At 38.8% G+C, this 144,179-nt stretch overlaps 11 protein-coding genes across 13 annotated transcripts; 5 read left to right on the top strand and 6 right to left on the bottom strand.

Annotated features, from left to right (window-relative positions):
• Positions 1-22,842: 22,842 nt before the first annotated feature.
• LOC106085082 (uncharacterized) lies at positions 22,843-25,586 on the top strand. Its single transcript, XM_013249114.2, has 2 exons — positions 22,843-23,325; positions 25,405-25,586. The coding sequence occupies exons 1-2, from the start codon at positions 22,878-22,880 to the stop codon at positions 25,569-25,571; spliced, it is 615 nt and encodes a 204-aa protein (XP_013104568.2). The 5' UTR covers positions 22,843-22,877; the 3' UTR covers positions 25,572-25,586.
• Positions 25,587-40,847: 15,261 nt separating this feature from the next.
• LOC106085085 (uncharacterized) lies at positions 40,848-41,859 on the bottom strand. The gene has a single exon (XM_013249117.1). The coding sequence runs from the start codon at positions 41,732-41,734 to the stop codon at positions 41,045-41,047; it is 690 nt and encodes a 229-aa protein (XP_013104571.1). The 5' UTR covers positions 41,735-41,859; the 3' UTR covers positions 40,848-41,044.
• An 8,969-nt stretch (positions 41,860-50,828) lies between these two features.
• Positions 50,829-126,466, top strand: LOC106085091 (uncharacterized). Its single transcript, XM_059365747.1, has 15 exons — positions 50,829-51,120; positions 53,347-55,189; positions 61,835-62,045; positions 64,958-65,497; positions 71,093-71,386; positions 72,182-72,609; positions 72,802-72,884; positions 104,911-105,185; positions 105,261-105,830; positions 109,236-109,433; positions 109,490-109,762; positions 119,245-119,263; positions 119,318-119,598; positions 125,437-125,970; positions 126,029-126,466. Exons 1-15 carry the CDS (start codon positions 50,923-50,925, stop codon positions 126,339-126,341), a joined length of 6,060 nt encoding a protein of 2,019 aa, XP_059221730.1. The 5' UTR covers positions 50,829-50,922; the 3' UTR covers positions 126,342-126,466.
• LOC106085076 (epidermal growth factor-like protein) lies at positions 61,565-65,763 on the top strand. The gene is made up of 3 exons (XM_013249107.2): positions 61,565-62,045; positions 64,958-65,497; positions 65,562-65,763. The coding sequence occupies exons 1-3, from the start codon at positions 61,765-61,767 to the stop codon at positions 65,659-65,661; spliced, it is 921 nt and encodes a 306-aa protein (XP_013104561.2). The 5' UTR covers positions 61,565-61,764; the 3' UTR covers positions 65,662-65,763.
• Positions 71,016-73,050, top strand: LOC106085095 (epidermal growth factor-like protein). Its single transcript, XM_013249133.2, has 3 exons — positions 71,016-71,386; positions 72,182-72,736; positions 72,802-73,050. The coding sequence occupies exons 1-3, from the start codon at positions 71,049-71,051 to the stop codon at positions 72,896-72,898; spliced, it is 990 nt and encodes a 329-aa protein (XP_013104587.2). The 5' UTR covers positions 71,016-71,048; the 3' UTR covers positions 72,899-73,050.
• Positions 80,082-81,343, bottom strand: LOC106085092 (epidermal growth factor-like protein). Of its 2 annotated transcripts, none has more exons than XM_013249130.2 (3): positions 80,993-81,343; positions 80,349-80,903; positions 80,082-80,290 (listed from the first exon to the last, which is right to left on the bottom strand). In XM_013249130.2, the coding sequence occupies exons 1-3, from the start codon at positions 81,289-81,291 to the stop codon at positions 80,161-80,163; spliced, it is 984 nt and encodes a 327-aa protein (XP_013104584.2). In that variant the 5' UTR covers positions 81,292-81,343; the 3' UTR covers positions 80,082-80,160. The 2 variants fall into 2 exon arrangements, with proteins under 2 accessions (XP_013104584.2, XP_013104583.2); XM_013249129.2 differs by having other exon boundaries at positions 80,984-81,342.
• On the bottom strand, positions 88,208-92,289 carry LOC106085093 (epidermal growth factor-like protein). The gene is made up of 3 exons (XM_013249131.2): positions 91,955-92,289; positions 88,498-89,052; positions 88,208-88,429 (listed from the first exon to the last, which is right to left on the bottom strand). The coding sequence occupies exons 1-3, from the start codon at positions 92,245-92,247 to the stop codon at positions 88,297-88,299; spliced, it is 981 nt and encodes a 326-aa protein (XP_013104585.2). The 5' UTR covers positions 92,248-92,289; the 3' UTR covers positions 88,208-88,296.
• On the bottom strand, positions 92,700-97,945 carry LOC106085094 (uncharacterized). The gene is made up of 2 exons (XM_013249132.2): positions 97,501-97,945; positions 92,700-93,184 (listed from the first exon to the last, which is right to left on the bottom strand). Exons 1-2 carry the CDS (start codon positions 97,905-97,907, stop codon positions 92,713-92,715), a joined length of 879 nt encoding a protein of 292 aa, XP_013104586.2. The 5' UTR covers positions 97,908-97,945; the 3' UTR covers positions 92,700-92,712.
• Positions 98,145-109,860, top strand: LOC106085090 (epidermal growth factor-like protein). 2 transcript variants are annotated; one of them, XM_013249127.2, is made up of 5 exons: positions 98,145-98,461; positions 104,911-105,185; positions 105,261-105,830; positions 109,236-109,433; positions 109,490-109,860. In XM_013249127.2, exons 2-5 carry the CDS (start codon positions 104,959-104,961, stop codon positions 109,764-109,766), a joined length of 1,272 nt encoding a protein of 423 aa, XP_013104581.2. In that variant the 5' UTR covers positions 98,145-98,461; positions 104,911-104,958; the 3' UTR covers positions 109,767-109,860. The 2 variants fall into 2 exon arrangements, with proteins under 2 accessions (XP_013104581.2, XP_059220926.1); XM_059364943.1 differs by having other exon boundaries at positions 104,859-105,185.
• On the bottom strand, positions 113,408-114,286 carry LOC106085097 (platelet endothelial aggregation receptor 1). Its single transcript, XM_013249134.2, has 2 exons — positions 113,754-114,286; positions 113,408-113,684 (listed from the first exon to the last, which is right to left on the bottom strand). The coding sequence occupies exons 1-2, from the start codon at positions 113,912-113,914 to the stop codon at positions 113,477-113,479; spliced, it is 369 nt and encodes a 122-aa protein (XP_013104588.1). The 5' UTR covers positions 113,915-114,286; the 3' UTR covers positions 113,408-113,476.
• An 8,447-nt stretch (positions 126,467-134,913) lies between the features above and the next one.
• On the bottom strand, positions 134,914-136,419 carry LOC106085080 (epidermal growth factor-like protein). Its single transcript, XM_013249112.2, has 4 exons — positions 136,181-136,419; positions 135,543-136,118; positions 135,234-135,431; positions 134,914-135,172 (listed from the first exon to the last, which is right to left on the bottom strand). Exons 1-4 carry the CDS (start codon positions 136,366-136,368, stop codon positions 134,914-134,916), a joined length of 1,221 nt encoding a protein of 406 aa, XP_013104566.2. The 5' UTR covers positions 136,369-136,419.
• Between the last annotated feature and the right edge of the window lie 7,760 nt (positions 136,420-144,179).

Below are 144,179 nucleotides of genomic sequence, written 5' to 3'. Positions count from 1 at the left end.
ATACCACACCCTTTCAATCCCACCAAACAGACAGCATAACCTTCTTTTGGTGGATATCAGCCTTTGAAGTGGTTTGAGCTGGTTCACCATGCTTGGACCATGATCGTTTTCGACTTACGTTGTTGTAAACAATCCATTTTTCATCTCCAGTTATGATTCATTTTAAAAACGGATCGAATTCATTGCGTTTAAGGTGCATATCACAAGCGTTGATTCGGTTTGTTAAATGAATTTCTTTCAATACATGTGGTACCCAAAATATCAAGCTTTTTCACCAGTCCAAGACTTTTTATGTGATAATCAACCGTTCGATTTTGGTATATTTAACTTCTCTCCTATCTCAAATTAATGAATTTTATTATCAAAATACGTGCTCTGTTAAGAAAGTTCATCGGGCGCTTCTTCCACGAAGCTCACTTTTGGCTCAATGGTTCGGCCATGCCGAATCTTGGGAACCCACCACCATGGATTCTGCTAAAATATGGAAGCTATATCTAGTTATAGGTCGAATTTGACCGCACTTGGCGCAGTTGTTAAGAATCATAACAGATCACTATATGCAAAATTTTAGCCAAATCGGATAAAAATCGAGGCTGGTAAGGGCTCAATAAGTCAAATCGGGAGACCATTTTATATGAACCGTACTTAGCACAGTTGTTGGGAGTCATAACAGAACACCATGTACAAAATTTCAGCTACATTGGATGAAAATTGAGGCTTTCAAGTGCTCAAGAATTCAAATCGGGTGATTGGTTTATATGGAAGCTGTATCAGGTTATAGACCGATTTGAACCATACTTGGCACAGTTGTTGGAAGTTATAACGGAGCACTACATGCAATATTTCAGCCAAAAATTGTGGCTTCCATGGGCTCAAGAAGTGAAATTAGGAGATCGGTTTATATGGAAGCAATATTAGCTTATAGACCCATTTGGACCGTACTTATCACAGTTGTTGGAAGTCATTACGGAACACTATGTGCAAAATTTCAGCCAAAGCGGAAACAAATTGTGGCTCCCATGGGCTCAAGAAGTCAAATCGGGAGATCGGTTTATATGGGAGCTATATTCAAATTTGAACCGATGTGACCCATTTGCTATCCCCTACGATCTACATCAATATTAAGTATCTGTGCAAAATTTGAAGCGGCTAGTTTTATGCGTTCGATCGCTATTGTGATTTCGACAGACGGACGGACGGAAGGACATGGCTAGTTCGAATCAGAATGTCGAGACGATCAAGAATATATATACTTTATGGGGTCCTAGGCGAATATTTCGAGGTGTTACAAACGGATTGACTAGATTCGTATACCCCCATCCTATGGTGGTAGGTATAAAAAGTCACAGTTTGGTGCGGTTTATGGGCTGGTGGCGTCATTGGACCGTACTTCTTCAAAGATGATGCGAATCGTAAAGTAATTGTTCAGATTTAGAGATAGCTCCCATATATATCTTTCATCCGATATATCCCTTTAAGGCTGTAGTAGTCACTAATAAGGTCCACTCGTAAAAAATCTTACAAGGTTTTATTCGATATTTGAATAGGCTCCGCTTGACTTAGGTCTTTTCTTACTGGTTTTGTAATGTATATCGTTGAGGATTACAAATAGGCAATATAGATTCTGATTGCATATAGCTCCCATATAAACCGATCTCCCCATTTGACTTCTTGAGCCCTTACAAGCCCCAATTTTTAGCCGATTTGGCTGACTTTTTGCACATGTTTTTCTGTTTTGGCTTCCTACAGCTGTGCCAAGTATGATTTAAATCGGTGTACAACTTTATATAGCTCTTATAAACCCATCTCCTGATTAGTCTTCTACGATCCCAAGAAGCTCGTTCACTTTTAAAATCGTATATATATTATATTTTTTTTTTTTTATTATTTTCAAGATTTCGTTTTTAAATCAAGTTACAGATGTTTCGAATAGTTCGATGTCGAGTCGGATCGCGAACACGTTATATGTCTTATTGCTGGCGCTATAAAAGATAAACTGAGCAATTCGATATTGTACTCAGTGTGAATAAAATTGCTGGAAATATAAGACAACAAATCAATTCACGATGATTTTCTGAACTTGATTTGATTCATTACTATCATTATTCCAAGATTCATTGTGATGTTGTAACATCATATAAAGAATACGGAGAATTGCTATATATGAATAAGGTGTTGGGCATTAGGGTGGTGTGATTGATCATCATTGAATCATCATCATCAAATAAGCCACAACACATCTAAGGAAGATGGGCTGACCTTTGATTAAATAACTTAAGCATACTTTTACTTAAAGTAAGTAAGAGATCAAGTTTAACAAGTAAAAGCGTACTAAGTTCGGCCAGGTCGAATCTTGGGAACCTACCACCCTGTATTCTGCTAAAAATTTATACAAAATAAATTTAGTTAAAGGGCATAATTTTTTTCTACATACCAAACTTCAGTCAAACCAGCAAAAATTAAAGCTTCTAGGAACCGAACAAGGATGATCGAGAGACCGATTAACATTGGAGCTATATCAGGTTATAGATTTATTCGAACTGTATTCGGCACAGTTGTTGGAAGCCGTAACAAAACACCGCATGCAAAATTTCAGCCAAATCGGTCGAAAATTGCGGCTTGTAAGGACTCAAGAAGTCAAATCGAGAGATCGGTTTATATGGGAGCTATATCAGGTTATAGACCGATTTGGACAGTACTTGGCACCGCTGTTGGAAGTTATAACAAAACACTATGTGCAAAATTGTAGCTTAATAAATTGCGGCTATCAGGGGCTCAAAAAGTCAAATCGGGACAGTTGTTGAAAGTAGTAACAAAGCACGGTACGCAAAATTTCAGCCAAATCGGACAACAATTGCGGCTTGTAAGGGCTTGAGAAGTCAAATCGGGTGGTCGGTTTATATGGGGCTATATAAAGTTATAGACCGATATGAACCATACTTAGCACACTTCTTGGAAGTCGTAATAGAACACTATGGGCAAAATCGAACGAAAATTGCGGTTTCCAATGATAATACCAGGCGGTATTAGAAAAGTACCGTAATTTTTCTATCAGTGCATTTGCCCCTGTTCCTTAGTGGAATTGTCATGGGCAAAATTTGCATTTTTGCATTCGTAGAGAATTTTAACATGGCTAATACTACCACATTAATGTAAATAGCACTAGTGACAGCATAATCACTTTTCAAAAAAAATTTGCAGATCTACTGGGCAATATTCGAACCCAATAGTTCAGCGTCATTGATAGACACTGCAATTGCATGTGACTGGGCCTCGGCATTCATATTGGTATAACATTTAGTCCTCACCTTCAGGTAGCATTCAGTCCCAAACTATTTGAGGTCTTGAGAAATAGGCCGGATCAGAGTACTTCAAAGTCTTAACACTCAACAAGTATGTATACCCACCACCTCGGGTCTATATGTAAACCACCTTTCCTCAAAATCCGGTGAAAAATGCATGCCTTATGCCCTATAGCAGCTATATCGAAATATGTTGCGATTTGGACTAAATATTAATAAGAACAAGTCATTGGTCAATTGTGTATAACAAAATATTGGTCTTTTTAGTAGCTATATCTACAAATAAAACGATCTGAACCATATACGACAAGGATGTCGAAAAGCCTAGCAGAAGTCACTGTCCCAAATTTAAGTGAAATCGGATTATAAATGCGCCTTTTATGGGGCCAAGACTTTAATCGAGATATCGGTCTATATGGCAGCTATATCCAAATGTGGACCGATCTAAACCAAATTGAAGAAAAATGTCGAAAGGCCCAACACAACTCACTGTACGAAATTTCGCCGAAATCGGACAATAAATGCGCCTATATGACAGTTATATCCGAATTTGGCACGATCTGAGCCAAATTGACGAAAAATATCGTAGGGCCTAACACAACTCACTGTCCCAAATTTCAGAAAAATTTGATAGTATATGTGACTTTTAAGAAGACTCTAAATCGGCGAATGGGTCTATATGGCAGCTATATACAAATCTAGACCGATCTGAGCCATATTGAAGAAGAATATCGAAGGGCCTAACACAATTCACTATCCCAAATTTCACCAAAATCGGATAATAATAGTGGCTTTTATGGGCCTAAGACCATAAATCGGCGAATCGGTCTATATGGCAGCTATATCCAAATCTGGACCGATCTAAACCAAATTGAAGAAGAATATCGAAGGGCCTGACACAACTCACTGTCCCAAATTTCACCAAAATCGGATAATAATAGTGGCTTTTATGGGCCTAAGACCCTAAATCGGCGGATCGGTCTATATAGCAGATATATCCAAATCTAGACCGATCTGGGCCATATTGAAGAAGAATGTCGAAGGGCCTGACACAACTCACAGTCCCAAATTTCAGCAAAATTGGATAATAAATGTGGCCTTTATAGGCCTAAGACCCTAAATCGGCGAATCGGTCTATATGGCAGCTATATCCAAATCTGGACCGATCTGGGCCAAAATAAAGAAGAATGTCGAAAAGCCTAACTCAACTCGCTGTCCCAAATTTCAACAAAATTGGATAATATATGTGACTTTTATAGGCCTAAGACCCTAAATCGGCGGATGGGTCTATATAGCAGCTATACCCAAATCTGTACCGGTCTGGGTCATATTGAAGAAGAATGTCGAAGGGTCTAACACAACTCAATGTCCCGAATTTCAGCAAAATTGGATGATATATGCGACTTTTATGGGCCTAAGACCCTAATTCGGCGGGTCGGGCTATATGGCAGCTATATCCAAATCTGGACCGATCTGGGCCAAAATTAAGAAGAAGGTCGAAGGGCCAAACATAACTCCCTGTCCCAAATTCAGCAAAGTCTGATAATAAATGTGGTTTTTATGGGCCTTAGACCCCAAGTCGACGGATCGGTCTATAAGGGGGCTGTATGAAGATATAGTCCGATATAGCCCATATTCGAACTTAACCTGCCTATGGACAAAAAAAAGAATCTGTGCAGAGTTTCAGCTCAATATCTCTGTTTTTAAAGACTGTAGCGTGATTTCAACAGACAGACGGACGGGCGTGGCTAGATCGACTTAGATTATTACGCCGATCAAGAATATATATACTATATAGGGTCGGAAATGGATATTACGATGTGTTGCAAACGGAATGACAAAATGAATATACCCCCATCCTTCGGTGATGGGTATAAAAGAATCATTTTTCTTTCTTTCAACCTTTGATAGGCCTAATTCAAACCTTTGCTCCCTAATTAAAAGCAGTCATTCTTACACCAACTAAAACTTCATGCTCCATACATAAGTCATCCTCATAATTTTCCTACAATGTTGTAAGCTAAACTGAGCCAGATAACAATGTCGTTTGCAAAGAAAACAATAACAACGGAAGTGTATTTTTAGTATCAAATGCGTAGAGGGTATGAATGTGTGCATAATATTGTAGTAGTCTTCTAAGTATTATTTGCACAAAAGTGCAATGACTCAGGAAATTGGAAATATGTAGATCCCCTCCTTCCTAAAAGTCTATTTTTTGCAAGATGCTTCAGCTTCTTGTTTGGCTAAAAAGTTTTTGATTTGAATTTTGTAATTATGAGCTTTGGATTATTTGAATAATAAAGCTTGAATCTCTATGATGTTCAAACTGTAAACCTAGATTGTGTGCCATGAGTTTTGTCTAGGATTGACTTTCGTACATATTGTAGTCTTGTGAAAGCTTTGTAATAGGGTGTACCGTGAAAAAATTTTTAAATGAAAGCTTACATAAAAAACACCAAAATATGGTAAGAACAATGAAAAATGGTAAGGAATGGGATAGAGAAAGGAAGAATATAAAATTTTATTTTAAAATATATTTTAATTACTTGGTATGTACAAAACAGAGGTCTGCACAAGACCACTCAATTCTGCTTTAAAGACACATTAACATCCATAAGAATTTCAAGAACTGAACTCTTCGTTTAAAAATACCACATTGTATGAGGCAATTGAGAACTGAGTAAAACAGATAGTAACACATCAAGACAAAGAGATGAGTGAATGCAAGAGACCTTCAGCAAAAAGAAAGATTGATTCCGATTTCAGTGAGTGCATGTTGTACAATCCATATATTCGTGTAAATTTTGCTTCAGATAAAGTATTTTTTTTATCGTCTGCTTTCGTAGTAGAAAATTCAATTCGTACGAAGGCAACGTGGTTGATCGGACAAAAGCATGGGTAAACAGAAAGCAGAAGTCTTGAAATGCAACGTCATGTGGGTTCAGTGTTTACAAGTTCAGCAAAAGCAATCACCAATGAATAATTTTGATTAGGCCTTTGATGCAAAAGTCAAAGAAGTCCCGTAGAGTTCCCCAAGGTGGGGTGATAACTGCGGCACTGTTTAAACTCTACCTCTCCTTTATTTCACATTGCATTTGCCCAAATATAGATTGAACAATTTTAATATTGCATAAAAATTCGAACTCTAGTCGTCAGAAGGGAGCATATATTGCATAGGCCTCTCAAATTCATATGCACCCATTTGGCTTACCCATTATTAACACTCCTGATAAACTATACTAAATTCGCAAATTTATTAAAACATTTGAGCGACTAAGCGATAGAGTAAATGAACGAAAATCACATCATTTACGTTGTAAATATTAGGTGTAGCCATTAATGAAATGCCTTAAGAAATATTGGAGAATTTTGGGAGGCTTTAAACTGCGCACTATTCCAAATTTCAGGGAAATTGGATAAAATATAAAGCTTTTATGGCCTTCAGACTCTTTATCGGCAGATCGGTCTATATGGCAGCTATATCTAAATATGGTGCGTTCTGAACCATATTTGGATCAGATGTCGGGAGGCTTAAAATAATCCACTATTTTAAATTTTAGCGAATTAGGGTCATAAATGAAGCTTTTATATGCTTCAGACCCTCTATCGGGAGATCGGTCTATATGGCAGCTATATCTAAATATAGTCCGATCTGAACCATATTTAAGTCAGTAGTAGGGAAGCCTTAATCTACTCACTGTTTCAAATTTCAGCTAAATCGGATGAAAAATAAAGTTTTTATGGGCATTAGACCCTTTATCGGAAAACCGGTCTATATAGCAGCTATATCCAAATATGATCCGATTCGGCCCTTTCAAGAACTTAACCAGTGTGCATCGAAAGGATATATCTGTGCCAAATTTCAGCTCAATATCTCAATTTTTGAAGGCTGTAGTGAGATTACAACAGACGGACGGACAGATACACGGACTTCGTTAAATCGTCTAAGAATTTTATTTGACGATCCGAAATATATATACTTTGTAGGGTCGGAAATTGATATTTCGATGTGTTGCAAACGGAATGACTAAAAGAATATACCCCCCTATCCTACGGCGGTGGGTATAAAAAAGCTCATCGTCGAACTTAGCCTGCTTATTATGTCTTGATATAGCTGCCATATAGGCCGATCCTGGTTCTTGACTTTTTGTGCCTCTAGATGGCGCAATTCTGATAATAATTTTTCTGAAGTTTGGTATGTGGTGTTTTGTTCCGACTTCAAACAACTACGCAAAGTATGGTCGACATCGGTTTATAACTAGAAGTCTCAACTGATTTGGTCGATTTGAGTTATGACTTCCAATATGCATGCCCATCGGTCCGATATCAAACGATGATCCGATGATCCCTTCTAAGGGCTGAAGAAGTCAAATTCGGGGATCGGTTTATATGAGGTCTAATCAAATATAGATCTCATATAAACCGATCCCCGAATTTGATTTCTTCAGCCCTTAGAAGCCTACATTTTCATCTGATTCGCCTGAAATTTGGCCCAGAAACCTATCTTATGACTTGCAATATCAGTTCCAAGTTTTATAGGAATTTGTCCATATGGTGATATAGGCCCCCCTAAATACCAATATCCCAAAATGACTTCTTAAGACCAAAATAATTCAAATACAAACTCAGTTAATAAAGGTAAATTTTTAGCGGAATCCATGGTGGTGGTTACCCAAGATTCGGCCCGGCCGAACTTAGCACGCTTTTACCTGCTTTCTTTAACGATTTCAAAGTTCTTTCGCCAGTTCAGGCCAAATACTTTTACATCCCCCTAATACATTTTTTATCAGTTAATTCAATTCTTAAAAAAAGACTTTATAATTATTTTCAGAATTTGAAAAGTAAGGCAATTTGCGAAATAGTTGATATCAAACTTTATCCGAGAGAACATAAACGACTAGGGCACCATGCCTGCTAACGGGATCCATGGACATTCGATGATCCTAATTGCGGCGTTTGTCATTACATTTTCATTGTGCGTGATAGTGGAAGCACAAATGTGCTTTCAAGAGAGAACCAAATTGATGACCGTCAAAAGAAATGGACGGTTGGAGAAGGTGCCCATAAAGACCATGGTGAAAGAATGCTGTGAAGGTTACATTGCTGATAAGACCAATCGCTCAATGTGTGTATCGCTTTGCCATGATGGCTTTGTCCTCTCCGGAGGCAGTTGCATACCCAGTTGCGATAACTGTGACAATGGCGAATGTTTGGCTCCAGATGAGTGTAAGTGCAATGAAGGCTACATAGAAACCAGCGAGGGATGTGCCCCCATATGTGAGGATTGCATCAATGCCGAGTGCATAAGGCCGGGAGTTTGTGGTTGCAGAGAGGGCTATGTATCCACACCTGACGGTTGTGTGGCCCAGTGTGAAGGTTGTGATCATGGCTTCTGCCTTAAGCCTGGGGAATGCCAATGTTCACCTGGCTACAGAATGTCTATAAGAGATTTCAAATGCAAACCACGTTGTAAGAGACGCTGCCAAAATGGTTATTGCTCTGCTCCGAATAAGTGTAGCTGTCATGAGGGCTATCGCAAATTGGCCTCCAACGAATTTGTTTGTGTGCCCAAAAGTTGGGAAGAGGATGGCTATGATGATGCAGAGGACGAAGATGATGTGCTGGATGTCAGCAACACTGTCAGCAATTCCTATCTCATAAATGAGCAAATTTTAAAAAAGTTTCTTAGAATTGCCCCTGAAAAACAACCGCTGCTGGTTATACTGAAGGTGCTATAAGGAAGGATACTCAGTGCTTTATATGTAAGAATTGTTTTAATTTGTTTTTATTAGTTTTTAAAATAAGGAATAAAAACCAATGGAAGTTTATAAAAATTAATAAAAAAGAATTTGTGTAGTATAATAACAATAAACAGGAAAGTTAGTAGAAATTATGCAAATGTAAATTTTGCCCATGAACATTCCACTAAGGAACATGGGCAAACTTCTCACATATGAAGGAGTGCAGTTCGATTTAAGTTTTAAGCTCAATGATAAGGGGCCTCCTTTTTATAGCCGAGTCCATTAGACAGATCTCTCGATTTAAGGTCTTGAACCCATAAAAGGCGCATTTATTTTAAGATGGGTTATATCGGACTATATCTTGATGTAGCCCCCATATATACTTATCCGCCGATTTAAGGTCTTAGGCCCGTAAAAGCCACAATTATTGTCCGAAATTTGAAACAGTAAGTTGTGTAAGGCCCCTCGACATCTGTTTGCAATTTGGCCCAGATCGGTCCAGTTTTGGATATAGCTGTCATATAGACCGATCTCTCAAATTAAGGTTTTGGGCCCATAATAAGCGCATTCTTTGTCCGATTTTGCCAAATTTTGGAACAGTGAATTGTGTTAGGCCCCTCGAAATCTTTCTGCAATTTGGCCCAGATCGGTCCAGATTTGAATATAGCTGCCACATAGACCGATCTCTCGATTTAAGGTCCTGGGCCCATAAAAGGCGTATTCATTGTCCAATATTGCCAAATTTTGGAACAGTAAGTTATGTTAGGCCCCTCGACATCTTTCTGCAATTTGGCCCTGATCAGTCAAGGTTTGGATATAGCTGCCATATAGACCGATCTCTCGATTTAATGCTTTGGGGTCTTAAAAGGCGTATTTATTGTTCGATTTCACTGAAATTTGACACTTTGACTTATGCTAGGCTTTTCGACATCCGTGTCAATTTGGTTCAGATCGGTTATATTTGGATATGGCTACCAAAAAGACTAATATTTTGTTCTACAAAATTGAACAATGACTTGTACTTATTAGTGGTTGGTCCAAATCGGAACATATTTCGATATAGCTGCTATGGGGCATAAGGTATAAATTTTTCACCAGATTTTGACGAAAGGTGGTTTACGTTTATACTCGGTTCAGATTTGGATGTAGCTGCCATATAGACCGATCTCTCGATTTAAAGTCTTAACCCCATAAAAGTAACATTTGTAATCCGATTCCGCTGAAATTTGACAGTGACTTATGTTGGGCTTTTCGACGTCCGTATCGTATGTATTTGGATATGGCTGCCAAAAAAACCAATATTTGTTCTACAAAATTTAACAATGATTTGTACTTATTAGACCACTCAAGTTCCGTGCCGTATTTGATCCAAATAGGACCATATTTCGATATAGGTGCTATGGGGCATAAATGATGCATTTTTCACCGGATTATGACAAAATGTGGTTTACATCTAGACCCGAACATTTTTATTTGTTTGAGCTTAAAACCCTTAACCGGGAGATCGATATACATGACAGCTATATCTAAATATAGTATGATTTTGCTCATTCAAGAACTTAACCTGCGTATAGATATAATACTAATCTGTGCCAAACTTTAGGTCAATACCTTAATTTTTTAATGCCCTAGCGAGATTAAAATGGACGGATGGATAGACACACGGACATTGTTATATTGTCCTAGAAATATACGATGATCCTGAATGTGTATTTAAAAGATTTTTATTTTGTCAGAGCGGAGCAGATTTTGAGATTGGAAACCTCTACGCTCCTGCTCCGCTCTGTGCTCAAAAAATGGAGCTCCGGCAAAATTAGGCGTGCTCCGATTCGCACCACGCTCGACTCCGCTCCACTCCACGCTCTACTCCGCTCCGCTCTACTCCGCTCCGCTCCACGCTCTACTCCGCTACGCTCCACGCTCTACTCCGCTCCGCTCTACGCTCTACTCCGCTCCGCTCCATGCTCTACTCCGCTCCGCTCCACGCTCTACTCCGCTCCGCTCCACGCTCTTCTCAGCTCAGCTCCGAATCCCTGATATAATGAACGAATTTAGTATTTACCATTTGTATACCCAACAGTAAAGGACATATCAAAATAGCCATCGACAATTCTAATACGATGTAGCTGTTGGCCTTCTTTTCTTCTGTCCCTCTGTTTGTGTATTGATATTACACTACAGTCTTAAAAAATGAAGATATTGAGCTACAACTTTGATGGGGGTATCCGTCCGTCTGTCCGGCCGTCCGTATGTCTGTAGAAAGCACGCTATCTTTCGAAGGAGTAAAACTAGGCGCTTGAAATTTTGCACAAATACTTCTTCTTATTGTAGGTCGGTTGGGATTGTAAATGGGCTATATCGGTCCATGTTTTAATATAGCTGCCATATAAACCGATCTTGGGTCTTGACTTCTTGAGCCTCTAGAGGACACAATTCCTATCCGATTTGGCTGAAATTTTGCATAAGGTGTTTTATTATGAATTCCTATAACTGTGCTGAGTATGATTGAAATCGGTCTATAACCAGATACTTGTTTTTTAAACCCACCACCATAGGATGGGTGTATACTTAACTAGTCATTCCGTCGAAATAGATATTCTTGGTCGTCTCGACGTTCTGAGTCGATCTAGCCATGTCCGTCCCTCCGTCTGTCGAAATCACGATAGAGATCGAAGGCGTAAAGCCAGCCGTTTAAAATTTTGCACAGGAACATAATACCGATGAAGGTCGTTGAGGATTGGAAATGGGTCATATCGGTTCAGATTTAGATTTAAACGGATCTCCCGATTTGACTTCTTGAGCCTCTGGGAGCCGTTATTATTGTCCGATTTGGCTGAAATTTCGCATGTAGTGTTCTGTTATGACTTCCAACTTATTGTGATTAGTACGGTCAAAATCAGTCTATAACCTGATATAGCTCCCATATAAACCGACCTTCCGATTTGAATTCTTGAGCCCCTGAAAGCCGCATGTTATGTCTGAAATTTTGCATGTAATGTTCTGTTATGACTTTCAACAAATGTGCCGAATACGACCCAAGTCAATCTATAACCTGACCGGTCTTTCGATCATCCTTGTTCTTTCCTAGAAGCTTTTAATTTTTGCTGGTTCGACAGACGTGTGGTATGTTGAATAAAATTATGTCCTTCAACTAAATTTATTTTGTATAAATTTTTAGCAAAATCCATGGTTGTGGGTTCCCAAAATTCGACCTGGCCGAACTTAGCACGCGTTTTCTTGTTTTCTGTACCATAATAAGGTTGAATTCGAAGATGGGCTATAGCTTGATATAGCCATCATGTAGAACGATGGTCTGTGACCCATAAAGGCGCATCATTACCTGATAAGCAAACTTTGACACAATGAGTTGTGTTAGGTCCCTCGACATTCGTAACGGGTATGGTTCAGGTCAGTTCACATTTGGGTAACGGTGCCATATAGACTAATCTCCCGATTATCATAAAAAACCGAATTTTCTGAAATTTACAACAATGAGTGGTATTAAGTGGTAAGTATTCTAAGTTCATACTGGTCAAAATTTTTTAATTTTTTGTTAATTGTTATTTTTTTTTTCTTTTTCCCTGCAAAATAATAATACTCACATACAACTTCTTATCGCAATTTTTGCAAAATTAGGACAGTTGTATATAAAAAGAAAACCTTTAGCTCCATTAAGCTCAACACCAGATGGAGAATTTAATGTAGTAAAACATGTTTGTTGTGGTTGAAAAATATTGCAAGCATGCTCTTACGAATTACCGCAAGCTTTTTGCCATTGAGATAAAATTTTAATATTTTCAAGAAATATTTGTTCTTTGCTTTTTTTTTTTATCGATGGCATTTTTAGAACATTGATATCCTATATTTCTCAAACTCTGAAGCGTCATATTTTTCTTGCATTTGTGGTTTACAATTATTGCATAAGTTTGTTCGGTTTTAAATTTGAAATTTTAGGATGACGTCAAAAAAGTTTTGATAACATTTTTAATTTGTAAAAACTGGACAGATTTTTATTGTACAGTATTCGTCGAGTGTATGCTGGTTCCGGTTACTTACTATAGGATGTACGTCAGCAGTACATATGAACAAAATATTTACTTAATAGCATAAGCGGATGACGCAGAATCTATAATTATGACACAAAATCGTGTAGGGAACATATTTCCTAGGGTTCCAGTCTCGGGTTATCATATGTCTTTCTCAACTTTACCTTTGCATGAATGTTTAGGTTGTTATTTATGCCCACCATTTATGAGTGTAGATTCCAATGTTTTCTACTCACAAAATAGATATCACAACACTCATAGAAAAGTTTGCTAAAAATAGCAAACACTGACTGCTGAATATTAGTAGTTAAAGTTTTGCTGCAATTGTAGCAGTAGTTCTGCTATTACAGCAGTCGTACTGCAATTTCAGAGTAGCAGGCTTACTGCTGAAAAATTTGTTGTTTGCTGAAAATGACTGCTGCTTAATTATGAAGGAGATGTTAGAAGAAACAAGTAAAAGCGTGCTAAGTTCGGTCGGGCGGAATCTTAGGAACCCCCGACCAAGGATTCTGTTATAAATTTAAAAAAAATAAATATATTGTAGAGCATAATTGTATTATACATACCAAACTTCTGTCAAAACAGCAAATAATAAAGCTTTTAGGAATCAAACAATGATAATCGAAAGACCGGTTTACATGGGAGCTATATCAGGTTATGGACTGATTTGGACAATATTTGGCAATGTTATTGGAAGTCGTAACAGAACACTACATGCAAAATTTCAGCCAAATCAGACAAATCAGGGGCTCATAAGGGCTTAAGAAGTCAAATCGGGAGATCGGTTTATATGGGAGCCAGGGACGTAGCCACACTCCCCCTAAAATGATCTTTTCTAAAAAAAACAAGTAAAAGCGTGCTAAGTTCGGCCGGGCCGAATCTTATATACCCTCCACCATGGATCGTATTTGTCGGGTTCTTTTCCCGGCATCTCTTCTTGGGCAAAAAAATAAGATATAAGAAAAGATTTGCATTTCTATTAGAGCGATATCAAGATATGGTCCGGTTTGGACCACAATTAAATTATATGTTGGAGACCTGTGTAAAATGTCAGCCAATTCGAATAAGAATTGCGCCCTTTGGGGGCTCATGAAGTAAAATAGAGAGATCGATTTATATGGGAGCTGTATCGGGCTATAGACCGATTCAGACCATAATAAACATGTATGTTGATGGTCATGAGAGAATCCGTCGTACAAAATTTCAGACAAATCGGATAATAATTGCGACCTCTAGAGGCTCAAGAAGTCAAGATCCCAGATCGGTTTATATGGCAGCTATATCAGGTTATGAACTGATTTCAACCATACTTGGCACAGTTGTTGGATATCATAACAAAACACGTCGTGCAAAATTTCATTCCAATCGGATAAGAATTGCGCACTCTAGAGGCTCAAGAAATCAAGACCCCAGATCGGTTTATATGGCAGCTATATCAGGTTATAAACCGATTTGATCCATACTTGGTACAGTTGTTGGATATCATAATAAAACACTTCGTGCAAAATTTCATCCCAATCGGATAAGAATTGCGCACTCTAGAGGCTCAAGAACTCAAGACCCAAGATCGGTTTATATGGCAGCTATATCAGGTTTTAAACCGATTTGAACCATACTCGGCACAGTTGTTGGATATTGTAAGAAAACACGTCGTGCAAAATTTCATTCAAATCGGATAAGAATTGCGCACTCTAGAGGCTCAAGAAGTCAAGACCCCAGATCGGTTTATATGGCAGCTATATCAGGTTATGGACCGATTTGATCCATACTTGATACAGTTGTTGGATATCATAACAAAACACTTCGTGCAAAATTTCATTCCAATCGGATAAGAATTGCGCACTCTAGAGGCTCAAGAAGTCAAGACCCCAGATCGGTTTATATGGCAGCTATATCAGGTTGTGAACTGATATCAACCATACTTGGCACAGTTGTTGGATATCATAACAAAACACGTCGTGCAAAATTTCATTCCAATCGGATAAGAATTGCGCACTCTAGAGGCTCAAGAAATCAAGACCCCAGATCGGTTTATATGGCAGCTATATCAGGTTATAAACTGATTTGATCCATACTTGGTACAGTTGTTGGATATCATAACAAAACACTTCGTGCAAAAATTTCATCCCAATCGGATAAGAATTGCGCACTCTAGAGGCTCAAGAACTCAAGACCCAAGATCGGTTTATATGGCAGCTATATCAGGTTTTAAACCGATTTGAACCATACTCGGCACAGTTGTTGGATATTATAAGAAAACACGTCGTGCAAAATTTCATTCAAATCGGATAAGAATTGCGCACTCTAGAGGCTCAAGAAGTCAAGACCCAAGATCGGTTTATATGGCAGCTATATCAAAACATGGACTAATAAGAAGTATTTGTGCAAAATTTCAAGCGCCTAGCTTTACTCCTTCGGAAGTTAGTGTGCTTTCGACAGACAGACGGACGGACGGACAGACGGACGGACATGGCTAGATCGACATAAAATTTCACGACGATCAAGAATATATATACTTTATGGGGTCTCAGTTGAATATTTCGACTAGTTACAAACAGAATGACGAAATTAGTATACCCCCCATCCTATGGTGGAGGGTATAAAAATTAACTTAAATTTTTTCTGGGTCCTCCAGGAGCTCAAGAATTCAAATCAGGATGCCAATTTGAACCATACTTCACACAATCGTTGAAAGTCATAACAAAACAATACAAGCTAAATTTAAGCCACATCAGAAAATAATTGTGGCTTCCAGGGGCTCAAGAAGTCAAATCGGGAGATCGGTTTACATGGGAGCTATATCAGGTTATAGACCGACTTAGACCATACTTTACACAGTTGTTGGAAGACATAACATAACACTATGTGCAAAATTTCAGCCAAATCGGACAAAAATTGCGGCTTTCAGAGACTCAAGAAATCAAATCGGGAGATCGGTTTATATGGGAGCTATATCAAGTTATGGAATGATTTTGACCGTACTTCACACAGTAGTTGGAAATCCTGACGAAACACTGTATGCAAAATTTCAGTCAAATCGGACAAAAAATTTTGGATTTCAGAGGCTCAAGAATTCAAATCGGGAGATCGGTTTATATAGGAGCTATATCAGGTTATAGACCGATGTGGACAGTACTTGACACAGTTATTGGAATTCGCAGTACATCACCACTTGCAAAATTTCAGTCAAATCGGACAAAAATTGCGGCTTCCAGGGGCTCAAGAAGTCTAATTGGGAGATCGATTTATATGGGAGCTATATTTAAATCTGAACCGGGACAGCGACGGACCATTCGCTTTCCCCAACGACCTTCATCAATATTAAGTATCTGTGCAAAAATTCAAGTGGCTAGCCTTACGCGTTTGACCACAATCATATTTTCGACAGGCGGACGGACATGGCTATATCTTCTTAAAACGTCAAGGCCCTCGGTCCCGGTTTATATGGGAGATTGGTTTATATCATAAGACTGGTTTATATGGGAGTTATATAAGGTTAAAGACTGATTAAGACCGTACTTGGCACAGATATTGAAAGCCATACCAGAACACTATGTGCAAAATTTCAGCAAAATCTGCAAAATTGCGGCTTTTAAGGGCTCAAAAAGTCAAATCGGAGATAGGATTTTATGGGCGCTAAATCGAAATCTGAACCTACCTACCTTCATCAATATTAAGTATCTGTGCAAAATTTGAAACGGCTAGCTTTACGCGTTCCACCGCTATCGTGATTTAGACAGAAGGACGAACGGACATGGCTAGATCGACGCAGAATGTCAATACGATCAAGAATCTAAATACTTTATGAGGTCTTAGCCCTATAAACTGATCTTGGATCTTGACTTCTTGAGCCTCTAGAGGGAGCAATTCTTATCCTATTTGGCTAAAATTGTGAATGAAGTGTTTTGTTGTGACTTCCATTAACTGTGATAAGTATGGTTCAAATCGGTTCATAACCTGATATAGCTGCCATATAAACCGATCTAGGATCTTGACTTCTTCAGCCACTAGAGGGCGCTATTCTTATCTGAATTGGCTGAAATTGTACATGATATGTTTTGTTATGACTTCCAACAACTGTGCTAAGTACGGTCTAAGTTGGCTAATAACCTGATTTAGCTACAACATGAACCGACCTGGGATCTTGAATTCTTGAGCCTCTAGAGGGCTCAATTCTTATCCAATTTTGCTGAAATTTTGTACAACGGCTTCTCCCATGGCCTTCAACATACGTGTGTAACATGATTTTAATCGATCAATAGCTTGATACAGCTCCCATATAAACCTATCTCCCGATTATGCTTCTTGAGCCCCTACAAAGCGTAATTCTTATCCGAATGGACAGAAATATTACCCAATGACTTCTACTATGGTCTTCAACATTCAATTCTCGTATGGTCCGAATCGGACTATAACTTGATATATCTCCATTATGCTTTGTTTGTCTAGAGAGAGAGATATCGCGCAAATAACTCGACAAATGCGATCCATGATGGAAGGTATATAAGAATCGGTCGGGCGAACTTAGCGCGCTCTTACTTGTTAAATACTCTCTACACGTTTTTTTTTAATAATTTTGATAAAACCTCAAATTTTGAGCTAATTTTTTTAGTTAATAAAGTTTATTTGAGCTGCACAACATTTGCGATAACATTAAGAAATCCGCAGTAGCATATGTGCTGGCGACATAAATATTAGGGCGGCCAAAAAAGTTTTGGCCATTAAATTATTTAAAGGCCTAATATGTCATTCAATATTAACTTTAGCTTTAGCTTTAAAATTTTCAAATAATAGGGAAAAGAGTAAAAACTCTAGATAATAACAAGTAAAATCGTGGCCGAGACGAATTTTAAATAACCTCCACCATGAATAGCATTTGTCGAGTTCTTTGAGCGGTATCACTTTTTAACAAACAAAAAACAATGAATAAGAACTCTTATGCCTTTAGAGCTATATCAAGTAATAGTCCTATTCGGATCATAAATGAATTCAATGCTGAACATTGTAGAAGTCATTGTGTAATATTTCAGTCCATTCGGATAAGAATTGAACCTTGTAGGGGCTCAATAAGCAAAATCGGGAGATCGGTTTATATGGGAGTTGTATCAAGCTATTGATCGATAAAGACCATATCACACACGTTTGTTGAAGGTCATGGAAGAGGCCGTTGTACAAAATTTCTGACAAATCGAATGAAAATTGCGCCCTCTAGAGGCTCAAGAAGTCAAGATCCGAGATCCGTTTATATGGCGGCTATATCAGGTTATGTATTGATTTGCGCCATACTAAGCACAGTTGTTGAAAGTCATAACAAAACACCTCATGCTAAATTTCAACCAAATCGGGTGAGAATTGCGCCCTCTATAGGCTCAAGAAGTCAAGATCCAAGATCGGTTTATATGGCAGCTATATCAGGTTATGAACCGATTTGAACCATACTAAGCACAGTTGTTGGAAGTGATATCAAAAAACCACGTGCAAAATTACATCCAAATCGGATAACAATAGCACCCTCTAAAAGCTGAAGAAGTCAAGATCCCAGATCGGTTTATATGGCAGCTACATCAGGTTATGTACCGATTTGCGCCTTACTAAATACAGTTGTTGGAAGTCGAAATAAAACTCCTCATGCAAAATTTCGGCCAAATCGGGAGAGAATTGCGCCCTCTAGAGGCTCAAGAATTCAAAACCCAAGATCGGTTTTCATGGCAGCTATATCAAAACATGGACCGATTTGGCCCATTTACATTCCCAACCGAGCTACACTAATAAAAAGTATTTGTGCATAATTTCAAGCGCCTAGCTTTACTCCTTCGAAATTTAGAGTGATTTCGACAAACTGAAGGACAGACGAACGGACGGACAGACAGACGGATAGAGAGACGGACAGACAGACGGACAGACAGACAGACGGACAGACAGACAGACGGACAGACAGACGAACAGATAGACGGATGGACAGACGGGTGGACAGACGAATGGACAGACGAGCATGGCTAGATCGACTTAAAATGTCATGACGATCAAGAATATATAATCTTTATGGGGTCTTAGACGCATTTTTCGAGGTGTTTCAAACAGAATGACGAAATTAGTATACCCCCATCCTATGGGGGAGGGTATAAAAGGAAATTTATTAACATAACATAGTCCATGTGTGCTGAAGAGAATAGCAGAGAACTTAAACTACAACATAACTGCAAATGCAAATTCTGCCATAAACATTCCACTAAGGAACAGGAGCAAACTTCTCACATAACAATGAGTTCAGTCCGATTCAAGTTTAAGCTACTCCTTTTTATAGTCGAATCCAAACACCGGTGCGACACCTCTTTGGAGAGAAGTTTTACATGACAAAGTACCACACAAATGTTGCCAGCGTTAGGAGGGGGAAACCACCGCTGAAATTTTTTTTCTGATGGTCTTGCTAGGATTCGAGCCTATGCTTTCATTTCATTAAGAAACAGGGGCAAACTCCCCACATTTCAATGAATGCAGTCTGATTCAAGTTTTAAGCCTAATGATAAGGGACCTCCTTTTTATAGCTGAGCCCGAAAGGCAAGCCACAGTGCGACACCTCTTTGAAGAGAAGTTTTTACATGGCATAGTACCTCACATATGGCGGCAGAATTGGGAGGCGTTAACCACCGCTAAAATTTTTTTCTGATGATCTCGCCAGGATTCGAACCCAGGCGTTTAGCAAGCCTCCGCGCTACGGTGACCAGTTTATTTTAATGCAATCGTTTTGAAATGAGCCCTTGGGGGCTTGAGTAGTAACTGTGGCCATTTACTTTTGATGACCCCTAATACAATAATAAAAAAACTTAACCAAGCCAATCATGTACTAAAACCACACTTTCAACAAATTCCAAGGCAGTTCGCTTAAAACTCTAAGCAAGAGTTCTCAAACATTCACCATGCCTACGCTGCGTCTTATTTTCATTTTAATGGAAATCGCATTTTTAATGCAAATTTTTACTTTGGTTCAAACTCAAATCTGTCCCGCAAATATAACTAAAATAATTAAGGTTTTGAAAAATGAGCAATGGGCTGAGGAAAGTATAATTCAAACAAGAAATTTTTGTTGCGAAGGATACGTAGCCGTTGATAATAGAAACTGTGTGCCTTTGTGCCGAAAATGTGAAAATGATGACTGCGTTGTCCCGGACCTCTGTAAGTGCACCGGAGAGGATGCTGTCTGTGTAAATGGTTTTTGCAACAACCTTGGAAAGTGTGCTTGCATTGTGGGATACAAGAAATCTCCACAAAATGCCAACGAGTGTATACCAAGTAATGAGGAGACTTTCGATGGCAATGGTCCTGATATTCCACCAGAAATATCCCATGATATACCGAATAATGATAAAGAGGATGTCCATATGGAGGGAGTGTTAAATGTCCACGGTAAACGATTTCATTTTAAGGGAAACTTGGAAGTGAATCTGAATGAAATTTAGAAAAAAAGTTTTTTATTTGTTTCTTCATACAATTTAATGTTAAAATTTTGAAAATATATGATACATACAAAATTAAATAAAATTTATAACAAGCTTTGGCATGTATCCATGTTTTTCAGTGTTGGGAAACGGGTTAAAGGTTCCATGGTGCGTAGACTAGTAAGTTCCCATATGGCGCTGATCCTCCGGGAGCCGACAATTAAGTCTTCAACAGCAATATATAAATATATATGTATATGAGAGCTTTATCTAAATATGAACCGACTTTCAAACAGATCGTTTGAAAATTATTGTTACTACTGCCATATAAGTGCAAATCCAGCTATACATATGTATGGGTGCTACATCCAAATTCGAACCGATTTTGATACAATTTTGCAGATATGTAAGGATCAGTGACAAAACAATCCGTGCCAAATTTTGTTCACATCTGTTAAAAATTGTAGCTACTACGGTCATTTAAGTGCACATCGGGCGATACATATATATGGGAGCTATATCTAAATCTGAATCGATTTTGATGAAATTTAGCAGATATGTTAAGATCAGTAACTGAACAATTCATGCAAAATTTTATGCAGATTGGTTGAAAATTGTAGCTGCTACGGCCATTTAAGTGCAAATCGGGCGATACATGTATATGGGAGCTATATCTAAATCTGAACCGATTTTGATGAAATTTAGCAGATATATTAAGATCAGTAACAGAACAATCCACGCCAAATTTGGTTGAAAATTGTAGCTGCTACGGCCATTTAAGTGCAAATCGGGCGATACATGTATATGGGAGCTATATCTAAATCTAAACCGATTTTGATGAAATTTTGCAGATATATTAAAATCAGTAACAGAACAATCCACGCCAAATTTTGTGCAGATTGGTTGAAAATTGTAGTTACTACGGCCATTTAAGTGCAAATCGGGCGATACATATATATGGGAGCTATATCTAAATCTAAACCGATTTTGATGAAATTTTGCAGATATATTAAAATCCGTAACAGAACAATCCACGCCAAATTTTGTGCAGATTGGTTGAAAATTGTAGTTACTACGGCGATTTAAGTGAAAATGGGGCGATGCATATATATAGGAGCTATATCTAAATCTGAACCGATGTTTACCAAAATCAATTGTGTTCGTCTTGGGCAAAAAAAAGATATGTGCAAAACTTCGTTATGATTGGACATCAAATACGACCTGCATTTTGATTACAACAATACATGGACTTACAGGCGGACATGACTAAGTCGAATCAGAAAGTGATTCTGAGTCGATCGGTATACTTTTCAATGGGTCTAACACTTCTCCTCCTTCTCCCTCCACCATAGGATGGGGGTGTTTGTAACACCTCGAAATATGCATCTGAGACTGGTTTTCATGGGAGCTGTATCCGTCTTAGATGACCATCTTAGACATGTATGTTGAAAGTCATAAGAGAAGCCGTTGTACAAAATTTCTGCCAAATCGGATGAGAATTGCGCCCTCTAGAGGCTCAAGAAGTCAAGACCCCAGATCGGTTTATATGGCAACTTTATCTGGTTATGGGCCGAATTAAATTATACTGTGCACAGTTGTTGGAAGTTGTAACGAAACACGTCATGCGAAATTTCAGCCAATGTCAAAATATGGACCGATTTACTTGACCGACCATTTACAATACCAACCGACCTACACTAATAAAAAGTATTTTTACAAATTTCAAGCGGCTAGCTTTACTCCTTTGAAAGTTAGCGTTCTTTCGACAGACGGACGGACAGACGGTAGGACGGACATGGCTAGATCGGCTGAAAATGACATGACGATAAGGGGTCTCAGACTCATATTTCGAGGTTTTACAAACAGAATGACGAAATAAGTATACCCCCATCCTATGGTGGAGGGTATACAAATATCTTCCTGTAAAACTGCGATAATATTATTGACCTGAGAAGATTTTATTACCACAGCAACTGCCTTAGACAACTGTAAAAAAATATCTCAGCAACACCTCCTTCCATATATGAGTCATCCAGGCATTCTGTATATCAATAAATTGTTGATATGAGCTTATTTTAGAATTTAAACTTTTGTGTACTTTACCCCGAAAAACATCATATCCAACTCTAATTCCAAATATTTGAAATTCTTCACAAGTTCTTATCAAAATTGGGAATTTGTGGTTTTTAATTTTCAATGTCGCTCAAAAGAAATCCCAACAATTATCATACAAACTTTCAGCAGTTTCTTTGAGAAAGTCAAACGACCAACACAAGTTCACGGTTTCTGTTAAGGGGAATAAAAAACACTAAGTCAAGATTACAAAAAGCAGAGAGAAACAAAGAAAAAAAAATGCCAAAATTATTTTTAAGTGTTATTATATTATTCTTAATTGTCACCAAGGTCGAATGTAAATGTGGACCAAATGAGCTGCTAAATCATAATGGAATCTGTTTAAGTCCGGTGGGTCTACCCGACTGCAATCCCTCCGAATGCGGTGAATTTATGAAGTGTAACCAATTGAATGAATGCGTTTGTTTAGAGGGTTTTGAGGAGTACATGGACTATAAAGACTATAGAATAAAATGTTGGAAATCCATTCCTAAAGTGTCCCCAAGTTCTACAGAGAAAATTTACACTTTAGAATCAGTATGGCAGCAGGTATTACCAAAAAATCAAGCACATAAAGGCGAGGATGTAAATACTTCAACGGCGAAAAATTCTGAGAAGCAAACAACTGTAGCATTAACTAAAAGCCAAGATGAGTCGCTTAATGCCAGTACTTCTAGCTCGCCGGAAGGTAAGTCCATACGAACCATAGCTCAAGATTTCAAATTAACATATTTTCCCCACATTTTTTAAAAATTACAAAAATTTTACTTTTGAAATTGACAAAAACAAGTAAAAAGGCGTTATGTTCGGCCGGGCCAAACTTTGGATACCCACCACCTCGGGTATATACGTAAACCACCTTTCGCCAAAATCCGGTAAAAAATGCATACCTTATGCTCCATACGAGCTTTATCGAAATATGTTCGATTTGTACCAAATACTTATAAGTACGACTCATTGTTCAATTGTGTATAACAAAATTTTCATCTTTGTAGTAGCTATATCTAAAAATAAACCGACGTGAACTATATATGACACGGATGTCGAAAAGCCTAATATAAGTCTCTATTCCAAATTTTAGCGAAATCGGATTATAAATGCGCCTTTTATGGGGCCCAGACTTTAAATCCAGATATCGGTCTATATGACAGCTATATCCAAATCTGGACAGATTTGGGCGAAGTTGCCGCTAAATGTCGTAGAATGCGCCTTTTATGGCTCCAAAATCTTAGATCGAGAGATAGGTCTATATGGCAGCTATATCCAAATCTAGACCGATATGTGCCACATTGCAAAAGTATGTCGAGGAGCTTAATTTATCTCACTGTCCCAAATTTCGGCGACATCCGACAATAATTACGCTTTTTATGTGCCCAAAGCCTTAAATCGAGAGATCGGTATATATGATAGCTATATTCAAATCTTGACCGATTTGATCCAAGTTGCAGAAAGATGTCGAATGGCCTAACACAACTGACTATCCCAAATTTCGACGAAATCGGACAATAAATGCGCCTTTTATGGGCTCAAAACTTTAAATCGAGAGATAGGTCTATATGGTAGCTATATCCAAATCTTGACCGTTCTGATTCAAATTGCACAAAGATGTCGAAGAGGCTAACATAACTCACTGTTCCAAATTTCAACGAAATCGGACAATAAATGCGTTTTTATGGGCCCAAAACGTTAAATCGAGAGATCGTTCAATATGGCATCTATATCCAAATCTGGACCGATCTGAGCCAAATTGAAGAAGGATGTCGACTGGCCTTACACATCTCACTGTTCCAAATTTAAGCAAAATCGGATAATAAATGTGGCTTTTATGGGCCCACACAACAACCAACAACTCTGCCAAGATTCCTCGATTTGACTTCTTGAGCCCTCGGAAGCCTCAATTTTCATTCGATTTGGCTGAAATTTTGCACATAGTATTCTGTTATGACTCCTCATAACGGAGCTAAGTACGAACCAAATCGGTCTATAACCTGATATAGTCCCATATGAACCGATCTCCCGATTGGATTTCTTGAGCTCTTACAAGCCGCGATTTTTATACGATTTGGCTGAAAATTTGCCCTCAGTGTTCCATTATGACTTCAGAATTCAGAGTGGTGGGTTCCCAAGATTCGGCCGGGCCGAATCTTGTACAATTGTTTTCCTAAGCAAGCAAATAAAAAACCAACCAAAACAAAAATCAGCTGTTGTTCTGCAAATTTTCAGTGGAAGTTGTTCGCGTGCTGTTGCTTGCAAATTTTTTAAAGAGAGTAAAAGGGCTTTTACTCTCCTGAAAAAGTTTTTACTGGAAAATTACTCGAACAGACCTATTGTGTTAGACTTTTCGACATTCGTATTCAATATGGTTCAGATCGGTCTCTATCTGCATACAGCTGTCAAATACATATACCGATTTATGCTATTGGGCCCGTGCATTTTTTAACCGATTAATTTGTTACAATGAGATGTGTTAGATCCTTACATGGCCTTTCAGAATGTGGTGGAGATCGGACTAAATTTAGATATAACTGCTATGGATTGCATTTTTTACCGTATTACAACGAAATGTGGTTAATATGTATATTCGTACTGGTAGATATACCAAGTTCGGCCCGGCCTTTTAATTGTTCTCAAACATTTAGAAGGCAGAAAAACAATATCGGTTCAGGTCACCCACTTGAACCATGATGCTCTCCAGCTTCTAAACAATTTAGCTATTTCAAATATGTTCCAAGAATTTTGATAATAATTGATAAACTATTTTTTCCAGGACATTCAACCACAGAAGTATCTCTAACTAATGCAACAACAGAAAACAAAGAAGCATCAACTCTAGGTACTGATTCTACAAAACCATTTCAAACGAATACAACAGCAGAAGACACGGAACCATCTGCTTTTGGTAGCGAAAACTCGAGTAAGGAAATTTTTGTCTAAGATGAACCATGATTCCGGTTTTTTATTGGGTATCGTTGAAAGATCTTTAATATATAATATTATGAAAATGTCTTCATTTCAGTTCCAAAAAAATCATCGAACGTTACAACTCCTGTATCCAATGACGTCGAAACTTCCACGAATACATCTGTAGCAGCCCAAAATGCAACTCATTCACCACTAAGCAACAACATGTCGGAAAATATTTTGTATTCGAATTATAGTACCAAACAATCTCAAAATACACTTCAAACAACTTTAACTGATACTTCATCAACGATAAATGTAGAATATAATAATCAAACTCCCACTTCAACTGAAGATTCTCTTACTGAACCACTTTCCAGTAACATTAATACAGAAATGAATAAAATCAAAGAATTGTCTGAGCAAGTTATCAATGAATCAGAACCAACTGTAAAATCACTTTTAAGACAAAACCAAACTGAATTTGGGGTATCTGCAAATCAAATCAGCAAACATGCTCTTGAAGAAATTCAACAGACTATTACAACTGAACACAAAAAAAGCCTAGTTCAAGGTGTGGAATTACCGATTGCAGAAGTCGATAAATCTTCAGAAGAATCAAAAATAAAATTCACTACTTCCGAAAATCTGCTTGAATCATCGACTGTGCTAATACCAACGAATATACTTCCGGAAAGCAACAATTCACACACAACATTAAAAAATGGGCAATCGAGTTCAACGAATTCATATATTACATCAAAAGGGCTAGAAACCATTACTATTCAATCTCCAGCTAATTTGAGTACCCCAATCAATGGATCCTTAACTGATTATTCAGAACAATTGATCAATACTTGGGATCATATGTCAAATCAACTTATGGCTTCAACAATAACTATGGAATTAGAATCGCACACAACACTAAACAATCAGCAATCGAGTTTTACAAATTCATACACTACATCAAAAGGGCTAGAAACCATTACAAGTCAATCTCCAGCTAATTTGAATACCCCAATCAACGGATCTCTAACTGATTATTCAGAACAATTGAACAATACTTTGGATCATATGTCAAATCAACTCATGGCTTCAACGATAACTTCGGATTTAGAATCGCACACAACACTAAACAATAAGCAATTGAGTTCAACAAATTCATACACTATTTCAAAAGGGTTAGAAACCATTACAAGTCAATCTCCAACTAATTTGAGTACGCCAATCAATGGATCCTTAACTGATTATTCAGAACAATTGAACAATACTTCGGATCATACGTCAAATCAACTCATGGCCTCAACGGATACTTTGGAATCCTCAGCTACCATTTCTATTTCTTCTACAGTTGCGCCATTTGAAATTTCCTCAATATCGACAGTTTCTTCTTCGGATCCCACACAAAGTCTCAACGCTACAGATATGAATGAAACTCTATTGGATAAAGAAAATCAATCAAAACAGCAGCAAATATCTGATAATCTATCTCCAATTATTACGACTTCAGAAGTGTATGAATCTACAACTCTGAGCAGTAACCATTTCGACAACATGGAATCATCTTCAATATACAGTTTAATTAAAGCCAATACATCTTCAACTGACAGCATCATGGAGGTTGAAAAATTTTCAACTGACAGCGTCATGAGAGACAAAAAACCTTCAACTGACAGCACCACGGAAGTCAATTCAGCTTTGGGTTATAAAACTAAACAATCGACTGAGGAAATAAATGAATTGGATTTGGAAATTATTACTAACAAACCCTTCCCCATCAACAAAATTACAGAACTCAATGGATCATCAAATGCTTACATCGATTATGCCAATAACAATATCCTTCACGAGTTAGAAATGAAGGAAATTTTGAAAAATCCCTCAGAAATGACGACAGATCATTTAGAATCTACTTCCGTTACTACAGAAGATGGTGAACCTTTTACTCTTACACCCAAAACCGAATCGGCTAAGTTACCATTGAATAATCCAACTAATCATTCCGGTTTTAGAGAATCATTTAATGATACATCTACAAAGAACTTCAATAGAGATGTTATTGGTTCAGACTTAACGCCAATCGTAGTAACTCTTAATCCTGACGAAGAACAATTGTCTCAGGAAAATGATTCAATATCGACGCCCAACTTATATACTACTAACATCTTTGCAGATATTAAAGAAACCTCTACTCTAGGTACCAAACAACCATCCATGCCTAACGTACAATCAACCATTTCTACAGAACATTTAAACATTTCTACCGACGAACAATTAACCTTTTCTACAAAATCTGTATCCAACATCATGCCAAACATTAATGAGTTTTCTACTCAAAGTACTGACCAATCAAAAAGTACTACAACTTCAGAAAATCCAGATGAATCTACAGAGTCTTCCACAGAATCCCATGCATTTGTCAGTGTTATGACTGGCAATACCTATCATATAGGATCTTCCACTTCTGAACAAGAATTAACAGATTCCACTATTGATTTGAATACCAAAGTGATTACATCTGAATCACCAAGTGATATCTCTACAAAATCCAATGATTCTGCTGATATAGATATAAACAATATTTATAAATCAGGGACTTATACTAATACATTCGAATCGACAGAACCTACTGATAATCAATTTCCAAGAAATCAAACTTCAGATGGGTTATCTAGCATTTCTACTATAATAGAAATCTTTGAGTCTTCAGTTAATAACGAACAATCGACTTCTTCAATCACTTCAGAATTAAATGGGACAACAACTTTAAATGATTCTTCAGAGCAAATGGAATCATCAAGTGAAGAAATGAATATTACAAACACAACATTGATCAGTAGACACTTGTTGAAGTTAAATAATACCAAATTGAAAACATTCGAGGAACCAAAACAATTGTCAGAATCAACGGAACTGTCTGCTACTACAGAAAACGAGAAATATGCTGATCAATCGACGGAAAATTATTTGAACTACAACAACACTAACCCATCGTCGACATTTACCACTTCAGATTATTCATGGCAATCAAGGACGACAACCACTGTACCATATGTAATCTATAAGTCTATGCTTAGTAGCGGTAAATCGCCTTCTTCAATCCCTTCAGAGTTCAATGGTACAATAACTTTAAATGATTCTTCAGAGCAAACAGAATCATCAACTGAAGAAATTAAAACATCTTCAACATTGATTAGTCAAAAATTTACTTCAGATAACTCATGGCAATTAACAGAGTTATACACTGCTCCATATGTAATAGGCAGTAATACACGATTCAATGTTTCTACTAATACAACAACTTCAACATCTTCAACAAACAATCCATCTTCAAATGATGCCGATACTGCATCAACGGCAGAATATACTGATGAACCTTCTACAAACCATGGTACTGTATACAATGGATCTTCAAGTTATGATATTGAACATTCAACTGAAAGAAATTTCTTGAGTTCAACAAATTCGTTAGCCAACATCTTCCCTACTCACAACAATACTTCGATATACACAGAGTCATCCATTGACTTTTCCCTTCTTAACAATAATAAGCAGTTAAGGGAATCTTTAAATGATATGAAATCATCAACAACAATTCATTTAATGAATACATCAGAATCATCTACAAATACTTCCCCTATTGAAAGCAATACATCATATGCTAATGGATCCCGCAATCATAATACTGAAGAAACCTCAAAGATGAAGTATAACACAGCAACTTCAACAACAGTTTCATATAATCTTTCATCGACTATTGATTTAAGTTTGCCCAACGTAACTACCACTATGTTGCCCAAGAACATCTATCCCAACAAAGTGGATACATCCTTGGAAAGAAACAATTCCGTAGATCAATGCTTGAAAGGTGAAAATATCTGTTCTACACTATGCTGTAGGGGAAAATCTATTTGTGATCAAGTCAAAGGTTGTCGCTGCCTGCAAGGTTTCAAAGCGGCTCTGCTAGGAAATACCACAGCCGTTTATTGTGTACCTAATGAGGATGTAAAAAAGTTACCTTATCGATATCCTCCTTTTTATATTATCACCGGTTTCGTTTGCATAGGATTTGCCCTTGGATATTTGTACACCATGTTGTTATGTTATACTCAAAAATTCTAAAAAGTTTCCTATTTTTGCTCATTTTAACTATTTAACCAGCTATGCAACATGATCTTAAGAAGCTCTCATTAGTTTTTGTAAGAAGTTAAATTAACATGAAAATTGACAACAACAAAAAGATTTTTTGCAGTAATTTTAATAAAATTAAATTATTAAAAAATTTAAATATTTTTGAAAACAAAATGATTTTTTTTTTTTTGAGATTCATTGAAATTTATATTTAATAAATTACCTGGACAGGGCCCGCTTCGCTGCGCCCTCTCTCACTCTCTTATTTTATCTGAGCTCTATACTGGCACGGTCAGGAAAGTCCTTCATGGCGCTACTGGTACAGCCTTTTCAGATATTTCGCCCCAATGTGAATATCATATTGGTGTTCTACTCCTATTGTCATAATCCACAAGTATGTGTATGGCGCGGCCACTAACGCACTTAGACCTGAAAAAATATCAGCATCATGCTCTACTCTCACATTTCTTTTACTCGAGCCACAATAGCCATTGGTTTAGCGGGAGTTTATGGGCTGAGACGACCCTCAAACACTAGGCCCCAAAATTGGATATCAAATTTGTATTCTACTATCAAATACCTATTACAATATTTATCGTCATAGTACGCAAACATGGCCGTTTTGCGTACCACAGCCTTCAAAAATTGAGATATTGAGCTGAAACTTGGCACAGATACATATTTTTGATGCACGCTGGTTAAGTTCTTGAACAGACCAAATCGGATCATATTTGTACATAGCTGCTATATAGACCGATCTGATGATAAAGGGTCTAATGCTCATAAATGCCTTATTTTTTATCCGATTTCGATGAAATTTGAAACAGTGAGTACGCTTCCCAACGTAGGACCAAATTTGGTTCAGATCGGACTATATTTAGGTATAGCTGCCATATAGACCGATCTCCCGATTAAGGGTCTGAAAACCATAAAAGCTTAATTTGTTAACCGATTTCGCTGAAATTTTAAACATTGAGTAGTTATAGGCCTCCCAATATTGGACTCAAAAATGGCTAAGATCGGACTTTATTTAGATACTAGAAGATTTTACCAAATGAACCGTCCCCCCAACACATGACCCCAAAATAGGTTATCAAATTTGTTTTCTAATCTCAAATACTTTTCGTTTGAGACACATATTGCCATGGTCGGTAAATTTGTACTCACTCTTTGGGGACGTTTTGGAGAAGAACGTGACGTTTAGAGTCCAATATTTCGATAGTCAGTAAATAATTGCTGATTGTGGGGTGTTTTGGGGAAGAGGTAAGACCCCCAGCAAATTGGTCCCGAAAATGGGTATCAATTTCGTGCTCTACTTCCCAAAACCATTCATTTGACATGGTTTGGTAAATAGGGGCAGCCTCCCAGTGACTTGGCCCTGAAAATATATATCAGATTCGTGTTCCCCATATTGCACGGGTCAGCTAATACGTCCTTTTTGGGTGGTGTTATGGCGGTGAGAGGTGACGTCATAGACACTTTTCCCGAATATTGTTATCAGATTCGTGCTTTACTCCCAAAGACCTTTCATTTGAGCCCCATATTGCTATGGTCGTTAATTTGTCCTCTTTGGGTGGTGATTTTAGAGACGGGCGGCCCCCCCAACACTTGGTCCCACATTTGGATATCCCATTCGTATTCTACACCCAAATACCTTTTATGTGAGCCTCATATTGCCATGGTCAGTAAATAATTCCTGTTTTGGGGAAGGGGTGGACCCCCAGAAACTTGGTCCCACATTTCGATGTCAAATTCGTAATCTACTCGCAAATACCATTTATTTGAGTCCCATATTCCCATTGTCGGTACATATGTCCGACTTAGGGATAACAGATTCGTATTTTACTCTTAAATACCTTTCATTTGAGTACCATATTGTCGTGATTGGTCTAAATCTATATTTGGTAGGTTTTGGGGGAGGGGCGTCCCCCCATTTTTGATTTAAGGTTACTAAAAGAGAGTACACAAAATGTCGCTTAATTCGCACCACCCATCTTCGAGATCTGGCGTTTCTGAAAATTTGGGTAAGTAGGAGGGTCCGTCCCCCTTCAGATATCAAATATGTAGTACCTTATTTTCACCTCGGGATCATTATGCACCATCTGTGAAAATTTTAAGAAAATCCTTTCAACAACATTTGTGAGATACTATGCCATGTAAAACTTCTCTCCAAGGAGGGTCTCATAGTAGCACGCCGTTCGGATTTGGCTATGAAAATGAGGCCCCTTATCATTGAGCTTAAATAACTTGAATCGAACTGCACTCATTGATATGTGAGAAGTTTGCCCCTGTACGTGGAGTGGTCAGGGGTAAGATTTGCAAAAAAATTTGCATATCTGCAATATAGCCCGATTTGCCGATTAAGGGCCTTAAACCCATAAAAGTTACATTTATAACCCAATTTCGCTGGAATTTGGAAGCCACCCGTCATTTGACCAGAATATGGTCCAGATCAGATTAAATTTAGATAAAGCTGACATATAGACCGATTTTTCAATTTAGAATCTTAGGCCCATAAAAAGCGGATTTCTGGCCCGACTTAGCTGAAACTGATCTATACCAGCTCCCATTTGCATGTTAGTGGAGTTTCATATAAAACACGATTTTTAATTTATCCATGGTGGCGGGTATCCAAAGTTCGGCACGGCAAAACTTAATGCGTTTTTACTCGTTCAATTTGCATAAGGCGATAAAGATTTTATGAAAAAAAAAACCGCAACAGTTTTTCAATTAAAATTCCAACTTATGTTTAACCACACCAAGTCGATGGTATATGAAAATGTTCTAAAATTATATCAAATTAGTTTAGTTGAAGTTCTCAGTCCAACAAGAAGAACCCACAGAGGCGGCTAAACCATGTTCTACAGACTTCTGTTACTTTTTATAATTTTTAAACTTGTTAAAATGGAATGTGGAGAACACGAATTTAAAAGTGCCAATGGCTCCTGTCTGACACCTGAAGTATCGGAGGACAGTTGTCGACCCAATGATTGCGGTGAATATATGGAGTGCAACGATTTAAACAAATGTCAATGTCGGCAAGGATTTTTCGAATACTTGGATGAAGAGAAAAATCAAAGCAAATGTGTCTTTCCCATACCATTGAAATGCGATAAAGATGTGGATTGTGGACCCAAGGCCAAGTGTGCGAATAAAAATTTTTGTGTATGTGCGAAGGGCTATGAAAGTAAAATGATTGCAGATGATATATGGTTTTGTGAGAAAGTACTGCCAAAATGCCCGTTGGGTTATACGGAGTGTTTGGAAAAGTGTTGTGCCCCTGCAGGCCAATGTGTGGGGGACAAATGTCTGTGTGATGCAGGATTTTTGCCAAAAATTTATGAAGATAAAAATATTGTGGAGTGTGAACTGATGGAGGAGGTAGATTTGGGTGAGAGTGCAGGCTGCCAACAAGAATGTGGTCCCAATAGTAAATGCCTGGAGGGGGTATGTAAATGTGATGAAGGCTTTTATGCCAGTCTAAATTCCTCAGCATGTCTGCCTAAAAGAGAAGTTATAGCTGAGCTAGCTTGTGATCAAAACAGAGATATTTGTTCAGGCATATGTTGTCCGGCCCAAAGTCATTGTCTTAAGGGAAATCAGTGTGTATGCAATCCAGGCTTCCAAGAAGAATTTGAAGTCAAGAGTAATACCACACTGTGTGTAGCTGTAAATAGTTCTGTAAGTGAATTACCCCATCTCCACATTGAGTGTCCTTTCGGTAGCACTCCTTGCTATAGCAAATGTTGCAACCCCACAGAGAAATGTGTTGAGGAAAAATGTCAGTGTCCATTGGGATTCAAGCCTAAATTCAATGAGAAGCTCAATTCATCCACATGTGAGAAATGTCCTGAAAACTATGCACCATGTGCAGATTACTGCTGTGGTCCCAACTCCCGATGCCAACAAGGCCAATGTTTATGCACAACGGGTTTTATAAAAGTGTCCCAATTAGACCATAGCCTGATAAGCTGTGAAACTAAAAATAATGTCGCTAATGTAGACTATTCCATTCTGGAGATGTTCGAATTTGACAATGACAACAAAAGTATTTGCCTTCAACCTAGTGAGCATTGCACCCAAGAATGTTGCGGTCAAAATGCCTATTGCAATGAAAATTTTCAATGTGTTTGCACTTCGAATGATTACTCCGAAATGCGATCACCCATAACAAAGGCCATAAACTGCATACCCCAAGTTAACATGGATATTATGTCAATTTATGATTTGAAAGACATCTGCCTTGATGCCAAACATAGTTGTTCCAAATTGTGTTGTGGTCCCCAAGCCCATTGCAATGCAGATCATGAGTGTATATGTTCCCATCCCGATCATCGAGTGCACCATTCGGCAGTGACCAAAGCCAAATCATGTGAACCTCTTCCAATGCGGACAAATTCAATATACATAATGTTAGGAATAGTTTGTGTCATACTAGCACTAGCCTTATTATGTATTAAATTTATTTATACTATAAAAGTAGATAGGAATAATATATAAGATAAGCATAAAGCTAAGTTAAAAAAAAATAAATTAAAACTTATAAAAATATTCCAGTGAAATGCTTGAAATTCCTTTAATAAACATTGAATTGAAAGAAAAGGCTACAGTTTTTGAAAAATTTTTTTTTTATAAAAATACTAGCTGGACCGGCACTGCTCCGCAGCGCCTTCTTTTACTTTATATGGAACAAAACTTACCTTGGAATATTTATTTTCTACAATTAAAGAGCTACAATGATACGGAAATAGTATATCGTTTGACAAAGAGTTTAACAATTGAAGTCTCTTTATCTGAATCCCATATGATCTTTATTGGTCTACGAATAAAAGTTTGGATGCAAAGTGTACTCCATTCTTAAAAGACATAACTTCAGCCCGATATCCTCATAATGTTTGATTTAGGGGTGTTTTTGGGGTGAGGTGGTCCCCCAGACACTGGGCCCTGAAAAATATCAGCATCGTGCTCGTCTCTCAAATACCACTTTTTTAATCCCTATAATTCCATTGCTTTTGAGGGGAGTTTACAGGATGAGGCGTCCCCCCAACACATGGCCCCAAAATTTGTTATACAAATACTTTTTCTAATCTCAATCGCCTTTCATTTGAACCACATATTGGCCTGGTCGCAAAATGTTCACCCTTTGGGAGGTGTTTTGGGAAAGGGGTAATGCCCTAAATACATGTTCCTACATTTGGATATCAAATTCGTATTCTACTCCCAAATACCTTTTTTTGAGCACCATATTGCGATGGTCAGTAAAAAATAGCTGTTTGTGGGGTATGTTGGGAAAGGGATAGACCCCCAGAAAATTGCTCCCGAAAGTGGGTATCAATTTTTGCTCTACCCCCCAAATTACTTTCATTTAAGTCCCACATTGACATGGTGGGGCGTATCCAATCCGAAATTGGGATACGAAAATTTAATTTGTAGGTTACTATTAGAGAGCACACAAAATTTCGCTTAAATCCCACTATCCAACTCCGAGATCTGGCGTTTCTGACAATTAGGGCAAGGGGGAGGGTCCGCTCCCCCTTCAAATATCAAAAAATGTGGTAACCTATTTTCACCATGGGATTATAATGCACCATCTGAGAAAATTTTAAGAAAATCAGTTCAGCCGTATCTGAGTCTAAGGAACACACAAACAAACACAAATTGATTTTTATACCCTCCACCATAGGATGGGGGTATACTAATTTTGTCTTTCTGTTTGTAACACCTCGAGATATGGGTCTAAGACCCCATAAAGTATATATATTCTTGATCGTTGTGACATTTTAAGTCGAACTAACCATGTCCGCCCGGCCGTCTGTCTGTCGAAAGCACGTTAACTTTTAAAGGAGTAAAGCTAGCCGCTAGAAATTTTGCAAAAATACTTCTTATTAGTGTAGGTCGGTGGGGATTGTAAATGGGCCAAATCGGTCCTTGTTTTGATATAGCTGTCATATAAACCGATCTTGGATCTTCACTTCTTGAGCCAATAGAGCGCGCAAATCTCATCCGATTTGGCTAAAATTTTGCAAGAGATCTTTGACATGACTTCCAAAAACTGTTATAAGTATGGCGCAAATCGGTCCATGTTTTGATATAGCTGCCATATAAATTGATCTGGGATCTTGACTTCTTGAGCCTCTAGAAAGCGCAATTCTCATCCGATTTGGCACAAAATTTGTACAACGGCTCCTCCCAAGGCATTCAACATACTTGTGCAATATGGATACAGCTCCCATATAAACCGATCTCCCGATTTTGCTTCTTGAGCTCCGAATCGGACTATTACTTGATATAGCTTCTCCTCCTCCTTTTCCTTTGCCCGTATTCATTATTTTTTGTTTGCCTAAAAAGAGATACTGCGAAAAGAACTCGACAGATGCGATCCATGGTGGAGGGTATATAAGATTCGGTCCGGCCGAACTTAGCACGCTCTTACTTATTATACATAAGATAGGATATTTCGATGTGTTGCAAACGGACTGACAAAATGGCTATACCCCCATCCTCCGGTGGTGGGTAGGTCAAAATCAATTTAAAACTCACATTATGGCGAGGCATACCGGGCCAACACTTTAGCCTGTCTGTGTGCCATATATTTATATGATCAAAGTTATCCCATTGGATCACCTTTGGTATTGACATACATGGACATCTATTTTACATGGCCGGATACATCAGAAATATGGCCAGCTTTAGTGAATAGAAAACCACCAGCCCTTAAGCACCATATTCGGTCATGCTGTACTATGCGCCACAGTGGCCTTCATAGAACTTTTATTTACGACACATTTTATTGACACGTATATGGTATATGAAAATGTTCTAAAATTATATCAAATTAGTTTAGTTGAAGTTCTCAGTCCAACAAGAAGAACCCACAGAGGCGGCTAAACCATGTTCTACAGACTTCTGTTACTTTTTATAATTTTTAAACTTGTTAAAATGGAATGTGGAGAACACGAATTTAAAAGTGCCAATGGCTCCTGTCTGACACCTGAAGTATCGGAGGACAGTTGTCGACCCAATGATTGCGGTGAATATATGGAGTGCAACGATTTAAACAAATGTCAATGTCGGCAAGGATTTTTCGAATACTTGGATGAAGAGAAAAATCAAAGCAAATGTGTCTTTCCCATACCATTGAAATGCGATAAAGATGTGGATTGTGGACCCAAGGCCAAGTGTGCGAATAAAAATTTTTGTGTATGTGCGAAGGGCTATGAAAGTAAAATGATTGCAGATGATATATGGTTTTGTGAGAAAGTACTGCCAAAATGCCCGTTGGGTTATACGGAGTGTTTGGAAAAGTGTTGTGCCCCTGCAGGCCAATGTGTGGGGGACAAATGTCTGTGTGATGCAGGATTTTTGCCAAAAATTTATGAAGATAAAAATATTGTGGAGTGTGAACTGATGGAGGAGGTAGATTTGGGTGAGAGTGCAGGCTGCCAACAAGAATGTGGTCCCAATAGTAAATGCCTGGAGGGGGTATGTAAATGTGATGAAGGCTTTTATGCCAGTCTAAATTCCTCAGCATGTCTGCCTAAAAGAGAAGTTATAGCTGAGCTAGCTTGTGATCAAAACAGAGATATTTGTTCAGGCATATGTTGTCCGGCCCAAAGTCATTGTCTTAAGGGAAATCAGTGTGTATGCAATCCAGGCTTCCAAGAAGAATTTGAAGTCAAGAGTAATACCACACTGTGTGTAGCTGTAAATAGTTCTGTAAGTGAATTACCCCATCTCCACATTGAGTGTCCTTTCGGTAGCACTCCTTGCTATAGCAAATGTTGCAACCCCACAGAGAAATGTGTTGAGGAAAAATGTCAGTGTCCATTGGGATTCAAGCCTAAATTCAATGAGAAGCTCAATTCATCCACATGTGAGAAATGTCCTGAAAACTATGCACCATGTGCAGATTACTGCTGTGGTCCCAACTCCCGATGCCAACAAGGCCAATGTTTATGCACAACGGGTTTTATAAAAGTGTCCCAATTAGACCATAGCCTGATAAGCTGTGAAACTAAAAATAATGTCGCTAATGTAGACTATTCCATTCTGGAGATGTTCGAATTTGACAATGACAACAAAAGTATTTGCCTTCAACCTAGTGAGCATTGCACCCAAGAATGTTGCGGTCAAAATGCCTATTGCAATGAAAATTTTCAATGTGTTTGCACTTCGAATGATTACTCCGAAATGCGATCACCCATAACAAAGGCCATAAACTGCATACCCCAAGTTAACATGGATATTATGTCAATTTATGATTTGAAAGACATCTGCCTTGATGCCAAACATAGTTGTTCCAAATTGTGTTGTGGTCCCCAAGCCCATTGCAATGCAGATCATGAGTGTATATGTTCCCATCCCGATCATCGAGTGCACCATTCGGCAGTGACCAAAGCCAAATCATGTGAACCTCTTCCAATGCGGACAAATTCAATATACATAATGTTAGGAATAGTTTGTGTCATACTAGCACTAGCCTTATTATGTATTAAATTTATTTATACTATAAAAGTAGATAGGAATAATATATAAGATAAGCATAAAGCTAAGTTAAAAAAAAATAAATTAAAACTTATAAAAATATTCCAGTGAAATGCTTGAAATTCCTTTAATAAACATTGAATTGAAAGAAAAGGCTACAGTTTTTGAAAAATTTTTTTTTTATAAAAATACTAGCTGGACCGGCACTGCTCCGCAGCGCCTTCTTTTACTTTATATGGAACAAAACTTACCTTGGAATATTTATTTTCTACAATTAAAGAGCTACAATGATACGGAAATAGTATATCGTTTGACAAAGAGTTTAACAATTGAAGTCTCTTTATCTGAATCCCATATGATCTTTATTGGTCTACGAATAAAAGTTTGGATGCAAAGTGTACTCCATTCTTAAAAGACATAACTTCAGCCCGATATCCTCATAATGTTTGATTTAGGGGTGTTTTTGGGGTGAGGTGGTCCCCCAGACACTGGGCCCTGAAAAATATCAGCATCGTGCTCGTCTCTCAAATACCACTTTTTTAATCCCTATAATTCCATTGCTTTTGAGGGGAGTTTACAGGATGAGGCGTCCCCCCAACACATGGCCCCAAAATTTGTTATACAAATACTTTTTCTAATCTCAATCGCCTTTCATTTGAACCACATATTGGCCTGGTCGCAAAATGTTCACCCTTTGGGAGGTGTTTTGGGAAAGGGGTAATGCCCTAAATACATGTTCCTACATTTGGATATCAAATTCGTATTCTACTCCCAAATACCTTTTTTTGAGCACCATATTGCGATGGTCAGTAAAAAATAGCTGTTTGTGGGGTATGTTGGGAAAGGGATAGACCCCCAGAAAATTGCTCCCGAAAGTGGGTATCAATTTTTGCTCTACCCCCCAAATTACTTTCATTTAAGTCCCACATTGACATGGTGGGGCGTATCCAATCCGAAATTGGGATACGAAAATTTAATTTGTAGGTTACTATTAGAGAGCACACAAAATTTCGCTTAAATCCCACTATCCAACTCCGAGATCTGGCGTTTCTGACAATTAGGGCAAGGGGGAGGGTCCGCTCCCCCTTCAAATATCAAAAAATGTGGTAACCTATTTTCACCATGGGATTATAATGCACCATCTGAGAAAATTTTAAGAAAATCAGTTCAGCCGTATCTGAGTCTAAGGAACACACAAACAAACACAAATTGATTTTTATACCCTCCACCATAGGATGGGGGTATACTAATTTTGTCTTTCTGTTTGTAACACCTCGAGATATGGGTCTAAGACCCCATAAAGTATATATATTCTTGATCGTTGTGACATTTTAAGTCGAACTAACCATGTCCGCCCGGCCGTCTGTCTGTCGAAAGCACGTTAACTTTTAAAGGAGTAAAGCTAGCCGCTAGAAATTTTGCAAAAATACTTCTTATTAGTGTAGGTCGGTGGGGATTGTAAATGGGCCAAATCGGTCCTTGTTTTGATATAGCTGTCATATAAACCGATCTTGGATCTTCACTTCTTGAGCCAATAGAGCGCGCAAATCTCATCCGATTTGGCTAAAATTTTGCAAGAGATCTTTGACATGACTTCCAAAAACTGTTATAAGTATGGCGCAAATCGGTCCATGTTTTGATATAGCTGCCATATAAATTGATCTGGGATCTTGACTTCTTGAGCCTCTAGAAAGCGCAATTCTCATCCGATTTGGCACAAAATTTGTACAACGGCTCCTCCCAAGGCATTCAACATACTTGTGCAATATGGATACAGCTCCCATATAAACCGATCTCCCGATTTTGCTTCTTGAGCTCCGAATCGGACTATTACTTGATATAGCTTCTCCTCCTCCTTTTCCTTTGCCCGTATTCATTATTTTTTGTTTGCCTAAAAAGAGATACTGCGAAAAGAACTCGACAGATGCGATCCATGGTGGAGGGTATATAAGATTCGGTCCGGCCGAACTTAGCACGCTCTTACTTATTATACATAAGATAGGATATTTCGATGTGTTGCAAACGGACTGACAAAATGGCTATACCCCCATCCTCCGGTGGTGGGTAGGTCAAAATCAATTTAAAACTCACATTATGGCGAGGCATACCGGGCCAACACTTTAGCCTGTCTGTGTGCCATATATTTATATGATCAAAGTTATCCCATTGGATCACCTTTGGTATTGACATACATGGACATCTATTTTACATGGCCGGATACATCAGAAATATGGCCAGCTTTAGTGAATAGAAAACCACCAGCCCTTAAGCACCATATTCGGTCATGCTGTACTATGCGCCACAGTGGCCTTCATAGAACTTTTATTTACGACACATTTTATTGACACGTATATGGCCTGTTTTTTAATTTTCTTGATGTCGGTTTAGATTTTGGTATAGTTTCCGTACATATACAATATTAACGCCTGATGTGCAATCATGAAAACGGTGTAAGTCCATTTGATGCCTGATATTTTAGCACATGAAAAACTGGTATGCAGATTGTATTGGTGTATGCAATAAGTCCCATTATAGCAAGGCGCAAAATATTCTAAAAATCGTCTCATCTACAACTTTTAAAACTGTTTCACTAACTTTTGAACTACTTGACACTTATATACCACATGGACTTTAGTCTATTTCACTATTTTTTTCTTTCATAATTTTTTTTTTCTCACAAAAACCAATAAAATGTTTATTTTGCACTTTTTTCGTTTTGTTGTGATGTATTTATTTAATTCAATAAACTGAGACCACATTACAATACATTTAGGAAACTACACTACACGCTAGGCTTATAAATAAAATCAGGACTCACGCACTTATTGCTAAAAGAAAATACACAAGGATATGCCTACTTAGTCTTTTGAAAGTTTCCATTTAACTTTTTCTCATTTGAAGCTGTTGCCTAAATCTTCATCCTCATCATCATCATATTGCACATCGTTAAGTCCTTTTGCCAACTTACGCCCCACTCTCTGCATCAGTTGCTCCAAATTCAATTCAACTCGTATGCACTTCCGCTGATGTACATCGTACACTTGATCACCGGGACACTGAATACGCTCACAGCGCATGGGGGCATACCAAGGGCTAGCATCCTTATAGCCGGGGCGACAGGCACACTCGTTGTGACCCACACAATGAGTGTGGGGCGCCGTACAACCTCCCGCACAAATGGGCCTACACTCCAGATTGTAGGATTTGCTGGGAGCGATGGAGCGCACATGATGATTATGGGATTGTTCATAGCCACGCATACATTGGCATTTGTCTGGCTCATAGCAATGGCTGTGGGGGGGACATTTGATTTGGCAGATGGGTTCACAGAGACCAAAAATGATGGTCCTATAGCCGGGACAACACATGCGTACCGTATCCACTCGCACGCGATCCTCCATTTCGACGTAGTATTCCAAATTGCGGGTCTCCAAGTTGAGGCGGCTCTTTGACACTGGCACTTGATGTTTCACGGTGACGTTCTTGAAGCAGTGACTGGTGGTTATGGTCAAAGCCATGCCATAATGTATTAGCTGGTGAATGTGCACTATTAAATAAATTATGACCCAGGCCGACCACATAGTTTTTGAAGCTGAACAGATGTTAGACGCGCTTCAATGCTTAAGCGAATGATTTTGGGAATGCCGTTTTTCTTTGTCTTGACAACGTTTTGTATGTGACAACTATGAATGAAAGAGGCAGCGAGCTCTTCTCATAGCTGTAGAATTTTTCCATTGACTCATGGTATGCAAAAGGCACTGGTAACTCATGTAGCTTTGTTGATAAGAAGTCAATAACGAATTGGGAAATATGCTACAGGGTACAAAAAAGAAAAAAAATATACTGAAATAAAATAAACTAAAATAAAATAAAATAAAATGAAATAAATTAAAATAAAATAAAATAAAATAAAATAAAATAAAATAAAATAAAATAAAATAAAATAAAATAAAAAAATAAAATAAAATAAAATAAAATAAAATAAAAAAATAAAATAAAATAAAATAAAATAAAATAAAAAAATAAAATAAAATAAAATGAAATAAAATACAAAAAATATAATACAAAATAAAATAAACACAAAATAAAATAAAATAAAATAAAATAAAATAAAACAAATCAAAATAAAATAAAATAAAATAAAATAAAATAAAATAAAATAAAATAAAATAAAATACAATAAAATAAAATAAAATAAAATAAAATAAAATAAAATAAAATAAAATAAAATAAAATAAAATAAAATAAAACAAAATAAAATAAAAAAAGTAAAATAAAATAAAATAAAAATAAACCGTTTCGGAACATATTGGGTTGCCCAAAAAAGTAATTGTGGATTTTTCATATAGTCAGCGTTGACAAATTTTTTCACAGCTTGTGACTCTGTAATTGCATTCTTTCTTCCGTCAGTTATCAGCTGTTACTTTTAGCTTGCTTTAGAAAAAAGGTGTATAAAAGTATATATGATTAAAGTTTATTCTAAGTTTTATTAAAAATGCATTTGCTTTCTTTTAAAAAAACCGCAATTACTTTTTGGGCAACCCAATAATTGAATTGAATATAAGAATCATTGTCAAAAAATTTCAGCCAATTCGAATAAGAATAACGCCTTTTAGGGGCTCCATAAGTAAAAAAGTGAAGTCGGTTTATATGGGAGCTTTATCAGGCTAAAGACCGATTTAGACCATATTGGACACGTATGTTGGAGGTCATGGGAGAAGCCGTTGTACAAAGTTCCAGCCAAATCGAATAATAATTGCGCCCTCTAGAGGCTTAATAGGTCAAGATCCCAGATCGGTTTATATGGCAGCTATATCAGATTATGAACCGATTTAAACTAAACTTAGCAGAGTAGTTGGAAATAATTTTAAACCACGTCATGAAAAATTTCAGCCAAATCGGATAAGAAGTTCGCCCTCTAGGGGCTGAAGAAATCAAGACACCAGTTCGGTTCATATGAGAGCTGTATCAGGCTAATCTAGACTTCAAGAGGTCTACTGCTTTGCTGTAATTGGCTAGAACAGTCATTGTGTCCGCCATGACAGGTCACTGTCTAATCGCAAAACATGCTGACAGACTGAAGGTTGCCAGCAAGGACTTTTGCAGAAGCTGTAGGGACATCGAGGAAGAAGACACTATAGATCACCTTCTGTGTGTGTGTCCCGCACTAGCAGTTAGAAGGAGTTACAGTTGGGGTTCTCATTTCTTTGAGAACCTAAAGTGTAACTTTATCGATCGGTATATATGGAACACTATCTGTAAAACTTCTACTAAATCGGACAAAAATTGCGGCTTTCAGTGGCTCAAGAAGTCAAATCGGGAGATTGGTTTATATGGGAGCTATATCAGGTTATAGACCGATTTGAACCGTATTTGGTACAGTTATTGGAAGGCATAACAGAACACCACATGCGAAATTTCAGCCAAATGGTAAAAAGGGAGCTATATCTTAATCTGAACCGATATGGCCCATTTGCAATACCCAATAACCTACAGCAATATAAAGTATCTGTGCAAAATTTCAAGTGGTTAGCTCTACGCGTTCGACCGCTGTTATGATTGCGACAGACGGACGGCTGGACATGGCTTCATCGACTTAGAATGTCGAGACGATCAAAAATATACCTTTTTATAGGGTCTTAGACGAATATTTCGAGGTGTTATAAGCGGAATGACTAGATTAGTATACCCCGTCCTATGGTGGTGGGTGTAAAAACGACGATTATTAATGATCGTGTTTACTTTAATGCTGCTTACATGTTGTTTTAAGCACCATCATCACCACTTGTAGGGTGTAAAATCCCTCCAATCAACAGCTCGGCTAGACTAGTTGCTGATAACAAAATACAAAATTCAAGTAAAAGCGTGCTAAGTTTGGCCTAGTCGAATCTAATACACCCTCCACCATGGATCGCATTTGTGAGTTTATTTACCCTGTTTATCTTCAGAGGCAAACAAAGGATAATGGTTAAGAATTGCTATGCTATTAGAGCCATATCAGGTTATGGACTTATTCAGACCATACTTGACATGTATGTTTAACGTCATAGAGGAAACCATTGCTTGAAACTGGATAAGAATTGTGCCCTTTAGGGGCCAAAGAAGTATAATTGACAGATCGGTTTGAATGGGAGCTATATCAGGTTTTGGACTGATTTAGGCCATTCATAGCACATATGTTGCAGGTCATGGCAGAATTCATTGTTCAAAACCCATTTGGATCAGAATTGCACCCCTTGGGATTCAAGTAAACTAGATTCATGTAAAATCTAGTTTACATGGAAGCTATACCCGGTTATGTACCAATTCACACCATACTTGGTATGTATGTTGAAGGGTATAGTAGGGGCTCTAGAGGCTCAAGAAGTAAATTCGGGAGATTGGTTTATATGGAAGCTCTATCAAGTTTTCGACCGATTCAGACCATATTCAGCATATTTGTTGAAAGTCATAGCAGTCCAGTTAAGCATATCGGTTAAGTCGAACAAGAATTGAGCTGCCTAAAGTAAAATGCAAATTTGCCCATGAACTTTCCATTGAGGAACTGGGGCAAACTTCTCACAAATCAATGAGCACTGTCCGATTAAATTTTTAAGCTCAATGATAAGGGACTTCCTCTTCAAAGCCGAGTTCGAACGGCGTGCAGCAGAGCGACACCTCTTTGGGGTGAAGTTTTTACATGGCAAAGTACCTCACAAATGTCGCCAGCATTGTGAGGCATTAAAACATGGATAGATCGACATTATGGAGTCTTATTTCAATATATCGCTATGTTACAAATAGCATGACAAAATTAGTACTCCCATCATGTGGCGGAGGGTATACAAACTGAAATAATAAACAATTGCTTCTTCTTATTCTTCGAACGAAGACGGAACATCATCATCATCTGTTTACAAAGGCGCATATTTCGGAGCACTTCAATCTCAGAGCCTCTGGACTGATAACACGAACACAAAATGCACCATTAAAATCTCACACTAAAATGAGACATACGAAAATAGGACTCACACATATTTACATACATATGAATTTATTATACAATAAATGATGTTTAATATATGTATGCTGGTTTAAATTAAGTTAATTGTGTTTTGTTTTTGGTTTTTGTTTTTTTTTTTATTTTTCATTTGTGTGTGACCCTCTTTCCGAGTCGCGGGAGAAGTTCGAAAAACTTTATCACAGATAACGATGCCAACAAAACTGGCGTGATGTCGCAAAATACATTTAAAAATAACCCAGTGAACAAAGTAGCAAGAGATAATGCAATTATAACGTGAACCAAACAAACAAACCTAAAGTGCACTTTGCTGCTGACCAGCAAGGTAGGAGATTTCAATCAGTTTGAATTCACAAACGGTAGTTTCTTATCTCAAATGCTATGGCAATCTGTTATTGCGAATTATAAGCATTGATTTATTGTTATAATGTAAAAATTATTTAGATTTAACAGGTTATTGACGGATTTGGACCGTACTTGGTTCTAGACTGATTTGGACCGTACTTGGTTCTAGACTGATTTGGACCGTACTTGGCATAGTTGTTGGAAGCCACAACAGAACACTATGTGCAAATTTTCAGCCAAATCGGATGGAAATTGTGGCTTCCAGGCGCTCAGGAAGTCAAATCGGGTGATCGGTTTATAGGGGAGCTATCCCAGGTTATAGACCGATGTGAACTGTACTTGGCACATTTGTTGGAAGTAATAAGTGAACATTACGTGCAAAACATTAGCCAAATCGGAAGAAATTTGTGGCTTCTAGGGGCTCAAGAATTCAAATCGGGAGATCGGTTTATATAGGAACTATATCCGAGTCGGAACTAATATGGCCCGTTTGCAATCCCCAACGACCTTCATCGATAGTTAGTATCTGTACAAAATTTCAAGCGGCTAGCTTTACGCGTTCGACCACTCAGAATGTCGAGACAATCCAGCATGTATTTAATTTATGGGGTCGCAGATCAATATTTCGAGGTATTACAAACGGATTGACTAGATTAGTATACCCCCATCTTAGGATGGTGGGTATAAAAAGTCTCTTCCTCCAGAATATGAAGAAGTAAATGGAAATACATGAGTGTGAGGGAATCAAGATGGTCAGGAGTCGGAACCATGAATTAAACATTTAACCGATATCTTTTGTAAAAGAACTTTTTTTCTCAGCTGCTGCTATCGGATGGTGGTGGCAATGATTATAGCGTAGAACCAATCCTAAGAACCACCTAGTCAAAACGAGTTCAACGTAGCAGTAAGCCGGTGAAAAACAATAAAACAACAGGAGCCCATGGGTTGCCGGCTGAACTATCTAAGACCGAAGGCGACACGCTGATAAGGCGTATGCAAAACTGATACGACTTTGCTGGATTAATGCTGACACACGCTCGTCAATTAAAACAGGAATCAACCACTCCGAACCGTTGAATAACGTTGAATGAGGTTTCAGACAAGGAGACAACCTTTCGTGTAATCTTTTTAATATCCTGTTGCAGAAGATTAATCGAGATGCAGGTGTGAATAGGCAAGGCAAATTACGCTACTCAAAATAGTTTGGCAAAAATATGCTACTCGCCTATGTCGACGACGTAGGTCGGTCACCGGAAAAAACAGTTTCAATGGGTTTGGCAGTAAATGAAGATAAGACAAAGTGGATGATATCAACTCCCCAAATGCCCTGTACAACGGATCAGATAAGGAAAATCGGGAAAAAACCACAAATTTGGGATAGTCAGCAGATAGTCAGCCACTTTGGGATAGTCGGCACCGCCGTAATGGAAACGAATGACACCAGTTTTGAAATAAAACGAAGAATAATACTGTCAAACAGGTGCTACTTTGGGTGACGTAAGAAACAAGGCCACCTCTCGACAGACGAAGGTTATACTATACAAAACACTTATACTACCCGTGTTGTTATATGGTTCTGAGGCATGGGTACTTGTGAAAGCATGGGTACTTGAGAAGTAGTGCTTGGAGTGTTTGAGAGAAAAATCCTTTGTAAAATATATGGACCCGTCTGCGGTAATGGAGAATATAGGCGTTGAACCACGAACAGTGTGAGCTGTATGACGACGACAGCATAGCTAAACGACATACAAAGGTGTTCCCAAGGGCTCTGTTCTTTCATCTTCTCTTTTTCTAATTTTCATCAACAATCTGTTGGGTCAGACATCGAATCCGATATACTCATTTGCGGATGACAGTAATCTCTGTCGACCATAGGCCAAGTCTTCTGCCAGGATTTGCTGGCCATTTCTGAGTGGGCTCGAATGAATCGAGTAGATTTTAATGCACGGAAGACTCAGTGCTGCTTGTTGTCACACAAACGATTCGGTGACCCATTACGATCATCTTTGTCTATCAACGGTGTAGATGTTGAGCAATAAGAAGCTCTTGATGTTCTGGGCTTGAAAATTCAAAGTGATTTCCATTGGGCTAAACATGTATTTGAGGTGTCAAAAGAAGCATTTAAGTGTTTAGGCTTCCTTAAACGGTGTAAGATTTACTTCACTCCGTCTGATATTCTTAACATCTACACAACTTTCATAAGGCCGAAAATGGAGTACAACACACATGTATGGGCTGGAGCTTCAAAATCATCCCTGGAGCTACTGAACCGTGTAGAGAAGAGAGCGATGGCGTTGATTGGGGACAGTGGGGTATCCAACTCTATTGCCTCGCTTCATCAGCGTCGCAATGTGGGTTGTTTGGCGCTGTTCTATCGGAACTTTCATGGTGTATGTTCGTCTGATATTCGTCTTCTTATTCCTGATGTAAGGATGTATGTCAGGGAAACTAGACATTCGAGGAACTCACACCCGTTTGTAATTGATGGTCCAGCGGACCGCACAATGCATTATAGAGAGAATTCTTATTTCGCCCGAACCGTTCGTTTGTGGAATCGACTTCCGGCTAATGTTTTTCCCACCCACTTTGACATTCAAAGATTTAGGACAAATGTCAAAAAGCCTCGTCCTCTCACGATCCGGATCACCCCATAGGATTTTCGCCATCCTGACGACAGTTTCGCTGTTCCACAGTGTCACATGCGCATTCGTCGCCCACGCCCTTAACTCGGACTGCGTCGACCCGAAAGGCTTCGGGTTAATCAAGTTTATTGACGGCAGTTCTTTGGCCTTCAACGCCAAATCGTCTGCTTTCTCATTCCCAGTTACTCCGTCATGGCCCGGCACTCAAACGATGCGGATCGTGCCATCCTCAGGGACGGCGATAAACTCCTTCTTACATTGCAAGATTTTTCGTGATCTTATCGTCCTGGTTGTTATTGCCCTCATCGCCATTTTACTGTCCTTAGAGATGATCACACTCGACGTTCTCGCTTTAGCACCACACCACATTACGCATTTCGTGATCTCGGATCTCCGTCTGCAGGACCGTATTATGGACAGGCAGTCTAAAGCAGATCTCAGTTCTCTAGCTTTGATCTATCCGCGTAACATGACCTTGCAGATGGCAATACTAGGGTTCGGTCAGTCCAAGACGGTACGCTGCCATCAGTGCCTCATACTCAACCTCAAGTGTCGTCTCAAGTATCCGATCAGAAGCGTCTTCCCTTCCTTCCATATATCCTATCGTCGCCTCAATTATACCCCAATGGAAGAGCTGCTTCCATCCTCAATCCATTCTCCCATCTCCTTTAGTTTCATTGCCGCAGTGGCTGTCTCACACTTAATCAGTATGTCAATGGGTTGGATATCTAGAATAGTCTTCTGCGCCTTAGTGGGCGGTGTCCTCATTGATCCGCCTTTGCCAAGACAACATGTTCTCTGAACCTGTTGTATGGTCCTTATGTTGCACTTTTTCTCTATCGCAGTCCACCAAACTACTGAGGCGTAAGTAAGTATTGGTCTAATAAAGCTCCTTTAGAGCCAGTGGACAATCCTGGGATTCAGGTCTCATTTCGAGACTACGGCCCATCTGCGTAGTGCCCAATATCTGTGAGCCTTCTTAGTGCTCTCCTGACTGTGGGACTTCCAATTAAGTTTCCCATCCAAGATCACTCCTAGGTATTTGACCTTGTCAGAAACTGTAATCATTTTGTTAAGAAAACGTGGTGCGTCAAATTAGCCCATCTTCGCCTTCCTCGTGAACAGGCATATTTCTGTCCTCTCTGGTTTAACATTGAGACCCCTGGGTCAAGTGCTGCATAACTGGTTCAAATCCTTACCCCCTAGAAGTATAATAACATCGTCTGCATAAGCAGACGGGTTCAAATCCTCCTCAGTCAGCATCCGTAACTTTTCATTAGCATATGGTTTATCCAACCTCTAAAGAGGCGGTCCACCCGGTACTGGTCTAAGGTTTGGATCAATGTGTCGGTCCGCCTATTTTTAAACTTAATTGGATCAATTAAATTCGTGGTTGAAGACAATTTTTATTTTTTTCTGTGTAATCGGATGAAAATTTCAACCTGAACATGGACAACAGAAAGACAGACTCATTTCATTCGAATCAGAAAGTGATTCTGAGTCGATGCATATACTCTGTTCTCTAGCTTTAATCCATCCGTGTATCATGATCTTCCAGATGGCAATACTAGGGTTCCGTCAATCTAACACTGTACCGATGGCAGCAGTGCGTCGCACTCGACTTCAAGGTTCATCTCAGGTATCCGATCGGAAACCTCTCCGCGATGGTATGAGCTGCTCCCATCATAGCCGTAGTGGCTGCTTCACACTCGGTTTAGGGTATAAAAACAAACATTTCATAAACATGCTTAAAAAACAAAATTTTAATAAAATTGACAAAAATTGTTCATAAAACCACCACACAAGTATTTCAGGAAACTTATCCAAAAACAAAATTTCAATGAGTTTTTCCCAAAATTAACAAAATATCAATGAATTTTTCAAAAATTCTTTGGCAGCGAAGAAAGTGACGGTAAATTTCATTTTTTGTAGACCAAATTAATCTCTGTGGATTTTCATAACTAAGGCAAAATAACCATTTTTAGCATCACTAAGCTTAGCTTTCTTTTGAGGTCTCAAAACCTCTTTGCATATGCTGATTCACTATTTCATATCCAATTTTCTTGGTATTTTGTTTTTTAAACAAAAGAATTTCATTATTGTCGCTTAAGCGATTAAATTGTTTTTCCACTTCGTCAATGAACGAGCACAGCTTGATACGGATATTACTTAGAAATTTTGTTTCAAGTCTATCTTAAATAAAAAATATTGATTAGTGACTAAAACAGAGGCAAGAATTCATTAAAGTGGGTCACCATTGGCATGTACAAAACCCAAAACCATAGATGGAAGATAGATAGAGGTACGAAGGTGGAAACCAGCGAGAAACTACTTCGAAATGTTCTCCTTAACAAGTTTTCAATCAACTTGATATGCATATGCCTAAGCACTGTGTAGGCATGAACTTTACGAGTTGAGTTGGCAACCCATCAGCTCCTACTGCCTTTTTGTTATACGTCTTGCAAAGGATATATTATGGTATGATGTGGCCCTTTAGAGATTCAATTGTGCCTTATAAGGCTTAAATTCAAATAAGTTCACTTTCATGACGACTTTTTAGTTTTTTTTTTCATTTCACCCCCTCTAATATTCATGAGGGAATTTCTGTGATAAATTTTTGTTACAACATACACAAAGCTATGGTGAGCAAAGCTTTGTGTTTGGCGTAACAGTTTTATTGCATTTAGTTCATTGCTAATAGAAACTACGAACGGTTTTAGACAAACTTTTGAATTTATTGTAAAAGAATTAAACAAAAACGTGAAGAAAGCTTACCAATAAAATGATAATACTTAGACAAGCTATAGTCTTGCATTTACTTGTGTTGTCCATTAAATACTCAGCGGCACAGTGGTGTACAAAGTATCAGCCCGTGGTGAAAACTCGTATACATTGGTACAATGGTCAACGTATGATCACCAAGAAGACAATCTTTGGCACCAAATATAGCTATGAGCCCTATGTATATTCATCGACTGATGTAAGTTATGCAGATTGCTTTAGTATATTGAAGAAGAAAACATTTCAGTGGAGATTAAGTTAAAAACAAGTAAAAACGCATCAAGTTCGGGTATATATGTAAACCCCCTTTCGTCACAATCCGGTGAAAATTGGATAACTTAAGACACCCAAAGTCGGCACGCACATTGAGTGGTCTAATAAATACAAGTCAATGTTGAATTTTGTTCAGATCGGTCAATATAGCAGCTATATCCTATATCGGTCGGGCCGAATCTTATATACCCTCCCTCTACCATGGTTCGGATTTGTCGAGTTCTATGCGCTGTATCTCTTTTTAGGCAAACAAAGAATATTGAATAAGAACTGTTATGCTATTGGAGCTATATCAAGTTATAGTACGATTCGGATCATACATGAATGCTGAACATTATAGAAGTCATTGTGTAATATTTCAGTTCATTCGGAAAAGAATTGCGCCTTGTAGGGGCTCAATAAGCAAAATTGGGAGATATGTTAGGATAGAAGCTATTGATCGATTCAGACCATATTCGACAAGTATGTTGAAGGTCATGAGAAAAGCCGTTGTACAAAATGTCTGCCAAATCGGATGTGAATTGCGCCCTCTAGAGGCTCAAAAAATCAAAGTCCCATATCGGTTTATATGGCAGCTATATCAGGTTATGTACCGATTTGCGTCATACTCCGCAACGTTATTGGAAGTCATAGGGAAACACCTCATGCAAAATTTCAGCCAAATCGGATGAGAATTGCGCGCTCTATTGGCTACAGAAGCCAAGATCCAGGATCGATTTATATGACAGCTATACCAGATTATGAACCGATTTGAATCATACTTAACACAGTTCTTGGAAGTGATACCAAAACACCACGTGCAAAATTTCAGTCAAATTGGATTAGAATTGCGCCGTCTAGAGGTTCAAGAGGTCAAGACCCAAGATCGGATTATATGCTAGCAGTGTATGTCGGTTGGGATTTTAAATGGGACATAACGGTTCATGTTTTAATATAGCTGCCATATAAACCGATCTTGTATTTTGACTTCTTGAGCCACTAGAGGGCGCAACTCTCTTCCAATTTCAATGAGGTGTTATGTTATGATTTCTAATAACTGTGCTAGGTATGGTTTAAATAGGTTCATAACCTAATATAGCTGTCATATAAACCAATCCCCCGATTAGACTTCTTGAGCCCTTACAAGCCGCAATTTTTGTCCGATTTGGCTGAAGAGAACACAACATGCTAAATTTCAGACAAATCGGACAAAACTTGCGGGTTGTAAGGTCACATGAGATTAAATCGGGAGATCGGTTTATGTGGGAGCCCATTGGGGCCATACTTGTTTTGGCTATCGAAGACCAATGTGGAATTGAATTCATTGCGCAAAATTTCAGCCAAATCAGATAATAGCTACGCCCTCTAGCGGCTAAAAAAATCATGATCCGATATCGATTTATATGGGAGCTATATCTGATTAAGAACCGATTTTAGTCATATTTAGCATATTCGTTGATGGTCAAACTAAAACACTTCCGACAAAATTTCAGGCAAATGAGATAATAATTGCGCCCTCTATCGACTAAAGAAGTCAAGATCCGAAATCGGTTTATATGCGAGCTATATCAGGGTAAGAACCGATTTTAGCCATACTTGGCACAGTTGTTGATGGTCAAACTAAAACACTTGCGGCAAGATTTCAGGCAAATGAGATAATTGCGCCCTCTATCGACTCAAGAATTCAAGATCCGAAATCGTTTTATATGGGAGCTATATCAGGTTTAAACTCGATTTGAGCCGTACTTGCCACAGTTATTGATGGCTAAACCGAATCATTTAATGCAAAATTTCAGCCAAATCGAACTGGAATTATGCCCTCTAGCTGCTCACGAAATCAAAATCCGGCTAAGATGTCCAACTCCCCCCCCCCCCCCCCAAAAACATAGATCAATTTGGCCCTTTTATAGCCCCAACCAACCTGCTCTACTAAGAAGTATTTATGCAAAATTTCAAGCACCTAGCTTTACTCCTTCGTAAGTTCGAGTGCTTTCGACAGACGGACGGCGGACAGACGAACGGACGGACATGGCGATCAATATTTCGATGTATTAAAAACTGAATGTCGAATTTAGTACACCCCCATCCAGTGGGGGTGGGTATAAAATCAAGTTGCTTTTTGATAATGATGCGACCCATCGTTTTTGCTGAAATTTTGTCTTTTCCTTTCCAGTATTACAATGATCATGAACGCATTCTGGTTTGTTGCGATGGCTATGCCAAAAAGGACAATGATGTTTGTGAGCCTATTTGCGAAAACCCTTTGTGTCCCGCCAACTCACAATGCATTCAACCAAATATCTGTAAATGTTTAGATGGCTATATGGGTTTGGGCAGAAGACCAGACTGTCGTCCAATATGTTTTCCTAAATGCCCTGAGAATTCGAAATGCACTGCACCGGGAGTTTGCACCTGCAATGATGGTTATAGGAAATCCACAGAAGACTCGTGTGAACCCTTGTGTCCTGCAGACTGTCCAGATAACGCCGAATGCCTGAAACCCAACCAGTGTTCGTGTAAGAAGGGCTATGTGACAAAAGGTTTACTGGATGGTTCGCCTATGCAATGTGAAGCAGAGTGTAAGCCGCAATGTCCCTTAAATGGCAAGTGTGTGGAACCAAATAAATGCTCCTGCCTGGAGGGCTATAAAATGGAGGACAACCAATGCAAACCTGCATGTAACACACCATGTGTGGATAATGCCTTCTGCAAGGCGCCCAACCAATGTGATTGCCATGAGGGTTATGAATGGGGAAAAACCGCTGAAGACTCTTGGGAGTGCCTACCCAAATGTGAGGATGAATGTCCCGAAAATGGTTTTTGTTCGCGTCCCAACAATTGTGAGTGTAAAGAGGGCTACGAAATGTCCTCAAATCACTCCTGCCAGCCAGTGTGTCAATCGTCCTGCCCTGAGAATTCATTATGTGGAGGCCCTAACAAATGCCTATGCCTAGAGGGTTACCAAAGCACAGTTGAAGGCGGTCAGTGCCAGCCTTTTTGTGAGCATACCTGTCCCCAGTTCTCTCAATGTTCTAAGCCCAATCATTGCGAATGTCTGCCAGGCTATCACATGAAAATGTCCTCCAACCACTCTAATTTCTGTGAGCCCCAATGCCAAAGGAATTGCTCCACCTTTGGCAAATGTGTTGAGCCCAATAAGTGTGAGTGCTTGCCAGGCTATGAAATGGATGAGATGGAAACTTGCATTGCCATTTGCAGTCATGGTTGCCTAAATGGCCTCTGCTATAGACCGGAGGTGTGTATTTGCAATACTGGTTTTCTCATGGGTCCTAACAATCAATGCAGACCGCAATGCTCCCAGCCTTGCCACAATGGTTTATGTGTTGAGCCCGATATATGCCAATGCTTGGAGGGTTACAAGTTCCAAGAGGGTTCTGTCCACAACTGTGAACCCATATGCGAGCCACCCTGTGTCAATGGCATATGCATGGGACCCAATATCTGTTTCTGCAATGACAACTATGAGCCCCAATGGGAGAAAAGCGAACTTAATCATAACCATTGCCAACTAAGCAAAATCACCACTGCTAAAGAGGACTACATGCAAGCTGAGATTTCGCCATCGACAGCTATTGACAATTTGTCTACCGCACCCCCACTTCAGAGTTGTTTGGATTTGTGTCAATGTTGGGAAGAATACGACGAGTTTGGTTCCTTGGTCTCTGCGCAACCTCAATGTGTTCACCCATGTGCAGATCCATATGACAAGCCCTGTTTGAATTTCAGCCTTTGCCAATGCGAGGCCTCAAAACCGCAACTTCTTTGCCAGCCTGAGAACGACCCAGAGGAGGAAGCTTTGATTTACACTTGTAAAATTTCCCGAATTATGCAAGCCTCTACCACTACCAAGTCCCCAGGTACGGTGGAAATGAAAAGTACAGCTATTGAATCGAATCACTCAAGTCATATGTGGCCTATTGTGGCTGCGACCATAGGAACCTGCAGTCTATTGATGATAGGCTTTGTGATATACAGAAAGTTTTTGAATCAAAGTGGTGAGTCTTAAATGAATGATAGGTACATTTTGCAAGAGAATAAAATTGTTTTACGCTTCATTTCAGACCGTATTCCGGAATATGAGCTATAGAGGGCATGAGTCAAGAGGCCGTATTTAATTGAAATTTTATTTATAAATGTGCTGTTATAGAACTTGAATAAGAATACTTTTATAAAATTAAAAAAACTAAGAAAGTTAAGATGTATGTAGAAGGGGACTTTCAATACCCTGTCTCATAGAATGAAGGCATACTAACTTTGTCGTTCAGTTTGTAAAACCTCGTAATACTAGTGAAAGAGTATATATTAGGTTGCCCAAAAAGTAATTGCGGATTTTTTAAAAGAAAGTAAATGCATTTTTAATAAAACTTAGAATGAACTTTAATCAAATATACTTTTTTTACACTTTTTTTCTAAAGCAAGCAAAAAGTAACAGCTGATAACTGACAGAAGAAAGAATGCAATTACAGAGTCACAAGCTGTGAGAAAATTTGTCAACGCCGACTATATGAAAAATCCGCAATTACTTTTTGGGCAACCCAATATATGCACAATCCATTGTATATGCATTGTATTATGCAAATGGGGGCTGATCTGGATCATATTTGATTTAGGTTTCGAGAACTCGTATACAAGTCATAGTTTCAGTGAAATTTGGCAACAAATCCGCTAAGTTGAAAGATCAGTCTATATGGCTGCTATATCTAAATAAAGTCTGATCTAGACCAAATGCTGGTCGGGAGGCTTAATATAAGTCACTGTGTCAAATTTCAACGAAATCGGATAATGAATGCAGCTTTCATGGGCTTAAAATCTGATGTATTGAAAACTAAAGACTAAATGAATATACCCCCCTATCCTATGGTATTGGGTATAAAAATCGATTTTTAAAATCGACAAATAAAGATTTGGCAGCCCGTTCAATTTTTTGAAATGCCGAAGTGACCAACCTTGGAGACCTGCCAAGGGGCGCCCGGACCCCCTAGGGCCTTAAATTTTGCACTATCTCGATAATACCTCAGCTTTAAACATTTGAAATGTCGAAGAGTTATCTCTATCCATTCTCAAATGACATATTTTTTTACCAGATTTTTTCGTTCCTATTCCACTGTGCGACGTTAGCATATGAATGAAATAACTCCAGCGTAGTAGTCTTTTGAAGGCGACCATGATAGAATATGCAAAAGGGGGAAAACTAAAACTCCAATGGGGAGATCAAGTGCAGAAATACATCTCAATTGGAGAAAGAGCGCAGAAGAAAGAGGCGCTGAAGAGGCAAATGTTTGTTTGTAACAACTAGAAGGAAGAGAGCTAGACCCATTGATAAGTGTACGGATCGACTCTGAATCACTTTTGGGTTTTGACCGTCTGTGTGTCAATGTTAATATGTGTACAAAAAACATTTAGCAATTTTCAACCCATCATCTTCAAATTTGGCAAAGGTATGTTAAACGACATCTGGCCCGGAGACGAAGCCTATTGAAATTGAACAAGTAAAAAGGCGTTAAGTTCGGCCGGGCCGAACTTTGGATACCCACCCCCTCGGGTATATATGTAAACCACCTTTTATCAAAATTCGGTGAAAATTTCATACCCTATATCCCATAGCAGATATATATCAAAGTATGTTCCGATTTGGACCAAATACTAATAAGTACAGTAGCTATATCTAAAAAATAAACCGATTTGAACCACATACGACACAGATGTCGAAAAGTCTGCCATAAGTCACTCTCCCAAATTTCAGTGAAATCGGATTATAAATGCGCCTTTTATGGGGCCAAGACTTTAAATCGAGATGTCGGTCTTCATGGCAGCTATATCCAAATCTAGACCGATTTGAGCCAAGTTGTAGAAAAATATCGAAGAGCCTAACACAAAGCACTGTCTCAAATTTCGGCGATATCGGACAATAAATGCGCCTTTTATGGGTCCAAAACCTTAAATCGAGAAATCGGTCAATATGGCAGCTATATCCAAATCTGAACCGACCCGAGCCAAATTGAAGAAAGACGTCGAAGGGCCTAAGGCAACTCACTGTCGCAAATTTCATCAAAATCGGATAATAAATGTGGCTTTTATGGCCCAAATACCCTAAATCGGCGGATCGGTCTATATGGCAGCTATATGCAAATCTTGACCGATCTGTGCGATCTTGCAGAAGTATGTTAAGGGGCTTAACTTATCTCATTGTCTTAAATTTCGGCGACATCGGACAATAAATGCGCCTTTTATGGCTCCAAAACCTTATAACGAGAAAACGGTCTATATGGCAGCTATATCCAAATCTCAACCGATCCAGGCCAAATTAAAGAAAGACGTCGAAGGGCCTAAGGCAACTCACTGTCGCAAATTTCATCAAAATCGTATAATAAATGTGGATTTTATGGGCCAAATACCCCAAATCGACGGATCGGTCTATATGGAGGCTATATCCAACTCTGAACCGATCTGGGTCAAATTAACGAGGGATGTCGATGAGGCTAACATAACTCACTGTCCCAAATTTGCTCAAAATCGGATAATAAATGTGGCTTGTATGGGCCTAAGACCCTAAATCGAAGGATCGGTCTACATGGCAGCTATAACCAAATCTTTACCGATCAGGGCCAAATTATCGAGGAATGTCGAAGGGCCTAACTCATTTCACTGTCCGAAATTTCATCAAAATCGGATAATAAATGGGGGGGCCTAAGATCCTAAATCGCAGGATCGGTCTGTATGGTAGCTATATCCAAATCTGGACCGATCAGGGCCAAATAGGAATAGAATTTTGACTGGCCTAACACAACTCACTGTCCCAAATTTCAGCAAAAATCGGATAATAAATGTGGCTTTTATGGGCCAAATACCCTAAATCGTCGGATCGGTCTATATGGGGGCTATATCAAGATATAGTCCGATATAGCCCAGCTTCGAACTTAACCTGCTTATGAGCAAAAAAGAATCTGTGCAAAGTTTTAGCTCAATATGACTATTTTTAAAGACTGTAGCGTGATTTCAACAGACAGTCAGACATGTCTAGATTGTCTTAGATTTTTACGCTGATCAAGAATATATATACTTTATAGGGTCGGTCGATTTGTTGCAAACGGAATGACAAAATGAATAAACCCCCATCCTTTGGTGGTGGGAATAAAAAATGGGTACAGATTTATATATAGCTTCAATATATATGTTCGTCCGATTTGAACAAATATTGCATTAACATATCCATTTGCTATCCTCTTCTCACGAAATTTGGCACAAACGATTCCCTTATGACTCTCAGCACTGCTGTTGAGTTTCATTAAAATCGGTTCAGCCGGGTGGGCTATAGGCCTCACCCCCATATACGTGCTAATGTTAGCTCGTATGCAAATTGCAAATTTTGCCCATGAACATTTCACTAAGGAACAGGGGCAAACTTCTCACATATCAATGAGTGCAGTTCGATTCGAGTTTAAGCTCATTGATAAGGGGCCTCCTTTTTATAGCCGAGTCCGAACGGCGTGCCGCAGTGAAACACCTCTTTGGAGAGAAGTTTTTCATGGCATAGTACCTCACAAATGTTGCCAGCATTAGGAGAGGAAAACCACCGCTGAAAATTTTTTTCTGATGGTCTCGCCAGGATTCGAACCCAGGCGTTCAGCGTCATAGGCGGACATGCTAACCTCTGCGCTACGATGGCCTCCAGCTCGTATGAGTACTTAATATTGTTAGCATGTCCATGTCTATGACGCCGAACGTCAGTGTTCAAATCCCGGCGTGAACATCAGAAAAATGTTCAGCGTTGATTACCCCTTATTAATGCTGGCTACATTTGTGAGGAATCCTGCCATATTAAAACTATGCGGCAGGCTTATTGGAGTCGGTATAAAAAAATAGGCCTCTTATCATGTAGCTTTAACTTTAATCGGATTGCACTCATAAATATGAGAGAAGTATCTTTCCAATCTGTTCCTTAATGGAATGGTTGTGGGAAATTTAGTATTTAGTTTAAGTTTGTATTGTTTTGGAGTTCTAAAATGGCCAGAGTGCCTTTGCAGTCCGGCAACCATCCACCGAGTCCCATCTCGCTACCGACGCCGTCCTGGCCATCCCCTCTACTGGCTTTTTAAATGGCACCTAGGCAAGACCGGTGGCTGGTCCACCCGGCGCAGACGAACCCCACCTGGCGCACTCTTCCGCCCTCTCATTTCCTGGAGTCCCCTCATGTCCAGGAATCCATGTCAGCATCACATCGTGGGCCCGGAGCCTATCCAACGACTCCAAATAATTCACCACGCATCTCGAGATCATCATCAAAGACCCCGAGACCTTGAACGCCGCCATACTGTCCACATAAATTCTGAGTTTTAAGGGCGGTAGCGCAGAGGATAGCATGTCTGCATATGACGCTGAACGCCTGGGTTCGAGTCCTGGCGAGACCAACAGAAAACATTTTCAGCTGTGGTTTTCCCCTCCCAATGCTGGCAACATTTGTGAAGTACTATGCCATGTAAAACTTCTATCCAAAGAGGTGTCGCACTGCGACATGCCGTTTGTTTGCAATTTGCAAATCACTTGCCAGAATTTCCCTCGAGGCCACTGCAATGGCACAGACCTCGGAGCCATCGGTTGATGGAGTTCTCATCCTCCACAGCCTTCGCTCTCCATTCAATCCTCCCAGGAAAACGAATAGTGAATGCCCTCACTCCAGCCGACACTGGTGCCAGATAGTCGTAGATCCTCCTCAGTCTACCCTCCGCATTCATAACACCCAAAATCGAACTGTGGCCGCAACCATCCACCTTCAGCATGCCGATCTCCTTCAGCCTAAGCGCGACCTTGACGGCGCAGTTCCAATATCCGCCGATATAAGGTCTTACGCTCATAAAAGCCACATTTATTATTCGATTTTGCTGAAGTATGAGACAGTGAGTTGTGTTAGGCCCTTCGACATTCTTATTCAATTTAGCCCCGATCGGTCCAGATTTTGATATAGCTGCCATATAGACCGATCTCTCGATTTAAGGTCTTGGGCCCATAAAAGGCGCATTTATTGTCCGATTTTGCCAAAATTTGGGAAAGTGTGTTGCGTTATGCTCTTTGAAATCCTTCTTCAATTTAGCTCAAATCGGTCCAGATTTGGATATAGCTGCCATATAGACCGATCCGCCCATGTAAGGTCTTGGACCCATAAAAGGCGCAATTATTGTCCGATTTTGCCAAAATTTGGGAAAATGAGTTGTGTTAGGTCATTTGACATCTCTTTTCAATTTGGCCTAAATCGGTCCAGATTTGGATATAGCTGCCATATAGTTCGATCTCTCGATTTAAGGTCTTGGGCCCATAAAAGGCGCAATTATTGTCCGATTTTGCCAAAATTTGGGACAGTGAGTTGTGTTTGGCCCTTTAACATCCCTCTTCAATTTGGCCCAGAACATTCCAGATTTGGGTATAGCTGCCATATAGATCGATCTGTCGATTTAAGGTTTTGGGCCCATAAAAGGCGCATATCCATAGTTCGGCCCTGCCGAACTTAACGCCTTTTTACCTGTTTGATGATGTTCTCTCCAATATTAGAACCCAGGCGTTCGGCGTCACAGGCGGGCATGCAAACCTCTGCGTTACGGTGGCATCCCCAATTGTGTGCTCTCCAATTATTGACTTCAATCTGGTGTATCTGATACTATTCATTGTGAGATCAATGATTTCCTTCCATCCCTTGAAGTTATCGAAGATTGGAAATGTAGAAATTGCCTTAATACCTCTATTCCATATTGTAAGATTGGTTATTACTGCTTTTTAGATTCAGTCTGCATACAATTCGGGTGCATAGTTGTATTGGATAGTTATCGATATCATGCGATAGAAGATAATAAAAACCGATTAATAGTGATTTGCACTTTTTAAGCATTTACAAAACTTAAAGCTGTCTTACCCCTGCCGTTTCCTTCTGAGCTGTCCGGCAAATTCTTACTCTTATTTACTTCACAGCCTATGATGATGGTGTCCTGTTGATGCATGGCTCCCAGTGCGGCTTAAAACTCCTTTAAAAGAGTATTTCGAGTATGTGACGTATACCTATAGGCAGTAAGTTCCGTTCCTCGCTTCCCCACTTGCTACAGTGAAGTCTGCTATGGTAAAGAGGGGGCATAAGAAGACGTTAAGGTTTATAGATTAAAAAGTGGGATTAAAAACTATTTTGAGTCACCCTGTAAAACCTCTCTCTATAGCGAGAAGCTATATTATCGCTCTCCTACTCTGCAGAACTCTGTAAGCCTAATGATTGTTTTACCGCACATACCTTAAATTTTGAGGATTCAAATGTTAATCTCTAGCTCAATTACTCACAATCGACGATTTTTTTGCTGTTCTTCAAATTCAAAACAAAATCTCAAATATGTATGAAAACAAATTGTTATCAGTAGCTAAGCAGCAATGACACTGAAATACCAATCGGAAGTTTGTTGGAGGTTTAGTTAGGCTTTTTGAAATCGATTTCCTTAAAGTGCTGGTGCAAAATCATCATCGGAATAGTTTCAATTGAATTAAACAAGTGAAAGTACACCAAAAGTTAACGATTAAAAGTATATTCAAGACATAAATTATGGAAAAATATTTGAATTACGTAAGGCCTCATACCTTTAAAGTGTTTAAATACTCCTTTTTGGCTGTAGTTCTTGGATTTCTTCTGCAACAATTGAGTCATGCTGTCTCTGTGGTGGTGGAGGCCAAGGCATACGATCAACGTCAACGTTCAAAATTTCCAATGTCACAGTCCACACCGCAGATGTATGGTGCTGCTGCAAGATATTCCCAAATTGCGATAAACAATGAATGTAATTCCGAAGTGGGTAATCAGACGCACATATACACATTGAATGTGCCGTAAGTAAATATATATACTCGTATTGCGGTGAAATTTTGAGATGTTACATAAAAAGTGTACCTGTAAAAAACAACAAGTGAAAGCGGGCTAAGGCCCGGGAGATCGGTTTATGTTGGAGCTATATCAGGTTTTGGACCGATTTGGGCCGTTCTAAGCACAATTCTTGGAACTCATAACAGAACACTACATGCAAAATTTCCGCCCAATCGGACAAAAATTGCGGCTTGTAAGGGCTCAAGAAGTCAAATCGGGCGATCGGTTTATATGGGAGCCATACCAGGTTGTACACCGATTTAATCTGTACTTGGCACAGTTGTTGGAAGTTGTAGCGGAACACTATGTGCAAAATTTCAGCCAAATCGGATGAAAATTGTGGCTTCCAGGGGCTCAAGAAGTCAAATCGGGAGATCGGTTTATATGGGAGCTATATCAGGTTATAGACCGATTTGGACCGAATTGGGCACAGTTGCTGGAAGTCATAATAGAACACTATCTGCAAAATTAGAGCCAAATCGGGAAATAATTGCGGCTTTCAGGGGCTCAGGAAGGCAAATTGGGAGATCGGTTTATATGGGAGCTATATCAGGTTATAAACCGATTTAGATCGTACTTGGCACAGCTGTTGGAAGCATAACAGAACACTATGTGCGAAACTTCAGCCAAACCGGACAAAAATTGTGGCTTCCATGACTTACATCAATAAAAAGTATCTGTGCAAAATGTGAAGCAACTGGCTGTACGCGTTCGACCGCTATCGTGATTTCGACAGACATGGCTAGTTCGAATCAAAATTTTCAAACGATCAAGGATATACATATATTATAAGGTCCTAGATCAATATTTCGAGGTGTAACAAATGGAATGACTAGATTAGTATACCCCCATCCATGGGTATAACAAGTAAAAGCGTTAATCGGCAGGGCCAAATCTTACGTCCTCTCCACCATGAACCTCGTTTGTCAAGTCCTTAGGATAGTATCTCTTTATGGGCAAACAAAGTATAATAGACACAAATTACCATGCTATTGAAGGCATATCGACCAATTCGCACCATATTTGGTTTGGATATTGGAAACCATAATAGAAGTTATTGCGCAAAATTTCAGCCAAATCGTTTAAGAATTACGCCCTATTGGGGCTCAAGAAGTAATATCAGGAGATCGGTTATATATGAGCTATATCATGTAACTGATCGATTGAAACCATATTTGGCACACATGATGAAGGTCATAGGATCATCATTGTTCAAAATGTCAGGAAATCGGATAAGAATAGGCTCAAGAAGTATAATCGAGAGATTGTTTTATATATACAAGAACATGGACGCCCTATTGGGGCTCAAGAAGTAATATCAGGAGATCGGTTATATATGAGCTATATCATGTAACTGATCGATTGAAACCATATTTGGCACACATGATGAAGGTCATAGGATCATCATTGTTCAAAATGTCAGCCAAACCGGATAAGAATAGGCTCAAGAAGTATAATCGAGAGATTGTTTTATATATACTAAAACATGAACTTATGTTCATTATTTTTATACCCACTACCATAGGATAGGGGGTATTTTCATTTAGTCATTCCGTTTGCAACACATCGAAATATCAATTTCCGACCCTTCAAAGTACATATATTTCGGATCGTCGTAACATTCTAAGACGATTTAACGATGCCCGTGTGTCTGTCCGTCCATCTGTTGCAATCACTCGTTAGCTTTCAAAAATGTAAATATTGAGATGAAATTTGGCACAGATATGTTTTTCTGATGCACGTTGGTAAAATTCTTGAACGGGCCAAATCCGACCATATTTGAATATATCTGCTATATAGACCGATATGCCAATAAAGGGTCTAAAGCCCATAAAAGCTTAATTTTTTGTCCGATTTCGCTGAAAATTGAAACAGTGAGTAGCTTTAGGCCTCCTGATATCCGATCCAAATATGGTTCAGATCGGACGATATTTTAATATAGCTGCTGACTAAGGGTCTAAATTTCCTAAAAGCTTTATTTATTACCCGATTTCAGTGAAATTTGAAACAGTGGGGAGTTCTAGGCCTTCCGACATCCGATCCACATATGGTTCATAGATGGATAGGTGTATTAGAAATATTTTTGTCGCACCTTTCCATACAAGCGCGACCACTGTGCATGAGCATACATTTTAGAAGTCATAATAGAAGACATCATGTGAAAGCCCAAATCCGATAATTACCCTCCTTAAGAGCTAAAAAAGTTAAGTTGCCATATCGGTTTATATGGGAAAAGTATAAACATGGACCGATTTGGGCCAATTATAATTTGCAGTGACTATGACTTTTATGACATTTTTTGATTTGTAACTCACACAGCTTTTGACTGAAGAAACGGACCTTAGCATATATAGTGACAAAAAATAAGTAAATTTTATAAGCTTTTTAAATCGTTTAAAAAATTTGAAATCGGCTCAGAAATGCTTTCGCAAGCAACAAAATAAGAGAACAGATTCTGCCAAAATTTCAAAAAAAAAAAAATGTTACTCAAATTTCTTGGACACTATAAAAGATACCCCGCACGTTTAGGCCTGTTTTTGTAGGACTTTTTAAGCAAAAAATTAATATCGGACCAGAAATACGCGTTTGACAACCCGAACAAAATTCTGTAAGGCCGAGGTGACCAACATTGAAGGCACGCCAATGGGCCCCTGGGACTTCTAGAGCTGAAATTTTGCATATAAACTGCATAACACCTCAGCTATAACCATGTATAACTTAGTGAAGATATCTCTATCCGTTCCAACAGACTTATTTCCACATATTTCTTTCCCCATCCCACTGTGTGACTTCAGTATATTCCCATTCTAAAGTGGAGTTTATGCAAATTATTTTATTCGTCCCTCTAAAAATTTTTGCTTTTCCTCATCTCTTCCAGCAATGATGCAGTTGCTAACTATGCCGTTGTCAAAGTACTTGAAAAGACTCAGCGTTACACCAGAATCACTGTCTGTTGTCCTGGTTATGTTTTGGAGCGTAGTCTTGAAGGTGATGTTTGTTCCCCCGTTTGTGATGATTGCCGCAATGGCCATTGTGTGGGACCCAACGAGTGTGATTGCTTCGATGGATTTGTACGCAATGACAACGGGGACTGTGTATTCAGTTGCCCTCTGGGTTGTCTAAATGGCCGTTGTTATCTAGACGAAACCTGTAAATGTGATCCAGGTTATAAGCTGGATGAGACTCGTCGTTTCTGCCGTCCGATTTGCAGTAGGGGTTGTGGTTCAAATCTACTATTGAATTGTACCGAGCCCGAAGTTTGTAGCTGCATTAATGGTTATACCCTGACTGAGAGTGGTTGTAGGGCTACCTGTTCACCAGATTGTGGGCCGGGCGGTGAATGCAATGTCAATGGTGTTTGTGCATGTAAACATGGCTTTACCCTCAAGGAAGGGGTATGTCATGCCACCTGCTACCAGTGAGTATGAGTTTGGCTAAGACACTTATTAGTTAATATTGATATATGTGGACTTTTCTTTCAGATCTTGTGAAAATGGCATGTGCTACAGTCGCCATAGATGCATATGTAATCCTGGCTTTATTTATATGGAGAACACGGGAAATTGTGTTGAAAAACCTTGAAGATGCGTTTTATGTTATGTTTAGAAAATTAGGACAAATTTCTTGATTTTAAATAATAGTTGGCCTTAAAATAAAGATTTTAACTTTCTTTTAGTAACATAATATTTGATTCACAAATTTTCCATTTCATCGCGATTTTATAAATAAACTTCGTCAATCCGTTTCCTGATGATATTGATGTAAGACCCTTTTATGGTATATACATTCTCGAATGCCATAGAAATCTAAGACGATTCAAGGTCAAGTAATTAAAATCGACTCGCCGAAAACTTTCGATTAAGTCCTATATTCCAAAAAATAAAAAACCTTGTTTCAACATCCAATGTAAATTTTTATACCCTCCATCGTAGGATGGGGGTATACTAATTTCGTCATTCTGTTGGTAACACCTCGAAATATGCATTTGAGACCCCATATTGTATATATGTTCTTGATCGTCATGTCATTTTAAGTCGATCTAACCATGTCCGTCCGTCCGTCTGTCTGTCTGTCGAAAGAGTAAAGCTAGCCACTTAAAACTTTGCACAAATACTTTTTATTAGTGTAGGTCGGTTGGAATTGTAAATGGGCCAAATCGGTCCATGTTTTGATATAGCTGCCATATTAACCGATCTTGGGTTTTGACTTCTTAAGCCTCTAGAGGCCGCAAATCTCATCCGATTTGGCTGAAATTTTGCGCGTGGTATTTTGGTATCACTTCCCATAACTGTGCTTAGTATGGCGCAAATCGGTACATAACCTGATATAGCTTCCATATAAACGGATCTGGGATTTTGACTTCTTGAGCCTCTAGAGGGCGCAAATCTCATCCGATTTGGCTGAAATTTTGCACGTAGTGTTTTGGTATGACTTTTAACAGCTGTGTTAAGTATGGCCCAAATCGTTTCATAACCTGATATAGCTGCCATATAAACCGATCCTGGGTCTTCACTTCTTGAGCCTCTAGAGGGTGCAATTCTCGTCCGATTTGATTGAAATTTTGCACGTGGTGTTTAGGTATTACTTCCCACTACTGTGCTTAGTATGGCGCAAATCGGTACATAACCTGATATAGCTGCCATCTTAACCGATCTTGGTTCTTGACTTCTTGAGCCTCTAGAGGGCACAATTCTCGTCCGATTTAACTGAAATTTTGCAAATAGTCGTTTGATGTTACTTCCAACAACTGTGTTAAGTATGCTTCAAATCGGTTCATAACCTGATATAGCTGCCATATAAACCGATCTGGGGTCTTGACTTCTTGAGCTTTTAGAAGGCGCAATTCCTATCCGATTTGGCTGTAATTTTGCACGTGGTATTTTGGTATCACTTCCAACATTTATGCGAAGTATGGTCCAAATCGGTTAATAACCTGGTATATATGCCATATAAACCGATATTAACTTATTGAGCCGCCAGAGGGCGCAATTCTCATCCGTCCACCACCTTTTTACAGCCGAGTCCGAACGGCGTGCCCCTGTCCGACACCTCTATGGGCAGAAGCTTTTACATGGCTTTCAAGCCATTTTTATACCCACCACCATAGTATGGGGGTACACTCATCTAGTCGTTCCGTTTGTAACACCTCGAAATATTGATCTAGGATCGCATAAAGTATATATATTCTTGACCGTCTCGACATCCTGATTCGATATAGCAATGTCCGTCTGTCTGTCGAAATCACGATAGCTGTCGAAGAGCATCAAGCTAGACACTTGATATTTTGCACAGATACTTAGTATCGAGGTAGGCCATTGGAGAATGCAAATCGGCCATTTCTGTTCAGATTTGGATAAAGCTCCTATATAAACCAAACTGCCGATTTAACTTCTTGACCCCTGGATTCTTCAATTTTTGTCCGATTAGGCTGAAATTTGGAATATAGTGTTCTGTTACGATCTCCAACAATTGTGCCAAGTAAAGTTTAAATCGGTTTATAACCTAATAAATCTCCCATATAAACCGATCACAAAAATTCTAATTTTCTAAATTTTTTACCGCCACCATTACACATGAATTTTAAGGAATGTTGCCATAAATTCCATTTGTCCTTCATTAAAATCTGAGTAAAGATCTCTTTTTGAAATGCTCCCTAATATGGGAGCTTCATCAAATTTTTGACTAACTTGTCCTTGGGTTGGAATATACTTTTGCCATGGCTGCGTTTATTAATGCTGGTACTACCCCAAAAAATTTGGTGAGCATTTTCATCGAATCCAATCTGTAACTCATTTCCTGTTTGCTTCGCCTTTCTTAGAAGTGTATCAAATAATTACAAAAATTTACAGGAAAAATTGAAAACTTTTTGTCACCCTGTGTCTTGACAAATCTTTTGATTGCGTTTATTCGGATTTTCTTGGGAGAGAGAACATAAGGAAATCTCTGCCTGTAAAAGTTCAATGTTAATGCTAAGTATAAGCTCAAAACAAAATATTGAGCGCTAGTGAAGAAAAGCATACTTTGTTGTGAAAACTAAGACACAAGTCTTATCAACATCTAATGGAAAACACTGGACGACAAATTTTTTATGTAAATATGTGTTTCTAAACTTGTAATTCAATAATTATTATACCCTCCACAATAGGATGGGATTATTCTAATTTCGTCATTCTGTTTGTAACACCTCTAAATATGCGTCTAAGACCCCATAAAGTATACATATTCTTGATCGTCATATCGTTTTAAATCGATCTAGCCATGTCCGTCCGTCTGTCTGTCGAAATCACGCTAACTTTCGAAGGAGTAAAGCTAGCCGCTTGAAATTTTGCACAAATACTTTTTATTAGTGTAGGTCGGTTGGTATTGCAAATGGGCCAAATTGGTCCATGTTTTGATATAGCTGCCATATAAACCGATCTTGGGTCTTGACTTCTTGAGCCTCTAGAGGGCGCAATTCTCTTCCGATTTTATTGAAATTTTGCACGTAGTGTTTGGGCATCACTTCCAACAACTAAGCTAAGTATGGTTCAAATCGGTTCATAACCTGATATAGATGGCATATAAACCGATCTGGGGTCTTGGCTTCTTGATCCTCTAGAGGGCGCATTTCTCATCCGATTTGGCTGAATTTTTGCATGAGGTGTTTTCGTATCACTTCCAACAACTGTGCTAAGTATGGTTCAAATCGGTTCATAACTTGATATAGCTGCCATATAAACCGATCTCGGGTCTTGATTTCTTCAACTGTTTCAGACCGCAATTTTAATCCGATTTGGCTGTAATTTAACATATGTTGTTTTAGTATCACTTCCAACAACAGTGCTAAGTATGGTTCGAATCGGTTCGTAACCTGGTATAGCTGCTATATAAACCAATCTTGGATCTTGAGTTCTTGAGCCGCTAGGGAGCGCAGTTCTCATCCGATTTGGCTGAAATTTTGCACGAGGTTTTTTGTTATGACTTCTAACAATTGTGTTAAGTAGGGCGCAAATCGGTACATAGCTTATATAGCTGCCATATAAACCGATCTACGATAACGACTTCTTGAGCCCCTGGAACGAAATTCTTAGCCGAATGGACTGAAATATTACCCAATGACTTGTACAATGTTCAGCATTCAATTCATTTATGGTCCTATAATTTGATATAGTTCGAATAGCATAACAGTTCTTATTCGTTATCCTTTTTTTACCCAAAATGAATACAACGCATAGAACTAGATAAATGCGATCCATAGTGTAGGGTATATAAGATTCGGCCCGGCCGAACTTAGCTCACTCTTACTTGTTAATTCTCATTTTATTTGCTATAAAATAGGCCATGGAGACTATACCACAACACCAACTATGGTATAACGCGTTTCGACCATTGGTAAGGAGGTCATCTTCGGATATCTTAAGGAGTGAAAGTTTCAAGGGCCATACATTGGTAGGTTGTATTTATATCGAATTCATTGAGAAACCCCTTTATAATGTCAGTGCAAGTTGCAAATTTGCCCATGAACACTAAATCAAGGAACAGGGGCAAACTTCTCACATGACAATGACAGCTGTCCGATTCATGCTTAAGCTCAACAATAAGGGACCTCATTTTTACAGCCGAGTTCAAACGTCGTGCCGCAGTGCGACACCTCTTTGGGGAGAAGTTTTTACATGGCTTCTTTGCATGGCATAGTACCAAACAAGTGTCCCCAGAATTAGGAGGGCATAACCACTGCTAAAAAATTTTATACCTACCACCATAGGATGAGGGTATACTAATCTAGTCACCTCGTATATTTATCTAGGATCCCATAAAGTGTATATATTCTTGGTCGTCTCGCCATTCTGGGTCGATCTAGCCATGACCGTCCATCTGTCGAAATCATGATAGCAGTCGAATGGGTAGAACAAGCCGCTTGATATTTTGTACAGATATTTTATCTTGATGTAGGTTGTTGGGGATTGCAAATGCACTATATCGGTTCAGCTTTGCATATGGCTCCCATATAAACCGATCTCTCGATTTGACTTCTTGAACCCCTGGAAGCCACAAGTTTCGTCCGATTTGGCTTGAATTTTGCACAAATTGTTCTGTTATGACTTTCAATATCTGAGTCAAGTACAGTCCAAATCGGTCAAAAACCTGATATAGCTCCCATATAAACCGATCTCCAGATTTGATTTCTAGAGGCCCTGGAATCCGCAATTTTTCTCCAATTTGGCTGAAATTTTGCACATAGTGTTCCGCTATGACTTTCAACAACCGTGCAGAGTACGGTCTAAATCGGTCAAGAACCTGATATAGCTCCCATATAAACCGATCTCCCGATTTGACTTCTTGAGCCACTGAAAGCCGCAATTTTTGTCCGAGTTGGCTAAAATTTTACACATGCTGTTCTCTTATGACTTTCACTAACTGTGTCAAATGCGGTACAAATCGCTCAGTAACCTGATATAGCTCCCATATAAACCGATTTTCAGATTTGACTTTTTGAGCCCCTGGAAGCCTCCTTTTTCATCCAATTGGGCTGAAATTTTGAACTTAGGGTTCTGTTATAGCTTCCAACAACTGCGCCAAGTATGGTCCAAATCAGTCTATAACCTGATATAGCTCCCATATAAACCGATCTCCCGAATTGACTTCTTGAGCCCCTGGAAGCCTCAATTTTTATCCGAGTTGGGTGAAATTTTTTACCTTGCGTTCTGTTATGACTACCAAAAACTGTGCCAAGTACGATCCACATCGATAAAAAACCTAATATCGCTCCCATATAAACCGATCTACCGATTTGACTTCTTGAGCGCCTCTCTGTTACACCTTTTTTAATTTTTTTGATTTCAATCTTTGTTGACTAGTGTATTTTTCATGCTCAAAGTCTGAGAGATATTGGCAAAATCTTTTTTCTTTAGTTTTTTTGTTTTTATAAATACATCTCCCATCATATGGTGCAAATTTTGTCTGTACTTAGTTTTAATCGAACCCTACAAATGTGTACTCGCGCTAATAGAATAATATCCCTTCCTATTGGCAGAATAATGCCGAAACAGCTAAAAATTTCACAATACTGTGTATTGATAATTCTATTGGAGAATATGTTTTGCGTGGCAATTGAAATCTCATCTGTTGGAAGCGAAGCAAGGGTTGCTACCGAAAATGACATCAGTCAAGGGAATCAATTTTACAATGCCTCAGGCTTGAAATCACTAGCCTTGTATGTTCTTCCACCAGGAAGCACCCAATGGCGAGATGGAAAACAGGTTTTTTCGGAAGTCCCAAAAGAGGAGTGTGGTACCAATGGAGATCATATGATTTTGATATATGTGCCGTAAGTGGAAGAAGTAAAAGCGTGCTAAGTTTGGTCGGGTTGAATCTTATATACCCTGTTAGAAGTCATAGAAAAATAGCACCTAAAATTTCAGACAAATCGAGTAAAAACAGCGCCCTCTAGCGGCTCAGAGTACAAAATTGGGAGATAGGTTTATATGGCAGCTATATCAGGTGATTAACCGATTTAGACCATACTTGGCACAGTTGTTGGAAGACATAATGTAAAGACATAAGTAAAATTTCAACCACAATGGACAAGTATTGCGCCCTCTAGAAGCTCAAGAATTCAAACCGGAAGATCGGTTTAAATGGCGGCTTTATCAAGTTATGGACTAATTTACATTGATTAAGACCAAGTATGGTCTAGATCGGTCCATAACCTGATATAGGTAACATATAAACCGATGTCCCAATTTAACTTTCTGGGCCTTTAGAGGGCGCAATTATTACTCGATTTTCCCGAAATTTTGTAGATGGCATTTTTTCAGCCATGACTAGTACGGGCAACTTTCTGGACCTCTAGAGGGCGCAATTTTTCCTCGATTTTCCTGAAATTTTGTAAATGGTATTTTTTCAAACCATGACAAGTACGGGCCATATCGGTCAATGAATAGATATAGCTCTTAATATTTGAAAAAAAAAATCATTCGAAGAAGTTGACAAATGCGATCCAGGGTTCGGCCCGGCCGAACTTAGCACGCTTTTGAATGTTTTTGTTATTTTATTTAATTTTAAGTTTTTTATGATTTCAAGTTTTTTTCTGATATATTTTTTATTCTCTTTTTCCCCTTAGCACCGAAGCAGTTGACAAATATTCTTGGGTCACCCGTATGACCGATGAAAAAACGCAAAAAGTAACTCCCATTAAAGTATGCTGCCCGGGCTATGGCCTATTGCGTTGGCGTGGTGAACGCCGTTGTGTGCCTGTGTGTAAAAAATGCCGTAATGGCCAATGTGTGTCGCCTGACGTCTGCGAGTGTTACAACGAATTTGTTCGCACCGATAATGGTGATTGTGTGTTCTCTTGTCCTTTGGGTTGTCTCAACGGCCGTTGCTATTTGGATGGCAGCTGCGAATGTGATCCTGGCTATAAGTTGGATGAGACCCGTCAATATTGTCGTCCTATATGCAGCAAGGGTTGTGGTACTGATCCTTTACTCAATTGCACTGCCCCAGAAGTCTGTGGATGTATACAAGGATTTACCCTTAGCGATTCAGGGTGTAAGCCTCTCTGTGAGCCCGAATGTGGACCGGGTGGTGTATGTCAAGAAATCGGATTTAAACCTCTATGTGCGTGCCATGCAGGTTATGGTCTAAAGGATGGTGTTTGTCAGGCTGATTGTTATCAGTAAGTTGTAATGTCGAGTGGGACGAAAATCGTTTTTATTTCATTTATGCTTTCTCTACTTCTAGATCCTGTGCCAATGGAATTTGCTATAACCGCAATAGATGCATTTGCAATCCTGGTTTTGTCTACCATGAGCGTACCAGAAACTGTATACCCGTGTAGAGGAGGTAGATAGCAGCTGTTATATAGTTTAGATAAAAATTTTAGATTTTAAAATATTATATGAAATTTTGTTCAATGTATTGCCCAAAAAGTAATTGCGGATTTTTCATATAGTCGACGTTGACAATAAACTTCTCTGTTTTTAAACACTATTGATTTATGATGTGTTATTTTATACCCACCACCATAGGATGGGGGTATACTAATCTAGTTTTTCTGAAATATTGATTTAGGACCCAATAAAGTATATATATACTCGTGATCGTCTCGACAGCCTGACTCAATCTAGCCATGTCCGTCCGTCGGTCGATATCACGATAGAGGTCGAACGCATAGAGCTAGCGGCTTAAAATTTTTCACAGATACTTAATATTGATGTAGGTCGTTGGGGATTGCAAATGGGCCATATCGGTTCAGATTTGGATATAGCTCCCATATTAACCGATCTTTCGATTTGACTTCTTTAGCCTCAGGAACTGTGCCAAGTACGGTCCAAAGCCTGAGCCCTTTAGTGGTTTAGAAAGTCAAACTGGGAGATCGGTTTATATGGCAGCTATATCAAGTTATCAATCGAGAAAGGAGAAAGGAACTCTCTTTGTGGTTGGCATTGATCAAGACTCCGTGACGAGTTTGGCTAAGACTAAAGGCATGGCGCACTACGGGAGCAAAGCTGTCTTTTTCAAGATTGGGAAGACTAGGATAGGCAGATATTTTCATTCTGCGACACCAGGCCGTGCAGTGGCAGGTGACTCAACAGCGCCCAACAAACAGGGGGCCGACAACGAGACAATCTCGGCATCTCTCAATATTGGAAAGACTAGAAGAAGCAATGATCCTAATATCAGGCAGTGCAGTGGCGAGAGATCCAACACAGCCTAACAAACAGGAACCCGATGACGGACCCATCACCGACTTAAAGATTCGGAATACTGGAATAGGTAAAGATCCTTATATTGAAACATTAGGTAACGCAGCTACAGGAGACTCAATGCAACCCAACGAACAGGCAGTCGATGATGGTACCATCACCTACTCCCAAGAAGCCTATTTACATAAGATTTGGAAGGCTAAGATGCTAGTATTGAAACACTAAGGCAGAACAGGAAATGGAAACCCAATGAAGCTTAACGAATAGGGACCCGACGATGGAACCATTACCGACTTTATAAAAAGTCGGAAGACTAGACTGGGCAATGAACCTAAAACGATGACATCAGGCAGTGCAGTGACAGGAAAGTCAATGCAGTCTAAAGAACAGGGAGCAGACGATGAGATTATCACCTACGTCCAAGATGCCCATTTACTGGAGGACCAATGATTGAGGTAATCCAGATCAACCTCCACCGGAGCGAGACTGCTACACACGCTCTGATGGAGAAAATCAGCAAGGACAAGATTCATATTGCCTTAACTCAGGAGTCATGGACGACCCGGAACAAAGTCTCTGGACTAAACCATATCAACTACCAATTATTCTATGCTATCACTGGTACTTGGCCGAGGACCTGCGTTATTTGTCATGGTGAATTATTGGGTTGCCCAAAAAGTAATTGCGGATTTTTTAAAAGAAAGTAAATGCATTTTTAATAATACTTAGAATAAACTTTAATCAAATATACTTTTTTTACACTTTTTTTCTAAAGCAAGCTAAAAGTAACAGCTGATAACTGACAAAAGAAAGAATGCAATTGCAGAGTCACAAGCTGTGAAAAAATTTGTCAACGCCGACTATATGAAAAATCCGCAATTACTTTTTGGGCAACTAATATTTATTTTCCCCAGAGTTGTCAACGTCGGATGCAGCGGTGGTGAGACAGGGAGACGGTGGAGCATAACTGGCATCACTTTATCTGCCTTTCGACTCTCCGACACCGCCACCAACGTTGGAGCTGCAACGGCTGGTGGGGAAAGCAAAACAGACAGGAAACGAGGTGCCACTAGGGTGCGATGCGAACTCTCACCACATTTCGTGGGGTAGCACCAACACTAATAAGCGGGGCCAAGCCCTGACAGAGTTCTTGAATACTAACGACCTAATAACACTTGATATTGGTAATACCACTACCTTTGTTAATAGGATTAGGGAGGAGGAATTAGATGTGACAATATGTTCCGAAAATCTGATCGATGAAGTTCAGGATTGGAGGGTCTCCATGGAACACTCTTTCTCTGACCATCGCTACATTAGGTTTAGAATATCACAGCCAGCGCCGATTTCGATAAGCTTCCGGAAGAAGTTGAAGACCAATTCGGAAGGCTACTCAGAAGAAGACTTGGGCAAGATAATTTAGATTGTCCAAGCATAGAAGAGATTGACGAGCATGTCAACAGGATTACGACTGTATTGGTGGGATCCTTCGAAAATAGTTGTCCTCTTCGGGAAAGGAAGTCAGCTCAAGAAAAACCCAGGATGACCGGAGAGATTCGCAATATTGGGAAAGAGGTCCGCAGACTTTTTAACAGAGCACGTCCTAAAAAAGCGTTACACAGTGGGCCAAATGGCAAAAAAATTGGAAATAAGTCTACAACTTTTTATCTGTTGATTTTAGCCATACAAAATGTTCTAGACATTTGTAGAGGAGGACATAGGCTTTCAGAAAAGTGCTGTTGTTGGTCCATATCTTTAATACAGGGTGAGCTACAGGGTGTGAAAGTTGACCACTTTTGACTTCTCCAAGCTTCTGGGGGCCATAACTTTTGATCTACTCAACCGATTTACATGATTTAGGACTCTAGAGAAAGAGCTTGACAAGATCTAAAAAACTTATGCATAAAGTACCATGCCATCGTGTACTGTTAAGGAGTTATGAATTGTTTAATTTTAAAATATGAAAATTTGGCCTTGGTTTTTTTCAGTGTTTTTTTAATAACTCCGTCAATTTTAAAGCTATAAACTTCATACTTCACACAAATTATGCCAGCATATGTGTGCATAAAATACAAAAGGAATCACGTGAATATCTTTGGCGGTTTAAAAATGGCATCGTTTTCAATATGAAAAATATTTTTTTTGTCAAAAAATTGCAAAATTTTTCAAAAAAGATACTCCCATTTCCTTTAAGTTTTCGCAAACTTTGGCCGTCAAAGCATTATCATTTCTTTCCATTTTCACAAAGTCGAGGTATTAAGAAAAGTTTTAAGTGCTAATTTGGCTAATTTCGATATCAAACAACACCGTTATCTTAAGACCAAAATGGCCAATTTTTTTACTAAACTTCAAAAGTTTCTCACTGGAAAAAAAGTTCCACGGGGATTTTTTCGCTTTTTTTGAACTTAAATGAAAGCTTAAAATGTTCCCAACATTTTAAGGTATGTCTCGCCATATCCTAGCCATAAATGAGATCGTAGCGATCAAAATACTGAAAAAAGTCAATTTTCAAGTAGTGCTATATTCATTGCTAAAAAACAAGTATTACGTCACATTTTATTGCAAAGATGTTAAATAAACTTTTATTTGGTAACACTTCTTCTACAAAACACAAAAAGAATCATGGAAATATCTCTATTCTATTCCATTTTATGGAACCGGCAATAAAAAAGTCAATTTTTCAAAAAAGTCGAATTTCCCAAATTTTGTTTTTGTTGTCCTAATTGCACATGACACACTATAGCCATATTTACGCAACATACCTTATCGTAAAGGAAATTTTCATACCTTTCCAACGATGTATAAAACATTTCTCAACTCGGATTCTATCTACTCTAAAATTCATTTACACTTCATTAAACTCTATATAAAAATGTCTATTTGTGAAATGGAACCTTATATGGGGCCTACACTAAAACATTGATAGATTTGCCCAGGGTTTACAATACAAATGTGTTAGAATAAAAAAAAAGGTCTCCTGCCAAAGTTTAAAAAAATTGGAATAAAAATATGTGTTTTAGAGCGAAAACACTTCGCATCGGCGTGCGTTTGTATAGTACCTACATCTATTTTTAATGTAAGCTGATGATTTTTGAATAAAAAGTAACCTAGAAATATACCTGCATATATATATATATTTGTGTTAAGATTTGATGCAGACAAATGTTACCTGTTTCGCTATGTCGAATTCCCAGGAAATCCACCGTATCAATGAATGTGAAAAAACCTACCCATAAAAAATTCATTGTCATTTTTTTTAACCAAATTCGAGTCCAGGTAAATAATTATAGAAGAGTAAGTAAAAAGAGGCACTTTGGACCCCTTTTTACGATTGCGTCTGATACCTGAAATGGGTCATTAATTGTGAATATATTGCATAAATATTTGAACAAAATCCAAATTTTCTTCATTATATTTTGTAGAGGCGTAAAGGACATTTATAAGTTATGGAAGTCATACTGAAGTATTCCACTCTTTCGAAAATTGTATGGGACATCAAAAATGATTCCAAATCATACACGGAGTCATTTAAGGAACTTGTTTACACTTTGGACCACATATATGGAATAAGGCTAAATAAAGACGCTTTAGACAAACTTGAAAAATTCTACAAATCATTTGAGAGAAGGTTGCCAGAATGTTCATTCGCAAAAATCAAGTTTTTCAAAATGTATGAGAAGTGGCTGAAATCGGATCTACTTATTGAAATTAAACCGCTGATTCCCGGCCGGCCTAGCAAAGCATACGACGAAGTTACGGAGAAAACCAAAAAGAAAAAACAAGAGGAACTATTGGCGGCACATCCGCCAAATTTAATAAAAGATACGTTCAAAACAGCATTGTTAAAAACACAACCAAAAAATGTTGGACGAATTGTCGATGTTTTACCATTAGCATCTCCGAAAAGGGTAAAGAGAATGGTAGAAAGTATTCCAACTCCAAAATCGACTACAGAATTCACGGAGGAAGATGCACTGGCCCTGATTTTGAACCTAGGCCTCTCAAGAAACAAATACTCAACAATGAGGAAGGCTCTTCGTGAAAAAGGATGGGGTTGTTTACCCTCAAAACATAAATTGTACAACACCAGGACGAAAATGGTGCCATCAAATATATACGTGGACGAATTAAAAGCAAGAGTGAAACTTGCTGATCTTGTTGAAAATACAGCTGTTAGAATTATTTCTAATTTTACTGAAGAACAGTTGAACACATGTAATAATTCCGAAGTGGTTTTGATCAGCAAATGGGGTTGTGATGGATCATCTGGATTTTCCGAATATAAGCAACAAACAGAAATAGATACCAACTTCGCATCAATTTTCATGGCATCATTAGTACCATTGAGAATGAGATTGTACAAGGACCAATCTTCATCATCGAAAGAAAATGCATTTCAAGATATATGGATAAATAGAACACCTGGGTCAAAATATTTATGTCGCCCAATTCGGTTTGAGTATACAAAGGAAGACCGGAACACAACACGATCTTTGGTGAACGAAATAAAGGAAGAAATTGCTGCATTACCCATGATTGTTATAAACCAATTGGGAAGAAATATAAAAGTTTCGTTTCAACTACAACTCACTATGATCGATGGAAAGGTGGCAAACGCATTAACTGGCGTTATGTCCAATTGGAGATGCAATATTTGTGGCAAGAAGAATGGGCAATTCGAGGACAAGTCTGATGAAAATTTAGTAAACGAAAATGCGCTCAATTTCGGTATTTCGCCCCTGCACTGTAGAATTCGATTCATGGAGTATTGTTTGCATTTATCGTATGCTTTTTTATTTTGCTTTTTTATTTTGGGAGTAGCTAATATACATATAAACGCACGCCGATGCGAAGTGTTTTCGCTCTAAAACACATATTTTTATTCCAATTTTTTTAAACTTTGGCAGGAGACCTTTTTTTATTCTAACACATTTGTATTGTAAACCCTGGGCAAATCTATCAATGTTTTAGTGTAGGCCCCATATAAGGTTCCATTTCACAAATAGACATTTTTATATAGAGTTTAATGAAGTGTAAATGAATTTTAGAGTAGATAGAATCCGAGTTGAGAAATGTTTTATACATCGTTGGAAAGGTATGAAAATTTCCTTTACGATAAGGTATGTTGCGTAAATATGGCTATAGTGTGTCATGTGCAATTAGGACAACAAAAACAAAATTTGGGAAATTCGACTTTTTTGAAAAATTGACTTTTTTATTGCCGGTTCCATAAAATGGAATAGAATAGAGATATTTCCATGATTCTTTTTGTGTTTTGTAGAAGAAGTGTTACCAAATAAAAGTTTATTTAACATCTTTGCAATAAAATGTGACGTAATACTTGTTTTTTAGCAATGAATATAGCACTACTTGAAAATTGACTTTTTTCAGTATTTTGATCGCTACGATCTCATTTATGGCTAGGATATGGCGAGACATACCTTAAAATGTTGGGAACATTTTAAGCTTTCATTTAAGTTCAAAAAAAGCGAAAAAATCCCCGTGGAACTTTTTTTCCAGTGAGAAACTTTTGAAGTTTAGTAAAAAAATTGGCCATTTTGGTCTTAAGATAACGGTGTTGTTTGATATCGAAATTAGCCAAATTAGCACTTAAAACTTTTCTTAATACCTCGACTTTGTGAAAATGGAAAGAAATGATAATGCTTTGACGGCCAAAGTTTGCGAAAACTTAAAGGAAATGGGAGTATCTTTTTTGAAAAATTTTGCAATTTTTTGACAAAAAAAATATTTTTCATATTGAAAACGATGCCATTTTTAAACCGCCAAAGATATTCACGTGATTCCTTTTGTATTTTATGCACACATATGCTGGCATAATTTGTGTGAAGTATGAAGTTTATAGCTTTAAAATTGACGGAGTTATTAAAAAAACACTGAAAAAAACCAAGGCCAAATTTTCATATTTTAAAATTAAACAATTCATAACTCCTTAACAGTACACGATGGCATGGTACTTTATGCATAAGTTTTTTAGATCTTGTCAAGCTCTTTCTCTAGAGTCCTAAATCATGTAAATCGGTTGAGTAGATCAAAAGTTATGGCCCCCAGAAGCTTGGAGAAGTCAAAAGTGGTCAACTTTCACACCCTGTTGCTCACCCTGTATTAAAGATATGGACCAACAACAGCACTTTTCTGAAAGCCTATGTCCTCCTCTACAAATGTCTAGAACATTTTGTATGGCTAAAATCAACAGATAAAAAGTTGTAGACTTATTTCCAATTTTTTTGCCATTTGGCCCACTGTGCGTTAGTTTATTGGGATGTGTATTGGGATGTGTGGCAACAACTCGGCGCGTAGAGAAAAATTATCAACTAAATTTATTTTATTTTTAACAGAATCCATGGTGGTGGGTTTGGTTTTTTATAACTTTTAATTAAAAATTAAATGAATATCTTTCTATAATGCCCACACGTGCTTCACAATTCCTAGTATACTCGTTGTAAATGTAGTCCGAGTAGCAATGGCAGGTATGGCGATTATAGCAAATGCCATTGGCGCAAGTCCTAGAAAAGAAGAGTTGAAAAATTCTACATAATCACCTAAATCACCATCACCACTTACTGATAACAATCGCTCTCACAAACTCCCTTTCGTAACTTATAGCCTGGATAGCATGCGCACTTGCTAGTGAGGCCAAATGCTTTACACTCTCCTCCAGGTCCGCAATCGGGATTACATTGTGGCTTGCAAATGCCATCGACCATAGAGAATCCTTCGATACAGTCACAAACTCTCGGAGATATGCACTTCATTCTGGGATCGTGGCCACAGCCGTCGGCACAAATGGGGAGACAAAATTTCTTTGTCTTATCCAATTGATAGCCTTCATAGCATGAACAGCCTTTCAGCAAATCACAATACCCATGATAACAACCCAAAGGACAGACACTAGTGCAAACACCTTCAGGGTTTCTCTCAAAATCACTATAACATTTGCACACATCAGGCGCCATACATTCGCCTTGGCCACAACGGTTACAGAAGGGTAGACAGGAATTGGTTCCCGAATATTGGTAGATGGAATAGCCGGGGCTACATATACGAATAGCGGATACCTGTTGTGTCAAATCGTATGTCAAACGTTCCTTCCAAGTGTACTTGTTTATGGAGTCGGTCCTGGGGGAACATTTTGAAAAAAAAAACGGAAATATTTTTTAAATGGTTATCATATATTAGGCAACTTTCCGTAAACATACCGCACATACATTAGCTGCGTATGATCTCTGCTGGGACCACATTCTACCTTCTCAATTCGCTTTTTAGTTTGTCGCTTCTGTCGACTTTTATTAGGGATTGTTGGAGCATATTCTAAAGAAACATTTTTCAAATTACCTCCATCAAACTGATTTCGTACATTATCATCCTTCCAATCTAGTCTTTCTTCTCCAACATAGGTAATATTGTTAATTGATTTTTCTACAGCCGTACACGAAATAAGATTGAATAGCAGAGCAGAAAATCCAAAATAAATTGCCAATATTGAACGAGACAATAAATGTTTCATATTAGTGGCTTAAGGTTAAAGAGGTTTCATTAAAACTGAACCACACTACACTTGGATGAGTGCCTGTAAAATAAGCCTTTTGTGCCTAGCGAACTAAAATTATGATAAATCACGTTTGGTATGAAAATGAAGTGTGCCTCTGAAAACTCATTTAGTAGTAAATGCACAGAATAACAACAATTTTTAGTTTTTATACCCTCCACCATAAGATGGGGGGTATACTAATTTCGTCATTCTGTTTGTAACTACTCGAAATATTCGTCTGAGACCCCATAAAGTATATATTCATTCTTGATCGTCGTGACATTTTATGTCGATCTAGCCATGTCCGTCCGTCTGTCCGTCCGTCCGTCCGTCCGTCTGTCTGTCGAAAGCACGCTAACTTCCGAAGGAGTAAAGCTAGCCGCTTGAAATTTTGCACAAATACTTCTTATTAGTGTAGATCGTTGGTATTGTAAATGGGCCATATCGGTCCATGTTTTGATATAGCTGCCATATAAACCGATCTGGGGTCTTGACTTCTTGAGCCTGTAGAGTGCGCAATTCTTATCCGATTGGAATGAAATTTTGCATGACGTGTTTTGCTATGATATCCAACAACTGTGCCAAGTATGGTTCAAATCGGTCCATAACCTGATATAGCTGCCATATAAACCGATCTTGGGTCTTGACTTCTTGAGCCTCTGGCGTGCGCAATTCTTATCCGATCAGAATGAAATTTTGCACGACGAGTTTTGTTTTGATATACAACAACTGTGCCAAGTATGGTTCAAATCGGTTCATAACCTGATATAGCTGCCATATAAACAGATCTTGGGTCTTGACTTCTTGAGCCTCTAGAGTGCGCAATTCTTATCCGATTTAAATGAAATTTTGCACGACGTGTTTTCTTATTATATCCAACAACAGTGCCAAGAATGGTTTAAATCGGTCCATAACCTGATATAGCTACCATATAAACCGATCTTGGGTCTTGACTTCTTGACCCTCTAGAGGGCGCAATTCTTATCCGATTGGAATGGAATTTCGCACGACTTGTTTTGTTATGATACCCAACAACTGTGCCAAGTATGGTTCAAATCGGTCCATAACCTGATATAGCTACCATATAAACCGATCTTGGGTCTTGACTTCTTGACCCTCTAGAGGGCGCAATTCTTATCCGATTGGAATGGAATTTCGCACGACGTGTTTTGTTATGATACCCAACAACTGTGCCAAGTATGGTTTAAATCGGTTCATAACCTGTTATAGCTGTCATATAAACAGATCTGGGGATTTGATTTCTTGAGCTTCTAGAGGGCGCAATTCCTATCCGATTTGGCTGAAATTTTGCATGACGTATTTTATTTTTACTTTCAACAACTGTGTCAAATAAGGTTCAAATCGGTTCATAGCCTGATATAGCTGCCATATAAACCGATCTGGGATCTTGACTTCTTGACCCCTAGAGGTCGCAATTATTATCCGATATGCCTGAAATTTTGTACGATGGATCCTCTCATGACCATCAACAAACGTTGTTTATTATGGTCTGAATCGGTCTATAGCCCGATACAGATCCCATTTAAATCGTTCTCTCTATTTTACTTCATGAGCCCCAATGGGCGCAATTCTTATACGAATTGGCTGAAATTTTACACAGGTCTCCAACATATAATTTAATTGTGGTCCGAACCGGACCATATCTTGATATAGTTTTAATAGCAGAGCAACTCTTTTCTTATATCCTTTTTTGCCTAAGAAGAGATGCCGGGAAAAGAACTCGACAAATGCGATCCATGGTGGAGGGTATATAAAATTCGGCCCGGCCGAACTTAGCCCGCTTTTACTTGTTTTTTAAGTAAAATTGCCACAATAGACGAAGATAACTGAATCCAAGCAAAAAGTTATTCTGAGCCGACCCATTTACTTTTCAACGCGTCTATCTCTCTCCCTTCTTCTTATCTAGGTTATGGTAAAATGGTCTAAGTTATTATACCCTATACCAAAGCAGTAACGTGGGATATAAAATGGGCAAACACGATTTTCCTGTAATTATCACAGAATATTAGAGTTTGACTCAAGGTGAAAATAGGATACTGCTTCTTTTGATAACCGAGGTGAAGTCTCAGTAGTTAGTAGAACACTTTCATAAAGGACGGTTTATTAAACATAGTATTTTCCAAGGACAGGGTAACTTTTGTACCGCTTCCCAAAGCAAAAAATTAATTATTACTCTTTCTGTTTATTACACTTTCCAAGAGGAAAGGGTAGTTTTACTGCCCCTTACCGAGGGTAGTTTTATACACTTTCCCAAAAAAGGGTTATTTTATTGCCCTTTCCCAAAGGATAGGTTACTTTTATTACCCATTTTCAAAAAAGGTTAGTTTTATTATTCTTTCCCAAAGGAAAGGGTAGTTTTATTACCCAAAAAAGGATAGATTTATTTTTTCAGGAAAGGGTAGCTTTATTACTATTTCCCAAAGAAAATGGTAGTTTTATTATCCTTTCCCAAAGGAATGGATAGTTCTATTACACTTCTCCACAGGAATGGGTAGTTTTATTACCCTTTCCCAAAGGAATGAGTTGCTTTTATACCCTTTCCCAAAGAAAAGGGTAGTTTTATTACCTCTTCCTAAAGGAATGGGTAGTTCTATTACCCTTTCCCAAAGGAAATGGTACTTTTATTAACCTATCCCAAAGGAAAAGGTAGTTTTTTTACCCTTTATCAAAGGAACGGTTAGTTTTATTCCCCTTTACCAAAGGAAAGGGTAGTTTTGTTACCCTTTACCAAAGCAAGAGTAGTTTTAAAGGGTGATTTTTTTGAGGTTAGGATTTTCATGCATTGGTATTTGACAGATCACGTGGGATTTCAGACATGGTGTCAAAGAGAAAGATGCTCAGTATGCTTTGACATTTCATCATGAATAGACTTACTAACGAGCAACGCTTGCAAATCATTGAATTTTATTACCAAAATCAGTGTTCGGTTCGAAATGTGTTCAAATTTTGACAAATTTTGTTCAGCGATGAGGCTCATTTCTGGTTGAATGGCTACGTAAATAAGCAAAATTGCCGCATTTGGAGTGAAGAGCAACCAGAAGCCGTTCAAGAACTGCCCATGCATCCCGAAAAATGCACTGTTTGGTGTGGTTTGTACGCTGGTGGAATCATTGGACCGTATTTTTTCAAAGATGCTGTTGGACGCAACGTTACGGTGAATGAACACATTTCGAACCGAACACTGATTTTGGTAATAAAATTCAATGATTTGCAAGCGTTGCTCGTTAGTAAGTCTATTCATGATGAAATGTCAAAGCATACTGAGCATCTTTCTCTTTGACACCATGTCTGAAATCCCACGTGATCTGTCAAATACTAATGCATGAAAATCCTAACCTCAAAAAAATCACCCTTTATTACCTTTTCCCAAAGAAATGTGTAGTTTTATTATCCCTTCCCAAAAGAAATGGTAGTTTAATTACTCTTGCCAAAGGATAGGGAAGCTTTTCAACCCTTTCCCGAATAAAAAGGTAGATCTTTTACCATTTCCCAAAGGAAGGGGTAGTTTTATTACCTTTCCCAAAGAAATTGGGAGTTTTATTACCCTTTCCCAACGGAAAGGGTAGTTTTATTACCCCTTTGCCAACGGAAAGGGTAGTTTTATTACCCTTTCCCAACGGAAAGGGTAGTTTTATTACCCTTTCCAAAAGGAAATTGTAGTTTTATTACCCTTTCCCAAAGAAAATGGTACTTTCATTACCCTCTCCCAAAGGAAAGGGTAGTTTTATGCCCTTTCTCAAAGAAACGGGTAGTTTTATTCCTCTTAACCAAAGGAAAGGGTAGTTTTATTACCCTTTCCCAAATCAAATGGTCGTTTTATTTCCTTTTCCCAAAGCAAACGCTCGTTTTTACCCTTTCCCAAAGGAATGGGTGGTTTTATTACCCGTTCCCAAAGAAAAGGGTAGTTTTATTACCCCTTCCCAACGGAAAGGGTAGTTTTATTATCCTTTTTCAAAGGAAATTGTAGTTTTATTACCCTTTCCCAAAGAAAATGGTACTTTCATTACCCTCTCCCAAAGGAAATTATAGTTTTATATCCTTTCTCAAAGGAACGGGTAGTTTTATTCTTCTTTACCAAAGGAAAGGGTAGTTTTATTACCTTTTCCCAAAGCAAACGATCGTTTTATTTCCCTTTTTCAAAGCAAACGGTCTTTTTATTACCCTTTCCGAAAGGGATGGGTGGTTTTACTACCCGTTCCCAAGCAAAAGGGTAGTTTTATTACCCTTTCCCAAAGGAAAGGTTAGTTTTATTACCCTTTCCCAAAGGAAATGGCACTTTTATTACCCTATCCCAAAGGAGAGGTAGTTTTTTACCTTTTCCCAAAGAAACGGGTAGTTTTATCCCCCTTTAATAAAAGGGAAGGGTAGCCTTGTTACCCTTTCCCAAAGCAAACTGTCGTTTTATTACCCTTTCTCAAAGGAATGGGTAGTTTTATTACCCGTTCCCAAAGAAAAGGGTACTTCTATTACCCTTTCCCAAAAGAAATGGAAGCTTTTATACCCTTTCCCAAAGCAAAGGTAATAAAGCTAACATTTTCTTCGGGATCGGGTAATTCCCATGCCTTTGGAAAAGGAAAAGGGTCGCTTTTATATCCTTTCTCAAATGAAAGGCTAGTTTTATTACACTTTCCCAACGGAAAGGATAGTTTTATTACCCTTTCCCAAAGGAAAAGGTGCTTTTATTACCCAAAGGAGCGGGTAGTTTTTTCCCCTTTACCAAAGGAAAGGGTAGTTTTGTTACCATTTCCCAAAATAAAGGGTAGTTTTGTTACCCTTTCCCAAAGAGCGAGGACAGTTTTGATACCCTTCCTCAAAGGAAAGGTTAAATTTGTTACCTTTCCCAATGGAAAGTGTACTTTATACCTTTCTTAAAGGAAAGGGTAGTTTTGTTATCCTTTCCTTAAGGAATGGGCTGTCTTATTACACTTTCCTAACGGAATGGGTAGTCTGGGAGCAGTTCTGTAACCATTTCCGAAAGGAAAGTTTAGTTATATTACCCTTTCACAAAGGAAGTGGTAGTTTGTTACCCTTTCAGAAGGAAAAGGTAGTTTTGTTACCCTTTCAGAAGGAAAAAGTAGTTTTGTTACCCTTTCCGAAAGGAAAGGATTGGGTGTTACCCTGTTGTTTTGTTACACTTTCCCAAAGTGAAGTATATCTTCATTACTCTTTCCCAAAGGACACACACACGAAAATCTTTAATTCATCTTAGATTTCAACAAAGACCAAAAATATTTATTCTTTATGGATTCGGAAATGGATACATTGATATTTTGTAAACGGAATTTGCTAAATGAAAATACCTCCTTCCTTCGGAAATGAAGCTTCGATGGTGGGTATAAAGAAGATAATGGGAAATCATAATAATATGGAATAGGGGTATACTAATTTCGTCATTTCGTTTGTAACATATTTTATTAGTGATCTAAGACCCAACAAATATAATCTTGATCGCCTTGACATTCTAACTCGATTCGACCATAGGCCGAGTCTTCGAGGAAATAAAGAAAAGAGGCGGATAATGGAGGTAAAACTCTGTCTGGATTTGCTGGCCATTTCTGAGTGGCATCGAATGAACAGAGTAGATTTTAATGCACGCCAAACGTAGTGCTGTTTATTGTCCCACAAACGATTCACTGACACTTTACAATCGTCAATATCTATCGACGGTGTAGATATCGTGCAATCAGAAGCTGTTGATGTTTTGGGCATGCAGTTTCAATGTGATGTCCGTTGGTCAAAACATGTATTCGAAATGTCGAATAAAGCACTCAATTGCTTGGGCTTTCTTAAGCCGTGTAAGAAATATTTCACTCCCTCTGATCTTCTTAATATCCATATTAGGTACATCAGGCCGAAGATGGAATTTAACTCACATATATGGGCCGGAGATCCAAAATCATCCTTAGAGCTGCTTGGCTGTGTCCAGAGGCGGGCGTTGGTGTTGATTAGAGATGGTAGAGTATCCAACTCTATTGTTTCCCTTGAACATCGTCGAAATGTGGGTTGTGTGGAACTGTTCTATCGATTCTCCTATGGTGCATGTTCTTCGGAAATCAGTCTTCTGATTCCTGACTTGAGGTTGTTTGTCAGAAATGCAAGATTTTCTAGAAGCGCGCACCGGTTTGTAATCGATTGGAGAGTTGATTAGACCATGCACTACCGAGAGAATTTCTTTTTTCGCAAGGACGGTTCGTATGTGGAATCGACTTCCGGTGGATGTTTTCCCGCTACTTACGACATCCAGAAATTCAAAGCAAGTGCCAATAATCACTACTCCCTATTTCTTCCTCCTATTCTTTAATATCCTCTCCAACGCAATGCACTGCATATATAGGGGACATTCCCGGTTGGTTGATTGAAGAAAAAAAAAATCTATTCTTATCCCATTTTGTTACAATTGCACAGTTACTTTTCCCATTACCTCCAACATACGAGTCAAGTATGGTCCGAACCGGTTCAAAACCATATAAACCGATTTCCCGATTATAATTTTTGAGCCTCTAAAAGACGCAATACTTATCCGATTTGGCTGAAATTTTGCACAATGACTTCTCCTACGACCTTCATTATACAAACCACATATGGCTCGAATCGACCTTTAACCTAGTATTGCCATCATACAATTAAACAAACCACATACGGCTTGCATCGATCTTTAACATGATATTGCCACCATCTAAACCAATTTCCCGATTTCTCTAACTACTACCCCTAAATTTTTAATAATGACTTCTAATATGGTCTCCATCATCCAAACCATGTATGGTCCGAATCGGTCCATATTCTGATATAGCTCCAATAGCATAGCAATTCTTATCCATTATCCTTTGTTTGCCTATAAAGAGATATTGGACAATAGACAAACGCCGTCCATGGTATTTCGTCCAGGCCGAATTTAGCACACCTTTATTTGTTAGATACTCGCTTTTTTATTTCTTCATTTCTTGCTAATAATAATTTTCATCCAATTCTCTTCTGCTTTTTCTCATAGGCCTTTTTTGGATTAATGCAATTTCTTGATGTTGGATCATAAATGAAGCCAGGATTACAAATGCATTTATTACGATTTTGGCATATACCATTATTGCAGCCCCTAAAAAAAAGATGATAAAAAATTATAGCCACTCACATGTGCTGTCGCAAAATAAATTCGCAACTCACTGAAAACAGTCGTTTTTACAAACACCATCCTGCAAACTATAGCCCGGAAAACAAACACATTTGCTTTCAACTCCAAAAGCTTGACATTCTCCTCCTGGACCACACCCAGGCGAACATGAAGGCCTACATTGACCACCTATGAGACTAAAGCCTCTAATACATCCGCATACACCCGGTTTTGTGCAATTGCGTAAAGGTTCTGTTTTGCACTTACTATTGCACTTTGGACGACAATATTGTCGCGCAGAATCTAGTTGGAAACCCCAATTACAAATGCAACCTTTATACAGATGACATCGGCCATTAAGACATCCTATGGGGCACTGAAATACACAGTCGCCATTGTCGTTTTTGACAAATCCATCATAGCATTCGCACTTATCCGGCGATACGCAAACGCCATTCCGGCATTTCTTACAGAATGGAACACAGGAACGATTATTATTCAGGACAAATACGTCTTGACCTGGGCAACAGACCCTTAGGACGGTTACTAATTGGGAGGGATCTTGAGTAATTTGTTCAATCCAAGGAAATTTATTTATAGACGAAGTTCTAAGAGGAAGAAAAACAAAAAAAAAAAATAGTTTAAAAAAAAGTAAAATAAAATAAAAAGGCATTAAGTTCGGCCGGGCTGAACTTTGGATTTTGGATACCCACCACCTCAGGTATATATGTAAACCCCCTTTCGTCACAATCCGATGAAAAGTGGATAACTTATGCACCCAAATTCGGCACGAACATTGAGTGTTCTTATAAAAATAAGTTACTGTTGACTTTTGTATTTCAAATTTCAGCAAAATCGGGTAATAAATAAAGATTTTATGAGCTTCAAACCCTTAACTGGCATATCGGTATATATGGCAGCTATATCTAAATAAAGTCCTATTTTTACCATATTTGAGTCGGATGGCGGGTAGCCTAAAACTACTCACTGTTTAAAATTTCAGTGAAATTGGATTAAAAAAAATGTTTTTATGGGCTTCAGACCCTTTATCGGAAGATCAATCTATATAGCAGCTATATCTAAATATAGTTTGATCCAAACCATAATTGGGACGGATGTCGGGAGACCTAAACCTACCCACTGTTTTAAATTTCAGCGTAATCGAATAGCAAATAGGGATTTTATGGGCTTCAGACCCTTTATCAGAATATCGGTCTATATTGCAGCTATATCTAAATATAGTACGTTCTGAACCAAACTTAGGTCAGATGTCGGGAAAACTACTTACTGTTTTAAATTTCATCGAAATCAGTTAAAAAACAAGTAATAAGGCGTTAAGTTCAGCCGGGCCGAACTTTGGATACCCATCACCTCGGGTATATATGTAAACCATCAAAATTGGGAGAAAATTTCTTACCTTATGTCCCATAGCAGTTATACCGAAATATATTCCCATTTGGACCAAATACTAATAAGTACAGTAGCTATATCTAACAAGTAAGAGCGTTCTAAGTTCGGCCGGGCCGAATCTTATATACCCTCCACCATTGATCGCATTTGTCGAGTTCTATGCGCGGTATCGCTTTTTAGACAAACATAGAATATTGAAAAAGAACTGTTATGCTATTGGAGCTATATCAAGTTATAGTCCTATTCGGACCATAAATGAATGCTGAACATTGTAGAAGTCATTGTGTAATATTTTCGGATAAGAATTGCGCCTTGTAGGGGCTCAAGAAGCAAAATCGAGAGATAGGTTTATATGGGAGCTGTATCAAGCTATTGATCGATTCAGACCATATTAGACACGTATGTTGAAGATCATGAGAGAAGCCCTTCTACAAAATCGGATGAGAATTGCGCCCCCCAGTGGTTCAAGAGGTCAAGACCCAGATCGGTTTATATGGCAGCTATATCAGGTTATATACCGATTTACGCCATACTTAGCACAGTTATTGGAAGTCATAACAAAACAGCTCATGCAAAATTTCAGCCAAATCGGACAAGAATTGCGCCCTCTAGAGGCTCAAGAAGTCAAGGCCCAAGATCGGTTTATATGACAGCTATATCAAAACATGGACCGATTTAAACAATACTTAGCGCAGTTGTCGGAAGTGCTACCAAAACACTACGTGCAAAAATTCATTCATACTTAGCACAGTTATTGGAAGTCATAACAAAACAGCTCATGCAAAATTTCAGCCAAATCGGATAAGAATTGCGCACTCTAGAGGCTCTAGAATTCAAGACCCACGATCGGTTTATATGACAGCTATATCAATACATGGACCGTTATGGCCCATTTACATTTCCAACCGACCTACACTAATAAGAAGTATTTGTGCGAAATTTCAATCGGCTAGTTTTACTCCTTCGGAAGTAAGCGTGCTTTCGACAGACAGACGGACGGACATGGCTAGATCGATAGATGAAATGTCGCGACTATCAGGAATATATATCCTTTTTGGGGTCTCAGACGAATATTTTGAGTAGTTACAAACATAATGTCGAAATTAGTATATCCCCCATCCTAAGGTGGAGGGTAAAACAAGTAAAAGCGTGCTAAGTTCAGCCGGGCCTAATCTTATATACCCTCCACCATAGATCGCATTTGTCGAGTTCTTTTCCCGAAATCTCTTTTTAGGAAAACAAATGATAAGAGAAAAGAATTGCTATAATATTGGAGCTATGTCAAATTATGGTCCGGTTTGAACTGAATGTTGGAGACCATAGTAGAAGTCATTGTGTAAAATTTCAGCCAATTCGAGTAAGAATTGTGCCCATTAGGGTCTCAAGAAGTAATATACAGAGATCGGTTTATATGGGTGCTATATCAGGCTATGGACCGATTCGAACCATATTTGACACGTATGTTGAAGGTCATGGGAGAAGCCGCTGTTCTAAATTTCGGAATGGGATAATTATTATGCCCTCTGGAGGCTCAAGAAGTCAACATTCCAGATCGTTTTATATGCCAGGTATATCAGGATATGGACCGATTTGAAACACACTCGGCACAGTTGTTGGAAGTCATAATAAAACACATCATGCAAAATTTCAGCCAAATCGGATAAGAATTGCGCCCCCTATTGGCTCAAGAAGTCAAGACCCGAGATCGGTTTATATGGCAGCTATACCAAACCATGGACCGATATAGCCCATTTACAATCCCAACCGACCTACACAAATAAGAAATATTTGTGCAAAATGTCAAGCGGCTAGCTTTACTCCTTCGAAAGTTAGCGTGCTTTCGACAGGCAGACAGACAGACGGACGGACGGACAGACGGACATGGCTAGTTCGACTTAAAATGGTACGTTTATCAAAAATATATATACTTTATGGAGTCTTAGACGTATATTTCGAGGTGTTACAAACAGAATGACGAAATTAGTTTACCCCCATCCTATGGTGGAGGGTACAAAAATATTATAAAATAAAATAATAATTATTTGTGGCTGTTATATATTTCGTTATTAAATTTGCCAACTTAAATAAAATGTTACTCACGGTACATAGATGATCTTTGTTCCATTTTCTTCGCATACATCGTGAAGAAGGGCCAACTTAACTTGTCTCTTATACCTTTCCTCTCTGGACACTGAGTTGGACATTCCAGCATCTTCTATGGTTTTATAAAATTCGGAAATGTTTACGTTTTTCCAATATTCTTCATGATCCTCCATGGCAGCGATCTCGTCCAAGAACTCGTTTTTCTCATCATATCGATATGTATACGATTGTTGCAGAAATATTGTTAAAACAAACAGGGACAGTTGAATCTTGGCAAATATTTTCGACATATTGTACAATTCCAGTCTCGGCTTAGACTATTTCTATTTACAACTTGAACCAGATTTTGAATTAATAAAACGAACAAAAAAAGTAAAACACATAAGTAGATAGTTTGCGCAGTCACGTTTCGCTACAACATTATAGATATGATGTCAAATTCCATACTTGGAAGTAAAATCTCCAATGGGGAAAATCAACCAACAACAAAAAAAAATATTTAAAAATTTTAAATAGAAACTTTTTTAAAAAATGAACAAAAAATAGAAATAAGTAATAAGTAAAAGCGAAGTCTAGCACTTACAACAATTTTCAGAAAAATTGATTTATTTTCCCTTATAAATAAATCCATCAGTTGAATTGCCATCATAACCCCAGATACCTTATCCTAAACATGAACCATTTTGTTTTTTTTTAAAAAATTTTTATTCAAAAAAAAAAAAAAATAAAAAAATATATTTATTTTTTTATTTTATTTAATGCCTCTTTCCCCATGGAGCCTTCAATATGGGCTGACAATCATTATCGGTCAATGAAAATCCAGTAACGCAGCCACAGACATCGGGTGCCGTACAATTGTGCAATGGATTCGCTCCACATCCCGCTCGGCAAATAGGTCGACAAAATTTGCCCGTCTCATCCAACTTATAGCCGCCATTACATTGACAAGAACCAGTCAAGAGATCGCATCGACCATTTAGACACGAAATGGGACAGGTGAAGACGCATTCCTTGTTGTCGTTTAGCACAAAACCATCATGACATTGACAAACTTCGGGTGCAACACATTTGCCATTTTGACATGATTTACAATATGGTTGACATAGGGTATTGCCCATAACACGCACAGGACCATAATGTGGGCAGCAAATTTCAATGTGCACAGTATTGTCATCTTCATTTGTTTGTATGATGGCAGGCCATTCATAGCGTTTAATATCTTCGGAACTGAAAGCGAAGAAAAGCGGAGAGGTAATAAAAAGAAAATCTTTAAAGATTAATTTTTAGCAATTTTTTAGAAATTTGTCTTTATAATTAACATTAAAAAAATCCAACCTTTTGCTTTTGAAAGTAAATTTCTAGAATTAAGTTTTATTAAATTGATGTATTAAATGAAAGCACACGAGGCAGTGTTTGGAGTTTTTGAGAGAAAAATTATTCGTAAAATATATTGACCAATTTGCATTGATGGAGAGTAGCTGTGGCGTATGATCCACAAACTGTACGAGCTGTATGACAACGTTAATAAAAAACAAGTAAAAGCGTGCTAAGTTCGGCCGGGCCGAATCTTGGGAACCCACCACCATGGATTCTGCTAAAATATGGGAATTATATCTAGTTATAGACCGATTTGGCCATACTTGGCACAGTTGTGCAAAATTTCAGCCAAATTAGACAAAAAATAAAATAAAAATTGCAGCTTCCATGGGCTCAAGAAGTCAAATCGGGAGATCGGTTTATATGGGAGCTATATCAAAATCTGGGAGCCACCGTAGTGCAGAGGTTAGCATATCCGCCTATGAAGCTGAACGCCTGGGTTCGAATCCTGGCGAGACCATCAGAAAAACAATTTTCAGTGGTGGTTTTCCTCTCCTAATGCTGGCAACATTTTTGAGGTACTATGCCATGTAAAACTTCTCTCCAAAGAGGTGTCGCCATGCGGCACGCCGTTCGGACTCGGCTATAAAAGAGAGGCCCTTTATCATTGAGCTTAAACTTAAATGGGACTGCACTCATTGATATGTGAGAAGTTTGCCCCTGTTCCTTAGTGGAATGTTCATGGGCAAAATTTGTAATTTGCATATCCAAATCTGAACCGATATGGCCCTTCTGCAATGCCCAACGACCTACATCAATCCGTTCAAATTTTTAAGCAACTGGCCTTAGGAGATCAACCGTGATTTCGACAGACGGACGGACGAAAGATCGGACGGGAGAAAGGAAGAACGTCGAGACGAACAAAAAAAAAACGAATATTTCGAGGTGTTACAAACGGAATGACTAGTTTAGTATGCCCCCATGCTATGGGGGTGGTAATAAAAAATGATTGTTATTGTGTTTTTTATTCGAATTAGAAGAAGCCTTGGTTTCAGTTGGACAAAGAGACTCAACAAGTAAAAAAAAATTGGGAAAATTTTCAAGAGAAATTAAATTAGTTGAAACTTTAAAAAATATTTCAATATATATGACATTTTAAAATTGTTTTTAAAAAAATTTAATTTTTCGTGATTTTTCGAACATATTCTAGCTCAAGATCAAAATCAATGCTTTCTTTTCAAAGAATAGCATAGCAAAACATTTAGAGGAGTTAGCCAAATGTGTGCTGTTTGTGAGGCATGGTGGATCGCGATTTCTGATAAGCACTGTCTCTTCATCAACACCTTTGTCAAATTGATAAAGGTGCTCTACATACCCAACGACTATGGAGTAGGGTGTAGAGCACACTTTTGTTTTGAAATATATCTCAATAACTGTTATGCGATATAGTCTAACTGCTATATAGACCGATCTCTCAATTTAAGTTTTTGGGCCCATAACAGGCGTATTTGTCTTTCAATTTTAATGAAATTTGAGACAGTGAGTTGCATTAAGCCACTCAATATTTCATCAATGTGGCATAGATCGATCCAAATTTGAATGTAGCTGCCATATAGACCGATTTCCCGACTGCTAAACGTAATCTACCTACCCAACGACTATAGACCGATCTTCCGATTAAAGTTCTTGGGACCACAGCACCACGTTTATTACTCGATTTCGTTGAAATTTGATACAGTGGGCTGTGTAAGGCTCTTCGACATTTGTGTACGATATGACCCAGATGGGTCTATATTCAGATATAGCTGCCATATGGACCGATCTCCACATTTAAGCCTTGTAAAAGGCGCATTTATTGTCCGATTTCGCTGAAATTTGAAAGTTTGAAAGTTTTGCCATTCGATATTCATGCTCTATATGCTTCAATTCGGTCTATATTTGGATATAGGTGCCAAATACCGATCTCCAGATTTAAGTTCTTAATCCCATAAAAGTTGAACCTTTTACCCACCAAATTTTACTCAATTTGTTACAATGAGTTGTGTTAGAAAAGCCTTCCAGAATAAGGTGGAGATCTGACTTTATTTACATAAAGCTGCTATGGGATAGTAAATGAAAAATTTTTCATCGTAATATGACAGTGGTGGATATCCAAAATTGGGCCCGCCGAATAACCATTATGGCTGGCCATTGATTATATTTAATTTTATACTCTTCACCATAGAATGGGGGTATATTATCTTCGTTGTTCCATTTGTAACTCCTCGAAATATTCGTCTAAAACCCTATAAAGTTTATATGTTTATTCTTGGTTGGCATGACATTTTAAGTCGATCCATGTATGTCTGTCCATCGGTCTTTTTGTCTGTTGAAGGCCAAAGCAGTAATGAAATTTTGAACAAACATTTCCTTCTAATGTGGATCGGTTGGGATTGTAAAGGGCCAAATCGGTTCATATTTAGATGAAGCTTCCATTTAAATCAATCTCCCGATAATACTTCTTGCGCCTCTAAAGAGAGCTCTTCTTATGCGATTTGGCTGACATTTTGCGTAATAACTTTCTTTACGATCAGCAACCTGCCAAAAATGGTTAAAATCGGTCTATAACCTGATGTAGCTCCCATATAAACGGATATCCCGATTATACTGCTAGAGCCTTTAGAGGGCGAGTTTTTTAACCATTTTGACTGAAATTTATCTACAAATTTAACTTCTTGAACCCATATAGGGACCAGTTTTTTAAACCCTCCACCATCAGATGAGGGGTATACTAATTTCGTCATTCTGTTTGTAACTACTCGAAATATTCGTCTGAGACCCCATAAAGAATATATATTCTTGATCGTCGTGACATTTTATGTCGATCTAGCCATGTCCGTCCGTCCGTCCGTCTGTCTGTCGAAAGCACGCTAACTTCCGAAGGAGTAAAGCTAGCAGCTTGAAATTTTGCACAAATACTTCTTATTAGTGTAGTTCGGTTGGTATTGTAAATGGGCCATATCGGTCCATGTTTTGATATAGCTGTCATATAAACCGAACTTGGGTCTTGACTTCTTGAGCCTCTAGAGGGCGCAAGTCTTATCCGATTTGAATGAATTTTGGCACGACGTGTTTCGTTATAATATCCAACAACTGTGCCAAGTATGGTTCAAGTCGGTTCATAACCTGATATAGCTCCCATATAAACCGATCTTGGGTCTTGACTTCTTGAGCTTCTAGAGTGTGCAATTCTTTCCGATTAGAATGAAATTTTGCACGACGTGTTTTTTTATGATATCCAACAAGTGTGCCAAGTATGGTTCAAATCTGTTCAGAACCTGATATAGCTGCCATATAGTGTGCGCAATTCTTATCCGATTGGAATGAAATTTTGCACGACGTGTTTTGTTATAATATCTAACAACTGTGCCAAGTACGGTTTAAATCGGTCCATAACCTGATATAGCTGCCATATAAACCGATCTTGGGTCTTGACTTCTTGAGCCTCTAGAGTGCGCAATTCTTATCCGATTGGAATGAAATTTTGCACGACGTGTTTTGTTATGATATCCAATAACTGTGCCAAGTATGGTTCAAATCGGTTCATAACCTGATATAGCTGCCATATAAACCGATCTTGGGCCTTGACTTCCTGAGCCTCTAGAGTGCGCAATTATCATCCGATTTGCCTGAAAGTATGGTTCAAATCGGTTCATAACCTGATATAGCTGCCATATAAACCGATCTGGGATTTTGACTTCTTGAGCCTGTAGAGGTCGCAATTATCATCCGATTTGCCTGAAATTTTGTACGACGGATTCTCTCGAGACCATCAACATACGTGTTTATTATGGTCTGAATCGGTTTATAGCCCGATACAGCTCCCATATAAATCGATCTCTCTATTTTACTTCTTGAGCCCCCAAAGGGCGCAATTTTTATTCGAATTGGCTTACATTTTACACAGGTCTCCAACATATAATTTAATTGTGGTCCAAACCGGACCATATCTTGATATCGCTCTAATAGCAGAGCAAATCTTTTCTTTTATCCTTTTTTGCCTAAGAAGAGATGCCGGGAAAAGAACTCGACAAATGCGATCCATGGTGGAGGGTATACAAGATTCGGCCCGGCCGAACTTAGCACGCTTTTACTTGTTTTTTCTAAAAAATTTTCTAAGAATAAAATTTTCCCACAAATTTCCAATTTTCACAATGTATTTTTTAAAAATTACTCTTCCCACCAACCTAATCCATTTGTAACACTTATGCAATTTCCTTTCCACCGGTGTTATATCCCTATGTTTGGGATTCCTGCTGCTCGTTTTTTTATTGCGAAACTGATCTCTACCATAACGAATGGGGCCATGCCAACGATTTCCCGTGGGCTTATATTCTTTAGTGGGATTTTCTCTTTCCTCTGCTGCCTTCTTCTTGTAATAGTTTCTCACACACAAGCCCTCAGTTGTAACCGGTTGCTTGCTCTTGGGTTTTCGTTTCGCTATGGGTCTATGAAAATTTGGATGTTGCCTTTCGGGTGCAGGTTTAAAACGAATTTCATCCTGCGATATATCATCGATATAATCACTATACAAACGATCACCGAATGACAGATTTAAGCACAGTCCGAAGAGAAGCAATTGCAAAATTTCCATTAAATATGTGATTGGCTTAGGCGTTCAAATAAGACTGATTTGAATTGTATGAATGGTGGGATTTTAGCAAAGGTTTGTGTTTTTGTTTGAGCCCCATACGCCATAATCAAAGCTCGATCTTGACCTTTAAATGCGATTGTTTGCTAACATTTGTATATGTGGGTCTATATATAGATGTGGAGATGCGCAATTATTGATTTCAATTGAAATTGAAATAGATTCATTAACAACATTAACATGAGGACTATACCTCTAATAATAAGGCGGCACAAAAGTATTAAAATAAAATCGGACTCAGCATATTGCTACTTTGGCTACTTCATTTGCAACCATCAGTGATTAGGAAGCTTTCTTCTTTGGAGTACACTTAAGCCTACATGGAGATTTTGTGTGGATGCATTTGTATAGAAGTCTCAAATGGTATATCCGGTACTGTATCAAGGATAGCACAGTGTACACAACCGCTGAACCAATGAACCATTTTTCACAAGTTACGCGCATATTCCTTCCACCTGCACTCACACTTACCAGTGTCTATGTGACTCCATCACCCCGTAAGTAAATCACGTCTCTATGGCTATCGTAGCAAACATTTCGCCCTGCGTTCCACAGTCACGGCCTTAGTGAAACACGTCTCTGGAACTGTAAAGCAAGCGATTTCCCAATGTCGCTTAGACCCTTAGGTAACTAAGTCATTTATCTTGCTTACTTTTCGTCTGTCTAGGCTATCGTCCCGCTACCCTACTATCTCAATCACGCCTTGAGTGTCTAACGTTTCTGTTCCAAAGAATCTTGCTTTTTTCCCAGTGTCACTCAGTCTTAGGAGCCTCTGAACCATTGTTAGCAAGTTTTTTTCGTCCGACCACAAACACCTTCTGGTGTTGCCTCACCTCAATCACGACATAAGGGTATCACGTCTCTATAACTGTAAAAGAAAGGTCTTTGGCCAATTTCCCTTAGAACCTGGGGTAATAAAGGAATTCATCTCGCGTACTTTCCGTCTCTCAAGGCCATCCTACCGCTACTCTACTATTTCAATCACGCCGTGAGTGTCTGACGTTTCTGCTTCAGAACATCTTGCGTTTTGCCCCGTATCACTTAGTCACAGGAGCCTCTGAACCTTTCAATGTTATGAGAGCTGAAATTAATTTGCGTGCTCTGTAATGTCTCTGGTAAAGAAAAAATTTGAGTAAGTCTGTCACTTTTGAAAAGACGGAGAAAGACAGACAGTTCGTTCTGATAAAAGCAATTCTCATCCAGAAATAAAAGAGCAAGTGGAAAAAAACAACGGAGTGTGTCTATGCCCCTCAACAATAATGTATGTCTCATTTCTCTGCTTGCTTTGGCTTCATATGGCACTCATCTGATGGGGTTCATTTGCAAACAACACACGATGTTCCAAATTGAAAATCAAATCCACTGAACGATTACCAAAACGTTCGCGCATCTCTCACTCTACTGAATATGTGCGTGTGTTACTGGCTAAACTTGTTTTTATGTGGCATGCGATACAGACAATTGCTTTGGCAAAACTTTGATTAACATGCAGTTCTCTGATCCGCCCCCTTTTTCCAATATAACCTAACCTAAACTTGAATCGGACAGCACTCATTCATATGTAAGAAGTTTGCCCCTGTTCCTTAATGGAATGGTCATGGTCAACTTTGCATTTGCATATCAAATTATAAGCCGATATGGGCCGTACTTGTCATGGCTGTTAAAAGTCATAGAAAAAAATAAAACTCTTAAAAAATGTCAAGCAAATCAAGAAATAATTGAGCCCTATAGAGACTCAGGAATCCAAATTGGGAGATCGGTTCATATCGCAGCGGTATCAGACTACAGACCGATTTAAACCATACTTGGCACAGTTGCTGAAAATCGAAACAAAACGTTATGTGTCAAATTGGATAAGAGTTGCTAGCGAGTTTTTTCCTTCTGGTGTTGACGCACCTCAATCACGATTTCAGTTGTATCACGTCTCTATAACTGTAAAAGCAAGGTCTTTGACCAATTTCCCTTAGAACCAAAGGTAATAAAGGCATTGATCTCGTGTACTATCCGTTCACTTAGCACTCGTCCTGGTATCCTAGTGCCCGCAAAACGCTGTGAGTGAATCACGTCTCTGTGACTATAAAAGCCAGCGTTTTGCCCTCTTTCAATCAGACACAAGGGCAATTGAACAGTTGCTCGAGAGTTTTCTCCCTCCTACCACTCCCACGTTCCACACACGCACGTGTGTGAATCACGTCTCCGAAACTATAACGGCCTGCATTTTTCTCAGTGTGCCCCAGATCCAGTGGCCACTATACCTTTGATCGCGCTTATTTTCATTTCGTGCTCCTACGCATACGTTCCGGTGTTGTAGCGGCACCATCTCGCCGTGAGTGAATCACGTCTCAATAAATGTAAACTCAAATGCTTTGCCCATTTTCCCTGTGATCCAAAGATAACTAAGCTATCGATCTGGTGGACTATACGTCCATGTATTCACTCGTCTTGCTATGCTAGCGCTTCGTGCTCTCATTTATACGTTCCGGTGTCACGTTTCTATTATTTGAAGCAAGGGTTTTGCCCTATTCCTCTTCGAACCAAGGATAACTAAGCTATCGATCTGGTGGACTATACGTCCATGTACTAACTCGTCCTGCTATGCTAGCGCTTCAATCACGCAACGTGAGTGTATTATATCCCTACAACCATAACTGCCAGCGTTTCATTCACTTCCACTCAGCCACTAGAACCATTGAACCATTGATCGCACATACTCATCGTCCGTCTACTTACTCATCCCGCTGTCCAATTGCCTCATTCAAGCTGTAAGTGAATTGCATATCGGTGACTATTGTAGCCAGTGGTTTTCTCAATGTCCCTCAGATCCAGGAGCCATTTACCGCTAGTACTGTACTTCTATCGACGCACACATTCCAGTATCCTAGCGCCTTAATCACGCCGTGATTGAATAATGTCACTGTAAACATAACAGCCAACGTTTTTCCTAGTGTTCTTCCGAAGCATAAGGCACTTAGCCATTGATCACGAGTACCAGCCATCTACTCACACGTTCAGGTATAGTTGAGCCTTAATCACGCAGTGAGTGAACCCCACCGACTGTAACTTTAATAGCCAACGTTTCGCCTGGTGATTTTCACACCCAGGATTCATTGATCTCGTCCGTCCAAACACACATCGCGGCGCCCTAGTGGCCCAATTACTTCTCTATGACTATATTTGTCAGCGTTTTCCTAGGGTCCCCAAGCCACAGGAGCCATTGTTTGTGCGTATCTTAGTCGAAAGCCCGCAGACATTCGAAGGATTAAAGCTAGGGGTTTGAAATTTGGCACAAATACTTCCTATTACTGTAGGTCGATTGGGATTGTAAATGGGCCATATTCGAACCATACTAAACACATTTGTTGGAAGTGACACCGGAACGGCACGTGCATTATTTCAGCCAAATTGGATGAGAATTGCGCCCTCTAGTGGCCCAAGAATTCAAGATCCAAGATCGGTTTATATGGCAGCTACATTATGTTATGGACTGATTTGAACCATGCTTAGCACAGTTTTTGAAAGTCATAACAAAACAATTCATGCAAAATTTCAGCTAAATTCGATAAGAATCTTGACTTCTTGAGCCATCTTCAGTTCATGAGCCACTAGAGGGCGCACCCTCTAGAGACAGCTATATCAGGTTATGTACCGGTTTGAACAATACTTAGCACAGTTTTTGGAAATCATAACAAAATATTTCATGCAGAATTTCAGCCCAATCGGATAAGAATTGTGCCCTCTAGAGGCTCAAGAAGTCAAGACCCCAGATCGATTTATATGGCAGCTATATTAGGTTATGAAGCGATTTAGACCATACATAGCACAGTTGTTGAAAGTTTTAGCAAAACACCTCATGCCAAAATTCAGCCCAATCGGATAAGAATTGCGCCCTCTAGTGGGTCAATCCCAACCGACCTATATTGATAAGAAGTATTTGTGCAAAATTTAAAGCACTTTACTCCTTTGAATGTTGGCGGGATTCCGACAGACGGACAGGCGGATGGACAGACAGACGGAGGGGCGGACGGACGGACATGGCTAGATCGACTTAAAATGTCATGAAAATCAAGAATATATGTACTTTGTGGGTTCTTAGAGGAATATTTCTTGGTGTTACAAACGCAATGACGAAATTAGTATACCCCCATCCTATGATGGAGGGTATAAAAACTCTTACAAAATATTTTCAGTTACCAAAATATCTGAACATATATAAATATCCAAAAACAAGTAAAAGCGTGCTAAGTTCGGCCGGGCCGAATCTTATATACCCTCCTCCATGGATCGCATTTTTCGAGTTCTTTTCCCGGCATCTCTTTTTAGGCAAAAAAGGATATAAGAAAAGATTTGCTCTGCTATTAGAGCGATATCAAGATATGGTCCGGTTTGGACCACAATTAAATTATACGTTGGAGACCTGTGTAAAATGTCAGCCAATTCGAATAAGAATTGCGCCCTTTGGGGGCTTAAGAAGTAAAATTGAGAGATCGATTTATATAGGAGCTGTATCGGGCTATAGACCGATTCAGACCATAATAAACACGTATGTTGATGGTCATGAGAGAATCCGTCGTACAAAATTTCAGGCATTTCGGATGATAATTGCGACCTCTACAGGCTCAAGAAGTCAAGATCCCAGATCTGTTTATATGACAGCTATATCAGGTTATGAACCGATTTGAACCATACTTGGCACAGTTGTTGGATATTATAACAAAACACGTCGTGCAAAATTTCATTCAAATCGGAAAAGAATTGCACACTCTAGAGGCTAAAGAAGTCAAGACCCAAGATCGGATTATATGGCAGCTATATCAGGTTATAGACCGATCTGAACCATACTTGGCACAGTTGTTGGATATTATAACAAAACACGTCGTGCAAAATTTCATTCCAATCGGAAAAGAATTGCACACTCTAGAGGCTCAAGAAATCAAGACCCAAGATCGGTTTATATGGCAGCTATATCAGATTATTGACCGATTTGAACCATACTTGGCATAGATGTTGGATATCATAACGAAACACGTCGTGCCAAAATTCATTCAAATCGGATAAGACTTGCGCCCTCTAGAGGCTCATGAAGTCAAGACCCAAGATCGGTTTATATGACAGCTATATCAAAACATGGACCGATATGGCCCATTACCAACCGACCTACACTAATTAGAAGTATTTGTGCAAAATTTCAAGCTGCTAGCTTTACTCCTTCGGAAGTTAGCGTGCTTTCAACAGACAGACGGACGGACGGACGGACATGGCTAGATCGATATAAAATGTCGCGACGATCAAGAATATATATACTTTATGGGGTCTCAGACGAATATTTCGAGTAGTTACAAACAGAATGACGAAATTAGTATACCCCCCATCCTATGGTGAAGGGTATTAAAACCATTTATTGGGTAAATACCATACTAAGTATGGTCAAAAACGGAACATAACCTACTATAGCTGCCATAAAAACCGATCCCGGATCTCGATTTTTGGAGCCTCTAGAGGGCACAATTTGTTGACATTTTTAATGAAGTGTATGGTCTGGACTTCCCACAACTATGCCAAGAATGGTGTAAATCGTTTCATAACCAGATATAGCTTCCATATAAACCGATCTCCCTATTTTACTCTTTCGGCCTCTAGAGGGCGCAATTATAGTTCAATTTGGGGTGAAATTTTGTACCAGTACTTATTTTATGTCGGTCTATTACCTGATATACCTCCCACATAAACTGATCTCTCGATTTTACTTCTAGAGCTCCTAGAGGGCGCAATTTTTATCCGATTTGGCTGAAATATTGCACAATGACTTCTACTATGGCCTTCATAATCCTAACCATGTAACCAGATATAACTCCGATAACATTCTAAATTATGAGGCCACCGTGGCGCAGAGGTAAGCATGTTTGCTTATGACGCTGAACGCCTGAGTTCGAATCCTGGCGAAAATATCAGAATTTGTCAGCGGTGGTTATCTTCTCCTAATGCTGGCGACATTTGTGAATTACTTTGCAATGTAAGAACTTCTGCCCTAAAGAGGTGGCGCACTTGCGGCACACCATTTGGACTCGGTTATAAAAAGGAGGTCCCTAATCATTGATCCTTATATTGAATCGGACAGCACTCATTGATTTGTGAGAAGTTTGCCCCAGTTTTCTTAATGGAATGTTCATGGGCAAATTTGCAATTTTTGCTTGGCAATTTATCCATTATCCTTTTTTGCCTATAAAGAGATACCGTACAAAGAACTTGACCAATGTGATCCACGGCACGACACGGCTGAACTTGGAACACTTTTTTCATGAGTTTCAACATTCTTTGTTAGTGTGATCCAAATCGATGTATTACTTGATATAGCTTCCATATATCTTGCGATTGGACATCTTGAGCCCCTGGAAGTCACAATGGTTTCCCGATTTGGCTGAAATTGTACGCTTAGTGTTTTGTTATTATTTCCTACAGACCTAATTTGTATTGTCCAAATCCTTCCAACACCTAAAATAGCTCCCATATAAACCGATATCCTAATTAGTCTTCCGCGGGCCTAAGAAGCCTCAGTGTTTGGTTGATTTGTCAGAAATTTTGTACATAGAGAAAACAGTAGTCCTTTAAGTAAGATTATGTATGTTATATTTTTAGTAGGAACCTTGGGGTGGGCTCCCAAGATTCGACACCTCCAAACTCCAGATTATTACATGTTTCAAGAAAATTTTTAAAACTTTTTGTTTGTTCGATTTTTTTTTTGCTTGTTTTTACATAACTGCCCTAATACAAAGTTGAAGCTCTACTTAATCTAAAAAAGACTTTCTACAAGAGCATCATTCACTCAACTCTTCCTCCTCAATGCTTCTTTTTGTCATTCTCCTCAGAAATCTTACAACCATTTACTCTTATCACTAGCAAACAGAAACCATTCATTGTTTTGATTTAATTTTGCCGCGATAATCTTCAGTTATACGGTGGACCTTACCCAATTGACACACAAACGCTCTTCCTCCTCATGATCATGATGATGGGAAGTTATCAACGAATACAAAACTATAATCGGCTAATCAAAATAATCTTATCGCTGGTATTTCTCTGTGCCACCACATTCAATTGCATTCAAACGCAAAAAGTAGTCAGATTTACAACGACAACCACAACGAAGCAGCCTTTCCACCGCTCGCCGGGACTATCGTTGCCGCGCAAGGATTTCAATCCACCGAAATGTAAAATCGAAGTGCCGTAAGTCGGAAAAGAAGAAGAGAGACGAGAAACTCTAAACTTAAAAAAGTACCTACTTTTCCCTATTTCTCTTAGAGCCGTCTTCTTCCAAACCGAGAAGGATATACCCATACGTGGCAACAGCACCTCTGGCAACATCTTTTACAATGAGCTCGATGTCTGCTGTCCTGGCTACAAACGCTACGATTTCGATTGGAGCAAATGTGTACCGGATTGCGGCAATAAATGTCAGAAAAATGGCTTCTGCATAGATGGTGGCATTTGCCAATGCTTTGATGAGTTTGTATTGAATCATCGCAATGATTGTGTGCCCACCTGCCCGTTGGGTTGTCCCAATGGCCAGTGTTACTTAAATGGCACTTGTGTCTGTAATAAGGGCTATATGTTGGATCCCACTAAAAAATATTGTGAACCCATATGCGAATTGGGCTGTGGACATCATGAGATTTGTGCTACACCAAATCAATGCGTTTGTGCCGATGGCTATGCTCGTTCTTCAGATTTTAAATTGGCTCACATTGGCTGTCAACCTGTGTGTATACCGGATTGTGGCTTTGGCCATTGTGTGGCACCCAACCAGTGTGAGTGCTTTCCTAACTACGAGAAGAAAGAAAATGGAACAGTGTGCATACATTTGGGATTTTTGTAAGTATTAAAAAATTTGTTAGGGCTGAATCTTATATAGCCACCACAATGGATCACATATGTAAAGAAATTGGGACGATTTTTAGCTAAAAGAAGAGGCTTAACAAATAAAAAGGTATTAGGTTCGGCCTGGCCTACCACCTCGGGTGTATATGTAAGCCCCCTTTCGCCACAATCTGGTGAAAATTGGACAACTTATGCGCCTAAATTCGGCACGGACATTGAGTGGTCTAATAAGTATAAGTCAAAGTTGAATTTTGTATTTAAAATTTCAACAAAATCGGGGAATAAATAATGCTTTAATTAGCCTCAGACCCTTAACCGGCATATCGGTCTATATGACAGCTATATCTAAATATAGTCCGATCAGAACCAAATTTGGTTCAGATGTCGGGAAGCCTTAAACTACTCACATTTCAAATTTCAGCAAATTCGGATGAAAAATAAAGGTTTTATGGGTATTAAACCCTATATCGGAAAATCGGTCTATATGGCAGCTATATCCAAATATGGTCCGATTTGGCCCGTTCAAGAACTTAACCAGCGTGCATCAAAAAGACGTATCTGTGCCAAATTTTAGCTCAATATCTCAATTTTTGAAGGCTGTAGAGTGATTACTACAGACGGACAGACACACGGACATCATTAAATCGTTTCAGAATTTTGCGGGGATCTGAAATATTGTACTTTGGGTCGGTCGGAACTTGATGTGTTGCAAACGGAATGACTAAATAAATATACCCCTATCCTACGGTGGTGGGTATAAAAAGGCAGGAGTAAAAGAATGATCGAGAGACCGGTTTACACGGAAGGTATATCAGGTTAAACAAGTAAAAGCGTGCTGAGTTCGGCCGGGCCGAATCTTATATACCCTCCAACATGGTCGCATCTGTCGAGTTCTTTGCGCAGTATCTATTTTTAGGTAAACAAAGTATAATGAATTTGGACAGAGGAGGAGCTACATCAAGTTATAGTCCGATTCGGGGCTCAAGAAGCAAAATCGGGAGATCGGTTTATATGGGAGCTGTATCAAGCTATAGATCGATTCTGACCATATTTCACACGTATGTTGAATGCCATGGGAGGAGCCGTTGTACAAAATTTGTGCCAAATCGCTAAAGAATTGCGCTCTCTAGAGGTTTAAGAAGTCAAGACCCAAGACCGGTTTATATGGCAGCTGTATCAGGTTATGGACCGTTTAGGAACATACTTCTCACAGTTGTTGGAAGTTATATCAAAACACTATGTGCAAAATTTCAGTCAAATCGGACGAGAATTGCGCCCTCTAGAGGCTCAAGAAGTCAAGACCCAAGATCGGTTTATATGGCAGCTATATCATGTTATGGACCGATTTGAACCATACTTGGCACAGTTATTGGATATCATAACAAAAAACGTCGTGCAAAATTTCATTCCAATCGGATAAGGATTGCGCACTCTAGAGGCTCAAGAAGTCAAGACCCAAGATGGGTTTATATGGCAGCTATATCAAAACATGGACCGATATGGCCCATTTACCTACACTAATAAGAAGTATTTGTGCAAAATTTCAAGCGGCTAGCTTTATTCCTTCGGAAGTTAGCGTGCTTTCGACAGACAGACGGACGGACGGACATGGCTAGATCGATATAAAATGTCGCGACGATCAAGAATATATATACTTTATGGGGTCTCAGACGAATATTTCGAGTAGTTACAAGCAGAATGACGAAATTAGTATACCCCCCATCCTATGGTGAAGGGTATAAAAATTATTTTGGCGCTTGGCTCAAGAAGTCAAATCGGGAGATCGGTTTATATGGGAGCTATACCAGGTTATGGACCGACTTGAACCATACTTGGCACAGTTGTTGGATGTCCCAAAAAGAACACCACGTGCAAAATTTCAGCCAAAGTGAACAAAAACTACGGCTTACGGGGGTCCGAGATGTCAAATCTGGAGATCGGTTGATATGAGAGCTATCGAAGTTGTAGACCGACTTGAACCGTACTTGGCACAGTTGTTGAAAGTCATAACAAAACACAACATGCCAACTTTCAGCCAAATTGGGCAAAAACTACGACTTCCAGGGGCTCAAGAAGTCAATATGGGAGCTATATCTAAATCTGAACCGATATAGCCCATTTGCAATCCCCAACGACCTACATCCATACTTAGTAAAATTGAAAATTTTGTCCATGAACATTCCACTAAGGAACAGGGGCTTACTTCTCACATATCAATGAGTGGAGTCCGATTCATGTTTAAGCTCAATGATAAGTGGCACCTTTTTATAGCTGAGTCCGAACGGCGTGCCGCAGTGCGACACCTCTTTGGAGAGAAGTTGTACCTTGCATAATACCTCACAAATGTTGCCAGCATTAGGAGGGGAAAACAACCCAGGTCTCGCCAGTATTCGAACCCAGGCGTTCAGCGTCATAGGCGAACATGCTCTGCCTCTGCGCTACGGTGGCCTCTACATCGATACATAGTATCTGAGGAAAATTTTAAACGGCTAGCTTTACACGTTCGACCTCTTTTGTGATTTCGACAGACGGATGGGCGGACGGACATGGCTAGATCGATTCAGAATGACGAGACGATGAAGAATATGTATACTTTATTGGGTCTTAGACGAGTATTTCGAGGTGTTACAAACGGAATGTCTATATTAGTATACCCCTATCCTATGCGTCCGATCGCTACTTGCAACTGTGCGCAGACACTTAATAATAATGTAGGTCTTTGGGGATTGCAAATGGCCCATATCGCCCCAGATTTGGAAATAGTTCCCATATAAAACTATTTCCCGATTTGATTTCTTGAGCCCCTGGAAGTCCGATTTAGATGAAACTTTGAACGTAGTGTTTTGTTATGATTTTCAACAACTGTGCTAAGTGCGGTTCAAATCGGTCAAGAACCTGATACATCTCCCATATAAACTGATCTCCTGATTTGACTTCTTGAGCCCCTGAAAATCTTAATTTTTCATTCTGTTATAACAACACTTATAACAACTGTGCCAAGTACGGTCCGAATTTGTCCATAACCTGATATAGCTCCTATATAAACCGATCTCCCGATTTGACGTCTTGAGCCCCTGGAAGCCTCAATTTTCGTCCGATTTGGCTGAAATTTTTCACATAGTGTTCTGGCTTTTAACAACTGTGTCAAATACGGTCCAAATAAGTCTATAACCTGTTGTATCTCCCATGTAATCCGGTCTCTCGATCATCCTTGTTCGGTTCCTAGAAGCTTTATTCCTTGCTGGTTTGACAGAAGTTTGGTATGCCCTTTAACTAAATTTATTTTTGCATAAATTTTTAGCAGAATCCATGGTGGTGGGTTCCCAAGATTCGGCCCGGCCAAACTTTGCACACTTTTACTTGTTCAACCTAACCTTACCTAACCTATTTTTTTTCTAGACGCTGTGACAATGGCTTTCATGCAACTAAGGATAGCTGCATCTGCAATCAGGGTTATCGCTATGATGAGAATACCACATCATGTCTGCCGGATTGTGGAGATGATTGTGAGAATGGGGTATGCAGATATCCCGGTGTTTGCAAATGTTTTAATGGTTATAAACGAAATGGACCTAGATGTGAAGCTGTTTGTGAAAAGTAAATCATGACATTATATTGAAGTTTCCCTCAGTCATAATTATTTTGTGTTTCAGTGGCTGTGGCTATTATGGCAAATGTATTTCTCCGGACATATGCGGTTGTGCCATCATCGATGGTCCTATGAAATCCTTTCAGAAATGTGAATTGGGCTATTGCACTTCCAATGGTCGTTGTCGCTGTCAAACAGGCACTACACGATTCATCAATCAATGCCTGTCACCCGACAAGGTCACCACCTATGCCACCATGCACCATTATAAGTTAAATGGCGCCTTTCTTGATGAATTCAATTTGTTAATCGGAAGATATTTTAATTTTACTCAATTGTGAGTTTAATTGGTCTAAAAATTTTCTTTAATTGGATAATTGACTTGAGTGAGAATGGTTGGCTTTGAAATAAATGGTAAATATTTTTAAAACTTGAGGTCAAACCAAACTTTTGCTTCTAGGAACCGAACAAGGAAGATCGAGAGGTTATAGACTGATTTGAACCATATTTGCCACAGTTGTTGGAAGTTACAGACCACCGCATGCAAAATTTCAGCCACATCGGACAAAGATTGCGGCTTATAGAAGACTGAAGAAGTCATATCGGGAGATCGGTTTATATGGGTGCTATATCAGGTTATAGACCGATTTAGACTGTACTTTGTGGAGATGTTAGAAGTCATAATGGAACATTACGGACAAATATTTCAGCTTCCAGGGGTTCAAGTCAAATCCGGAGATCGGGAGCTATATCAGGCTATAGTCCGATTTGGACTGTACTTAACATAGTTGTTAGAAGTCATAACAGAACACTTTGTGCAAAATTCCAGCTAAATCGGATAAAAATTGCGGCTTCCAGGGTCTCAAGAAATCATATCGGGAGTTCGGTTTATGTGGGAGTTGTATCGAAATCCGAACCGATATGGCATATTTGAATCCCCAATGACCTACATCAATATTCAGTATCTGTGTAAAATTTCAAGTGGCTAGCTTTACGCATTCGACCTCTATCGTGATATCGACAGACAAAAGGACGGACGGACGGCTAGATCGCCTGAGAACGTCAAGACGATTAAGAAGATATTTACCTTGTGGGGTTCTAGATGAATAATTCGAGGTGTTACAAACGAAATGACTAGATTAGTATAGCCCCATCCTATGGTGGTGGGTATAAAAAAAATTGAGATTCCATTGCAGGATAATGGAATGGAATCTCAATAAGAATTTAAAAACCCAAAAAACGAAAGAGCAAACAAACCTGCAATGGGATTTTAATAAGGTTTTAAGAAAAAGTAAAATTGCCCGAATCCGCTTTCCTTGTTGTATCCCATTATCCTCAACTAGGTTAGGTTAGGTTGAACAGAGGGTGCAGATATTAATCCGCCCCATGCCACTATAGACATACACCTAAGCCAGTAATCGGCTTGTTGTGCGCTCTAAAAACTATAAAGTAACCTCTAAAAAGAAAATTTTATGTTAGGAATTCCGTGCTACTTACAAAATCCTTAATTGTTTTCAATGCCACTGCCCTAAGTTGGTTCATATCTGATATTGCGTCTCCACCTAAGTACTGATATCTGCTAAACGCGAAAGCCGGGCATTGACAAAGGAAATGCTCCAACGTCTCATCATCTTCCCCGCATGCCCTATACATGCTTTCACTTGCCGCACCGATTTTACATAAGTGAGCTCGTAGTCTTATGTGTCCCGTTATGATACCAATAGCTATACTGACCTCCTTTTAGCTTCCTTTCAGTAATAGCCTCGTCTTCTCACGATCTGGATCCCACCATAGTCCCCTGGCCGCCAAATCGTCTGCCCTTTCATTTCCCCTTACTCCGTTATGGCCCGGTACCCAAACGATGCGGATTGTGCCATCCCCAGAGAAGGCGTTAATCTCCTTCTTATACCGCAAGACTGTTCGTGAACTTACCATTCTGGTTGTTATTGCCCTTATGGCAATTTTACTGTCGGTAAAGATGTTCAGACTCGACGTCCTCGCACTCGCATTCCGTGATAGCCCGGATCTCCGCCTGCAGGACCATATTATGATCAGGCAGTCTAAAACAGATGTCAGTCCCTGGGTTTACAATGTAAACCCCCAGGCCCACTCTGTCCTCTAGCTTTGATCCATCCGTGTAACATGATCTTCCAGATGGCAATACTAGGGTTCCGTCAATCCAAGACTGTGCAAATGACAGCAGTGCGTCGCACTCGACTCAAAGGTTCATCTCAGGTATTCGATCGGAAACCTCTCCCCTTCCTTCCAGGTTTGCTATCGTCGCCTCGATTATACCACGATGGTATGAGCTGTTCCCATCCTCAATCCATTCTCCCATCGCCTTTAGTCTCATAGCCGTAGTGGCTGCCTCACACCTACTCTGTATGTCAATGGGTCGGATATCTTGAAGAGTCTCCAGTGCCCTAGTGGGCGTGGTCCTCATCGCTCCGCCTATGCCAAGACAACATGTTCTCTGAACCTGTTGTATGGTTCTTATGTTGCACTTTTTCTCCATAGCAGTCCGCCAAACTACTGAGGCGTAAGTAAGTATTGGTCTAATCACGCTCCTGTAGAGCCAGTGGACTATCTTAGGATTCAGGCCTTATTTCGAGCCTGGGGCCCGTCTACATAGTGCCCAACATCTGTCAGCCTTCTCAGTACACTCCTGAGTGTGACACTTCCAATTCAGTTTCCTGTCCAAGATCACACCTAAGTATTTGACCTTGTCAGATATCGAAATCGTCTTATTGAGGAAACGTGGTGCTTTAAATTGGCCCACCTTCGTCTTCCTCGTGAACAGGCATATTTCAGCCTTCTCTGGGTTAACATTGAGACGTTTGGGTCTAGCCCAGTCATATGCCATATGCAATACCCTTTCGGCCCTCCTGCATAGCTCGTTCGGATCCTTGGCCCCTTGGAAGTATTATAACATCGTCTGCATAGCAGACGGGTTTAAATCCTTCCTCAGTCAGCATCCGTAATGGGTCATTTATGGTGGTCACCCATAGGAGTGGCGATAGAACGTCCCCCTGTGGCGTGCCCTGTGCCACTTTCTTCCTTATATTAATGCCATTGGACACACAATTTATCCACCTGTTCCTTAGCAGGTGGATAAATTGTGTGGCACGCACTTCCTATGATCGCCTCCAACCGCCCCTAACTTGATGTTGTCTTGTCATCTCGAGTATCATTGGCACTCATTTGCAGTTACTCCGCATGAAAACGATGCTTTCCTCTATCCGCAACCTGTGGTAACGATGAACACCATACTCGTCGGAGCTCAAATATTCAGCCTATATGGTGCTCATAATTATCCCGTGTCGACCGGGATAACTATGAAATACTCTACGATTGTAAGGGTGTCTTGAAACCAGAAATGAATGGTCTCGCGCAGGCCTTTGGTCGGCGTTGGTGTGACGTCTTTTCCAATATCGGCCTTATACCATTTTGCTTTCCAGCACACATATTTAAACTACTTAATTTTTAGCATATTTTTAGGCGTTGCATTAAAAATATTCTGCATCAATTCCATAGCCATGTGGATGTAATAATCTTTTGTTTATTATCGCACATGAACTTTTTCAATGCAATCACACTGCGATGCTATTAACACACATGCAGCCGACACTGTTAGCAATTAAAAGAAAGAATTTCAAAATCAAAGTGAAACAGCAATGACACCAATAATTTGTTTGTCGTTGAACTTAATAATAAACAAAGGTGGGGACACAATAGCAGAGATGAACCATCTTGATATGGAAAACAATTAAGGATTTTGTAAGTAGCACGGAATTCCTAACTTAAATGTTCTTTTTCGAGGTTACTTTTTAGTTTTTAGAGCGCACAACAAGGCTTAGGTGTATGTCCATAGTGGCATGGGGCGGATTAATATCCACAGCCTCTTTTCAACCTCACATAAACTAACCTAATTGAAAACCATTCCGTACAAAAGAAAACTCTTACTTTATGAAGACTCTTACTATTAGGCATTGCTTTACATTAAATTTATTTATTGTTCTTATTGTCTAGCGTAAATTTATGACCTTAGGTTTTAATAGATACTCGCACAGCGGCCGTTTTCTCTTATATAGCCTGGAAAACATTCACAGACATCGGGAGCAGCACATATGCCATTGTCACAGTCGTCATTGCAAATGGGATCACATTTCAAGGAATGTCTGGCCAAACGATTGCGATTATAGCCAGGACAGCAATAGGACACAGTACGCATGCGTACCTCAGGATCATTGACTTTTGCTCTGCAATGCAATTTAAGCGTTGATTAATTGAGATACATTTTTTAAATGATCCAACCACTTCAAACCTACTCCACTTGTTTGTAACAGATCCCCGCCGACATGGTGGTCTTGACATCCATTATAAATAATTCTCGTTCACTTGGTGTATTCAATTTCCAAAATTGGGGCACCGCCACTGCGGCACCCACACACATACACAGAACAATAAAACAATTTAATTTCTTCAACATGATACCAAACTAATAATAAAACGGTTACTATAAAAATGATTTTTTTTTATATTCCTCTTTAGTTAAAATGGTGGTTTTTGTCTCAAACCACTATGCTATGCGGCTCACTAATGACTGCTCCCAGCGGCTTTGTATCTCAGCCTGCCAGCAGCTGGATTTTTTTTGTTTTAATTCTTTGACGTCTGTCTTTTGTTCGTTCATTCATGGATTCACTCTTGTTATCAGTTTTATTTTTCTTTTATTGTATGTATAAAACAATAAAAAACTTTTTTTTCAGGCTTTCTTTGGCTGCGGAAATTTGAATTTTATAAATTAGCTCTGATTGTGCTTTCTGGCCGTCAATATTCTAAGGCAATTCCCAATCGATATGATAGACTTAAATAGATTTGTGAGCCAAAGGTTAATAAGAATAGGAAGAGAGGCCCTCATTTGAATTATAAGCTTTTAAGTTTAAATGTGAGTAAAATCACTCAATTATAAGCTTTTACACTGTGAAACAAACGATTCATCGATTCATATCATATGAATTAAAAACACACATAAATTTAATTTAAGAAATCATATTTGATAAAACAAAAAATCAAATTTAGGTAGTAATTGTCACTGTGTCAAATTTTAGTGAAATCGGATTATAAATGCGCCTTTTATGGGGCCAAGACTTTAAATCGAGTTATCGGTCTATATGACAGCTATATCCAAATCTCGACCGATTTGGGCCAAGTTTCAGAAAAATATCGAAGACCCTAAAAAAACTCAATGTCCCACATTTCGGCGAAATCGGACAATAAATGAGCTTTTGTGAGCCCTGGCAGCTATATCCAAATCTGGACCGATTTGATCTAAATTGAAGAGGGATGTCAAAGGGCCTAACATAACTCACTGTCCCAAATTTCGACGAAATCGCACAATAAATGCGCCTTTATGGGCGCAAGACTTTAAATCGAGAGATCGGCCTATATGGCAGCTATATCCAAATCTGAACCGATCTGGGCCAAATTAAAGAAAGATATCGAACGGTCTAACACAACTCACTGTAACAAATTTCGGCGACATTGGACAATTAATACGCCTATTATGGACCCAAGAATTTAAATCGAGAGATCGGTCTATATGGCAGCTTTATCCAAATCTGGACCAATCTGGGCCAAATTAACGAAAGATGTCGAACGGTCTAACACAATTCACTGTAACAAATTTCGGCGACATTGGACAATTAATGCGTCTTTTATGGGCCCAAAATCTTAATTTGAGAGATCGGTCTATATGGCAGCTATATCCAAATCTGAATCGGTCTATGCCAAATTGAAAAACGATGTTGAAAGGCCTAACAAAACTCACTGTCCCAAATTTCAGCAAAATCGGATTATAAATGCGGCTTTTATGGGCGTAAGACCCTAAATCGGCAGATCGGTCTATATCGCAGCTATATCCATATATGGACCAATCTGGACCAAATTGAAGAAGCATGTCAAAGGGCCTAACACAACTCACTGTCCCAAATTTCAGCAAAATCGGAAAATAAATGCGGCTTTTATGGGCCTAAGACCCTAAATCGGCGGATCGGTCTATATGGCAGCTATATCCATATATGGACCAATCTGGACCAAATTGACGAAGGATGTCGAAGAGCCTAACACAACTCACTGTCCCAAATTTCAGCAAAATCGGATAATAAATGTGACAATTATGGGCCTAAGGCCCTAAATCGGCTGATCGGTCTATATGGGGGCTATATCAAGATCTAGTCCGATACAGCCCATCTTTGAACTGAACCTGCTTATGGACAACAAGTAAAAGCGTGCTAAGTTCGGCCAGGCCGAATCTTATATACCCTCCACCATGGATCGCTTTTGTCGAGTTCTTTTCCCGGTGTCTCTTTTTAGGCAAACAAAGGAAAGGAGAGGATAAAAGAAAATTGCTATGCTATTGGAGCTATATCAAGTTATGGTCCGATTCGGACCACAATGGAATGAATTTTGGAGACTATAGTAGAAGTCATTGTGTAAAATTTTAACCAAGTCGGATAAGAAATGCCCCCTAAAGGGTTAAAAAAGTAAAATAGGGAGATCGTTTTATAGGGGAGCTGTATTAGGCTATAGACCGATACAGACGATATTTGACACGTATGTTGAAGGTCATGGGAGAAACCGTTGTACAAAATTTTGCCCAAATCAGAAAATAATTGCGCCCTCTATGGGCTCAAGAAGTCAAGATCCCAGATCGGTTTATATGACAGCTATATCAGGTTATCGACTGATTTAAACCATACTCAGCACAGTTGCTCGATGTCATAACAAAACACTTTATGCATAATTTCAGCCAAATCGGATGAAAATTTCGCCCTCTAGTGGCTCAAGAAGTCAAGATCCCAGATCGGTTTATATGGCAGCTAATTCAGTATATGGACTGATTTAAACCATACTTAGCACAGAAGTTGGAAGTCATTACAAAACACTTTATGCAAAAATTTCAGCCAAATCGGTTGAGAATTTCGCCCTCTAGTGGCTCAAGAAGTCAGAATACAAAATCCAAGGTTTATATAGTAGCTATATCAAGTTATTGGTCGATTTGGACTATACTTGGCGCAGTTGTTGGAAATCAAAACAAACAACTTTGTACAAAATTTCCACCAAATCGGATTAACAGTACCACTACTATGGTACAGGGTATTACTGCACAGGATAGCTGTAAGCACACACAGGCTGGAACATTGAGGTCCAATCTATGTGGTGTTGATTGCTGTCACGAGAAGCTTAGCAGCGAGCTACCGGGCGCGTCCACAGGTTCCGGATTGTGGAATGCTCCATACGGAGTAGCTACAACGGCAGTCGCGGACTATCAGTGGTATCGAGCGGAGAGTCTCAGTAAGAGGCCGGGTGGCACCAACTCTTGCAAAAATACTGAGGTGCTCGATGTTGGCGCCTTTAATAACCAAAGCCCGCCTTGTTCCCTCTATAATAGGTCCGTGGGACCGGAACGAGCTTTTTCACACAGGAGCTTGGCGAGGATCGCCATCTCCACATTAAAATGTAAATACAACAACACCCAGAAAGAAGATAGATAGATACCCATTGATATGTATACCGATCGACTCAACATCACTTCCTGATTCGATTTAGATATGTCCGTCTGTCTATCTGCCTGTCCATCTGTCCAGTTAATTTGTGTACGAATCATTCGATCGTCTTCAACTTTGCCACGAGCATTTTCTTGCGCCTAGATGCAAAGCCCGTTAAAATTGAAAAAAATCGGTTCATAATAAGATATAGCTCCCATATATATGTTCATCCGATTTGAGCTAGTATTGCAATAATTTGGTCATTTGTTAACGGATTCACACGAAAATTGTCACAGAGATTTCCTTTATAATTCCCGGTATTGCTATTTAATTTAACTGAAATCGGTTCAGATTGAGATATTGCTCACATATATATTTTTTTCGTCCGATCTTAAACAATAATTTTGTAATTTGTTAACCGAACTTCACAAAATTTGCCACAAAAGTTTCTCTTGTAACTCTTTTGATATCAGATGAATTTCATAGAAATTTGTTCAGTTTTAAACATAGCTCTCATATATATGCATCTTCTGATTTTCACTTTAAGGCCTTTGCTAACTCATTGATCAATCGATCTCTCAAAAATTTGCACAACGATTTTCTCTGTGGCTCCTAAACTATGTACGGATTTTAATCGAGGTTCTGCATATCAAGTTCAAGCTAATGCATAACAAAATGTTGGCTTCGCCCGACTTTAGCCCATCCAATTTGTTTATATCAGATCCCACTTGCAGATACCTTTCATTTGATACTCATATTATTGCAATCGATTACCTTGCCCGTTTGGGTGGGACGTTCCCGGTAATTTCTCACCAATAGTCGGGCTTATTAACTAATTTTCTTAATGCTTAATAACTATCTTTCGATGCTAGGACTTCTGCGACTCGGTTCTGTGGTTTGCCGTTATAAAAGTAATTCTCTCCCAAAGAGGGCAAATTTGCGACCATAGCAATAAAGTGCTCAAATTAAAGGTTTTTGGGAGTAATCTGATATCAATTTTTAGGAAAATGTGTCTATGGAGCCTCCTTATACCTGTTGAACATCGCAACATGGGGCTCAAATAAGAGGTATTTTAGAGTAGAACACGAAGCTCTTATATATTTTCGGGGCCAAGTCACTGGGTGGCTGCCCCATCCCCGAAATAGGACATGTATGACGACTATAGAAATATGGGGCTCAAATGGAAGGTATTTGGGAGTAGATCTCGAATCTAGTGTCTGGGGGACCACCTCAGCCCCGAAAACGAAACCTGATATAGTAGCTCCCAAATGTATATAATAAGTATATATATGTTCTTGAATCAGCGTAGACCTAACCATGTCCGTCCATCTGTCTGTTGAAATCACGCTACAGTATTTAAAACTAGAGATATTGAGCTGAAACTTTGCACAGATTCTTTCTCTGTCCAAATACACTGATCTCCCGAATATACTTGTTGAGCCCCTACAGGGTGCTGTTCTTGTACTGATTTAGCTGAAATTTTGTACAATGACTTTTTCTATGACCTGTAACATATGTGCCTGAATCAAACCATAACCTCATACAGCAACCATATAAACCAATCTCCCGATTTTATTTCTAGAGCCCCTATAGGGTCAATTCTCATCCGAATTGGTTGAAATTTTGCACAATAGCACCTACTATGGTTTCCAAAATCCAAGCCAAATATAACACGAATCGGCTCATAACCAGATATAGCTCTAAAATCATAGAAATTCTTATCCATTATCCTTTGTTTGACTATAAAGAGTTATCAGACAATGAACTTGATAAAAGCGATCCAAGGTGGAGGGTATGTAAGATTCGGCCCGGCTGAACTTAGCACTCTTTTACTTGTTTTGTCTAATGATATTATTAACACTTCCCAGAATCAAATGTGTGAATATGCGGTCATTATGGCAATAATCCATATATCCTAAGGCAATAAAATAAAATGAAATAAATCAAAAATCATAGTAAATCAATTAGCAATGATTTTTTTTTTTGTCATTATACTTTGTTTGCAAAACAAACAATAAGAACGTACTGCCCATAGTCGGCCACATCGTTTCAATCTCCTTCAAAGCAGCCCAGAGTAGAAGAATATGAGTAAGATCAACAAATGAGTGATCTCAGCTAAGCCGGGCCAAACAAAACCCAACCGCTATCGGCACTTTCACAAAAGATTAAAAACCAATGTTTTGCATTTGAGAACCAACAAATAAAAAAACAAAAACCAAAAGGTTTAGAATTATTAGATGAATTTCAATGTGAAATTTTGCGATAATTTTAGTTGCTTGGCGGCCTGCAAGGCAAACGGTTGTGTTGATTTTATTCAAATTAAAAATTGTTATAAATAGTTTTAAATAAAAATGAAGTTTTTTTTGTTGCTTTGTGCCCTGTGTGCACTATTCTGTGGTAGTTTGGCCCAAATCAAAACTGGCATTAAAACCCGTCAACCCTCCAATCCCAATCAGGAATATGAACAAGTAAACTATGAACGTTACAATGGTAACTTCAAGCCTGCTGAATATTATCAAGGCGAAGTCTTTACCCCTCATGCCAAAGCCCCCCTGGATGCCACAGCTGAATTCATTAATAAAACCAGAGCAGGCATTGCCTCGGGAATTTGTTTTAAAGAAGTGCCGTAAGTTTTGTTCGTTCAGTGATCAGTGATGAAAATACTCTAAAGTAGTGACCCTTGGTGACCTGGAATTTTTGTGATTTGATAAAGACAAACTGAGTTGAATTAGAACAAAAAAAAAAAAATTCTTTGATTATATGGATTTCTAGGAATCCATATTGACGTTAAGAAATTGATAGAAAATATAGAGAGCTACGCAATAGTAAATCAATAGGCATCGAATATATGGGTTGCCCAAAAAGTAATTGCGGATTTTTCATATAGTCGGCGTTGACAAATTTTTTCACAGCTTGTGACTCTGTAATTGCATTCTTTCTTCTGTCAGTTATCAGCTGTTACTTTTAGCTTGCTTTAGAAAAAAAGTGTAAAAAAGGATATTTGATTAAAGTTCATTCTAAGTTCTATTAAAAATGCATTTACTTTCTTTTAAAAAATCCGCAATTACTTTTTGGGCAACCCAATAGTTTAAAATCTGTTGATACGAGTCCTACGTAACTTTTCACTTTTTTGGTAAGATTTTTTTAAGCAGTCTTGGAGAATTGCAAAAAATCGTAGATATATAAGTTTTTTAACCCCCTTTGTATAAGAATTGCGCCTTGTTGGCGCTCAGAAAGCAAAATGGGGAGATCGCTTTATAGCTATTGATCGATTTAGACCATATTAGACACGTATATTGAAGGTCATGAGAGCAGCCGTTGTACAAAATTTCTTCCAAATCGGATGAGAATGGCGCCTTCTAGACGCTCAAAAAGTCAAGATCCTAGATCGGCTTATATGGGAGCTACATCAGGTTATATACCGATTTGAGCCGTACGTAGCACAGTTGTTGGAAGTCATAACAAAACTCCTCATACAAAATTTCAGTCAAATCGGAAGCGAATTGCTCCCTCTAAAGGCTCCAGAAGTCAAGACCCAAGATCGGTTTATATGGCAGCTATATCAAAACATAGGCCCATTTAAACAACACTTAGCACAGTTGTCGGAAGTGATACCAAAACACTACGTGCAAAATTTCAGTCAAGTCGGACGAGAATAACGCCCTCTGGAGGCTAAAGAAGTCCAGACCCAAGATCGGTTTATATGGCAGCTATATCAAGTTATGAACCGATTGAAACCATACTTGGCAAAGTTGATGGATATCATAACAAAACACGTCGTGCAAAATTTATTCCAATCGGATGACAATTGCGCCCTCTAGAGGCTCAAGAAGTCAAGACCCAAGATCGGTTTATATGGTAGCCATATCAAAACATGGACCGATTTAAACCATACAACTAACACCTGTTGGAAGTGATATCGAAACACGTCGTGCAAAATTTCATTCCAATAGGAAAAGAATTGCGCGAAGTCAAGACCCAAGATCGGTTTATATGGCAGCCATATCAAAACATGGACCGATTTGGCCCATTTAGAATCCCAACCGACCTACACTATTAGTATTTGTGCAAAATTTCAAGAGGCTAGCTTTACTCCTTCGAAAGTTAGTGTGCTTTCGACAGACAGACCGACGGACATTGCTAGATCGACTTAAAATGACGTTACGATCAAGAACATATATACTTTATGGGGTCTCGGACGAATATTTCCAGTAGTTACAAACAGAATGACGAAATTAGTATACCCCCATCCTATGGTGGAGGGTATAAAAAGTAGAATGGATAAGAAATTCTTTGCTATTGGAGCTACATCAGGCTATGGACCTGATGTAGCTCGCACAATTCGTAGAAATCATTGTGCGAAATTTCAGCCAAATTTAATAAAAATTGGACCCTAAAGGGGATAATGGATAAGCATTGCTATGCTATTGGACCTTTATCAGGCTTTGGACCGATTCGGGTCCATATTCGTTTGGTTGCTGGAGCCCATAGTAGAAATCATTGTCCGAAATTTCGGCCAAATCTAATAAAAATTGGGCCCCATAGGGGCTTAAAAAGTAAAATCGGGAGATCTGCATATGTGGGAGGGATCATGCTATGGACTGATTCAGGCCATATTTGACACGTATGTTGGAGGTTATAGGAGAAGTCACTGTGCAAAATGTCAGACAAATCGATTCAGAATTCAGATCGGTTTATAAAGGAGCTATATCTCGTTTAAGACCAATTCAGACCATACTTGGCACCTATGTTGAATGTCATAGAAAACGTATACGTCAAAGCAAGTATACATAGCTCTCATAAAAAGCCGCTAGAGGGCGCAATTTTTATTTTGTCTTCCTGGAACTTCCAATAGCCAAGTATGTTTTGAATCGGTTGATAACTTCATATAGTTGCCTTATAAACCGATCTCGCCCTTTAGAGGGCGTAACTATTATCCGATTGGTCTGGCATTTTGCACGTTACGTTTTGTTATAACTTTCAACAGCCGTGCCAAGTATGCTCGAAATCGGGTGATTACCTGATATAGCTGTCATATAAAACGATCTCCCCGATTTGACTCCTTGAGCCTCTAGAGGCTCAATATTTTTCAGATTTGGTTGAAATTTTGCACGTAACGTTTTACTATAAATTCCAATATATCTGCCATATAAATCGATCTCCACGATTTGACTTCTTGAGCCTCTAGAGGGCCCAATATTTTTAAGATTTGGCTGAAATTTTGCACGTTACGTTTTGCTATAACTTCCAACAGCTGTTTGAAGTATGGTCGTAATCGCTTGATAACCTCATATAGCTGTTATATAAGCCAATCTCCTGATTTTACTACTAGAGCCTCTAGAGAGCCTAATATTTATACGATTTGACTGAAATTTGTCACGTTAAGTTGTGCTATAACTTCCAATAACCGTTCCAAGTATGGTCGACATCGCGTGTAAGCCTGATATAGCTTACATATAAACCAATCTCCCCGATTTGACTCCTTGAGCCTCTAGAGGACCCAATATTTTTCAGATTTGGTTGAAATTTTGTACGTTACGTTTTGCTATAGCTTCCAACAGCTGTTTGAAGTCTGGTCGTAATCGGTTGATAACCTGATATAGCTGTCATATAAACCAATCTCCTGATATGACTTCTTGAGCCTCTAGAGGGCCTAAATATATACGATTTGACTGAAATTTTTCACGTTACGTTGTGCTATAACTTTAAATAGCCGTTCCAAGTATGGTCGACATCGGTTGATTGCCTTATACAGCTGCCATATAAACTTATCTCTACTATTTGAGTCTCTAGAGGGTCCAATATATATTAGATTTGACTGAAGTTTAGCACGTTAAGTTATACTATATCTTCCACCAGCCGTTTGAAGTATGGTCGAAATCGGTTGATAACCTGATAAAACCGTCGTATAAACCAATCTCCTGATTTGACTTCTTTAGCCTCTAGAGGGCCTAATATTAAAAAATTATTAAACGTTTAATTCCAGGAGTAATTCGAGAATGGGCACATAAGCATGATCGGAGACGATCTCTCCCTGGTATATTCTTTGGCCTTCCTCCGTTCGTGTAGTACTTAACCCCTTACACATTTAGTCAACATTGGAGGAAGTAGCCATCGCTGAAAATTCTTTCTTATGTTCTCGCCAGGATTCTAACCAAAGCGTACAGAGTTATAGGCCGACACATTATCCTCAAAACCAGGGTGGCCTAGAAGTTCATTCCGCCACGCATCTCGACCTAACTATCCTCGATTCAAAGACCTTAAGAGCCTTCGTCGATACAGACCTCTGCTTCAAAGACACTCGCCTTGCAGTCTCAACGACATACAGTGGGAGAAAAAAAAAACTGATAAAAAATATGCCGTGTAAGAGCGGGTAGAGATATCTCTCTCTCTCTTTCTCTTCGTCTTGTTAAGGAGCCTCCTGCTTTCCATCCTGAGTACCTTCAATTACTGTGTTTACCACGATTAGTTCGCCATAAGCTATATTAACTGCGAACACTAGTTCCCTTGCTTCCAATATAGGCCCTCAAGGTGGGGTCCCCTGACAATACTGACCAGAAACTCCTTTTCGCCATCCTTATCTCCTTCTTGGACCTATCCAAGGCTTCACGATATTCATCCCAGCCCTCTGCCGTGTTCTCCCTATCTCTTCTTCTTGTTAAAGAGCTTCCTGCTTTCCATCCTGAATACCTCAATTACTGTGTTTACCACGATTGGTTCCCCATAAGCGGCGGTACTCGCTCTGGCAATGCTTTCCGAGAGGCTTCGTTCAGGGACTCCGTTATAAGTCCCACTGCGACAACCAGTCCCTTTACATCAGATATAAGCCCTTAAGGGGACTTAAGCCTGACCATATATTGTCTGAACCTTTTCAATTTGTCTTTTTGGGTTGCTATGCGGCTTCCTGCTTCTTATCTTGGGCGCAACCTGAAAATCAATTCTGTGATGATTCAAAAAAAGCACTGGGTAGAGACATTCCAGTTTAAGACTTTAACATACTCACTGCTCGTCACTTGCGTTATATCTGAAACCTGTTGCCTGAGCCGATTATAGGTTGTTGGGGATACCTAGTTCGTGAAAAAAAATTTAACAAAAAAAGTGACTCTCTATTGTTTACATCATTGTTACCCCATAGACTGAGGTGGGCATTGGCGTTACCTTACTTTTAATTGGCTATGACAGAGCATTGGCGTCACCTCTAAGTATAAAATCGTGCTACTTGGCCTCGTATCATATGACCAAGGCCCGGACCATGTCTAGAAGGAGGATGTCTTCATCTTGGCCTCTTCAGAGCCACTACCGTTAAGTCATCATTGATGTAACGACAAATCAGTGTAACATTCTCATAAGGAACAAGGGACAAACTTCTCACATTTAAAGCTCAATGATAAGGGCCCTCTCTTATATAGCCGAGCTTGAACGGCGTGCCGCAGTGCCTCTTTGGGAAGAAATTTTTACATGGCTTCTATACATGGCCTAGCACCTCACAAATGTCGCCAACATTACGAGGGTAAAACCACCGCTGAAAAAAAAGTTTTCTGATGTTCTCGCCAGGGTTCGAACCCAGGCGTTCAGCGTCATTCAAATCTCTGAGCTACGGTGGCTTCCAAGGATTACATTCCGACTGTCATCGATTCAGCTTTTAATCTTTCTCTCTGTCGAATGAGAGATGAGAGTAAGATGGCGTGATTCAAGCCCACGAATTTTTTACCTTGTACCCACGCTTCCCAGATAAGGTCCAATTCAGTACCAACTCTTCTCATAATTCTGAGCTACTAGTCCTCGGTTGCCTTTGAGTATCGCAGATAATTCTGCACTTGCAACAGATGGCGAAAGTGACAAGAATTCTGAATCGACCCTGTTTGACAGATCATTGCCACTTCCTTTATCCCTCACATGTGCCCCTAAATTTCCCAGAACTCCCATAGCAAACGTTTATTCTGCACATTTAGCAGATGGAGTATGACTTCATTGTACAGTACAGGAGGGGGTAGTCACACTTCCAAAGCAGACCAGCGGGTTATTTTATGGATCAGGACCAGCTCGATCATCATGACAGGCAAATGGGGTCAAGGTCTTTGCATATTTTCAATAGACGGACGGACCGACATGGCTAGGGCGAATAAGTCGAGGTATTTAGAACAGAATGACCAAATTTGTAAACCCCCATTCTAAAGTGAAGCTTTTTTATCAACCGACGGATAAGCCAAAGATAACACAGCTTTAACAGACGTCTTAAGGACTATGTAGGTCCCTTGATCTGAACTAGAATGTTTTCTCTCTAATGACGGGCCTAATTCCGGTTTGGTTGTATTCATTCTCATTTTTAAATTGGCTCCACTCTTTTCACCCATGTTTTGCAAATTTGCCCCGTTTCAATTTCTTTTGTAAATTTGAAAAATTTTTTCTAATTTTAATTTCCCCAAAAAAGTTTCTTATCAACACTTTTTTGTTTCCCTTCCAGCACTTCCTCCCTTGCCAAAAATGGCCAAGTGCCCGTCAGCAATGGCACTTCACCCGGCATGAGTACCGTGCAGGTATGCTGTGAGGGTTATGAGCGAAATCCCCATATCTTCAAGCGTTGCGATCCCATCTGTGAAGATGACTGTCCCAATGGCATTTGTACGGCACCCAATCAGTGTGTTTGTATTCCAGGACATCTGCGCAATGCTGCTGGAAAATGTGTTACCACCTGTCCCATAGGATGTGACAATGGCATATGTGCTGATAATGGTCAATGCCAATGTAAACCAGGATTTATGTTAGAGCCTAGAGAAGGAAAATACTGTTTGCCGGTTTGCGAAAAGGGATGTCAGTTTGGCAAATGCGTAGGACCCAATCAGTGCGCCTGTGACAAGGGCTATCGCGTGAGTGCAGCAGGAACATGTGAACCTGAATGTGAACGTTGTGAGAATGGCAGGTGTACCGCCCCTGGAGTATGCAGTTGCAATGTGGGATACACTGCCATGGGAGGTGTATGTGAGCCGGTGTGTTCTTTGTAAGTACCGAAGACAAGGGATTTTAATATTTTTTGTTAATATTTTTGTTTGTTCAAGGGGCTGTGACCATGGCTTTTGCAGTGCTCCCGACACCTGCTCCTGTCCCCCCGGCTCTGAGTTGGACCGTTCTGGCATTAAATGCAATCCTCGCTGTGAAGTTCCCTGTGTCAATGGTGTTTGTGCCAGCCCCAATAAATGCGATTGTGAGCCTGGCTATATTCGTGATGAGAAACAACCCCATATGTGTGTGCCCCATTGTCCTCAGGGATGTCCCAATGGATATTGTTCTGCCCCTAATTTCTGTGCCTGCAATCCTGGCTTCATAAAGAGCGGTGTTAAAGGTCGTCATTTCTGCAATCCGTCCAACTAAATACAGCTTAATTATGAAAATATAATTTTTTTTATGAGATTTTAAAGTTATAAGACTACCCAAGAGTTGAACGAATCTAGAATTTAATAATAAATGAAAAAATGTTTCAAGTTTATTAAACCAAAGTTTCTAGTCGTAATCCTGTTGACATTTTCGTCAATCTCTTCTATGCTTGGACAATCTAAATTATCTTGGCCAAGTCTTCTTCTGAGTAGCCTTCCGAATTTTGTCCAGTTAGCTTTCAACTTATTCCGGATGCTTATCAGATTCGACGCCGGCCGTGCGTTTCCAAACCTTATGTAACGATGGTCAGAAAAAGAGTGTTCAATTCAGACGCTCCAATCCTGAACCTCATCGATTTGATTTTCAAATCAAATAGAAGTCAAAGTACCGAGGTAACTCGGTATTTTCACGTTGTGATAGATGGAAGGCATTCGTATAGCATGTTAGAGTTAACGTTGGTTCATAACATAACTTGGGATCATTACCTTTTTTCTGAAAAGGTCAAAGCGTATAAAGATCTGCCATTCACGAAAGCTGAATATCGGAAAACCCAACTTCTTGTTCCGACGATATAATGGCGCAGTGGCAAACTATTGCCCACTCCATGGAAAATGCCGCGATATCCGTACTCGGTTACCGGAAGCCTCTTCAAAGAAACCCATGGTACGACCAAGAGTGTCGAGATGCTACTGAAGTCAAGAATGGGGCATATGGAGCAACCCTGCAATCAGTAGAAACGAGCCAGATGAAGGAGAGGTATTGGGAGTAAAGGATGAGGAGAAACATCTATTTCGAAGAAAGGAAAAGGAAATGGAAAGACGTGCGTGTGAGCGAATTGGGATGTGCAGGAATCAGAATGAAGTTCGGAAATTTTACCAAAGAATTAAACATGGCTTTGGTACAGACACATCCTCCTGCAGAGACAAAAAAGGAATGTGCCTGGTATATGACACAGACAGCAGGCTGAGAATATGGAAGGAACATTTTACCCAACTGCTATTGTCCGACGATGACGGCGAAGAGTATACCGCAGAACCAATCAATGATGATGATATAAGATAAACATTCTCTCCTAGTCAGAATGAGGTCCAAGTAGCAGTGACCCGACTAAAGAACAACAAGGCAGCAGGAGCCGACGGGTTACCCGCTGAACTATTTAAGACCGAAAGCGACACGTTGATAAAACGAATGCATAAGCTTATTTGCGCAATCTGGCTAGAAGAACGCATACACGATGATTGGAACCTCAGCATACTATGTCCCGTACACAACAAAGGAGACAAGAAAGAATGTGCCTACTACAGAGGAATACAAGATACTCCCCATCGCATACAAGATACTCTCGAGCGTACTGTGTGAATGATTAAAACCTCAAGTCAATGAGATAATTGGGCCCTAATCAATGCTGCTTTAGACCTGGTAAATCCACCCTGGACCAGATATTCACACTGCGCCAAATCTTGGAAAAGACCCGAGAAGAACAAATCAATACCTACCATCTCTTTGTTGACTACAAAGCCGCTTTCGATACCCTTTTACGTTCAAAGGTGTTTCAAGCCATGTTTGGTATCCCTGCAAAATTAATAAGACTCTGCAGTATGACACTTGCTGATAGGCGATCCTCAGTAAGAATAGAAAAGAATCTCTCCGAACCATTTAGAGTACCAAACGAATTTTCAGACAAGGAGACAGGAGATGGGGGAGACCTATCGTGTGATCTCTTTAATATCCTGCTAAAGAAGATTATACGAGATGCAGATGTGAATAGATATGTCACACTAATCACAAGAGAACACACGCTGCTCGCCTATGCCGACGACATCGTCATCATAGGTCGGTCACCGGAAGTTGTAACTGCAGCCTTTAAATGAATCGAAAGAGAGTTCGTGAAAATGGGTCTGGCAGTAAATGGAGATAAAACGAAATGGATGGTTTCAACTCCCTAAACGCCTTGCACAACCGAGGAGATAAAAAAGTGGAGAGAGTTGGGAACCACAACTTTGAGATAGTCAGTAACTTTATCTACCTCGCCCACGCCGTAACCGAAACGAATGACACCAGTTTTGAGATAAAGCGAAGAATAATACTGGCAAACAGATGCTACTTTGGACTAAGTAAGCAGTTTAGAAACAAGGCCACCTCTCAACAGACGAAGTTTACACTATACAAGACACCGTGCTGTTATATGGTTCTGAAGCATGGGTACTTATGAGAGCAGTTGAGGCAGTGCTTGGAGTATTTGAGAGAAAGATTCTTCGTAAAATATATGGATCAGTTTGCGTTAATGGAGAATATAGTCGTCATATGAACCACGAGCTGTATGAGCTGTAAGACGACGATAGCATAGTTACAAGCTTAAAAATACAATGGCTGCGTTGGCTAGGTCATGGCGTCAGAACGGATGAAGAAGCAAACCGAGAAGCCCAAAAGCCCTAGGGAAAGTTAAAGTGGTGGGAGACACCTCGAAACTTGGTGTCAAAGATTTTAAAATGAGCGCAGAATATCGAGGCTTTTGGAACGCTTATCTACGTGCGGCCAGTGTCTGTCTTAGCCAATTAAAGCAAAGTAAGTACAAGATACTCCATAACTTTTGTCTTTTAGGGACTCAGTTGATTGGTTTTTACTACATTTTACAGACAAGGCTACCGACAAAGATAGCCTTCCCAAATTCTTTTGTTATTTAATTTTGTGTTTTTTATACCCTTCACCATAGGATGGGGGGTTTACTAATTTCGTCATTCTGTTTGTAAATATTCGAAATATTCGTCTGAGACCCCATAAAGTATATATATATTCTTGATCGTCGCGACATTTAATGTCGATCTAGCTATGTCCGTCCATCTGTCCGTCCGTTCGTCTGTCCGTCCGTCCGTCTGTCTGTCGAAAGCACGCTAACTTCCGAAATAGTAAAGCTAGCCGCTTGGAATTTTGCACAAATACTTCTTATTAGTGTAGGTCGGTTGGCATTGTAAATGGGCCATATCGGACCATGTTTTGATATAGCTGCCATATAAACCGATCTTGGGTCTTGACTTCTTGAGTCTCTAGAGTGGGCAATTCTTATCCGATTGGAATGAAATTTCGCACGACGTGTTTTGTTATGATATCCAACAACTGTGCCAAGTATGGTTCAAATCGGTACATAACCTTATATAGCTGTCATATAACCTATCTTGGGTCTTGACTTCTTGAGTCTCTAGAGGGCGCAATTCTTATCCGATTTGGCTGAAATTTTGCATGACGTATTTTATTATGACTTTCAACAACTGTGTCAAATAAGGTTCAAATCGGTTCATAACCTGATATAGCTGCCATATAAACCGATCTGGGATCTTGACATCTTGACTTCTTGAGCCTCTAGGATCGCAATTATTATCCGATTTGCCTGAAATTTTGTGCGACGGATCCTCTTATGACCATCAACATACGTTTTTATTATGGTCTGAATCGGTTTATAGCCCGATACAGCTCCCATATAAATCGTTCTCTCTATTTTACTTCTTGAGCCCCCATAGGGCGCAATTCTTATTCGAATTGGCTGACATTTTACACAGGTCTCCAACATTTAATTTAATTGTGGTCCGAACCGGCCCATATCTTTATATCGCTCTAACAGCAGAGCACATCTTTTCTTAAATATATCCTTTTTTGCCTAAGAAGAGATGCCGGGAAAAGAACTCGACAAATGCGATCCATGGTGGAGGATATATTTGATACGGCCCGGCCGAACTTAGCACGCTTTTACTTGTTTCTTTTTGGTAAAGGTAACAATTGAAGTATTATATAAAATTTCAAAAATCCCATTTTTTGTTTAATGTGGTTTTATCGCATTTTCAATGGGTATAAGTTTCATTAAACTTTGTATCACTTTTTTGTTGTTTTTTATGTGTTTTTATTTTTTGCATTGAGTTTGATACTGTTTTGCAAGTAGAGCAAAAACTCTTTGACCTTGGCCTTATATAATTTTTATTGTTATTTCTTTAGGCTGGTTTTTTAGATAAAATTTCTATTTGTGTGTTATGTATGTTTACTGCAACAATAAACTGATAAGGGTATTTCGATTTATTAATAAAAACATAAATGAGGGATGTTCATGAGAGAGATTTTTTTGGAAAGAAAAGCAGAATATGCAAACCTATCTCTTTCAACTTAAAACCAGTAAGGAAAGGTAAAAGTCGGTCGAGGCCGACTATGTAATACCCTACACCTACCTTACAATTATAAATTCGGGCAATGGATATATGTATATGATAGCTATATCTAAATCTGAAACGACTTTTTTCGAACAGATCGTTTGGAAATTGGTGTTACTACGGCCACATAAGTGCAAATCCGGCGATCATTTATATGGGAGCTATATCCAATTCTGAACCGATATTGATGAAATCTTAGATCAGATATGTTAAGATCGATAACAAAACAATCTGTGCCAAATTTTGTGCAGATCGATTGAAAATTGTAGTAAGTACGGTCATTTAAGTTCAAATCGGACGATACATATATATGGGAGCTATATCTAACTCTGAACCGATTTTGATGAAATCTTGCAGATAGGTTAATATCAATAACAAAACAATCCGTGCCAAAGTTTGTGCAGATCGGTTACAAATTGTATTGGGTTGCCCAAAAAGTAATTGCGGATTTTTTAAAAGAAAGTAAATTCATTTTTAGTAAAACTTAGAATGAACTTTAATCAAATATACTTTTTTTACACTTTTTTTCTAAAGCAAGCTAAAAGTAACAGCTGATAACAGACAGAAGAAAGAATGCAATTACAGAGTCACAAGCTGGGAAAAAATTTGTCAACGCCGACTATATGAAAAATCCGCAATTACTTCTTGGGCAACCCAATAGTTAGTACGGTCGTTTAAGTTCACATAGGGCGATACATATATATGGGAGCTTTATCTAAATCTGAACCGATTTTGATGAAAATTTGCAAAAATGTAAGGATCAGTAACAAAACAATCCGTGCTACATTTTGTGCAGATCAAAATTGTAGTTACTACGGTCATTAAAGTGAAAATCGGGCGATACAAACACATGGGAGCTATATCTAAATCTGAATCGATTTTTACCAAAATCAATAGCGTTTGCCCTTTAGCTAAAAAAGTTACATGTGCCAAATTTCGTGGCGATTGGACAACAAATACGACATGTACTAAGATTACAAGAATACATGAACTCATAGACGGACATGGCTAAATCGAATCAGAAAGTGATTCTGAGTCGATCGGTATACTTATCAATGGGTCCAGCACTTTTTCTTCTTAGCGTCGTAAACAAATGCATACTCTCATAATACCCTGTACCACAGTGGTGGTGTGGGGTGGAGTAAGAAGTAAAATATATATATATAAATATATATAAAATATATGTAAAATAAAATATATATATCGGAGGTCATGGGAGAAGCCAATGTACAAAATTTTGTCCAAATCGGATAATAATAACGCCCTCTGGAGGCTCAAGAAGTCAAGATCCCAGATCAATTTATATGGCAGCTGTATCTGGTTATGGACCGATTTAAACCATATTTGGCACAGTTGTTGGAAGTCATAACAAAACACCTCATGCAAAATTTCTGCCAAGTCGGATAAGAATTGCGCCCTCTAGTGGCTCAAGAAGTCAAGACCCCAGATCGGTTTATATGACAGCTATATCAAAACATGGACCGATATGGCCCAGTTACAATCCCAACCGACCCACACAAATAAGAAGAACTTATGCAAAATTTCAAGCAGCTAGCTGTACTTAGCGTGCTTTCGACTTACAGACGGACGGACGAACTGACGTACATAGCTAGATAGACTTAAAATGTCATGCCGATCAAGAATATATATACATTATGGGGTCTTAGACGAATATTTCGAGGAGTTACAAACAGAATGACGAAATTAGTATACCCTCATCCTATGGTGGATGGTATAAAAACATAAATTAGAGATGTTCATGAGAGAGATTTTTTGGAAAGAAAAGCTGAGTAAGCAAGCCTATCTTTTTATACCCACCACTATAGGATGGGGGTATACTAAACTGGTCATTCCGCTTGTAACACCTCGAAATATTGATAAAAATCAATTTGTGTTCGTTAGTAGGTTTGTTTGTTTGTGTGTTCCTTATAGTCTCAGAAACGGCTGAACAGATTTTCTTGAAATTTTCACTGATGGTGCATAATGATCCCATGGTGAAAATATGGTACCACCTTTTTTTGATATCTGAAGGGGGAGCGGACGCTCCCCCTTAGCCTAATCTTCAGATCTCGGAGATGGGTGGTTCGATTTAAGCGAAATTTTGTGTGCTCTCTTATAGTAACTTACAAACAAAATGTTGATATTCAAATTTCGGATGGGGTACCTAGGGGGGCGCCCCACCCCGAAACCTACCTAATATATTTATTCACCAATCACGACAATATGGGACTTTAATGAAAGGTATTCAAGATTAGAAAACGTATCTGGTATCCAATTGTCGGACCAAGGGGACCACTCCAAACCCCAAAACATCCCTAAATGGGACATAATTACCCGCCATGGCAATATGGGGCTCAAGGACTGAAAGGTATTTGCGAGTAAAATACGAATCTGATATTCAAATTTGGGACAAAATTTCTGGGGGTCCACCCCTTCTCCAAAACACCCCCCAAACAGGAGTTATTTACTGACCACGGCAATAAGGGGCTTAAATAAAAGATATTTGAGTTTAGAATACAAAAAGTTGGGATGTTCATGAGAGAGATTTTTTGGAAAGAAAAGGAGAGTATGCAAGCCTATCTTTTTATACCCACCACCATAGGATGGGGGTATATTAAACTGGTCATCCGCTTGTAACACCTCGAAATATTGACCTAGGACACCATGGAGTTTATACATTCTTGATCGTCTCGAAATTCTGATTCGAACTAGCCATGTCCGTCCGTCCGTCTGTCGAAATCACGATAGCTGTCGAACGCGTAAAGCTAGCCGCTTGAAATTTTGCACAGATACTGACTATTGATGTAGGTCGTTAGGAATTGCATATGGGCTATATGGGTTCAGATTTGGATACAGCTTCCATATAAACCGATCTTCCGATTTGTCTTCTTGTACCCTTGGAAGCCGCAATTTTTGTCCGATTTGGCTGAAATTTCGTACGTAGTGTTCTGTTATGACTTCCAATAACTGTGTCAAGTACGCTTTAAATCGGTCAAGAACCTGATATAGCTCCTATATAAACCGATTTACCGATTTGACTTCTTGAGCCCTTACAAGCCGCAATTATGGTCCGATTAAGCTGAAATTTCGCATATAGTGATCCTGCATGACTTCCAGCAAATTTGCCAAGTACGGTCGGAATCGTTCAAAAACCTCATATAGCTCCCATATAAACCGATTTCCCGATTTGATTTCTTGAGCCCTTAAATGCCGCAATTATGGTCCGATTAAGCGAAAATTTTGCACGTCGTGTTCCGTTATGACTTTCAATAACTGTGCTGAGTACGGTTCAAATCGGCCCATAATCTGATATAGCTCCCATAATCTGATGATCTCCCAATTTGACTTCGAAAGACCTTACAACCCGCAATATCCGATTTATCGTCCGATTTGCCTGAAACTAAGCATGTAGTGTTTTGTTATGACTTCCAACAAATCTGCTTAGTACGGTCCAAATTGGTCTATAGCCTGATATAGCTCTCATATAAACCGATCTCCCGATTTGACTTCTTGAGTCTTTACAAGCCGCAATTTTTGTCCGATTTGGGTGAAATTTTGCATGCAACTTCCAACAACTGTGCCAAATACGGTACAAATGAGTCTACAACCTGATATAGCTCCCATGTAAACTTGTCACTCGATCATCCTTGTTCGGTTCCCAGAAGCTTTAATATTTGCTGGTTTGACAGAAGTTTGATATGAAGAATAATGCCCTTCAATTAAATTTATTTTGTTTACATGGGTTCTGCAAAATCCCAATGTGGGTGGGTGGTTTGGTGGGTTTCCAAGAATCTGTTCGACCGAATTTAGCACGCTTTTACTTGTTAAACTTAAAAATTTAGTTGGTTTAATACTTAGGTCAGTACCATATGGACTGGGTAACTAGAGTCTGAGTAAGCCATATACTGGGTAATGGTGCAGAGATCGTGGATTTCATTCGCACCATAGTCTTAGGTCTACTCTGACATCACAATAGATGACAATTTGCCTAAACGCCATTTCCACCTTCTTTAACCCCCTTATACAATATTAGTAAATTGCAATTTGGCAAGGGGCAAACTTCTCACATATCAATGACTGCAGTCCGATTCAAGTTTAAGCTCAATGTTAAGGGGCCTCCTTTTTATAGCCGAGTCCGAACGGCGAGTCGCAGTGCGATACCTCTTTGGAGAGAAGTTTTACATAATACCTCACAAATGCCTCGCCAGCATTAGGAGGGGAAAACCACCGCTGAAAATGTTTTCTGATGGTCTCGCCAGGATTCGAACCCAAGGCGTTCAACGTCATAGGCGGACATGCTAACCTCTGCGCTACGGTGGCCTCCTATACCATATTATTATTCCCTGTAAACTGATTTTGTTTTTAAACTTTCTTTATTAAAATTGAAAAAATCTCCCTATTAAAGCCTCAAATTCATATTTCAATTCCTTGTCGTAGTGCAATCTTTCAGCTGTGGTGAAAATCTTGCTTTGCACCTTAAAGGGATAAAGGCAACGATCTATGAAATGCTGCATTCCGAAAGGACAACGACATTTCCCCTCCGAAGTACATTGGTCACCACCTAAACAATGTTGCTGACCACTGCCACAAGCACAGGTATTGGGCTTGACACATTTGCCATAAGGACCACAGCCACTGGAAGGGAAAAATATTTGAATATGCATATAAGGGCGTTTTTTTTATACATCCAACTTACTTTTCACATATTGGCCTGCAAATATTGTCCCACAAATAATAACCTTCAAAACATCGACATATGCCAGGAGCTATGCACACCCCATGCTCACAGGAATCTGGACAATGGGGAAGACAAGTTTGGGAGAGAGAATCATAGACAAAACCATTGAAACATTGGCATTTGTAAAAGGACTCACAGAAGCCATTCAGACAGTTGCTGGAAAAGAAAATTAAACATTATTGTCCAATTTAGGATTTTAACCCTTGGTGAATGGTTCTATATATAGTGGGTACTACCCAACTTTGGCCTTCCTTCACTAAAACTTACATTTTACATTCCGCTTCACAAATATTCCTCCCCGGTCTCTTGATATAACCAGCAAAACATTCACACTCTTGCGGAGCCCCACAGCGACCAAATCCACACCCTGGCTGGCATATAGGTTGGCAACCCAAAAAATCCAACCACTGATAACCAACCTGGCATTGACACTCTCCAGGTGCAACACATTCTTGATTCAGTCCACATGGTATATGAGAACATTGAGGTATACAAAATTTCCTAGTTTCAGATTCCAGACTATAGCCAGGATTACAAATGCAGGTGCCATCCAATAGGCAATGTCCATTCTCACAACCCAAAGGGCAAGTGTGAACACAATTCCCCTTGGAGTTAGCCACAAAACCTTCGAAACATTCACAGTGCTGTGATGAGCGACAAAAGCCATTGCGGCAATTGTTAGCCGATACCAGCGAACAGTCGGGCACACACTTATTAGAATCCAAATCTAGGGGTCTACTCGTTGCCACATAACCCTCACAACATTTTTCGAAACGAAGATAATTGGGAATTGAGGAATTTCCCATTATAGGCTCCTCTTCTTTGAATTGAAAGAATATGGCTCTACAAGCAAATAAAAATTTTGTTAATCTTATGAAAACAATCTCCCATGAGATTCGACTTACGGCACATCTCTATAACACTTTTCTTCTCTATGCTGGGTATTGTAGTATAGATTTAACTCTGCTCTTGTATTGGGATATATATCACCATAGATTTCCTGGTCTTGTCCCTTGACAGTTGCTGTGACCAGAATATAAAAACCAACTAGTCTTACATGAATTTGAAATGATCCCCATCGCTCAGATGTCATCTTCTGAGTGCACCAAATCTAGTTTTTTCAAGCAAGCTTATCTGCTTGTTACTCACTTAGGAGTCAAGCTAACAAAACAACTCTGTATTGTTAGGTGGTCTAAAAAGCGTTTTACTTATGATTTTGGACTATCGATGAGCTTATCAGTTGTATAATAAAATGTAAACAGTGTAAATAAGGCAATGTTAAGACATTGAAAATCAATAAAAAATCGAAAGACTCTCGGACTCAAATGTTCAGCTAAATATGAAAATTTTAATTTTGGAAGGATTTTCGATTTGTTTTTCAACTCTTTTATTATCTGTGCGTCAAGCGGAAATGGACCTTAAATCGCGACTTCATCAAAAAAATTCAAAAATTGATAGAAAATCCATACAAAATCGAAATTTTCCTATGAAAATTTTAAATTGGCTGTATCTCCTCAACTATGCGTCCTAAAGGGAATGGGAAATAATACGTGACTCCACCCAAAAATTCAAGAATTGATAGAAAATCCACCAAAAATCGAAATTTTTATTTGAAAAATTTAAATTGGCTGTATCTCCTAAACTATGCATCCTAGAGAGAAATGGGCCTTTATTCGTGACTCTACCCAAAAATTAAAAAATTTTCAGAAAATCCACCAAAAATCGAAATTTTTATGTGAAATTTTTAAATTGGCTGTATCTCCTAAACTATGCATCCTAGAGAGAAATGGGCCTTAATTCGTGACAAATTTATAGAAAATCCAGCCAAATTCGAAATTATCACATGAATATTTTAAATTGCCTGTATCTCCTAAACTATGCGTTCTAGAGAGAAATGGGCCTTAATTCGTGACTCCGCCCAAAAACTCAAAAATTGATAGAAAATCCATCCAAAATCGAATTTTTCATATAAAAATTTTAAATTGGCTGTATCTCCTAAACTATGCGTCCTAGAGGGAAATGGGCCTTAAATCGTGACTCCAACAAAAAATTCAAAAATTAATCGAAAATTCATCCAAAACCGAAATTTTTATATGAAAAATTTAAATTTGCTGTATCTCCTAAACTATGCGTGCTAGAGGGAAATGAGCTTTAATTTTTTAAAAATTTTAAATTTACTGTATCTCTTAAACTGTGCGTCCTAGAGGGAAATGGACCTAAACTTGTGAAATTTCATTTAAAAATTTTAAATTGGCTGTATCTCCTTAATTCGCGACTCCACCCAAAAATTCAATAACTGATAGAAAATCCATCTGAAACCGAAATTTTCATACGAATATTTTAAATTTACTGCATCTCCTTAACTATGCGTCCTAGAGGGAAATGGGTCTTAATTCGTGAGTCCACCCAAAAATTCACAAATTCGTCGAAAATCCATCCGAAACCGAAATTTTCATATGAAATGGTTGTATCTCCTAAACTATGCGTCCCAGAGGGAAATGGGCCTTAATTCTTGACTCAACCAAAAATTTTTAAAATTGATAAGAAATCCATCCATAATCGAAATTTTCATATGAAAATTTTAAATTGGCTATATCTCCTAAACTATGCGTCCTAGAGAGAAATGGGCCTTAATTCGCGACTCCACCCAAAAAATCAATAATCGATAGAAAATCCATCCAACATCGAAATTTTAACTTGAAAATTTTCAATTGGCTGTATCTTCTAAACTATGCGTCCTGGAGAGAAATGGGCCTCAATTCGTGACTTCACCAATTGATCGAAAATCCATCCAAAATCGAAATTTTCATATGCAAATTTTAAATTGGCTGTATCTCATAAACTATGCGTTAAACAGAGAAATGGGCCTTAATTCGTGACTAATCCCAAAAATTTAAGAGTTGATCGGAAATCCATCAAAAATCGAAATTTTCATATGAAAATTTTAAATTGGCTGTGTTCAAAGTACGTTTGAACATGAAGTCATGTGCACCCATGTGCAGACATGCGTTCACGTATGCACATGACCCACTGTGCATAACGGTACATTGAAGTAAGTTCTTAATCGCTGATTCCGCCTTGACTTCATATTTGTTTACCTGGAATTGTTGCTTGTAGCTTGGAAAGTTGACCGTTTTCGCGGGGTCCAAGTGACAAGCAACAACCAAAAAAAGATCAGTCTCGTTTTAAATCTCAAACCCGCGCATCGTATTCTCTCCCCCTCAAAGTGAAAACTCAAGTGAAGTGAAAAGTAAAAAGTGAACATACATACAAACATATATAACTAGAGTGAACATTGCAACAATAAACTTTGAAACAGTGAACTAACATATTTAACATTTTAGATACAAAGTGACACAATAACAACCGACTCAAAAACCAAATCTACACTCGACCCACAATTGCAACATCACAACAACCATAAGTGCGGGACACAACATACAACACCAACTAATTCTAATATTGCAAACCCCCCACCTGTTAAATACAATGTCTATCTACTACAATCAACTATACTCATAATTTAAATTTTAATCTACTTACTACTGCTACTTAAATCTATGAATTGTGCTATCTAAACCTAAATATTTGCTACTTAAACACTACGATCTACTTATAACTAATGAATTTAAATAACATAGAAAAGAACATCACAATAAACAATCACCACCACATTTGAATTTTAAACATAAAACTTCCTATGTTTTATTTCGGAAGGCAAAACCCTTAGTTTGACCCCAAACATTTGGTCCTTCGAACCGGATAAGTGGTTTTTTTAAATAATTAAAAAACCAAAAATCAAAAAAAATTTTCTGTTTTCTGCCCAAAAATAATTCATTTTCATTTCAAAAGACCCAGTGACCGAAACACAAAAAATTCGCAACAACAAAAGTGCAGTGACCCACCAATTAAAAGCAAAAGTAATAGAGAAAAGTGCGAAAAAAGGGTTGGTTACACACAACCGTACATACAGACACGTATGGACGGACGGCCAACATAAAACAAGTCACAAAACACATATAAAAGGAATTTGGCCATAGTTATTAAAAGCAACACAAAAAAAAAAATAATTTTTTTATTTATTAAGCGGCTTCGGAAACCCATAATTTGTTTTCTGGATTTATTTTATTAATTTCTTGATAAAATAATCCAACCAAAGCGGTATCAAAAAGAAATAAACAAAAAAAAAGAATAACACAGTTGCAAAGGACAAGAAGACTCATACAAAATAAAAGATAATTAAATCAACAGGGTGACCCGAAGAAAATAAAAATAATTAAATTAAATTTGTAATTTGCAAAAATTAATTAAATTTTGTTATAAACCATTAGAAAAGTGTTACAGTGACCCAAAAAACGTAAAGTGACCCGCACAGTGGAACAGAAGTGGAAAAAAAGTGGAATTTCAAAAATTATAAAAAATCAAAAAATTTTAAATTGTTGAAAGAAGTTTCTTTGTGTTAAAATGAAAAAAAAGAGCTAAAAAATTGAAAAATTTAACAATTTATCGTCCAACCCAAAATTTATGTTAATTTTTTTCTACATATTTTGAAAAATTTTTTTCTCTAAAAATCATAAATTTTTCAGTATTTTAACTTAAAAAACAAATTAAAGTGTTAAAACAGAATTATGGGTTGCTCGATAAATTTGTAAATTTTATCCCAAACTAATTCTTTCTTTTTCTATCAAACATAAAATATTGTGCATTTTCAAAAAACCCCAACAAAATCAATTTCGTGCGTTCCGTGTAAAAACACAAAAACAAAAAATCTACGCTCTGGGATAAAAACGGAAAAACCCGCTACAACGGTTAAATTCCCAAAACTTCATCAAATCAAAAACACTAAAACAACAAAATCCAAAACTCTAACGACACAAAGCTACAAAAATTGCAAAAGGCGCCAACACACAATTCTGGACCCAAGCCAAGCGCCCACCTACACACACACACACATACACACACATCAAAAAAGAAGCTTCAAAGTGAGTACCATTTTGTTTTTCTATTAAAGTGCGCTTGGGTATTACGTCATACATAACCTTTTTTTCAAAAAAGGAAAAGTTCATACATTTACCCAGCGTACTTTAATATTGTTTTTGATCGTTTTTGATTATGAATCGCTAATTCGGTTGTCTGATAAATTTTGACCCAAATTAATTTAATCCAAAGTGAATTTGACCCCGATATAGCAGACCCTACTTTCAAGGCAGTGTGTAGGATTTTTGGGACAGACAACCGCGGTATTTTTGTAAAGAAAAAAAAGTGTCTTAGTAAAAATTAAAGTGCTTTTAGAAAAGAAGAAGTTTTTTTATCAAGAATTGTTTTTGTGTGAGAAATAACGAAAATAATATTGCGTGCTGGCCTCATTTGTCTTCGAAATTTTAAAACTTCATTCTATTGCACAAATTTAAGTGGAAACGGTCGGAAAGGACTGTGGTTGTTTGTGCAATCCTTTGTTGTTTTTTATACAGAAAGCAAATTGACCCAGCGAGTCGAAGCAGTATTATTGTAAAGAATCATCTAGTCCTGTATGCCAAATTTTGAAAAGTGAAAGTTTAATTTTTTTTTGGAGAAAAATAATTTTTTTTTTTTTTGCAACTTTAATTCGAGCGGAATTAAATTGCTGGTGTATTGCGATTTGAAAGGAAAATTTTTCTTACAATTTTTTGCGGCTATTGTATAATCGATATCGTCAGAAATATTAACCTGTTTTTTTTCTAGTGGCCCAGATAAAAACATTTATTACGAATTTTGTAAAAAGTTTCAGGTTTGACCCTTAGATATTTGACCCATCATCAAGACACACATTTTTTTCTTCGCATTAGGTTTTTTAGAAATAGATTTGATTTCTACAAATAACCAGTTTTTTTGGACATTTTGTTGTAGATTTTTCCGTGGTTTTATAGTTTTTGAACCTATTTAAAACATATACAAGCCAATTACAAAATGGATAAGAATTTACGCGAAAAATTTGTAAACTGTGTGAATGATTTAGTAGATTTTGAAAGCGTTTACTCCGCGGCTAAGTCAGATGATAATATACATTCGTTAGAAATCACGCGGGTAGAACTCAATTCTTTATGGGATCAAATCAAGAAGGCATACTTAGATTGTAGGGACCGCATTCCGGAAAAGGATGAGACACCTATAGATAAAACTAAACTTCGAAATAATTACAAACAGGCACTAGAAACTTATAAACGGTGTTTAAGCTCTCTTAACGGAGAAATTTTGGCCCTTAACGAGCAACAAGATCAAGAAAAACAGGAGAGAATATCGATGACCCAACAGCGAGACACTAATGATTTTTCACCAGCTCTAAGATTGCCGCCCTGTGACACAGATGTTTTTAAAGGGGGATATCGCGAATGGCCTACCTTTAGGGATTTATTTTCAGCAATTTACATTAACAATTCAAAATTAAGTAAAGTCGAGAAGTTGTTTCACTTAACCCAGAAAACAGCAGGAGAAGCCCGCGAAATAATTTCCAATGTTCCACTGACCCATGAGGGTTTCGACATAGCGTGGAGAAATCTCGTTCATAGGTACGAAAATAAACGCATGCAGGTAAATGAGCAATTGCGAGCTCTTTTTAATTTACCTTCGGTTTCCGTTGATAGCGCGTCAACAATCCAGAAATTACAGCGCACTATAGGTAGTTGTACCCAAACTTTACAGACCCTTGAAGTAGAGACGGGGGGATGGGACCCAATCTTAGTTTATCTTGTGTCAACCAAACTACCAAGAATATTTTTAGAAGAATTCGAAAGCAGCCTAGCAGATTGTTCGTCTCTTCCATCGTGGAATCAACTAGATGTATTTTTGACCCATAAATTCAAGACCCTAGAATCAGTCGGCAATATCAAGCCACAATATTCGAGATATAATCAACCCAGATCGGAGTACGATAAGCGGGAAAAGCGAGTTAATAGTTTTCAAACAAATGTAAATCCCAATTTCAAGAACACGGGCTCAAGACCCAGCAACAACACACAATCACACTATAATGCTCAGAATAACAAACCGGTTTGTCAACTTTGTAAATCCAATCATTCTTTGCGAGAATGTCCTCAATTTCTAGAAAGGTCGATCAACGATCGAATAAACATTGTTAAGACCAGTCATCTTTGCTATAACTGCCTTTCTTCGGATCATGGAGTCAGGGAGTGTAAAAGTCGTTTTAGTTGTAGGGAATGTAGTCAACGACACCACAGTTTGATACATAAAGGCAACCAGACCCAGTACCCTACAACAGGCACACTCCAACGAGACGGAGCACGACCCAGCACAAGTGCTGCCGCTCTCAACACTTTAGTTCAACCCGGTAGACAGGAAGCACGACCTAGCACCAGTGCTACTGATCCTACCACCCTAGCTCAACCGGTTAGCGAATACGCACGCCCTAGTACCAGTGCTGCCGCTTTAACCACCCTAGTACAACCATCGGTATCGCCAAATATACAGTCCACACCTTGTTTAGAAGCACCTTGTTCAACGACTTTGACACTTCAGGAAATCAGACCCACTCCGCAACCCAAAGAGACACTTTTGTTCACAGCAATAGTTCAAATCAAATCTAGAGGACATAGATATGATGCCAGGGCAATCATCGATCCTGGGTCACAATCAACTTTCATTTCAGAGAAAATTAGAAACAAACTACAACTTCCAACAGTTAAGAATTTAATTCACGTCACAGGTTTAAGCGACGCAGTTTCTGAAACATCGACAAAAGCTTGCGTCTTCAATCTTTGCTCACGAGTAAATCCTAGTTTTGAGCTGGAGGTTTGGGCACCAGTCTTAAAGACCCTACCTTCTCATTTACCAACACACGATTTAAGGCAAAATCAATTTGGAGATTTTGCACACCTTAGTCTCGCGGACCCTCGATTCTTTGAAAGTCGACCCGTGGACATGTTAATCGGATTAGATATTGGACCCCTTATATACACAAAAGGCGGTACTATGAAATCCTGTGGATCACTTTTAGCGCAGGACACCGTTTTTGGGTGGATCATAGGAGGACCCATTACGGAAGACCCTAAATCCGACAGACAAATCACACTTTATAGTGCATCATCATTAGAAAAGATAATCACTCGCTTTTGGGAGGTGGAAGAGACCCCAAAAAAGGTTTTGAGGTCAGCAGAAGATATTTATTGCGAAAATAATTACAAAAATACAACACGACGTAATGAGGCGGGGAGATATATCGTAACTTTACCTTTTAAAAGCTGTTCAGAGATCGGTTCATCTAGGAACATCGCATTGGCACAGTTTCATAGAATGGAGAAAAAGTTGTCTAAGACCCCAGATATTAAAGCACATTATGATGCAGCCATATTAGAGTATTTGGAATTAGGACACATGAGGAAGGTAGACCCAAACAGCGTATACAAGACCCCTCACTACTACTTACCTCACCATGCAGTTATCAAACCAGATAGGGTTACCACAAAACTTAGAGTGGTTTTTAACGCATCTAGCCCAACATCAAACAAGAAAAGTCTTAATGATATCTTACATACAGGACCCATACTTCAGCAAGACCTTGTCGTACAAGTGTTGAACTGGAGATTTTTTAAATACGTCTTCAATGCAGACGTGACAAAGATGTATCGTCAGATCTTAGTAGACCCCAATCAAACAGCATTTCAAAGGATCCTCTTTCGCAAATCAGAAAACCACCCAATTGAGGATTACGAACTCTTAACTGTTACCTTCGGCATAAATTGCGCCCCATTTTTAGCGATTAGGACCCTTCTCCAGTTAGCAGAAGACGTGAAAGATTCTCATCCGTTAGGATCAAGAATTATTAAAGAAAATTTATATGTCGATGATGTATTAGCGGGCGGACACTCCATAGAAGAAGCTACAGCAGCTAGGAAAGAATTAGCCTCCGCA

This window comes from Stomoxys calcitrans, chromosome 3 (genome assembly GCF_963082655.1).
Source record: "Stomoxys calcitrans chromosome 3, idStoCalc2.1, whole genome shotgun sequence".
NCBI lineage: Eukaryota > Metazoa > Arthropoda > Insecta > Diptera > Muscidae > Stomoxys > Stomoxys calcitrans.
This window is presented reverse-complemented; position numbering and strand designations above follow the sequence as displayed.

Excerpts from the sequence above, each read along its gene's own strand:
- LOC106085082 (XM_013249114.2), top strand. The coding sequence starts at position 22,878 with ATGCCAAAATTATTTTTAAGTGTTATTATATTATTCTTAATTGTCACC. Across the intron at positions 23,326-25,404 it reads TACTTCTAGCTCGCCGGAAG|GACATTCAACCACAGAAGTA; the intron begins GTAAGTCCATAC and ends TATTTTTTCCAG.
- LOC106085085 (XM_013249117.1), bottom strand. The coding sequence starts at position 41,734 with ATGTGGTCGGCCTGGGTCATAATTTATTTAATAGTGCACATTCACCAG.
- LOC106085091 (XM_059365747.1), top strand. The coding sequence starts at position 50,923 with ATGATAATACTTAGACAAGCTATAGTCTTGCATTTACTTGTGTTGTCC. Across the intron at positions 55,190-61,834 it reads AAAGTTTTTGAATCAAAGTG|TTCTTGGATTTCTTCTGCAA; the intron begins GTGAGTCTTAAA and ends TTTTGGCTGTAG. Across the intron at positions 65,498-71,092 it reads TGTCATGCCACCTGCTACCA|AATAATGCCGAAACAGCTAA; the intron begins GTGAGTATGAGT and ends TCCTATTGGCAG.
- LOC106085076 (XM_013249107.2), top strand. The coding sequence starts at position 61,765 with ATGGAAAAATATTTGAATTACGTAAGGCCTCATACCTTTAAAGTGTTT. Across the intron at positions 62,046-64,957 it reads ATATACACATTGAATGTGCC|CAATGATGCAGTTGCTAACT; the intron begins GTAAGTAAATAT and ends CATCTCTTCCAG. Across the intron at positions 65,498-65,561 it reads TGTCATGCCACCTGCTACCA|ATCTTGTGAAAATGGCATGT; the intron begins GTGAGTATGAGT and ends CTTTTCTTTCAG.
- LOC106085095 (XM_013249133.2), top strand. The coding sequence starts at position 71,049 with ATGTGTACTCGCGCTAATAGAATAATATCCCTTCCTATTGGCAGAATA. Across the intron at positions 71,387-72,181 it reads ATGATTTTGATATATGTGCC|CACCGAAGCAGTTGACAAAT; the intron begins GTAAGTGGAAGA and ends TTTTCCCCTTAG. Across the intron at positions 72,737-72,801 it reads TGTCAGGCTGATTGTTATCA|ATCCTGTGCCAATGGAATTT; the intron begins GTAAGTTGTAAT and ends CTCTACTTCTAG.
- LOC106085092 (XM_013249129.2), bottom strand. The coding sequence starts at position 81,291 with ATGAAACATTTATTGTCTCGTTCAATATTGGCAATTTATTTTGGATTT. Across the intron at positions 80,904-80,983 it reads ACGCAGCTAATGTATGTGCG|GACCGACTCCATAAACAAGT; the intron begins GTATGTTTACGG and ends ATGTTCCCCCAG. Across the intron at positions 80,291-80,348 it reads TGTGAGAGCGATTGTTATCA|GACTTGCGCCAATGGCATTT; the intron begins GTAAGTGGTGAT and ends CTTCTTTTCTAG.
- LOC106085093 (XM_013249131.2), bottom strand. The coding sequence starts at position 92,247 with ATGTCGAAAATATTTGCCAAGATTCAACTGTCCCTGTTTGTTTTAACA. Across the intron at positions 89,053-91,954 it reads ACAAAGATCATCTATGTACC|AACTTCGTCTATAAATAAAT; the intron begins GTGAGTAACATT and ends TCTTCCTCTTAG. Across the intron at positions 88,430-88,497 it reads TGTAAAAACGACTGTTTTCA|GGGCTGCAATAATGGTATAT; the intron begins GTGAGTTGCGAA and ends TCTTTTTTTTAG.
- LOC106085094 (XM_013249132.2), bottom strand. The coding sequence starts at position 97,907 with ATGGAAATTTTGCAATTGCTTCTCTTCGGACTGTGCTTAAATCTGTCA. Across the intron at positions 93,185-97,500 it reads AAGTGTTACAAATGGATTAG|TTCCGAAGATATTAAACGCT; the intron begins GTTGGTGGGAAG and ends CTTCGCTTTCAG.
- LOC106085090 (XM_013249127.2), top strand. The coding sequence starts at position 104,959 with ATGATCATGATGATGGGAAGTTATCAACGAATACAAAACTATAATCGG. Across the intron at positions 105,186-105,260 it reads AAATGTAAAATCGAAGTGCC|AGCCGTCTTCTTCCAAACCG; the intron begins GTAAGTCGGAAA and ends TATTTCTCTTAG. Across the intron at positions 109,434-109,489 it reads TGTGAAGCTGTTTGTGAAAA|TGGCTGTGGCTATTATGGCA; the intron begins GTAAATCATGAC and ends TTTGTGTTTCAG.
- LOC106085097 (XM_013249134.2), bottom strand. The coding sequence starts at position 113,914 with ATGTTGAAGAAATTAAATTGTTTTATTGTTCTGTGTATGTGTGTGGGT. Across the intron at positions 113,685-113,753 it reads ATCTGTTACAAACAAGTGGA|AGCAAAAGTCAATGATCCTG; the intron begins GTAGGTTTGAAG and ends ATTGCATTGCAG.
- LOC106085080 (XM_013249112.2), bottom strand. The coding sequence starts at position 136,368 with ATGACATCTGAGCGATGGGGATCATTTCAAATTCATGTAAGACTAGTT. Across the intron at positions 136,119-136,180 it reads AAGTGTTATAGAGATGTGCC|AGCCATATTCTTTCAATTCA; the intron begins GTAAGTCGAATC and ends ATTTGCTTGTAG. Across the intron at positions 135,432-135,542 it reads TGTGAAGCGGAATGTAAAAT|CAACTGTCTGAATGGCTTCT; the intron begins GTAAGTTTTAGT and ends TTTCTTTTCCAG.